The 144,179-nt window shown below is 42.8% G+C and overlaps 1 protein-coding gene across 10 annotated transcripts; it reads right to left on the minus strand.

Annotated features, from left to right (window-relative positions):
* Positions 1 to 18,293: 18,293 nt before the first annotated feature.
* BEND7 (BEN domain containing 7) lies at positions 18,294 to 103,336 on the minus strand. 10 transcript variants are annotated; one of them, XM_079769696.1, is made up of 9 exons: positions 102,947 to 103,336; positions 100,654 to 100,737; positions 75,753 to 76,055; positions 71,887 to 72,009; positions 67,302 to 67,567; positions 56,010 to 56,235; positions 32,897 to 33,016; positions 24,073 to 24,123; positions 18,294 to 20,674 (listed from the first exon to the last, which is right to left on the minus strand). In XM_079769696.1, the coding sequence occupies exons 1-9, from the start codon at positions 103,005 to 103,007 to the stop codon at positions 20,613 to 20,615; spliced, it is 1,296 nt and encodes a 431-aa protein (XP_079625822.1). In that variant the 5' UTR covers positions 103,008 to 103,336; the 3' UTR covers positions 18,294 to 20,612. The 10 variants fall into 10 exon arrangements, 9 of the variants coding, with proteins under 9 accessions (XP_079625822.1, XP_079625825.1, XP_079625821.1 ...); XM_079769699.1 differs by having other exon boundaries at positions 18,294 to 22,435; XM_079769695.1 differs by having other exon boundaries at positions 24,073 to 24,126.
* Between the last annotated feature and the right edge of the window lie 40,843 nt (positions 103,337 to 144,179).

The following is a 144,179-nucleotide window of genomic DNA, read 5'->3' on the forward strand; positions in this document are numbered from 1 at the left end:
CAAACTCCAGAGGCTGAAGCCACACTCACCTGGCCCACCCTGGGTGTCGGGGGGTAAGGGTCTCTCTAGGAACTGGCTGTTCGTCATGGGGTCTCTTCCTTCTCTCTGTGGCTTATCCTGAGGCTACTTTTCTATTTAACAGGACAGCCTGAATGATGAACAGGGAGGACGGGGCGGGGCAGGGGGGGGAGTGGAGGGAGGCGGGGGGGGGGGGGGGGCGTGGAGAGGGTGGTTCCTTTCAGGCCATCTGGCTGCTTGTCTGGTTACCTATGGGACAGGAGGGGCATTGTTGAAAGTGACTGCCTCAAGAAGTGTGGGGTCACCCGGCCAGTGTGGCTTAGGTAGTTGAGTGCTGTCCCATGCACCACAAGGCCACCAGTTCGATTCCCAGTCAGGGCACCTGCCCCGGTTGCAGGCTCGATCCCAAGTAGGGGGCAATCGATGTTTCTTGCTCATCGACGTTTCTATCTCTCTCTCCCTTCTTCTCTCTCTAAAATAACCAAAATAAACAGATATTTGTTTATTTTTTAAAGAAAGAATAAGTGTGGGGTCACTGAGCTCCAAATCCTATGGGGGGCCAGGTACAGGGCAGTTCATGGACTTGCCCAGGGTCACCTTAGTCAGTGGCAGGGCCAGGCTCCTGCTGTCCTCCTACACCCCCTGCCTCTAAGGCCTGCTGTCCTCTCTGACCTATTTCTCTCAATATAATTGAGAAGGAAGGGCCAGGGCTGCAGGGTGAGGTTTATTGTGATGAGCTGGGATGGTTGTTCAACTTTGAAAGCTTCTGGACCTTTTTCTAAAAGAGCAGCAAATGGATTTCACTGTATACTAGTGAAAACGGTCTTTTTCTTAATACAAATCTATTATACAACTGTGGAAGAATGAAACGTATCATTTATATCGAAGAAGAGGAAACGATGGTTATAAGGAGCTTTAAGTTGCAAAGGAAGGAGTAGAAGAGTGTCCAAAAGCAACCTCACCTGGAGGTGGGCCCAGCTTCCTGGGAGGAAAGGGACCCTGAGCTCCAGCCCTTCCTTCTTGAGATGGAAACCAGCACAAGAAGGCCCGAGGGCAGGCTGTGGCTGCCACGCCAGGCACTAGGAGGAAAATGTGGTGCGATGTGCCCTGGGACCTACCTTTAAACACAGCACCTTATAGGGGCAGGTTTGTGAGTGTCCTGTCGAGGGAACAGAGGCCAATTTTGACAAAGACCTGAGGGAAGAAATGCCGCCAGTGGAGGGACACCGGGCAGCAGGAGGCTTTGCCCAAGCCGCAGCTCCTTGGGTTGTCAGAAGCAGCACCAGGGTCTCAGTTCCTTTGAGTGCCATAACGGAACACCATAGACCGAAGGGCTCAAACAACAGACATTTACTTCTCACAGTTCTGGAGGCTGGAACTCTCAGATTAAGGTGCTGGCTGATTCCGTTCCTGGTGAGGACTCTATTCCTGGCTTGCTGACGGCCACCTTCTCATTGTGTTCCACACGATGGAGAGGGAAAGCTCTGGTTTTTTTTCCTCTTCATTGAATGACACTAACCCCATGATGGGGCCCTTACCTTCAGAACCACATCCAAACTTAAATTCCTCCCAAAGACCCCACCTCCAAATTCCATCACACTGAAGGTCAAGGAGGTGGGGATGGGCAAACCTTCAGTCCATACGCTTGGGCTCTGTTCCTCTCCATTCTCTTGATGTCTCCTCAGTCAGTTTATGCTGGCCTCTGGCTGGCGCTTCTTAAACTATGTGGTGAAGGACCGGTTTGTCCTTATTTGTAACGGGGTATGATGTGTGATGAGAAACGTGAAATTACTGTATAAAAAAGATGTATGAATGCAGGCTCATTTTCTTTTTGAGTATTGGTTTCTACCAACATAACATAGGTGTTACATTGGTATAGATGCTCCCGAATGCCCACTCTCACCTCTGTGTTCATCTTCATGGAGCAGTGACCCAGCCTTTTAGGGCCTCCTGCATAGACCACCCTCTGAGTGCCACTGTTCTGCAGCCCCATGGACAGCACTCAGCCACCACGGTGACCGAACTCTGAAGCTCCGAGAGACAAGATGTTATGAGCCCTGGATATGTTCCCTGATGCCCAGTGGATGCTTGAAACCAAACCCTATATATATAGTTCCGAATTGTACCGAACCCTATCTATACTACATATACTATGTTTTTTCCTGTACATACCTATGATAAAATTTAATTTATAAATTAGCCACTGTAGGAGTTTAACAACTAATAATAAAATAGAACAATTATAAAAATAAACTGTAATAAAAGTTATATGAATGAGGTTATATGATCTGATAGCTGAGTGACTACTAAGTGTCTCACCAGCTATCTATCTCACAGCATGGACGCACTAGACATGGGATGATTCGCATAGTGAGGGGGACAGAACAGCACAGCACAAGGTTTCATCCCACCACTCAAAATGCCGTACAATTTAAAATTTATGGGTTTTTTATTTCTGGAATTTTCCATTTAATATTTTCAGACCACAACTGACAGCAGGTAACTGAAACCACAGAATGCGAAAGTATGGGTAAGGAGGATTACTGTAAGGATTCTATTCCCCCTCTCCCCGTTGTGAGCTGTGTACACGCCTCAGTTTCTCCATGCAGCAAATGGAGGTGATGCTATCTTCCCTCAGGGAGGCTGTGAAGTTTGGTGAGGCCCGGTGAGCACTTAGCACAGCGCCTTATTCCTCTCTGTTCCTCCCTCAGAAAAAGACTCGAGTCGGGGCCCCCAGAAAGAGTCAGGACTGCTCCCCGGGACAGAGAGCAGCATGGCCTTGAGCTTCACAAGAACAGGGGCCTTTCCCACAAAGCCACTGGGTGTCAGAGCAGAGGGCCTGGGTGGGGGCAACCTCTGGGAATCAGGACCTGAGAAAACATTTCCGGGGAGAAACTTTCCCCAGCGAGAGAAGTGGGGGGAGAAAAGTAGGGTGTCAACCCAACCCCGGACCAGCTGACCAAAGGCTCAAATTCCAAATCTCTCATTAAGACTTGCGGGGGGAGGCAGCCCCGACTGAGGAGAAACTGAAGCTTCAGATCCCCGGTTCCTCCAACCTGCCCAAGATACACCTGAGGTTTGTGAGCACCACACCCTGGCATTGGCGTGTCTGGGTTTCTGGCTCCAGCACAGGGAGACTCACAAGCACCGTCACGGGCAGGGGCCTGCGTGTCGGGACCGGGGCCCTGACTCATCATGGATGAAATGGCGTGGAGCCCCTGCATTCGTCTGCTGCAGCCACCGTAACCAAGCCCCACAGACTGGGCAGCTCAAACAACAGAAATTTGTTTTCTCACAATTCCGGTGGCTGGAAATCCAAGATCCAGGTGTGAGTAGAGTTGGTTCCTTCTGAGGGCTGTGGAGGAAGGATCTGTCCAGGTTTCTCTCTTTGGCTTGTAGATGGCCGTCTTCTCCTGTGTTTTCACACCGACTTCCTGTCATGAGCACGCTGGCAGGGAGTATAGTCTTTCCTATGAGTCACTCGATGTCCTGACCCCCAGATAATATCAGGGGTGTCTGATGGAGGCCCGGACCCTAGGGGGTCCTCTAGGTTCCCGACACCAAGTAACAACAGTTAGCCAACACAGGTGACTATGCTGTCAACTTACTTTATTACTTGCAGGTTTAATCCAAATTACAAACACAGAACACATACACACAACTATTGGGGGTTAACGAACCAAAAGTCCAAGGGTCTCAAATGTCCTCTGGTCCGGGCAGAGCAGTGGTTACTGAGCACTCGGAGTCACAGAAGCCTCAGTGTCCGGGGGTCCACATTTTGCAAGGAAGGCTGCTGACCCAGCTCTAGACAGCGCGGCCCCAGAATAACCAATGGCCACCCCGCCAGGCTTATGAGCTGTCAGCATGGCTCATCCACAGGAGGCTGAATAGCAAGTGTCACTGTTCTTCGTTTCATTTTTATCTTTATCCCTCATCTGCACTTGTTAGATTACCTTGTGGTCTCTGAGATTAGCCCTCGAAGTCCAAATCAAAATATTTGGCAATGTGCACGAAGATACTTGGTCATCGTTACCCCTTGAACCTGTGGTTGGCTCCCTTTTGCTGGCAGCCCGGGACTTGGCTGCTGGCCCAGACTTCTATGTGTTCAGATGACAAGGTTCAAACACAAGCTGGAGTTAGTTATACTGACTCTGCTCTCCACATCTCCTCCTGGACATGTCTGTGTCCCCTTCTTATAAGGACAGTAGTCATGTTGGATTAGGGCCCACCCCATTGAGCTCATTTAACTTCATTACCTTTTTAAAGACCCTACCTCCAAATCCCGAGGTACTGGGAGTTAGGGCATCAACATGAATTTTGGGGGAGGTGGGGCAGGGCATGCAATTCAGCCCATAACAGCTCTTTACCCAACTGGCCTCAATTTCACGAGCATGGGAATAAGGGTTGAGCCAGATTCCTCTTTAAGGCTCAAGGTAGAAAGGTGTATCAACCTTCCAAATGTGGCTGAGTGTATGACTGAGGCCATGTAATCTTTGCAGGTTAAACTTTATTGGTAAAGCAGAGGTCAAAAAAATAACACATATTTATCTCCCTAAGTGTTTGGAGCCTTCAGTTCTGGTTACAGTGACGATGCATTGAAAAACCAAACAAATTAGGTCTTAGGACAGACAACCCCGAAGCAAGTAAATCAATACCACCACCACAACAAAAAAAACAAGATTTCAAACCAAGAGAAGGCAAGATTATAATGCCTCCTAACAATGTTGCTTTATTGATGCAATGCAAGGAAAACGACATTAGATTCTATTGATTCTTGTTGAGATCTAATAATATGCTCTATTCAGATCTTATTCACATACCACTTCCTCCATGGGTCTTTCTCGGGAGCTGAAATTGGTCAGTTACAAACAGAATTGGTTCTGCAGCCCTTTGAAATCACAGAAGCAGGCGTGTTTTAGAACACAAAAGACACCAAGCTTTCTTTGGGAAACAAGGCATAGTTGGAAAAAATATCTCACCTTTAAACAAAATTGAAAGCACACCTAACTTTAGATTTATTTGATGACAAAGTCTTTCTCAGGGCTAATGAGTTGTAGAACTCATTTCTATTGGCACCAGTGAACCAATAAAAAATCCAGAAGGAGAGAAGTAGTATAACAATTCTGAGAAACAAGGTTCTTCTTCTTCTTTTTTTTAAAGCATTGAATTAATGTTTACAATGTTGAGTCAAATTATTTATACATATGCTATCAGCTTTGCATCTCCAGAATTTGTTAACATTCAGAGTACGATAAATTGTACCTGACTTGCTTGTGAAAGCGCATCTTGAGAATAATATTTTTCCAGTGGGAAAATATGTAGACGACATGGTGGGGCTTTATTCTTCAGGTGTGCAGCCTTGAAAAAGGGTTCTGTATTGAAATAAATTTGGAAAATACAGCATCCAACATCTGCCACTTGGAGAGTCACAATTCAAGAATTCCTACAGGAAAGACACCTGTGAAACTGTCCAATCAGAATGTCTAAGACCTCTGAGATTACAAACTCTTTGGTCTCGTGATATTGCGATCTACAATAAGAAATACAAGCATACCTTGTTTTATTGTGCTTCACATATATTGTGTTTTTACAAATTAAAGGTAAGACCCTCCACCAGCAAAAAGGTTACAGCTCACTGGACGTTCAGGTGATAGCGGTTTTTTTTTTTGTTGGTTTTTTTTTTAGCAATAAAGTATTTTTTATAGCTCGATAATTGTTATGTATATTAAAATATTTTTAATTAAGGTATGTACTTTTTAAGGACATAATACACCCTGGCCAGTGTGGCCCAGTTGGTGGGGTGTCATCCTGTGCGCTGAAAGGTTGTGGGTTTGATTCTAGGTCAGGGGACATGCCCTGACTGAGGGCTTGATGTCCAAGTAGGGGGCATGCAGGAGGCAGCCAATTGATGTTTTTCTCTCTCTTCCTTCCTCTCTCTCTCAATATCAATAAAAATATATTATTTTTTATTTAAGAGAGGAAGGGAGGGGGGAGAGAGATAGAAACATCAATGATGAGAGAGAATCATTGATTGGCTGCCTCCTGCACGCCCTCTATAGGGATCAAGCCCACAACCTGGGGATGTGCCCCTGACCAGAATCGAATCCGGAACTCTTCTGTCCGCAGGCTGACGCTCTATCCACTGAGCCAAATTAGCCAGGACAGTAAAAATTTATTTTAAAAAAGACATAATGCTATTGTACACTTAATAGATTACAGTATAGTGTAAACGACTTTTATATACATGGGAAATCAAAAAATTCCTGTGACTTGCTTTATGGCGATATTTGCTTTATTGTGGTTTTCTGGAAACAAATCCACACTATCTCTGAGGTATGCCTGTATATATTTGGTTTTTGCCCATGTTTCTGGCTCAGAACTCCCCAAACCCTTTGAAATTTCCTAAGTGTTGGGAACAACAGAGGTGTTGTTTGTTAAGTTAATAAGTGGATTTTGGAAAGCACTCCGGATGGGGGGGTGGTTGCTGTGAGAACAGCCAAGTGACTGGAGGGTTGGGACTTTCAGTACCACCTCCCTGACCTCCTGAGGGAGAGGGGCAGGAGAATAAATCAATCACCAGTGGCCAAGGATTTAATCCAGGGGTGGGGGACCTTTTTTCTGCCAAGGGCCATTTGGATATTTATAACATCATTCGCGGGCCATACAAAATTGTCAACTTAAAAATTACCTGCTATGCTTAACATTTTATTAACTCACCCTTAAATGCCTTGGCAGGGCCAGACCCAATGATTTGGAGGGCCTTATACACCCGCAGGCCCGGCATTCCCCACCCCTAATTAATCACTCAGGCCTATGTAAGGAAGCCTCCACAAAACCCCCAAAGGACAGGGTTTGAAGGGCGAGCTGCTGGGTTGAGGAACAGGTGGAGATTCAGGAGGGTGGTGCACCTGGAGATGATACGGAATTTTTGGACTGGAACCCGATTCTTTGTCCGTCGGAGTCGAAGAATGAATCCACGGACAGAGGGTAGGTAGTAGAGCAAAGGTGGAGATTTATTGAAGAACAAGTACAGACTTCCATGTGGGGAGAGGGAAAGAGCCTCACAGAATGGACTCCCACGTGGGGAGGGGGGAAGGGTTCCACCAACTTCCTGTTTCCACAGTTTATAAAGGCTGCAGTTCCTGTGCCCTGATATCCCCTCTGATTGGTCAATGTTCCCTTTGAATTGGGTACTATAGTAACTCCTGAGGCCCTCCTCCCTCATTGTCCTCCTATTCCCTCTGGGCTTTCTTCCTCCTTCTTTATTTTGTAAATATCGACCTTTTTTGGCTACTTCCAGTTCTCCTGTCTTATGGAAATGTAACTGCACCTGGCTTCCTTGTGTTATGGGAATGTATTTTTCCCCAGTCTGTAACCCTGTGTTTTTCCATGGACCCCAATTCTAAAAATTCCCTAAGCCTGCCTATATTCCCCTAAAATTCCTGTTTCAGAGAGAAAATGGAAGCTGCTCGCCCTTTCCCACACCCTGCCCTAGCCAGCTCTTTAGTCTGGCTGTTTCTGAGTTATAATCAGTAACCTAGTAAGTAAAAGATTTCTCTGAGGTCTCTGAGCCACTGTAGTCAATTAATTCAACCGAGAAGGGGGTCTTGAGAATCTCTGACTTATAATTTGTCAGTCAGAAGCACAGGTGACAACCTAGGCTTGCAATTGGCATCTGAAGTGAGGGGTAGGGGGACATTCTTGTAGGACTGAGCCCTTAACCTGTGGAACCGGATGCTAACTCCAGACAGCCAGTGTTAGAAGTTAATTGAATGGTAGGACACCCAGCTCCTGTCTAAGAATTTCTTGTTTGTTTGGAGAAACCCCCTCTCCATGTTGGAATTGGTACCAGACTCCATTTAGTCCAATAATACCTATTAAAATTCTATCAAGAAAATATTCTGAGAAATACTTCCACTTCGGGAAACTCTGGCCTATAGAATAAATTCCAGAATTCCATAGTCCAGCTTTCAAGGTTTTTGACCACTGGGCTCCAAGCCTCATCTCTTCCCATGCCTACGACCCCGGCCAAACTTCCTGCCCTCGGAGATAGCAGACTTCTGAGATCGGCAGGTGTTGCCCTTTCTCACTCCTAGCCTCCTCCTGGTACTGGCCGCTTCGCAGGGGTGACTCCCACCCTCTTCTCAATCTGTGCAAGTTCTCTCCATCCTCCAAGACTCAGTTTGGGTCCCTCCTCCACAAAATCTCCCAACGTGTGTCCATCTCTGAACTCCGAATTCTGTTGATTGTCTGTTCATCTTTTGGCCAGACACCGTGTGGCGCCTTGTGGCCTCTTGTACAGCGTTCCTGGCGCTTGTATTGCTGCTGTAATTGTGGTGGGTTTTGTCTTGTCTCCTCACTGACCCCTTGAAAGCAGTGACCATATGTAGGTTGGTTTAGTCCTGGTACAAGGCCTGGTACATAGTAGGTGCCCAGTAAATAGTTGTCGGTTTATTTAATGTCGTTTGAATCTTGTGGTTTTGATTTCTTCTTCAGCTGGTGCTGCCTGACCTCCTGGGCCAGAATGGTCACAGCCCTCAGGGTCCTTCTGGAGGGTGGAGTGCTGACCAAGCACTGGGTGGGTTATGTGACTTTCTAGGGCAACCATACAAAGGAAGGCCTGGAAGAACACAGCCTCTGAGAAGGATTTGGGGAAGGGAGTGACAGGCTGATTATGTGGCTTAAGGGAGAGAAAATTCTGGCATCAGTTTCTGCCTCTAACTCCTCTCTGCCCTGTAGGGCCTCAGCCCAGCAGCCAGTAAAAAGCGGGCTGGGTCTCAACTTTTTCCCCACAGCCAACACCAACTGTCCATGTTCCCACACTCGCCCTACTTCCGTGGGTCACTGGGGTCCTGGCATTTCCAGTACTTCCGTAATGCCACCCAGTCCTCGCCCCTCAGAATGTAAGGGGACGTGATGCTATCACAGGCAAAGCTTTGGATCTGCTCTGATTCCTGAAGGGAGTTGCAAGGTCATTGGGAACATGGGAGACAGTGAAGGCCATCTGTAAGTGGACTGTGAGACCTTGGGAACCTGGCTGTTTACAATCCAGGCCAAAGAGAAGTGGCTTCTAAATGAGCCTGGATTGCAGACAGCTAGTGTTTCCATCTCCGGCACGTTCTCCTCTCCCTGCATGCCCTGTTTTCCTCTGTTTTCTGTACTCTATAGAACCTTGTGTTGGGAAAGTCTGGGGGGGCTGCAAAACAAAAGCAACCGCTGGCCACCCCCAGTGCGACCCATCTGCAGGTCAGATGAGTCTTAACAGAACAACTTCACTGGTGGTAGCTGGTGCGGGGGTAAACCTCACTGGTAGGCCACCACTGGTGCGCACGTAAGTCCTAATAAACCCATTTCTTTCACAGCCAGTCTTACAGGTTATTTCTTTGGAATCCACAAACACTGAGGTTTTCTGGGACCTCAGCACTTTGCACAACAGGAGTGAATTCACACATTGTCCTCATCAGCCACAAGTAACTTCAGGGCTCTGAGGTTGGGGTCCTGTGTATCTCCCAGGTGTTCAAGGGCTGTAAGTCCCAGTCTTCACTCGGCATCAGGACAACCTGCAGAGCTTAAAAGACCTAGGTCCCACCCCAGAGCTTCTGGGCCAGCAGGTCCAGGGCAGGGCTGGAGATTTTGCATCTGTAACAAGTTCCCACATGGTGCTAATGCTGCCAATCTGAGGGCCTCAGCCCAGCAGCCAGTAAAAAGCGGGCTGGGACCCACACTTTGAGGGTCACTGGTTTTTGGCATCACCTCCTTCCAGCTCTTCCAGCCCTGCCACCTGCAGCAAATACCTCCACACTGAAGTGGGGGCTCTCAGTGAGTTCAGTGGCTTTCATTATTCTGGGGATGGTTTGATTTCCACTTAAGTCTCCTGTAATTCTTTTGGTGAACTGATGGACAATGGAAAGTGAGAGGAAATCAGGAATAAAAAGATACCAGAGCTGAGCAAATGGTAGAGACAGTATTTAAACTCTGGCCATTCAGATGGCAAAACTCCATCTTTTATCCATTCTGTATGTTCTCTTGGAAACGCTTTGATAAAAACCAGTGTCAGGTAGAAGATAACAACAGCTACTTCCCAGCCTCTTTCTGGCAGTGGTTGGAGATATTTCAAATGAGATGGTTCAAGTAAACACTTACAAGGCCTGACATAGAACAGCGTCCAACACATTCGCGTGGAAGGACATCCTATGGCACAGAGATGAGAAGCACAGCTTCTAGGTCAGGGTTTCTGGGTTTGGGTCCTGGCTCTGCCACTTATTAGCTATGTGACTTTGGGCAAGTCAGTTAAGCTCTCTGTAACTCGGTCTCCGCATCTGTCAAGTGGGGCTGATCATAGTGCTTCCAGGATTATAATGGGGCTCAACTGAATCACTATCCGTACAATACCAAGGACAGGTCCTGGCTCATTAGAGGCACTCAATGAGTATGTGCTATGATTCCTGGTTGAATGTTTTTGTGCATACTAAGTAGAAAGAGCCTTGTAACCCCAAACACTCATTGGGGTTATTGTGAACACTTCTCTCCACGGAAAGTGGGAGCAGGGGGGTCACACGTCCTGGGTTCTAATCTTGTCTAAAATCTGCTCCTTAATTATGTGAGCTGGAACAAGTTGCCTCTTTTTCTCCTCTGTTAATGAGGATAATAGTATCTACTTCTTAGGATATTTTGAAGATTATATGAGTTGAACTGTATGTTAAGGTGTTAGCACTGTGCCTGGCATGCACGTGTCCCCCACGTGTTAGCAGGTTTTCTCAGAGTTGTCACAGCGTGTGGGCTTGATGGCCACAGGTCAGTTTTCCGAAGTACATTTCCTGTGAGGTCAGTGCAGAACTGCACAGGTGCATAAGCCTACGGGGGACAGACTATCACCCTGGCTGCTTAGGTTCTTGCACTCATTTGTTAGAGCAACCCACCCGGTGTTTTATGTTTCCGGGGTAGTCATTCTCTCCAGATCGCTTGGCCCTGACGGAATTGTGTTTTGAACTGATGTGTCAAGTGCACTTATACCTCAGATGGATTTCTTCTGGTCTTGCAACTAATACATTTTTTATAAAGCACCCAGTTTCCTTTCAAGCTACAGAGAGGATATCCTTTTTCTACTTTTTCTGTCAAGCTTCAGAATGATTGTTTTGCCCTTCAAAGTAAAGCATTAACCTCCAGACTCCTGTAAATAGGTTCAAGGTATATATTATTGAAGCAACAAGGGGTTACATGTTATTGGAGTAATGAGGAGGTACATGTTACTGGAGTAATGAGGATGTATGTGTTACTGGAATAACAAGCTGAAGTTTTCACTGGCACTTACGTGATATTTCATAAGCCTGTATCATGAGAGTTTACATCGATATTTCAGGTATTCCTAAGAGTACGTAAGCGGGGAGCATTACATATATGCAAATATGTAGACCACTAAGCCTTTTTCTTCCTTTACCTTTATGTATTTTGAAAATGACATATGTTCATTTTAAAAAACGTACATCAATAATCTTTTAAAGTCAGAAATAACTATTGTTAACAATTTTCTATTCTTTTTCTCTGTGCATGCATACAAATATTTCTTTTACAAAATTGGTCAGGCTGATGTTTAACACATCATCTATACCTCTTTAGAACTGTTGGTGGCTTTTGGTATATATTTTTCGGACTGCAATTTGTCAGTGTTTGTAGTTACAATTACAATTAAATCCAACTTTATAAAAATAAATATGTTTCTGAAATTTAAAAAATCCAATCAGGTTGAACATACTAGTATTTTGCAATAAACATGTCATGAACATTTCTCCATGCCATTAAATATTCTTCTACATTATTAAAAAATTTAAAAATAACTTCCTCATTGCAAAAGCAGCACATGTTCATCACAGAATTTAAGTAAACAACAGGCAAAAAATTTTCAAGTAACCATAATCTCACCATCGAGAGGTAGCCGTCATCAAACATTTTGGTGTGTGTTCTCTTAGAGTCTTTTCTAGGAGTATGTATATTAGAAAAAAAATCCTGCAGTCCATATTATTGTGACCTGCTTTTTCCAATTAATTGACTGTGGATCTCAATGTACACTACTTAAAATGGCTGCATAGTATTCCACTTTAAGGATGTAGTATAATTTTAAATATTATTGGATATACGCATTAATTTTTTTAACCATTTAAACTATGTTGTGATGAACACCCTGTGGCTTAATCTTCGGGCAAATCTTTCTTTCTTTCAGATAAATTCCTTCAAGTAGAATTGCTGGGTCAAAGGTGTTAAATTTTATTTGTATTGCCAAACTGCCCTCAGAAATATTATACCATTAACATGCCTATCAATACTGTTCACCAGAAGAAACACTGCTGATACTATTCTTTCCATTTTTGCCAATTGCATAACCCAAATATTTGATATTTTGGGTTTAATTTTAGTATTTTAATGTTTATTGGCCATTTGATTTATGAGTTGAGTATGTACTTTGTACTAAGTATATGCTTTCTTAAAATCCATTTTTTCTACAAAGACTTTTCTTATTTTTCCATTTGCTATTTAATTTTGTAAAATTTTTGAACTATGATTTAAAAGTTTTAGTTAATAAAATGAATTAATTTTTACTTGATAATTGCTTCCTATGGCACTATTTTTGAGAAATCCTTTATCTCCTCAGGCTTATTATAAATATTAATTTAAATTTCTAGTATTTTTATGACTTGTTTTACTTAAATCCTTTAAACATCTGGAATTAATTAACACATATAGAGTAAGGTAGAAGTGTCTAATGCTATTATTATTATTTAATAATCACTTTATTATTTATTTTTAAAATATATTTTTATTTATTTCAGAGAGGAAGGGAGAGGGACACAGAGAGAGAAACATCAATGATGAGAGAGAATCATCCATCGGCTGCCTCCTGTACGACCCCCACTGGGGATCAAGCCTGCAACCTGGGCATGTGCCCTTGACCGAAATCGAACCCAGGACCCTTCAGTTCGTAGGCCAATGCTCTATCCACTGAGCCAACCAGCTAGGGCTATTTAGTAATCACTTTAAAGTGATTATATATTCACAGAGTTGTGCAGCCATCACCACTATCTAATTTTAGAACATTGTCATCATTTCAATGAGAAACCCTGCATCCATTAGCCATCATTCCTCATTACTGCTCCCCCTCTTGGCCCTAGGCAACTATTAATTACCTACTGTTTCTATGTATTTGCCTATTTTAGACATTTCACAGAAATACAATAATAGAATATGACTTTTGTATCTAGTTTCTTTCACTTAGCATAATGTTTTCAAGGTTCATCCATGTTAGCATGTATCAGTACTTCATTTTTATTGCTGAATAATATTGTGTGGATATGCCACATTTGTTTATTCATTCATCAGTTGATGGGTATTCAAGTTGTTTCTACTTTTTGGCTATTATGAATAATGCTGCTCTGAACATTTGTGTGCAAGTCTTTGTGTGCAGATGTTTTCAGTTTTCTTGGGTATATACCTAGGAGTGTAACTGCTAGGTCAGATGGTAACTCTAGAGGAACTGTCAATCTTTTCCAAAGGGAAAAGCAATATTGAGGGTCCAATTTCTCCACATTGTCACCAATGCTCCTTATTGTCTGGCATTTTGACTACTGCATCTTTGTAGGTTTAAAGTGGTATCTCATTGTGATTTTGATTTGCATTTCCCTAATGACTTATGATGCTATCTTTTCATATGCTTTTCAGCCTATTGAACATTTTTATATTTTTGAAGAAGAGGCTGTTCCCATCTTTTGCCCAATTTTATTTATTTTTTAAAAGCAGCTTATTTTTTTAAACACACTTTTTATTGATTTCAGAGAGGAAAGGAGAGGGATAGAAACATCAATGATGAGAGAGAATCACTGATCGGCTGCCTTCTGCATGCCCCACACTGAGGATGGAGCTCACAATCAGGGCATGTACCCTGACCAGAAATCGAACCGTGACCTCCTGGTTCATCGATCTACACTCAGTTACTGAGCCACACCAGCCGGGCACATCTAACTTAAAAAAAAAAATCCTCTGATTTTAGACATACTAGTAGAGGAAAGGAGGAGAGAGAAACATTGATTGGTTGCCTGCGGTACGAACCATGAGCACCCTGACCAGGGATCAAACCCGCAACCAGGGTATGTGTCCTGACTTGGAATTGAAACTGTGACCTTTCGGTGTATAGGACAACATTCCAACCAACTGAGTCACACCGGCTAGGGCTTACCCACTTTTAAATTGGGTTTTGTGTGTGTGTGTGTGTGTGTATTTAGTGTTTTTTAAAAAAATTGATTTTAGATAGGAACGGAGAGAGAGAGAGAGAAAGAGATGTAAGAGAGATATATCTATTGATCAGTTGCCTCCTGTATGCACCCTGACAGGGAATCAAACCCACAACCTGGTATATGCCCTGACCAGGAGTCAAACCTTGACCTTCTGGTACACTGGAGGACGCTCCAACCAACTGAGCCACACCGGCCAGGGATTTTGTTTTTGAATTGTAAAAGTTCTTTCTATATTCTGGCTTTTCTCCTGCATTCAGTTTTTCAAATGAATTCAGACTTAATTTCATCAACTTCCACCACCTCCTCCTTCTCACCTCCTAAGTTATTGGGTATTTTCCAATTAAAAGTAATTTCTTGGTCTTTGAGAGTTTGTTCATTTTCTAAAGCTGTGTGTTATGATGCAAGCCTCGGCATAATCAAGGTGCATTTCAGCTTCTGCTTTTGGTATGGTCAACAGCCAGTGTCCAGGAGTCAGTCTAACATTTAAAATACGCCCGCTCCACCCTAACTGGTGAGCCAGTCCCACCGGGACAAAGCAAGGGAAAGACAGCTCCCAGGAACACCAAAAGGAGGTGGATGGGACACACACACTTGAACAGTACTTGACTTAAACCATAGAAACAAACACAATCTTTGTTTTTTGTGTTAATCCTCACCCGAGGACATTTTTCCCATTGATTTTCAGAGAGAGTGAGAGAGGGCGGAGAGAGAAAATTGATGTAAGAGAGAGACACTGATTGGTCACCTCTCCCACACACCCTGACGGGGCCAGGGAGTGAACCTGCAATTCAGGAATGAAACCCAGGACCCTTCGGTGTGCTGGCGGATGCTCTAACCGTTAAGCCGCACAGGCTAGGGCAACGAGCACAATTTTAAGGGCTCCCCACAGCTTTAGGTACATGTTACAGGGAGCGTCAGCGACAGGTGGGAGTGGAGGAAGGTGGCATTGCTTCACCCAGTGAAACATTTCTCCTAAGGACGGTGCAATGTTACTGTGCTCATCACAAGATGGGGGTGGGGTTAGCGTGGGGTTGTTAATCGAGTCACTTCTGACATCCCCTATCCATTGGTTAGAAATACATCACTTTTGGAGGATGCTAAACTCAGTGATATGCAGAGTGTCATGTATTATTCCCTTTCTCTCTCCATTGCTAAAGTACAGCAGAAAGGAGTTTTTCTACCAGATGTGCAATTGGCCTCCCACTTCATTGAACCAATTTAGGTCACTCGATTTCCTTTGTAAAATTGATTTTTCTCTCCATATTCACATTGAGGGCCCTTCACATTTTCAATCTGTAGAGCAGCGTGGTGGAGAGAAGGCACACCTGGAAGTCGAGAGGGCTGATTTCTGACCAGCTCCCCCATTGAACACACTCGCATCAGTTTCATTTTTAGAAAGTATTTTAAAGGAATCATCTAAAGCCACTTAGCTTCAAAATTTAGGTTAAAAAATATCCTCCAATTTCTCAGCATTAACAGATTAAAAAAAAAAAAAAAAGGCAGCTCCTGCCCCAATTTAAACGTCCCTGGAGTATCCAGTGTGCCTGGGATATCAATAGGAGCAAAGTACAACACACTGTGGGTTTTCCCACCGGGCTCCATTCCTAGATCACCCTTTGGCCTTTTCATTAACTCTTTTACATTCCTTTAATTTCACTGATAACAACATGGGCATAAATAAACAAATATACATATGTATGTAATATACAGTATATATATTTTAGGAGGCATGATCAGTTTCATGCTTCTGCAGCTACAAAATGCAGAGGTATTGATTGGTGTCAATTCAAAGTGTTGCTTTAGATCATTAGTTATCAATTCTCTTGGAGCCACCCAGCATCTCTTTGGTGGGTCCACTGACACAATTTCGCCGCCATTTATGAAGAGTGGTGATGTAGGGACAATGGAAATGCATGTGATCCAAGACTACAGGAAGGAAAAGGGGGTCGTGTAGTCACTAATGCTCCCCATCTGTCTCAGTCCACTCTTGCTGGGGCAGAGGGAGAGGGGCGTCCTGAAATGTGCTTTCCTCGGGGCCTGAAATCTTTTTTTTTTTTTTTTTAATATATTTTGTTCATTTTTCACAGAGAGGAAAGGAGAGGGATAGAGAGCCAGAAACATCGATGAGAGAGAAACATCGACCAGCTGCCTCCTGCACACCCCTCACCGGGGATGTGCCCGCAACCACGGTACATGCCCTTGACCGGAATCGAACCTGGGACCCTCCAGTCCGCAGGCCGACGCTCTATCCACTGAGCCAAACCGGTTTTGGCAGGGCCTGAAATCTTAATGGCCTTACAGATAAGAGCCCTGACATCCCGAGGCTTAGATTCCAGAGGAAAAAAATGGATGATAAAAACCACATAAATAGCAAGACAATTTCAGAGAGTGGCGAGGGTCACTGTGACTAGATGGTGGAGACTGGTGGTTACTTGTGAGCTGATAGTCACGAATCCCTTGGAGATGATGAGATTTAGTTGAGACTTGAATTATACGGAATGAATAGTGCTTCAAATCTTGATTGTCTCTAGTTTGGGACAAAGCTTCCACGTTTAAGTTCCCTTCTCTAGTTCAGGAACACAACGTGCCTTACACGACGGTGTTTCCCGGGGTCATAGTCGTTCGTGAGTGATCGTCAGAATGAGCTCCGTGCCTGCTGTACCAGCCCCTGGCCAGTGCCATGCCACTAGCCAGTGCCCCGAGTGTTCAAACGCTTGCTGACTGAATGAACGGAATAACACCTGAACCTGAACTTGCATGTCATCCTCCAAATCGCTCCGCCCAGTGTTCCCGGTCTTAGCCAAGTAACACCCCCATGGCTCCCCAGGCAGAGACCTGTGTGTGAGCTCCAGCACTTCCTCACACCGATTACAGAGCCCTTTGGGGCTGTCAGCCAGGCAGCTTAGAGAGCACCAGTGTGTGGGAGCAAGGGCATCATCCCAGGGACCTTGGGCCACGTAATGTGAAGTGGGCCCCTTACAGGTAATTCATGGCACAAAGGGCCACAGGAAGCCTGGGGGATATTGTGGTAGGAGTGGCAGGCTGGTGCCAGGCTCCCAGCCTCCACAGGTGCAGGTACGGGAAAGACTGGCTAGAGTTTATTTAGATTTTCTACTTTGGCAAGCAAGGCACACTGCAACCCTCTTCTGCCACCCAGCTGCTCGCGTAGGTAGCTGTTCCTCCCCACCACCCCACACCTGGGAGTGCTCTAGTCTAGGCAGGGGAGCTGGGAAAGCCTGTGGGATGTAGGAGGGGCAGGTACCAGGGAGGAGTAGCACCCTCCTGTGTTCAGAGAAGAAAACTAAAGCCTTTCTGTTTGTTTTTTAATATATATTTTTTTTATTGATTTCAGAGAGAGGAAGGGAGAGGGAAAGGGAGATAGAAACATCAATGATGAGAGAGAATCATTGATCGGCTGCCTCCTGCACACCCCACACTGGGGATCGAGCCCAGAATCCAGGCATGTGCCCTGACTGGGAATCGAACCATGACCTCCTGGTTCATAGGTCGATGCTCAACCACTGAGCCATGCCGGCCGGGCATAAAGCATTTATGTTTTAACAGCCACTGTGTACGGGAGAAGATGGACTTGTCCTTCTGATGTGTTGTTCCCATAGAAGCAGGGCTTACCTTTAAAGTGCAGATTATAAGGCTACCCAATTCATGTAAAATGAGGCTTCAAGCATATCAGTGCTTGATGCGTAAGTGTTACTGGGGGACCTGCTGCAGCCATTGATCTGGCTGCCGGGCAGAGCCCGTGGCTCGCCACGTTTGAAGATGATCGTTCTGGTAGCAATTTAGTTTATTCTTAAAAATTTATCTCCTTCAGAAGGAGATAAAACTTCTTGGGTAAGATCACCAGAATATTAATAAATACCTTTTAATTAATGACTAGCATCGACTCCTCTTCATAATCATGGGAGGAATGGCACACAGGCATGGAACAGGCACTTTCAATTAAAGTAATTTATTGTATTCTTCCAGAATGGGCATAAAGAGCGTCTTGGGGATTGATATCACAACACAATGTCATACACCATTCTCACCACTAGCCGTGTGTTGAACTTTTTTAAAGAACATAGTAATTTTAAAAAATCTAAATATTTACATATTAATAAAACATATATACAGAAGATTGAGACATTATTCATAGATATGGAATAATTTGTTTTTGCTAAGAAAGCCTATAGAAAGGATTTCTGAATAAAGTCTGAACAGTAGTCACAGTAAGTAAACACAAATACAATTTTAATTTACAAAATATGATTTCACTCTTGCAGTTGTATGATATGTATTTCCAATTTGGGGATCCATTGCACATACTCGTGAGTTGAACAGTCCCCACCCTCCTCAAGGGGTGAACACTCCACGTTGTCGCCCGGTCTTGGAAGGACGTGCTCCGAACGCTCGTGGTGTATACTTAACAGATGCCACAGTGGGAAGGTGGATGTTTCTACCTCTATTAGCAACACAGTCATCGTGTTGTAATAGAGCTGAAAGGGCACTAATTAATCTTTCAATTCCCTTGAGAAATACTTTCTTCTGAGAGGCAGCAGACCAGTTTGAAAACATATGTTGCAGAAAAACAAAAGCCCTGTTCACAGTATCTCAACAGCCTTGGTGATCAGAGGGGCTGGTTTCAGGGGAGTGATTACCAGCTCGCCTCGCATGTAAAAGGCTAACGAAGGGTGTGATGGAAACAACCACTCTGAACCTCCAAAAAGACGACGAACAAAAGACACACATATATGAGATGGAGCTGTCTAGCAGTTGGATGGATGCCACAAGCCACACCTAGCACCAGCTTCCTGCCACTGTTGGTTAATGAGCTGGTCTCCAGTGGAAAACAGATTCATCCCAGAGCTCCCTCCTCGCTCAGGCTTAGCTGTTCAGTGTGATGTGGCACAAGTACCTTGGACAGGGGAGTAAGGCATTTAGGTGCTAGGCCTGGGCAGGCCAATGATGGGTTACCTGGCTCTGGGCAACCATAACCCTCACTCCCCAGCTGCCTCCCATAGTCCTACTAATAAGGGACATCTACAATAACTCTGAGCTCTAACACTCTCTGACTCAATAAAATAAGTGCTAGGGAAATGCATTAAACAGTAGCACGGTAATTTCCCCCGCTCTGGGGTTTGGTGTTTCTAGTTCACATTTCTTTCAAGTTTTGGCCTTTGGGTCAAGTGCCAAAGTTCCAAGGTAATTTGCTTTATGAAATAAATGAGGTGTAAGTGCAGTGTTTCTAAATAAAATGGTATTTTAAATTCACCATCTTATGAGAGAAAGGAATCCAGACGCAAATATTTCCGTAAAACAAATATGCACATAGCATGGTATCTCTAAAATGAACCCAGATTTTCACTTGTTGGATTTATATAAAGTGGAGTGTAAGTGTACTAGGAACCAAATAAAATACGTAACATTAATGAAATAAGTGTGTGGCGGGTTGCCAAAACACTGAACCACTCACTCAGCTAAAACCATCTGTCAAAACAGCTGGTAGATATCAAGTAGATAACTGCTTACTTTGAGTTTCTCACCTTTCAGTGAGTTACTTTGTCACTGTGTGAATACCACCTCCTAAAAGGTTTTTCTTTCATAGGAATTCACATATCACTTGCCCTTATCCTATATAATAAAGAGCTAATATGCTAATTAGACCGAACAGCAGAACAACCTCCTCGATGAAGCCGGGACTGCGAGGGCCGAGGCAGCCGGGGCTGCGAGGACCGAGCCCCTTGCACGAATTTCGTGCATCAGGCCTCTAGTTCAGTTATAAATGGTTATTTTGGGGGAACTGATGTCACAAATGATTTCATCTAACAGAGTAGGGCTATCCTGTCTCCCAAAACTTCTTTTTCATCTTTTAAGCTGATGAAGGTCTAATTAATTTTAACAATTGCTCCCTTTTCAGTACTGGAAATTGCCATTCTCCTTTATATAGAATCTAAGCAATTTATGTTAAAATAAATACCGTATGCTTCGAAACTCCAAGTATTCACATTGAGGTTATGGACAAAAACAGGGAAGAGAGAGCTGCTTATTTTTAATGGACAATGAACTGGATCAGATGTTGGACTTCAAGGGTGATAAATCAACTCTAGGAATGATTTTTAAAAATCTTATACCAAATTGGAGGCTTGCTTATCACAGTTGACAAAGAAGATAGTACATCAAAACTACTCAAACAGGACAGGTAAACTTCACAGAACACTCACACTCTGCAGTACACTGAAATGCTAATGTGGATCTTTGAGGAAATTCAAAGGGAAGAGGTGCGTATGCTAAGGAGCATTGTCACTAAATGAAAGTCTAGGCAGTGAAATCTGGCTCTGTGTCTTCCTTGTTTTCTCTCCTGGTGTCAAATATATTACCTACAACAGAGAAAGAAAGTGAAGGGAGCACTCCTCTGAAGGCCGCTGTACACGTCCCTATGACATGGCTGGAGGTAGTTTGTATACGTGAAGAAGGGTGTTGCTGAGGTGTCTGTGTTCCAAGACTATAGTTGTGCTAAATAAACAATTGTAGCCATTAGAAATTTCTAATGATTATTTTTGCAAGGAAGCCCTTGAATGTGTGTCACTATTAGAGAATGTCCATATGTTGTCCAGTAACAGAAAAGAGCCAAATAAATAAGATTTACCTGTAAAGCAGATGATCATGTAGCTATTCAAATACGTAATGTGTATGAAAAATTGTAATTTTTCAATTAAAATTAAAAGTGCTTATTAGGTTAAAAAAATCCAACTCAGGAAACAAAATTTTATATATTTGATCTCCACTGGCTAAATCAAATATAGAGAAAAGTCTGGGGGGAAAAATACCCAATAATGATGGTCTCTGGGTGGTAAAATTAATTTACATTTTCTCCCTTACACTTTTCTTCATTAATGTTTAAAACGTATGTAAAGGAATGCCAATTGATGACAAAGACTGGTAGGCCCAGCTGAGTTCTGCACTACTCTATTTCAAATTCAGAAGCCTCCTTATCACATTTTAGAAAGCACTGTTATGATTTTACTTTCTCTATGCTCTTTTTTTCCCACCACAAATTGTCCCCAAGTCCTGGAAGGTTTTTGCCATCATCAGCCACACTCTCCACACCTGGCTGCAGGTGGTTGGCCTCTGCCCGTCACAGGGGGCGGGGCTCTGAGGGCGGGTGTTTGTTCACCACAACCTAACACAGTGCTGATTCCTGGGAGCTGCTCCAAAATGCTCACTGACAGGGATGAGGGAAAAGAAATTAAGAAAATGTTTCTCCACTATAAAATCTCTATCCATTTTTGTTAAGTCTAGACACACAAGTTTGCTTAAATGAAATGGATTGAAACAAATGTCATTTGGCTGCCAGACTATAACCCTGACCTGCTAGATTCTGATTCATACATTTACACTCTCCTCTACCCTCCTCCATATACATGAATTTGGAAGAAAAAAAGACCTGAAGTTAATAAAAGCATTGTTAAATCTTTAACAGCTCAGATAAACACGATAAAGGAAGTCTGGCCAGTGAGCCTCAAACCCCAGGAAGAAGCGCCTGTACAAGTAAGGTGGGGTCTCCTGGGGGTGCACGCAAGGAGGGAGAGGTTAGTAATAGCCTTGTATTCAGAGAAGCCACCAGACTGGGATTTTACTTTGGTGGCAATCAAGAGACAGGCTACTCTAACCAAAATTATTTAATTTCATTACTACAGATTTTGGGCACCAATCTGGGAATTCTGTTCCCCCTTTTCTAAATGATAAACAGTATTTCTTTTTATCATGCTGTTTAGTAGTTTGTTAAATGTCTGTCAAGAGTCTAGTGAAAAGACCTATTCTACTCCTGTCTTCCTTATGACCTCACAGCGCTGGGCAATATTCCAGAAAGAATGCCATGAGTTTGAACCTGCAGTGGACTTCGGGGGACTTACGGTGGACATTTTAATTGTGGAGACTATGGGACACTGAGATGGAATCCTGAAGGGATTAGCACATCCATCAACTCTTGGGATCTTTAAGAAACATGCCGAGGAAAGCGGGCTTTGGCTTAGGTGTAAGAAAGCTATGCGGTGTAATGACTGGGAGTCGAGAGGCCATCAACAGCTGTGAGACCTTGAGAAAGTCATTTAGTGTTTCTGGGCCTCAGGCTGTTTTACCTGTAAAATAAAAGGACTGGATAAAAAGGAGGCATGGGACTAGATGATCTCTAACGTTCCTTCACTCTCAGGGTCCTTGAAACTCTTTTTAGTTCCGTGAGGGGTTCTACCATCCCGTGTTCAATTTTCTCATCTGAAACTTCTCTCTGCCTCCATCTTCAGGTATGGAAACACAAAGGGAATGGTTTTCAAGTAACAGCAATTTTTAAAAGCCCACTGTGTCTGATGACAGTGAGGACAGGCAGAGCAAATGCCCTGGGGCAATGGGCTGGAGTGGGAGGAACCTGGACAGCACAACCAGAGCAGCATGGTATTCCTCCAAGGGGCCTCCCGAATGGCACAGTTTCATTATTATTAGTTGCGTCTACTGGGAATGGGCCAGGGGTGATAAGCGCACGGCTATTCTGAGTTGTTCTGATATTCGGAGGACAGATGGGAAGGAACAGTAGAGATCATGCATTTCCATTCTCTTAATTCATAAATGTGGAAACATAGCCAAGCAAGAAGAGAAATCCCTTTTATGTAATGATTATATGGTAAAACTTGATATAAGCAGGTCCTTTGTCATTTGCCCATTGACCTGTTGCTTAGCTACTCAATGGCAGAAAGCACTGTGTTATTTACATGGTTGAGCTTTCTCGCTACTCCACTGTTCTCTGACATATGTCTGTCCCACGCCTGTGAACTCTTGGTTGTCATCTCTGGGTTAAGTGCTATCAATGAACACATGACCTGGTGGAGTGCTTACACAGACTAGCTACTCCATTCATATTTGCTGATTTCCATTTAAAACTTACCAGCCCACATCTAGAGGAGAAAACACGGCGTTGAGCTTTTTCACTTCAGAGGATTTTTGGGGCAGCCGGGTTTTGTGGGCAGAAAATCTTCATGCATTCTTTTGAGGGCAGGCAATAGAGTCATGAGGCCAACTGAGGAATACATTGTTTGCCACATGGCCTGTGGATTAGACACCTGTCCCTCTGGCTCTCAGGTATGAACTGATGCAGAGGCAGGAGACCAGGGTCAGAAGGCTATCACTTGAGAGTGAAATAATGTGGTCAGAATTATGTCTATGGCTTGATATTGTAGCAGACGCTCCAGTGAAATGTTGCATTGGGGCGATGTGGTTATAACACAGGTAATGTGACACCCACGCCAGATGCACTGGCGTATGCAGTCACTCAGTTACAACGCGACATGCACTAGGCGCCCACTGTGTGAAGCGTTGTGACTGCCTGCCGCTCAAAGCCCTTTGGAGCAGGTGGGAGAGGACAGAATGGACATGAATTTCATCATAAAACTGGTGATCCCTGTTCTAAAAAGAAATGTCATATCATGTTAAAATGTTTTTGAATGTCCCAAGGCTTTGGGAGGCAAAATCTTGTGACACTAATTTCTTAGGACTCGCTGTTCTGAGGTTTGTAAGAATATAAAACTGAGGAAAATGGGGCTTTTCAGAGTCACTGTGACAAATATGTCTGAACACAGGGCACTGAGCACCTCTGACTGTAGTCTGGGTCTGTTACAGAAGCATTCTGCTCAAGCATCTGCATCTCTAACGTTAAAAACATTTTCAATGCAAATATTTTCCTGTGCTGTATTTTCCAGCGGGTGATGAAAATGTAAATGTGTTTTACCTGTTGGTGGTAGAGAGATGCTGTCCAGTCTTTCATCACCGTCAGCTACCTCTGCTGGTTATAAACATAAAACACAAATCTCATTAGTTTCAGGGAGCACATCCATTTCACCAATGCAGTCACACAATTTAAAATCTCCACTGCTAGGATGCATAGGAATTTCACCTTTCTTTTCCCTTTCCAGCTCCAGCCAGTTCACATTACGAATTTTAGTACCAATATTTAAATAAGGTATTTAAAGATGAAATGAAATCAATTTTCCTGTATCAAATATTTTTTATAGCTTATGAAGCTTATTCTATCAATCATTGATGATTTCAGTGCTTTTCGCTTATTTACATTGGCTTACAGATCCACCCAGATTTGGGGGTGAATTGTGGACATATGATGCGTGAGGTTAGTGAATTCTTGCGGTAGATGTTTGCTTGTCATTTCCAGAACCACCCTGAGGGGCGGGCTTAGGGAATCTTGAGAATGACTCTTTCTTTGGAGATTACTGGAAATTCAGACCGTGGAGCTGGCAATCTAAGTTGGCATCAGTTCAGCCATAAAGAAAATCAGAAGGAATAAGCACTTCTTTAAAAGAGCCATCACTTCTGTTTTAAATGCAAACCTTTGCTCATCTCTGATATATTTCAATCTCCTTATGAATTTTCCATAGATCCTTCAGTCACAGAAAACCTTCCACTAAACCTCAACACAGGTGCCCATATGTCTCCCGAGAACTGAAGGGCTTGTCTATCTCCCAGCATGCTACAGGACAGGTCAAAACATGTCATCATGGCCATCTGCATAACTTCAGCAGTGCTCCTTGTCCCAGGGCTAGTGGCTCCGTGGGAGTCCCCTGCATGTGTGCATGTGAGGCTCGTCAAATGAGGGCTGCATTTGTATCACCTGGTAATGCTCAGTTGGGAAGCAAGCTAGTCCTATGTTCTTGTGTTTCGTTGCTGTTGCTTTAAACACAACCAGGGTTCAAAGAATTCCACTCTAGTCCACTCTCTCACATCTTGTCCTCAGACTGAGACACACTGACTCAGTGACCCACTGTCTGCCGACCTGCCCAATCCACCACAAAGAAAAAACACTGAGAAGAGAAAGACTAATCAAGACCAATTTTGGTTGGAAAAGAGTAGAAATCCCTAAAAATTATGTTGCAGATGAATATTTAACAACAAAAACATTCAAGTCAAGCAATAAGACAAATGGTAAGAATAAAATTTTGTATATAGATTTATAGATAAAATACAGGACAAACTAAAATATTAGTAGTGTTTCTCTGAATGAAAAGCTTATAGGTATTTAAAATTTTGTTCTTTGGGTTTTTACAATTATTCTGTATATTTAAAAAATAAATAACAAACATGTTATTTTTATATTTAGAAGATATTTTCTTCTAATTAGTTTGATAGGTAGATGAACTACATGATAATATTTTCATTGTCCAAGACTAAAAATTTTTTAAAGTATATTTTTATTGATTTCAGAAAGGAAGAGGGAGAGGGAGAGAGATAGAAACATTAATGAGAGAGAGTCATTGATTAGCCGACTTCTACATGACCTGACCAGGAATTGAACTGTGACCTCCTGGTTCATAGGTCAACGCTCAACCATTGAGCAACACCGGCTGGACTCATTGTCTAGGATTTAAATGATTCTCCAGCAATAATAATAATAGCAATGCTAGCCATCATCATTTTTAGATGCATTCCATTTACTGAGCACTTGACATACATTGAGTCATCTAACCCTTAGAAAAGCCCACAAGGCAGGTCTGTTATTATGTCCATTTTAACAAATGACACTGAGACAGAGAGGTTAAGAAATGTACCTAAGGTGACATAGCTAGTAAGTGACACTGCCAAGGATTTAACTCAGGTTTATACTTGGACTCTTAATCTCTTTGCTATTAATCATCCAAACATATATCGCATATATGACTATGAGTTAATTTTTAAATCTTCAAGTTTCAGTTCATTTTATACTTGAGTAATTTTCTCCTCTTTCCATGTACAATATCTTTTCATTTAGTTATAACAAAAATCGGTTTTAGGTATGAGTTGATCTTCCCTTTGTAATTAAGTTATCCTCACTTTGAAAAAGCAGGCCTGTGCAATTATGTGCTTTAGTAAGAACAGAATATATGTAAACAAAAACATGTATAAGTTGGTATATACCAGCTGCATGAACAGGGCACAGGGTCATGGAGGAAGAACATGACTGTGTTACTCAAATTTAATTATAACATCTGTCAACAACAATGACCTCACCATCTTTCTTTCCTAGTGACAGTCAAATTGTAAAATTTGGAAAAGATTGAGAAAGTCCAATAAAAATTCAATAGCAGTGACAGTTTTACTCTTAGATCTAACACACACACAAAATTGCAATTTCAGCTCTGAGGAAATAATCTAATGAAAATGATAAAAATCCACACCACGAAAGGAATCATTCCAGTTATAGAAAAAAATTATTACATGTAATGAGAGCCCCCAAATGAATTTCTGTTTGGCTTCATATAACAACCTTTCAGATCTGCATGGGGCACTTTTTCAAGAGGCAGTTCGAGCCTTCTTCCTCTTTTTTTGTTGTTGTTAAGCCCCACCTGAGGATAATTTTTCCATTGATTTTTAGAGTGAGTGGAAGGGAGGGAGGAAGAAGGTGGGGGGGGGGGGAGAGAGAGAGAGAGAGAGAGAGAGAGAGAGAGAGAGAGAGAGAGAGAACGAGAGAGAGAGAGAGAAAGAGAAATCTATGTGGGAGAGACATTGGTTGCCTCTCTCATGCTCCCTGACCAAGGCTGGGGATTGAACCTGCAACCCAGGTACATGCCCTTGACCAGAAATTGAACCTGACCCTTTTCTGCGCCGGCTGATGCTCTAACCACTGAGAACACCGGCTAGGGCAGTGCGAGCTTTCTTGAACAGTGAGCTGATTAGCTTGCCCAGGTGGAGTCTGTATCTAATTCCAGGAATTGAGCCAAATATGATAAAAAAGGTTAAAATTGTGGAATATCTATGAGACACTGTTTGGATTATTATTTGGACCAAAAATAATCAAGACCAAAAGCAGGAGAACAAGTAATATTTTTGAGAAACCTCTGAGTTCCTATCAGCCTGACAATGGCTCTAGTTCCCATTTGCTGGGGTCCCCCTTTTGTGTTGCTTGAGGAGAATGAAGTGTCACAGGATGTGAAAAAATGGGGAGACAAACCTATTTGGCAGGTCACTGCTGATGGGCTGGGCTGGTCTGTGTGTCAGGCTTGGATTCTGTAGACACTTTCCACATTTAAAAAAAAATCCTCACCCGAGGATATGCTTTTTTTTTTTTTTTTTTTTAATTTATTTTAGAGAGAGAGTAAGGGAGAGAGAAAGAGAGAAAGAGAGAGGCAAACATCAGTTGGTTGCCTCCCATACACCCCAACCGGGGATTGAACTAGAAATCTCGGTATGTGCCCTGACTAGGAATCAAACTGGCAATCTTTAGGTGAACAGGACGATGCTCCAACCAACTGAGCCACCCGGCCAGGTGGCACCTGCTAGAGAGGTTCTGTTAGCATCCGAACCCACCGGTCAAAGTGAAAATGTCCAAAATCAAATGTGATGAGAACTACGGAGCAGGCCACACCATGTTCTGGGCACGTGCAAGGCTCCCCGGAGGGAAGGGCTGGGAACAGTCTACGGTTCGGGGCCCGTTCTGTAGCAGCGGGCATGGGCGTGTGGGAATGAGCCTGTGCCATGTGATCCACTAATACAAACACGGAGTTGGCTGAGAAGTGTGCTCACTGGTCAGTTCGTGGGACAGAGAAACAGGAATGGGGAAAAAAGTCCCTACCGTGTACATGTGTGTTTGTTGCGGGGAAGCGGGGACGGGAATGGAGACCAGAACTCATAATAATTTGTCTTAGCATCTGAAATAGGAAAAAAAGGTGTGTTTATGTATAAAATATATAGTATGGGGAAAGAGAATTTAAACGGATCTTCCTATTTCAGTCACATGGCCCACTGTCAGGAAGGCTGTTTCTGTGTCTCTGAGAAGAGGCCTCTCCAATACACTCAGCAGACACTCAACAGTCTCCCCACCATTTATCTTCAATGCTTCAGGTCCTTCAGGGACTTGTAATCACCTCCAGCCATGGGCACACGTTTTGTCCACAAAGCCCTCTCCTTCCTCTCTCTGGGTTTCTCTGCAGCACCAGGTTAGTAGCATCAGCATTCTGGACTTAAAGTTCTTTTCCCTCAAGCCCCCAAGGAGCTCCAAGCATTTCTCCATTTTCCATTTACCCTACCAGCCCATGTGAGACAAGAAGGGACCGGCACGCTTCTGTGGATTCTGAGTGGAGGAATGTGCTGGCCCACCTCAGACTGGAAGTTGGTGGCACAGGTGGGGTGGGGTGTGGAGAACCAAAGGGTAGCTGGTTCTTGCTGCTTTGGCCCTTTGCCTTTCCTTTGGGCCGAGTATTAAATTTAGGTCTCTTCACTATGACAACTTTAGATCTCTCTCAAACCTGAATATTAATATCCTTTTAGGGGGATCAACAATCATCGCCTGCAAATCAATAGACAAATGGAAGTTCTTACATACCCAACAGTCAAGATTGCCAAGGCAGAATTTAGGCAACACAAGACCAACTTAATACTAGCAACCACACCGCTCAGGCTACACACTTGAAATACGATTTGGGATATAAAACAGAAGAGACACAGCACTCAGTATGGTATTAGTGCTTAAGCTTTACTCACTGTGTAAAATGATTGGGCAATTGTCTTTGATAACACTTGTCATTCACTGTAAAACATGTTTTTTCACCCCAATCCTTTCCTGGACCCTGAAATCTAAAGGGGCTAAAGTAATACAAAGAGCCTGGCTGGTGTGGCTCAGTGGTTGAGCACCGACCTATGAAGCAGAAGGTCACAGTTCAGTTCCCGAATGGGGCACATGCCTGGGTTGCAGGCTCAATCCCCAGTGGGGAGCATGGGGGAGTCAGCCGATGGATGTTTCTCTCTCATCAATGTTTCTATCGCTCCCTCACCCTTCCTCTCTCTGAGATCAATAAAAATATTAAAAAAATAAAATAATACAAGGGGCTTTGTGAGGTGGCCAAGGCTGAGGCTGGAGGCCTTTAGCATAAGAAGGCATAAGAGACCCTGCTGACAGGAGCGAACATAGTGTTACTCAGTTAACCTCCCCTGGTGAGGTCAGGCAGCATGACCGAAGACTCCGCCTTTGGGGGAGGAAGGGAGAAGCGAGGAGATCAGGAGGGAACTGCGAAGATGGGGGTGCAGAGAAGGAAATATGAGAAAGGGCTTGAGGAGGAGGAAGAAAGGGCGCTCTGGCCAACCGTGTGAGCGGCCACAGGCATGTCCTCAGGGGCCCTAAGGATCTTGTTCCGGAGAACAGAGCTCAGGGACGGTGCTGCCCCGTGGGTTTCGGGGTAAGTATTTGAACCTCAAGGAAGGAACTGATGAAAGAACCTTCTCCAGGATCTCACAGGAACTAGATGAGCTAAACAGTAAGACTTTCTGCCGTGGACTATTTTTCCTTCTTTCCCACCGATTGATTCGCTGGTTCATTTGTTGGTTCCATGCTGGGCCCCACAACGTTTGGGACAGGAACGTGACTCAGAAGCCATCTGTGCTCCTGAGGCTCTCATGGTCACTGCAACAAGCAGGTGGGTGACTCCTCCGGTGGCAGAAGGCTAAAGTGCTGTACTGCCCGTGAAGGCTCCAGGGAGAACTGCTGCTAGGAAAGGCAGAGGGAAGGCGTGAGTTGGGCCCTAGCCGGTTTGGATCGGTAGATAGAGCATCAGCCTGTGGACTGAAGGGTCCCAGGTTCGATTCCGGTCAAGGGCATGTACCTTGGTTGCGGGCACATCCCCAGTGGGGGGTGTGCAGGAGGCAGCTGATTGATGTTTCTCTCTCATCGATGTTTCTAGCTCTCTATCTCTCTCTCCCTTCCTCTCTGTAAAAAAATCAATAAAATACATTTTAAAAAAAAGCGTGAGTTGGAAAACCTAGCATATTTCAGAACAGGGAGCATCTGCAGATGAGGCTGGTGACTATGAAGAGCCTTGTCTGCCTCACTGAGGGCAGGGGGTGGCATGTAGAAGGGGATTTTACTCCGGGGGACAGGACACTAGGAGAAGCATTTAGTTGGGGCAGGTAAGACCAGATTTCATTAGCTGAGGCAGAGAATGAAGTCTAGGGTCTCGGGCCATGGCCATGTCCGGGGCTGCACACCTGAGAGCCACTAATGCCGGAACAGTTCAAGTCAGGAGTGAGGATTTAGAATGAGAAAAGTAAGAAGGACAGAAACTTGGGAATGCTGGCTTTAGGAGACGGGTGAAGGAGAGGCAGTGAAGGAGACCGAAGGCATTGCCAGAAAATGTGGAGGAGAAACAAAGAGAATGAAGTCATAGAATCCAAGGGAAGAGAGCTTCAAGAAGGATGAGGTTCCACAGAGTAAAAATGAAGATGGAGGTTAAGTCGGAGTGTTAACATAAATAGAGTGAAATCTGGTCACTGGGATGTGAATGCAGCAAGAGCTCACGTAGAAGACGAGGTCAGAAGGCAAAGGGCAATGGATTCTAAAGTGAACTGGGATGGGGGAGCCCACTCAGGGATGCAAATCTATTTGGAAGAACTTTGACCAACAATACTGGGAGAAAGAGAAGGTAGTGGTTTTAAGAAGTGGCAAGGATAAAGGAGTTGTTTTGCTTTTGGTTGGCAACAGGAAGGAAGATAAGGTCATGAACATTTTTTGAGTATCATTATGTGTCAGTCCTCTGTTACTGGCAATACTTACATTGTCTAATTCTATCTCTGAAAACACCCCTGAGGTAGCTGTTAGCCTTGTTATATAAACGAAGAATGCAGGGCTGCCAGTGGTTGAAAAATTTGTCCAAAAGTTCCAGGAATTTGTAAATGGCAGCTCAGAGCTAGGACTTCAGACCGGTTCTTCCCACTCTATCATGCTCTGTGATGAGTTGTAATGAAGGAGGAGAAGGCAGGGAACACTGAGGGACCGGGGAGGAAGACCAGATCATTTATCCAAGTCTGAAGCCTTTGAGAGTGAAAGGGGCTTTATTAATTATTACGCTGGGACAGCAGTGGTACAGCAAAGCTGCTCAGGCATGCAGGCTGCTGGTCCCCACCTGGGATGCGAGGGGCCACGGGCTATGACTTCCTCAGCGACCTCCACCGCTGCCAGGCACTGCCGTGTATGACGCAGACCATCTCAGAGAAGCCACAGTAGCTTCATTTGTAAAGACATTCATGTACACCATGTGTCTGAGCCTCCCAACTCTGAGGCAGGCTTTATTTTTAGGTCCACTTCATGAGGATTAGAAAGATGGGGTGATGTGCCCAGAGCTGGTAACCAAATCTTCTGATCCCATTATGACTTACTACCTGATATGATAATACATATTTTGCCAATTAAAAAATTAGTAGTCATAGCACTTTCACAGGTCCTCCCCAGGCAGCGGGGCCAGGATTTGGTAGCTGGTGCTCAAAGAAAACCCGTGAGTGCATCCTTTTCCTGGGACTGTGCCAGTGGTGGCTGTCACTCCATGGCACAGAGGGAAAAAAATTAGTCATCTATCGCTCTTTATAAAAAGAGCATCAATAAAATATAAAAGAAAAAGATGAAGGGGAGATTTTTAATTAAAAAAATCATCCAAAGCTAAATATTTTCTTTTTCAGACATGACCTTGGGACCTAGCGCTTTGTAAATTGCTTATATAACTCTATCATAGGTAGGTCAGGGATGCTCAGGTAGAGCTTACATAGGTGACCTACAGCTGAACATTTTAGAGTCCTAGTAGCGACTTTCAGAGAAAAGAGCTGTCAGGTTTTTCATACTGAAAATCACTTAGTCCCTGGGCGCCCATGTGTCTCGCTGATGCTGCAGGGTCTTCCCAGGCTGTGCCAGGAGCTCCCCGAGGCCGTCAGCTGCGCTCCTCCCCCGGCCGGTCACCGTGACTACCGCTCACTGTGAGTTCACATGCTTTAGGGTCGGTGAGCGACACAGCCTCACGCACTGTACTGCTTGCTCATGGATCCCATGCCACCCAAGCCTGTAACATGTCGGCACCTCAGGTCTGTCTCAGACTCGAGCCGCAGAGAACAGGTGCCTCTGAGCAGGGCAGACACTGAAGTTTGATCAGGATTAAAAAAAATAGAGAGGTTTGTGACCGCCTGGAGATGATTATTTTATGTGATAGTAGAAAACTGACCTCAAAGGGACTTCTCACCGCTAACCTGGCCCTCTGTCACTGGGGAGGTTGAGACTTCAAATGACTGAATAGTCATAATTCAACTTGTGTTCACTTTTCCTGGAAGAAATTCCAGAATCACCAAGCCCAGATTAAAAATTTTTTTTAAATAAATAAATATTTGATTTAAAATCTCTATTTCATGTGGTGTTTCAGGTGGAATGATTACTGTGTGTGTTTTTTACCTGAAATAAATAGTACATTTTATAAAGTTAGGCAGATTCAAACGAACAAAAATCAATAGGCAATGGAAGCAAATCACAACAGAGACTCACTTTCTTCATAGAATGTAAGCCCACAGATGAGGTTAGCAATCTTTTCCCTTTGTGCTATTCCGAGTGAATGGCCTGATATATTTTCACTATTTAATCTTCAGGTGAGTTTCAAAACTCATTTGAATAAGACTTTAAAAAACAAACCCACAGCACGTTATGCAGCGCATCTCCTTCAAAAGACAAGGGACAGTGGAGCGCCCGAGAGCAAAGCTTGCACTTTGCAACACCCGAGGATTCAATAAAGGGCTTCTGTAACTATTTTCTTGCAGCGCGTTCATACCTGAGCCTCTTTTTAACCTTCTTCTGGCCAGCTTAATTTGATCCTGTAGAATCTGTACCCAGTCTCTCGGGCCAGGAAGTTTATCCACATGATTAGCAGTACAGTACTTTTCTGTGAAGACTGAAAGAAAATGTGAAATATTGTTAAATGCTTCAACAAAGAAAACAGGCAGATCCGAAACAGAAATATATCCCAAGAAGAAAAAACATTATATATATTGCTAAAAGACATGGGTTCTGCACTAGATAGCTTCACTATCCATATTACATCCCTGTGGTGGGGGTGGAGCTTGGCAGGCCCTGACTATAAAATGCACTGGGCTTCAAAATGAAACGAGCTCTGCACGGTGAGTAGTTTTTAGGGATGTGCCTTTTCTAAAGTGCCTTATGGAAAGCGCTCCATCTCCCTGTATACATGTGTTATGAGCAGAGAAAACGCTTCCCATGGGTCCTCTGGCCCCATGACAAAATTCAACAACTGTATTAAAATATTTCACTTTTTAATTAATTCAAAATCTTATGCAAAATTACACAAAAAGGATGATGCTCTCATGGTTACTCCTACTAACTCAATCAGTTCTCAGAATAAATAGAATGCAATTGTATTTTTTTTCTTTTTAATAAATTTTTATTGATTTCAGAGAGACGAGGGAGAGGGAGAGATAGAAACACCGATGAGAGAGCCTGTGACCTCCTGGCGCAAGGGCCGACGGGCAGAACGCAGTTGTATCTCAATGAAAGTTCCAATTCTATATTGCGTCAACTCTTGCAATATTCTATTGGCTTCTAGGAAAGAGCTATCTATTAAGCACAAAAGAAACTATGGAGAGCCATAGGACAGGACAAAAAGGAGGCCAGACATTATCTTACTAAAGCCGCCCAGTGTGTGACTGCACAGACAGGAGCTGGCGTGGACGCTGCTGCTCCGCATGTCATTCCTGGGTGCTTCCCAACATGCTCTCCTCTCTGCAGGTCACGACCAAGTATGTACTCACAGCACACTGCCCGTTTGGTATTTACAATATGTGGCCTGGCTGGCATGGCTCAGGGGTTGACCTATGAACTAGGAGGTCACCATTCGATTCCTGGTCAAGGCATGTGCCTGGGTTGCGGGCTCAATCCCCAGCCGATCAAAGGTTCTCTCTCATTATTGATGTTTCTATCTCTCTCCCTCTCCCTTCCTCTCTGAAATCAATAAAAACATATTTAAAATGTTGGTAATTTTAATGTTTTAAAGGCTTCTTTTAAAAAGAAATGGCAAAGGAAAATGTTGATAGATTCAACTACTCTGTAAAACTATATAATTTCTATTGAATAGAAAATAAACATCACATTAGAATGAGAAAATCTAATTGCACTAAATGTGACTGAAAAGGTTCAATATCTACCACCATACAAAGCGCTCACTCAAATAAAAGAGCAACTTCAAAAGTCTCTATAGTTAACGAACAGTGTATTTAGCATTAGGAAAGACGTTCAACAAATATGTAAGCTCCCAAATTGCAAAACACATTTTATACCTACTAAATGAGAAGAGCAATGTTACAAAGCTAATACTTAATATTGATAAAACTGTGCGGGCCTGGCATATTCAAACATCACTGTTGGCATAAGCTGGCAAAAGCCTTTTGGAAATAAGATGGGAATATATAATGAGAGGCATAAAACTGTTACACTTTTGCATTGGAAATCTTACTCCTAGAAATTTATCCTAAGAACATAATTTGAAAGAAGGAAAAAATCCACACACAAATGTAAAGAACCCAGTCGGGCGGGAGGAGCTGGGTGGCAGCGGGAGGATGGATCTGGGAGTGAGAGGAGGATCCCTTTGAGGAAGCTACTGCAGCGTCAGTTAGGGCCGCGTGAGTAAAGAAGGACAGGTGACCGGAACTGTATATAGAACAGGCATTTCTGCTCAATCACATGACCTGGCAACTATAGAAGAAAGGGAGGTTTGTGAGGTCTGTTAGGCTCGGATTGGGACATGTTGAGTTTGGGTACCTGTCCCTATACAGAAGCTTACAGCTCAGGGAAGGGTCCAGGCTGGTGCCAGTTGGACAGGCACAAACACACAAGTGGTAGTTAAAACGAGAGGAAAAACAGTGACCAGGGAGGGCCTGTGGAGTGAACAGAGCGCTGGGCCAAGCCCAGAGCCAGCGAGAACCCCAGTGGTTGAATGGAGATTAAGTCCATGAAGGAACCCAGGATGGGCCGGAGTCTGGAGACCCAGGAGGGGCCCCGTACAGCCAGCGAGCGGTGCTGACAGAGGAGGACCCACAGTTTAAGTGCAGAAGAAGGGCCAGGAAGGGAGGCTTGGAACGTGTCCACCGAGGTCATCAAGGAATGGTGGGGTGGCCACAGAGGACAAACTCAAAAAACGGGGTTCAGTGGAGGAAGGAAGAGAAGAAGGGCTGCCAGGGGAGGAGGGCTGAGGGCCGGGAAAGCTGAGCATGGTTGCAGGCGGACGGAAAAGCAATGTTGTGCGGGAAGACAGGATCCAGGAAAAAGGGGACAAAGGGGACGGGTCAGGCTAGGAATGGAGGTCACCCTCGAACAGGAGGGGCTTCTCCCTCCGACCCCAGAGGAAGGGGAGACGGGCAGGTTGAGAAGTGGCTACAGGCTGGAGTAATCGCTCCCAAGACCTCCTTGCCTGTACGGTGCGGGGAACGGAGAGTGTGGGGAAAGTCTGGGGTTGCCTTTGAGAACAGAAGTCGGAAAGCAGCAGACCGAGGACGTGAGGACACCACGCAGGCCTGTGGTGTTGGCAACAGCCTGTAGGGGCAGGCGGTTTTTCCCCAGGGCACTTTGCAGCTCCTCTTCGGGAGCGGAGCCACCGGATGGTAGGGCTGCTCTTGGGTTGGAGTCTATCTGGGTAGTCTTGGCAGAAGCGCAGGGACACAAAGCACCTGAAGATGCGCTGCCACCTGGAATGAATGACCTCACCTTTCCTCACTCCCCTTCCCGCGCAAACCTTGGAGAGCAGTGAAGCCAGAAAGAGGCTCACAGGCTTGGAAAAATCTAGAGACCATGGAGTGGAAATATCAACAGGGTTGGCAAGGCGGTGCCGTGGAGTAAGGGCAATTGGGGGTGCGGTGCTGAGTGTAAGTGTGGCAGCGAGCAGTTCTGGATGAGAATGCTAAGGTGTGCTCACGGGCGGGGCTGAGACGTAGTCGGGGTGAATGTAGTCGAGGTGAACGTCACTGTGGGTGAGGGCTGCATACTGCTGGCTGGGGCGTCAGATGGACCTTTCACGTGAAGGGTGAAGTTTTCCAAGATGGCAGGGCGACGGGGGAGTGCGAGGGAGAGATGTAGCTGTGGTGAAAACCTTAGAGGAAAGGACCCAGCCCAGCCCAGCCCAGCCCAACTGAGTAGAGGAGGAGTGATGGTTAGGAAGCAGAATTAAAGATCAGGGAAAATATCACCCAGGCTGCCCAGTATATGAGATGTGGGATGGGAGATACACAGAAGGAACAATACCTTGGGGTGGGGTTTGCTTTTGAATCTCCCACACCCGGTTATAGACACCTCAGGGTCTTCATTGATTTTGGACCCCCAAAGCACCTACAACAGTACTTTGTACTAAGAACTCAATAAACATTTGATTTGTATTTAGCACCCTATTCGTTTATATGTGTACTACTGAAAGAACTGAATACACTGTCTTAGCAGATAAACATCTCCCCCCTTGTAATATTATTTACTTAATTAATTTCCATAGCAACCCCTTTCCTTAGATTGTGAAATGCAGGTGTCCAAATTAGCACCCATTAGATTTGGGTTATGCCCACATCAAAACGACTCCCAGCCACAACGTGTGTCAACCACCGGGTTTAGGAGAACCAGAGGGACGCCTGGAATGCTGCTCCCACGCTGTGAGGAGCTTCCAACAGATCTTTTGAATCTAATCTTGAGCTCAGGTGTCCTGTCACTCCTAGAAAGGCAACCATTTCTGGTTGTTTTTTCTCTTCAGTTAAAACCCATCCAGTTTCAGTAAAAAGAAACCAGGAAGTCTCTGCCTCCTGTGTCTGTGTCTGAGATCACTGAAGGCACAGCATAAGGCTTCCTGGAAAACACCTGCACAACAAATATTTCCACTGGGTCTGTTACTGACACTCTATTTCTTGGGTTACATTCATACTTAAAGCGACTTTTAACTGGAACCTATCTGGCTGAAGAAGAAATCCTATTCTGTTGCAAGTGCAGATGAGGCCTTAGGCCAAAATATTGTGATTGTATTGACCTGAAAACGCTCAATATGCTATGTGAATAGCAGTATCGAGTAAGCAGAATATATTTTTGCTATCTGATTCTATAGCTAAAGGTCAAGCTATTTTCCTGGTAACAGTTCCATTAGGAGTAATGATGTGAAAAGAGGTATTGCACTAATGTACTGGGGTTCCTACTATGTTAATAGTGGCTCATTAAGAATCATAGTAGAACAATTTGCATTCATCCTTAGACTGCAATAGGTCCTAAAAAGAAATTTTCTTCCTTTCCTATTTTACGTATTAAGGGGAAGCAAGGGCTAATTTCAGACAAGTCCAAGTAATATGAACAAGTGGATGAAGGCCAACAATTAATCTAAAAAGAGTTAAAGCATCTACTCTGCTTAATATAATTTGAGGTCCCAAGGCACAAAGAATATGTTAAATCACTGGAGAAATGACAAATGTTCAATTTGATCTGTACATGAATAATGACTTTCCTCAGATGTTTGCATTCAATTGAGCCATGCTCTTTAACTGTATATAAATAATGAACAGGCTAGTGGTGGCTGAGCAGATCCTTCCATCCCCAGGAATGTGGCATTTATCATAATCATCAATGAACACAGCAGAGTATGGCATGTCTGAATGCAACACGCTGAGAACAGAACAGACTTGCCGGGTTCCCCAACAGCTGTGTGTTCACACAGTTCCTTGAGAACTCTTTCAGATTTGTCTGGCTCTCTAGGCTGGGAAAAGCAGAATATGGTATGGATTTTTAAAGGGAGTCATTGGATCATACAAACATTTAAAGGGGCAGGAGTATACAGCAGAGCTTTAATTTCACTGTGAAATCCTCTAATAAGGAAAAACTCTGGCCAGAGTGAGTGCCCAACTTCTGATTTGATGACTCAGTTTTAACTTCCGGTCAAATAGACAAGTGAAAGTCAGGTTGCCATCCGGCAGAACTGAAAGCTGGGTCGTCATTAGATCAGCTGAACTCCCAGAGCTTGAGGGGGACTAGGGACGAGTGAGAAAGATCTGTCCACAGTCGAGTCCTGTGGCTGGGGTGAGTGAAGGAGAGGGAACCCTGGGACCAGCCCACAGACGGAGGAGGGGAGACCAGGCTCCCTACAGGCACTTGGTTTCCACCTCCTCACATGGAGGGCATGGAAAATAGCACCCCTCCCACACCTTCCTCTTTCCTTTCACTCTTTTAAAGCTGTGATTTGAAAGGTCCCTTAAGCCAAGCACTTTCTATCTATCTCATTTAATCCTCACAGGAACCCGATGGAGGAGGTTTAGTGATCCTGTACGACTGATAAAAAAAATCAAGGTAGAGCAGGTTACATAACTGGCCTAAGATGGCACAACTAATAGGGGTTATTTTCCACGTAAGTGAAATATTAATTTTACGTTGCAAATGAGCACGCAGATTCTGCAAAAGAAAAATGATTGAATTCTAAATATAAGCAAATCAATAGCTAAGGTAATACTTGCATGTGAAAGAAAGTTGTGAACATGGTGTGACTTTCAACTGCATGAGACAGAGCGTGGCAGACAACGAGCGAAGACGGCCTCCCCTCCAATTAACGGGGCAGGGCCTGTGGCCAGGAAGGCAGAGGATGCTGTGTGGGTATTTTCAGCTTGAGATGATGACTCTGGTCCAAATTTTATATGGTTCTAGTAGAGTATATATATTTTCTTTGATGATATCATGGTGCTTCATTCCCCTATTTCATGGTTAGAGCTGAAACCTATAAATTATAGGCTTGACATCCATTCTCATAATTTATTAAAATTACAATGAACCTGGCACTCCAGGCACTAGGAGAGAAAGGAAAGAGCTAGAATAAGTCTGGCTCCAGTGCAAGGCCTTAATGTGCTCCCTATCTTGGTGCAATTGTTACTGACCTAGGGACCGGCTCTCAGCTGTGCGGGTCCAGAAATCGGACTTTATCAGAGCAGCAGGGGCTCAAGCCTAGAAACCAGCTCACAACAACTAAACCTGCAAGAGATTGATAAACTAGGATGACAATTAACTAATGTGGAATGGGGTTGATTGTCTCTCTAGCATCTGAAACATTGGATATCATCACCCAGTTCTCCCACTTTTGGAATCAAGGTGCTGGAAGGAAGAACTTAGCAGGTTGCTTGGTGAGAATCAGAGGTTGCCGAATGGTGTGGGGCTGCCCACGCTCAAGGGTGCCAATGGGAAACTGCCCATCCCTGGTCCTGCTGCCATCCTGGCAGGAATGTTTCACACCAGTGCCCTCCAAGCCAGAGCCTGACTGCGGCAGAGACGGGCACTTGAGCTCAGGAAGGCCAGGCCATAGACTGCCCCAAGGATGAGGACCCTCTGGCATCCTCCTCAGAGGAGCAAGCAGGGAGAGGATGAGCAGGAGAGCTGCGGTGTGATGCCGTGAGCAGCCCCAACACCTTGTGCAAACCAAGACTATGTGGGGGCAGAAGCAAAGTGGAGGAAGCCAGCTGGTAAGGAGAGGGTGAGGCACATGTGCGGAGAGCAGTAGGGAGCCAGAGGGACTGACCGAGCCTGGTGAGGCAGGGATGCAGAGCATAGGCAGGCCAGTGAGCAGCCTCCATGCCTGCGGTTTCCACGTCAGCCTCACAGGCGTCCTGTTTCCTAAGGGAACCTGAGTGACACCCTGCTTCTTGAAGAGAGCATTTCACAGGGGTTGAAGTATAGTCTGATTCATTTTTTTTTTAGCCTGATTCTTATTCCAGCACCGATGGCCTATCAGTGACCACCACTCTAATGCCCGGTCCCCTAGTACCGAGTGGGCCCCGACAAGTCCCTGTGCTTTCCTGTGGCCGGCTCTGTGCACACAGATCTCCAGGGCACATCCTGAGACACCGCCTCAAAGGATCTGTTGAGGTGCAATTACTTCAGTGTAGGGTTTATCTCACCTGCTTGTGTTGTTCTTACTAAGAGCAATGCCAGTGGATGATGTCTTCTGACCTCACACAGAGACTGGGGTGCTGAATTCACATCTAGCACCTGAACCCTACTTTTTTATTATAAAAACAACATGCACTCATGCGAGAAGTATCTACCCAGCACCCAGCAGACTATGCCAGGCACCAGTGAGCAGACAGTCCCTTGTCCTCAAAAGACTTCGCGTGAAATGGAGGAGGAAGGCAAATGAAGTCCAGAGGAGTGCAAAGGGAAGCTGCTCTTACAGAAGTGGGTACGGGACGCACAGAGCAGGGCACGAGGCCACTCCTGGTGGGGGCGGTGTGTGGGGAAAGCTGTTGGATAAAGTGGTGGCTGCGCTGAAACCAAGGAAGAGGGGAGGTTAGACGAAGAGCTGGAGAGGAGGAGGATGTTCTAGGGTGTGGCTGCCCTGAGGGGTACAGAGAGAGGCAGTCTCAATAGCTGGGAAGCTCAGGTTCCTGCACCTGTAGGGGAAGAGAGAAGGAGGTCCTGGGCCTACATGGGGAGGTTAGAACCGAAGCCTCTGCATGAGCTGAGAGCCTGGGAAGGCGGCACCACAGTGCAAAGGGAACCATCTACCCACCCGTACAAGGCGCTCTGTCTGGTCTTTGTTGGGAGGAAAAGTTTCCTTGGAAAATTCTAATGCTTGGCCTGGACCTCGCACAGGCTGGGAATTAGGAATTACATGCCCTGCATAAAGGAACATAAGCAGTGCTGTTGATAGCTCTGGGCTCCAGACAAAAGGAAATACAGAATTTCTTCTACAAACTGGCCCCAACAGCTTCTCATGGCAAACGAAACAAACACAGGCCCACTGCAGAGGAGCTCATATGTGAAAATAGTGCAACACATAAAGAAAAAATCCGCTATAGGCAAGAGTCGGCTGACCCAAGAAAATCAGGATTAAACCCCCAATAACTTAAGGCAATGGAATTACAAAGTAAGTATGTTTAAAATGATGGAAGATATTAAAGAACTTAGGTCATTAAGAAAACAATGAGGCTGATTTAAAAAAGAACTTATGGAAAGTAAAAATATAGTAACTGAACTTTAAAAGGTAAAAGAACAGGTTAGTCAATACATTAATATCACTGAATAGAAAAGGGAGAGAGATCTGAAGAATTACCCAAGAGATGGAGAGATGGAAAATATAACAATCAAATTAAGAGACATGAAAGATGGAATAAAAATGTCTCGAACTAATGGATGTGTTAACTAATGGATGTTTCAGAGGGAGCGAAATAATGGAGGAAAGGCAAAATTTGAAGAGATAGTAGATGAAAAGTTACCAGAATAGGTAAGTCATGAATCCTTGGTTTCAAGAAGCACAACAACCAAGCAGATGAATAAAAACGAAGATATATCTAAACGTAAAATAAAGAAACTAGAGAATGCCAAAGGCAGAGAAATATTAAAGGCAACTACAAAGAAAAAACAGATTATCTACAAAAGAATAACACACTGATAGATTCACAACAGCAACGAAATCCAAAAAACAGTGGAATATTTTCAAATTGCTCTGAAAAAAGTCCTCAATCTAGAATTACCCAACTAAACTCCACAGCATTCAATAGTGAGGGTGAAATAAAGAAGTTTTCAGGGCAAAAATGGAAAGAATATACCACAGAGACCCTCATTCAAGTAATTACTGAAGTTGTACTGAGGGAAAAGAAAACCAGAGCAGAGGAAGCATTCGGAGGCTGGAAAGAAGAAAGGAGGACACGACCGATAAGACATTAAGAATTATTACAGTGCCAGTCTCATGAAAACTGTGTAGTATTGGCTGAGTGAGGTAACAGACCAAGTGTCAAGATGTGAAATGCGAGCTCAATATATAACAGAAGTGAAATTAAAATTCATGTAAAAAAAAGGGATGGTGTTAGAATGATCAACTACCCACAGAGAAACATATATTAAATCCTCCCCTCACAGTTTATGCAAAAGTAATAAACGATAAAACTTTAAAATTGTTAGAAAAAATTTAAGAGAATACCATTATATAACTGGGGTAGGGAGACTTTCTTAAAACAAGCACATAAATATCACAAAGCATAAAATAACCTAACTTTTACACTGAACTTTGGTATGAAAAACAGACATCATATGCAAAGTTTTCACAAGTTGAAAAATAAGATATTAGCAACATGTAGAACTGAAAAAATAATTTATATAAATCAATAAGAAAACAACAATCTAATGGAAAAGTTGTGAAAGGGTGGAAATTCACAGAGGAAACTAACCAAATAGTAATACATATGAAATAATGCTCAACTTCATTAATAATGAGGGAACCCACCACTGAGGTGCCATTTGATATGAGATTGGCAAAAATTAAAGTCTGTCAACACCAGATGTTGGCAAGAATGAGGAAAAATAGGATTTCTGATACATTGCTGGTGGATGATGAATGATATTGGTCACTTTAGAGAGCCATTTGGCAATGCCCACTGAAGCTGAAGATGCGTGTACCGTGTGGCTCAGTTCCACTCCCGGTGTGTCCCCTAGAGGTTGTCACATCTGGGCCCAGCAGACACGAAGATGACTGCCCTGCTGCCACAGGTAATTGTGAAAAAGGAGAGGCAACCTAACTCCCTTCACAGAAGACTGGAGAAAGAAATTGCTTTATTTGTATGAATAAATCTTGATTAAAAGGACACCAAGTTGCAAAAGTACAGCATGAGGGTGTGTACTAATATGTAGCTTCATAAATTCACAAAATAATAGTAAATGTGATTTATATTTAGTGAAATAGAAAAATACAAATGGGAAAGTTTCACATCAACTTCAGGTTACTCTGGAGCAAGGAGGAGAAAGGGAATAGATGGTACAGGAACATTTTGATTCTTACCCAGAACAACAACTACAAAGGAAGGTAGGTATGAAGCAAATACAACATCTGCTTTAAATCCCAGTGGTAAGGTGGAGAGAAAATGGATCCTGGAAAATGTCTCCAACATACGCAAGATGAAGAGGAATATAGTTTCTACTTCTGACCTAAAGATGACTGCTAACGGGGACAAGTGTCATTCTTCAACCAGTGTCTGAACAAATCAGGAAATTTCTCCCAGGATGAGGCTGTGAAAATGTCGATACTGACCAGATGTCAAGTATATGTCTTTTTTTTTTTTTAATATATATTTTATTGATTTTTTACAGAGAGGAAGAGAGAGGGATAGAGAGTCAGAAACATCAATGAGAGAGAAACATCGATCAGCTGCCTCTTGCACACCCCCTACTGGGGATGTGCCCGCAACCAAGGTACATGCCCTTGACCGGAATCGAACCTGGGACCCTTGAGTCCGCAGGCCGACGCTCTATCCACTGAGCCAAACCGGTTTCGGCGTCAAGTATATGTCTTACATACACTCTCTGCTAGGATAAGCACCAACAGCTATCTTTAAGAGAGCTGGGGTCAGAAGGGTGAAGACATGAGGCCATCATCCTTCAGGTCTCACCTGAAATGTGACCTTTTGAGTCAAGGTCTCCCTGAGCTTGTTAACCAGTGGTTTTTAAATAATAACATCTACTGACCATCTCGACCATAAACTCAACAGGGGCAGAGATCCCCGCTCCCTTGTTCCTGGCTGGCACACAATAGGCAGCACAGAGGTGTGGTTCGTGAAAGAAGAAACCCGAGAAACTCTTCTGCTGTGTCTTGACTTGAAAGGATGGGAGAAAGAATTTCTTTGGGAAACAGCCATAGCTCTTGAACTATACTGACCCCTGAAGTTCATTTCAGGTTTGATTTAACAATAAGATTTAGCAGAGTTCATCAACGAATGCACCTAAACTGAAATCTTTAAATTAAAAGGAAAGGAAATACAGTAATACACACAAGAGTGTTCTTATTGATGAAATTAGAATACCCTACTGAATTATGTATGCAGAAGGACTGCAGGGCAGTCAGCTGGTCAAGTTGAGTAAAAGCTGACCATGATGACCATCGAGTACAAGTGCCGATCCCTGTACAGGGCTGTCACTTCCAGTTGGTTGTTGTAATGAAAAAGGCCCTAAAGATCCATACAATTGATTCCTAGTCATATTTATTTCATTCTATCAGTTTACTTTTGAGAATCAGGACAAAAATTATTGAACACAGAATCTCTGAACTGGAAGAGACTTTAAAATTTAGCCAAGCCACACTGTGTTTTTTTCTTCTTCTTTTTCTTTTCCTTTTCTTTTTTTTCCAAGAGAAGGTAATGTTTCAAGATCTTAAATGGCAGAGTCAGGAGTAAGTCCATATCCTACAATGCTCCTTTCACTGTCCCCAAACTAGTGGGACTTTGAGGTTTGAATGATCTTGTTTAATCACAGAGATTCTCAAGTATTTGAGGCCAGAGTCGTCTGGAGGGAAAGAACAACATCCCCGTCTTCCTTTGTTCGGTTTTCAGTACAATGGCACCTCTGTCTAAAACAAAGTGCCTTCAGTGGTTTCCCAAATTAAATAAAGTTAATTTTAATTTTCTTCGATTTACGAAAGCCCACAGCAGAGCTTATTTATAATACAGCTATTAGGAACATGATGGGCACTTTCTTTTGGCCAGATGAGTTACAACATATGGTTATCTAAATGTTTGGTATATTTCATGGGGATAAATTATATGTGCTAAATATTAAGATCTGGGCAACAACAAGCTCTGATGTAATGGTACCTTATTCTTTACCCCTTTTCTGGCAAAGAGACATGCTTCAGAGATTGATAGAAATTCTACTTGGAAGGCATCTTGGACATAGTACAACTCATTTATTTTACAGACCAGTAACTGAGGCTCAAGTGAAATAAAACTGAAAGATTGGGAATCATCAACTCAAATAGTTATTAGGGAAGTGGCATAAAACCACACGTACACTAACGCTCCTCTCTGCAAAGCACTGCTTTATAGAATACATGTTTCTATCGGTTCTTTATACAAATGGACGAGGAAGTACTGGGCTTTTCTCTCAGCTTTTCAAGCTAGAGTTTCTTGGTATATGAACTTTCCAAGTCATTCCGTGAGGTACTGAGTTCATCCACTAGCCAGAAGTCTGGAAGTAATAGCCACAGTACCAGAGTAAGCTATGACAGTCAGGAAGTTCAGGTACCATCCTGTCCCTCACAACTACCCCAATTCAGAGATGGCCAAGGTTGGAAGAATAAGAATGATGAGTCAGGAGAGCAGTGGTGGTGATGGGGGTCCTGCCTATGAGAATCAGGTCATCCGGTCAATACACTCATCCCATCCCTGCCACCATCAGAGTGAAGATGCCGAGCGTTGGGAACAGGCTGACGCCTCACAAGAAGGATTTTGTTTTCTGTTCTTTTTTAATGGTGGCAACTCCCTTCTAATTGAGATCAGCTCTAGGAAAATTTTGGGCTCATATTTTGAGTCTGATTATAAAAAAGTTCTCAAACATTTCTTTGATACTCTCTCTTTGAGGCACAAAGTTGCTATGATGACGTTTAAAAAAACACAAGGATGGATAAGAACACCAATGTATCAAGTCTTGAGATGGTAAAAACAGGAAGTGGCACATTAAACCTGCTTATGATTTTATTATTGGGTTTAAATAAGAATCCCACAATGCAATTATTATACTTTAACCTTCTGAAGATGATTACTTTCTGAACAAATGCATGATAAACTTCCATATTGCATGTTGTGTATGTTCCTCTTTTATAACTAACAATCAGTGCTTTTAGACCCCCCACTGAATACAAATTGGGTTTATATGTGGATCCCCTTGATATTATTTGTCGAGATTTGTACCACCCTGAAATGCTGTGCATCACTTGATTTCTGTTGCTGTGTCTCTTCAAATCTTCAAACTTCTATTCTGCCTGCTTGATTTCAGCTGCCTTCTTCCAACTTGTCGTGGAGAAGTTGTGTGGCTATCTTGGTATTTGTATCCTGCATAGATCAGTGGAGTGGAGTGGACTTTTGATTTTTAAGAAACCACCTTTTTCAGTGAAGGTAAATTGATTGCTTGATTCCCCCCATCTCTCCTTCCTGTATTTATTTAAAATGTTTTTTATTGATTTCAGAGAGAGGAAGGGAGAGGGAGAGATAGAAACATCAATGATGAGAGAGAACCATTGACTGGCTGCCTCCTGCACACCCCCTACTGGGGATCGAGCCCGCAACCCTGGCATGTGCCATGACTGGGAGTTGAACGATGACCACCTGGATCATAGGTCGATTCTCAACCACTGAGCTACACTGGCTGGACATCCCTCCTGTATTTCTTAATCATTAGTTCTGTGAGTGGCACCGTTTTATGTGCCAAGGAATAAGCAAACAAATATAGAACATCGACTCTGCCCCATAAAAGCTTACAGTCTTGTTGGAAAGACAAGATGTCCAAACATAACTAGGATGACCATATATCTTGATTTATTCAGGACAGTTGGAAATGCCTATTTTCCTAGTGAAATGATTAACAGCATCATTGTCACTCTCAAAAGTGTCCTGGTTTGGGAAACAAATGATGTAATCCTCCTCCATATAAGCCACCAATAGCAAAGCAATTTAATCAAGACTTATTTGCTGGACTGTGTACAAGTAACGTACTATAGAAATGTGGAGAAGGGGGAAATGAATGCAGTCTAGGGTAACTGGGGAAAGTCTCATGGTAGAGGTCATGAGACTTGGGCTGGACCATAAAGAATGAGTTGAATTTGTCTACAAAGAGAGGTGAGCATTGTAGCCCTGGGAATACAGCATGACTCCAAGTCTCAAAGGAGTATGTGATGCTTGAGGAATAGTGTCAACGCTGGGCTGGTTCACCGGGTAGTTCCAAGGAGAGAGAAATCCAGTTATGTGAAGTCTAGAAAAGGCCCAAGTTTGGGCTTGATTGAGTGGGCAAAGAGGAGTTAAGTAGAAAAAGGTCACAAAGTTTTGTTTTACAAATGTTACTTGGCTCTTAGTTTACAGTGTGGTTTGGAAGGGAAAAATGAAGGGCAGGGAGGATAGAGTGTATTATGGTGGTGGACGTTGATTAGACATACTGTGGTGATCATTTTGCAATATACACAAATACCAAGTCACGTTATACACCTGAAACTAATGTAATGTTATAAGTCAATTACATCTCAAAAAAGAAAAACTGTTTTGCAGAACTTCAGGGACAAGGTGATGCACAGCTGGACTAGGAGGTGTGAGAGAAGCTGAAGAGTAATGAATGAGCAAGGAAGGACACAGAGAACTGACAGGGCAGCGTTATTAAGCAGGAGTAGCAGTAAAGGAAAAAAAGGCATTGATGCTGATTCTGAGCTTTCAAAGTTACAAAATAGGAGAATGTTGATGTCTTTGTCAAAAAGAATGTGGTTGCAAGGGGTGTCAGTGTCAGAAGCCCCATCCACCTTCCAGGTGTGTGTGGGTAAGAAGGACCACACCAGTTCCTTGGAAAGAGGCCAGGACAGGCCCCAAGCCCTGTGATTAAGTTGGAATGTCCTGCATGTCTTAGTCCCCACTGTCAACCATCTCATTTACTCCTCACTTCTGTCTACATTTCTAATTGGGATTTGTCCCCACTTAGTTGTACCTAACAAGCTGATTTAAAATAGTGCATGTGGTGATAAAGAGGTGTGGGGAAGGATCTACTTAAACTAACCAATACTGAACTGACTTGTGCGAAAGGGCAGGGCTGATAAGGGGACGCTAACTGAGGTTCTGAGTAAAACCAGGAGTTGGCCTTGGAGAGGAGTCAAAATCTAACCAAGAGCCAGATGCAAGGAAGGACCGGGAAATGCAGTCCATGGAACAGACGACTTGACTGTAGGGCGGTCAGTGGGAAAACCTGACTAATTCTAAGAGGCAGCACCTCTCTCTTACAGGTGTTTTTAAGCTGACAGATGCAGCCACGCTTGCTCTTATTCAAAGATGTCTTAAAGGCAGCCAAAATCGATGCAACTGTCAGTTTAATATTAAATGGGGGGCTATGGATTTTTAAGGTATTTCCTTAATAGAAGCTGACATACATCTTTTTTTTTTTTTTTTGTGGGTTCATCATTAGCCAATAGTACTACAGTGACTACAAACATCCCCTGATCATTTGTATATGCACCTTTAGGGCAAAAACATAAGCCAAGTTCAGTTCTTGAGTCTCTCAGATTTTTGATGCATACCTTGTATGAGATAGTCAATAATTGTTCATGGAATGGAAACATTTGCCAGATTAATGGTACCAACTATAGGTCCAGGAGAAAAGCTATGAAGAATGTAATGTAGCCAATTCTAGACATACTATACAATTCTGCTTCCCTGTAATGAAAAAGAAAATAAGAGACATGTGGCATTACCTCAAGATGCTGGTGAGCATCTCAGATCAGCCAAACAATTCAGGGATTTAAAGAAGAACGAGATGGGTTGTGCAGAAAACACTGCTTTCTATGTTCATGGCCATGGCTAGCCCATATGGTGCCATTCATAAAGGTGTCCCTTCCTTAGGACATTTTGCTGGCATCTGCCAGAAAACTGTCATAATAAATTTGCAAACTAACAATATCAACAAGGGGAAGAGTGCCGTAATGTGGAATGCAGTCATGCTGGCCCTGTCCTCCATGCTACAGAAATGGCTCTCTCTCTCTCTCTCTCTTTGTTAATCCCCCCTCCGCCCCTCGCCCCCCAGGGTATCTTTTCCAATGATTTTTAGAGAGAGTGAAAGAGAGGGAGGGAGGGAAGGAGGGAGAAAGGGAGGGAGGAAGGAAGGGAGGAAGGGAGGGAGGGAGGGAGGGAGGGAGGGAGGGAGGGAGAGAGAGAGAGAGAGAGAGAGAGAGAGAGAGAGAGAGAGAGAGAGAGGCATCGATGTGAGACACATCAACTGGTTGCCTCCCTCACATGTCCCAACTGGGGCTGGGGCTCAAACCTGCAACCCAAGTATGTGCCCTTGACCAGGAATTGAACCTGAGACTCTTCGGTGAGCAGGCCGACGCTCTAAGCACTGACCAAACCCACCAGGGCAGAAACATCTCTCTTTTGACAGAAAGCTGTTTTTGTCAACTCTGACAGTGGTGTTAAAACCCAGGTTTTCTAAGAATTCAGTAAATGGGAATTAAGTTGAATCCTTGCAAGTTAATCCACAACTGGATCCCATCCATTATATGACAGGCTAAAGAAAGATCAAGAAAAGCCATATCCTTCTTCTTAACATATTTCTCTACATTTCCATTTGTTCCTTATGTACCAAGAAGATGGATCTCTAACTTTGAGGAAAAAAAGATTCCTTTTCTGGGCTTAGGGAAAGCCAGTGACAAAGCAGGGACAATCTTTTGACTTGCTGTGGCCCTAATTCCAAGGGTCTGATTCCTTAGGTCTGGGATGGGTCCTAGGAAACTTTCAGAAGCAACTTTAAGAAGCACAGCTCTGGTTGAAAATCCCTGGGTATAAACTGTATTTGCATCCATTTCATTGGTGACTACAATGAATTTAAGTATCTGAAGGTAAACAGTTGCTGAGGACTCAAACTCTATCACTAAGAAAAGACTTTAAACAGTTCTGGGGCAAAAGGCTTTCACCCAATGCTTTATTTAATTTAAGCGTCATTAAACTTATTCCATGGTTAAGCTTTTTCCGTTTTCTTTGCATTTGATACACTGCTCCCCCTTTAAGGTCTGGTCTACATGTCACTTATTCCTGAGGTCTTCTCCTGAGGGATTTACGTCCTCTATGCTTTCCTCTCATTCCATACTGGGCACCTGACATGTTGTTTTCCTACCTGGGAGTATGCTTCTGTGTTATGGCTCACTGATGACGGTCTAGAGAATGCACATTCCTTAAGGTCAGGGGCCACGTCCTATTTGCCTTTATGCCACTAGTTCCTCCCTCACAGTGAGTGGACAGTACACATTAGTGTTGTGACAGAAACTTCACGCCTGCTGAGGATTTTTAAGTCTGCAAGGTCAATGAAAGTCCTGCAAACACTTCGGTGTTTTCATGACTCATCCAGTACTGGAAAAGCAGCAAAGACCACGTCTTCTGTATCACACTGCTCGGTGAAGAAGCTTGGTTTCAAATACGCAATCGGGGAGACTGGCGGAGAACTGGCCTAGAGTGGAGACTACATTTTTTTCAAGGCTGCAATGACAAGGCCATAAAGAAAACAACACGGCGTTTGTTTGGTGCTTCGTCCGTTCAAGTCGTGCTGACGCCTGGAACGCCTTCCTTCCAGCACGGTGAAGCAGGCAGTCCCAGTCAAGTCCTGGAGAGGCACTGCGGGCAAGTCTGAAGCCAGGACCCTTTGTGACATGACAGAAAAAATCATTTTAAGCCCCAGAGCTTCAAAGGATGAGGGCCGCTGACACATGCTATTTTCCCCTTTGTTCCAGGAGAGAAGTAGGGCAGCCTGCAGAAAATGGGGTGCCCTTAAGGAACAGCGTAAGGAAGAGTTTCACAGGAGGGCTATCGCACGTGGCCCGAATGGGCTGTTAGGATCAGGAGCTGGGGTGGCAGTGCTTCTCCAGGGTGGTCTGAACACCCGTGTCAGTCACCTGCAGCTGCTTGTACAAGTCAGATTTCTGGGGCTACCTATGAAATAACTCTCTAAGGATGCAACCTGAAAATCTGAATTTTGAACCAATACCTCAGGTAAGGCTGATGCACACTAGAATATGAAAGCTGCTGTGAAGGGATTGAACATATGCTCTTCGTATAGAATGGCCAAGAGTCAACATCACCTCTCTGTCACTGGGCCACATGAAAAGTGGGAAGATAAAAACAACCACCATTGGGCAGGAGTTATAAACAGAGCGGAGAGACAAGCTATGTGTCTGATGTCATATATTATTTTGTTGTTATATACTAGGAAGCTCTATCCTGTTTGAAGCTGATCTGATTTGTAAAAATATGAGCAGATGAGTTGACAATGATTATTCATCTTCCAAAAGGATTTTTGAATTAAAGCATTCATCAATGGGTTCCAACTGCCAAACAATTAAACTAGAATTTAATTTACATCCTTTGAAAGACTACTTAGATGCAGTGTGACTTCCAAGCTCTTTCTTTGTGGTTCTATGTCCTAGGAGAGTCTCAGAAGTGTCTCCTTCCTGAGGGAAGGGGGTCATACTTCTGTTTTCCTCCCTGCATGATGGGCCTGATTCTCACTGTCTTCAAGGAAAGACCTGCCCTGGAAGCTAGTGAATAAGTTAAGGCATGGCTGTACTTTACCCTCAAATTCACTTTAAGTATGCTCTGCATATACAACAATTGACTGGTTGTTTTAAGTAAGTAATATGACAGTCTTCTAGTGAAATTTCTAAAGAATCCAAAATGCTAAATTTTAAGATAGAAATTTAAAATTGGGATTCCTTTCTTCCTTTTCAAATACTCCTAAAAGGAATGAAACATGCGACAGTGGCTTTAGGGTCAGAGAGGCCTGGGGTTAAATTCTGGCTCTACCACTTACTAGCTGTTTAAGTTAATTAAAGTAAGTTTAATTTCTCATAGTCTTAGTTTCCTCTCCTGTAAGTGAAAATAAAATCAACATTGTAAGGATATTCAAATGCAAGATGATATTTCAGCCTCGTTCTTACAGAGAGTTCTGAGAAAACCCAGAAGTTACTATCAAGAAATAACAAGTCAGATGTAAATTATACCCCAACCAAATTAATTTAGGTCTATGTGAGATTAAGATAGAAAAAAGCTATTCCCTTTTCTTGATTAAATCCAAGGAAATGAACAATGACAGGCAGTCAAAATAAAAAAGGAAGGTTTTCTAAAGTGACAAAATGGGCTCTGTAAGTCTTGAGAGATGCTGAAATGAAATGAGAGGTTTTGGTGGTCAGTTCAGCAGAGCCTATGAAGGGGGCAGTAAACTGTAGTCAGTGCTTTCTAATCCTATATAATAAAACCCTAATATGCAAATCACCTGAACAACCAGTCGCTCTGATGCGCACTGACCACCAGGGGGAAGATGCTCAACGCAGGAGCTGCCCCCAGCCCACAGGCCCCAGGCCAGCCAAGGTGGGTGCCAGTTGGCCTCCCTGTCCTCCGATTGCCCTGCTCCACAGAGGGAGGCGACTGATGGCGGCGGGGCGATCGGGGTGGGGGGGGTGGAGGGGTGGGGGAGGTGGGGCCAGCCAGCGGGTGGGCCGGTGCTGCCCCTAGATCACCCCACCGGGTAGCCCCACAGATCAGCCCTGATCTCCAGCCAGGCCTAGGGACCCTACCCATGCACAAGTTTTGTGCATCGGGCCTCTAGTCTTGTCAGAGCACAGTTCAGTTTGGAGTACACCATCCAAGGAGTGCTCCCTCCCAGGGCTGCTCTGATGCCTGGTGTGTGCCTTGGCAGACCATCATACTGACCGCTCCCCAGGAGAACAGCAGTGTGTATAGCAGGTGTGTGTTGCCTGGAGTAAAATAAAGAGCAGTTGACCAGTTCTTTAACTTGACAAGCATATGTAATTTCCGTTGAATGTAAGAGGATTTAAGAATCTAATGTAGTTTGATACTAATAAAACTTTCTCAGCCAATGTCTATGAAGCTGAACTAAAAACCATAACCCACGTTCTAAAAATGGCTTTGCAGTAACTCTATTTTCTGCAGAGCATTCAGAGATCCAATGATTCCATCACTGTTTAGGTGGCTCTAACTCATGGTCTCCTGGTAAATGATATCAAGAATCAGATGGTCTTCAGCAGGTACAGCATGAAGTGAGCAGAGCATAACAGGGCACTAACCTCCCCTTCTGTTTCTGGCTGTAAAACAATTCCCAATTAAATCAAAGATGCTAAACTATCCTCAGCACTAAGACCTCAGACTCCACTTAATAAGAGCATACATTGCTTCTTCCCAGATGAACTCAAAGGTGTACTACTCATTAAGGATCCGTGGGTCATACCTACAAATGAATTTTTAATGAATTACCAATATCTGTTAGCCATCATAAAACAGATGAGACTGTGAAAAGTGTGATCTCTACAAAGAGGATTCTATTTTATTTTCAAGATACTGTCATGGGGAATATTAATTATCACTACAGAGAGCTCTATATTTATTACACAATAAATTCTTTTCTTTTTCAGTCCATTTCTGTTCCTATTTATAAGCATTTTAGAGGTTTCCATTCACTTCTTTTCCCATTGCTGTCTTAGCCAACCTAATCACTTTGAAAGAAAATCCAGGCTCCACTGTTATTTTTATTTCTCAGATTTTATAAAATCTACCATTCTTTGTATATTCCTATGTTGTAGAATGTTTCACATTAATACAGTATTGGTGCATTATCTCAAAAGACAGAGAAAGGAAGACTGAATATTTAATATTTGCAAAATATTTTCAAAGTCTGCAGTAGTAACACAAGTAGCCTTGTCACTATTATGTAGAAAGAAATGATTTTTATCACTTTCCCAGTTTGCTCAGGTTCAAAAGACCTGGGTTAGGGAAATAAATTTTTCTTTTTCTCTCTACTAATAGCAAGAAAAACGGAATATAATTATTCTAAAAGACCTTCAATTAATAGCTACTTCCAAAAATCACTTTATATTATAATATGTAGGTTAATAAACTTTTAAAGTATAATATGTAAAGGAAAAAAGTATTAGGGAATTAAGAGAAATGTATTCAAATTTATATTCAATTTTGGTTTCTTTTTTTTTTTTTTTTTGCTTTCATGACAATTTATTAACCGGTAGAAATTTATAACAATGTTTTGATATTGATCATTACAAATGAGTTGTGAGAAGACAAAAGGATACATGTTGAGTGCTAGACCCAATAGGTCAATAAATTTAGGCTAAAGTCAAGATGAAAAATAAAATCCTTTCTATCCACTCACCTGATGTGTATTTTCAGAAATCCTATTCTGTACAAAGCTCAGTAAAGTGCAACAAGTAATAAAAAATATTTAAGACAAAGCTTGTCCTCAAGATACTTACAAGAAATAATCAGAATCAATCAGGTGAGAATGCTAGCTGACCAGTAAGTACAAAGAGAACGTTCTTGTAAGAAAGACAAACTATAGCGCATTCATACTTTAAATAAAGATTGTAGGAAAGTACACAGTAACCTCTGCAGGGTGAAATTATGGAGGCCTTTCAGCTTTCCATACCTTTTTTATGGTTTGGAATTTTTACAAACATGTATTATTTTTGTAATCAGGAAAAAACAAAAAAAATGTCTATGAATAATCACTGCAAGGAAACAAATGAATATATATTTGTTGACTTAGGTTGTTGGTGGCTTATGGGTAGATTTCTGCCTATTTCCTAGTTATTTTGTTGTTCTAAAATAATTTTAATGCAAATTTAATTCAATAATATAAGTGTATAGAAACTTTAAGTTCTTTGATTTGAATAACTTTTATTATGCAAAGGGAGCAGAAACCTCATTGCCATATTTATTTCTAGCTAACGAGTAGGGCTGTGAAGAAAATTAAGGCATCTTCTCTATTTCTGTTTATAATACACATTTTTAAACTACTGTGTGATGTCCAGTTAGCTTGAAAACAGTAGTATAAACCCATATTAGTCTATTAGTAATGATATGTTTCATCACCATCTACTATTAGGGTAACTCTGCTATTGTTAAATTGGAACATGGTCATTTATGTTTCCCAATTTCCAAACACTTTTATAATCTTAATATACTGTCCCCCCTAAAAAAGAAAATTAAAACAAATCCTGGCTCCAATTCAGTGTTTCAAAGCTTCAGCAATGAAAACAGCACCAGCTTTGACCTTCCTGTCTCCCGCAGCCACGTTAAATCTTCACCTCAAGTCCTGCTCACCACTGACCATTCCCAAAGTCTGCAATCTTTTTAGTGTCACTTCAGGCCAAATCATTCTTTTCAGAAATGACACCGATTGTGATATCTCTGTAGTTTTTCTTACTTAGTACAACTCAACTATCACTTCTAAGTGAAAAAAATTCTGTTGGAGAATGAAAAATTTTCTGTTAATGAAGGCTTATGTCCTTCTGGCCATAACAAAAGGTGTCTGGAACTTGCTGACTCCATTTAAAAATCATAATACTTTGTGAAGTTCATTGTAGGTTTCCAAGTATCCTTCAGTACTATTAAATTACTTTGCTCATTTTGCACAATAACGGGCCCAGGGGTGGGGAGGAAAGGGCCTCTGCATCCAGTCCCAGTCCACAAGCCAAAAATGCAGGAACTGAGGCAGTGATTCTACTCATCATTAAGGCCTGATGCACAATTCCATTTTCATGGTAGTTGTGTTTTAGTTGAGAATTCATTTACATTCCTTTAAAAATAACACTTATATACTTTACTTCTATTACCTAAAATAACATTTATCAGAGCCCTAAGCAAGAACATTTTAAAATTAAGAAATAGGTCTAGGATATGGTTCTGGATATAAATGAGTATCGACTCATACATGCACCTGCATGGCTATTGTAATGCGGTGGAATTCAGACACATGTTCACAGGGGCTGAAGGGAAGACACCCATGGTCTTCTTTGCATGTACCTGGCATGACTCCATGTCACAAAGCCAGGAGAGCAGAGGAGACCAGAGTGTGTAGAGACGCACAGGGTTTGGTTTCATAGTGGGTTCATTTACATTTAAAACGTCTTTGGAAGCAATGACCTTCTAAAAGCAACTTCTGACCTTTGGAGACAACAGTTTTACTTTATTTTCAAAAAAACATCATAGCTTTATTCTTATTTACAATTAAAAATTTAAGGTGAAATTTGATGAAGTTCTTAGAAATTACTGAGAGGAAAAATATCTTCATTTTAAAAATCGATTAAGAATCTACTTCTTTTTAGTTCTGCAGCAGATTACACTAGCTCTTAAATTGTTGTTTTAACAGATGAACATCACTAGAACATTACCAAATACTAGTGGTATTTAGAGTGGTGAGTTACAGAGCTCACACTCAAAAACCATGCCAGTGGGTAAATTGCCAACGGCCTATTAAATGAGCCTCTACTTAGTCTACTATAGTTTCAGCTGCATCTTTATGGAATGAAACAAAGCTCAACAAAGAACCCATAAAATGAAATGATGCAGACCAACCTTTTATTGCACCCACAATATTTTGGTCTAGTCCTTTCCGGTTGTCATTGAGTCCTCTTTTCCTCTTCCCATTGGGTAAGGAGTTAGCCAAAGTCTTGTCATCAAAAAACGCACACACCAGTTTTCTAAACAGAAGGCTTCCTGAGCGAGTGTAGTTTGACAATATAGAGTCCAGCTGAGATTTAGGCATAAACACATCAAAGCCTTCAGCAAGTTGCACTTCTGGCTACCAAAAGAACATAAATATTTTATTAAAAGCAAGATTTGAAGCATGTGACTTTGGGCATATGTGCAACAAATAAGCATTACTAGCCATTACAATGTCCATAGCCTATGAACCACACAGTCTCATCTCAGCTTTGTGTGTCGGTATTTGCAATTTACAAAACCAATTACTAGTTATAATTCACAAAACAAGATGCTTTAATTTCAATGTTATGTCTTGTCAAAAGCAATGGAAGGAGTACACTGAAAAAGCATTCTTGTCTTTAGATTTAGCCAAGGGAAAGCCGGGTAATCACAAATCACATAATTCTAGAGCTACAGGGGACTTGAGACTTCTGGGTGAAACACCCTCATTTTTTAAATGAAGGAACTCAGGCCCAAATGACTTAAAAATAATTTAAATATACTCAGTGCCTTACAGTTGACAGATCACTTTCTCCTACATGAAACAACTGAATTTCATTTGCTAAGGACACAAATAAGAGACTCTCCCATATGTCCCATGCTCTTTGTACTAGGCCAATAGTTTTTAGCTACAGAACTGTGTTATTTCTCTCCAATGAAAACTCATGTAAACTAATATATGAAATAAATGTAAATGATAGACAGGTGCCCCAGGCAGTTTAAATCTACCCGACCCCTAGTTTTGGAAGGAGTGTGAAGCTATACCCAGAGCACCAATGGAAAACGAATGCATCAGTCACACTGCTTCCCTGTCAGGGATTCCGTGACTGGGACACTGGACCGGAAGATCTACACGGTGCCTTTCAACTTAGACTCTACTGAATATGCTCAGACACTAAGAACACATTCTCTGCCACCACGACATGAATGTTTATAACTCGCCTTTCATCTTTACACTCGTTCACATCATTTCCTTTTCAAAACCTTTTCTAACTCCTTCCTTCCCTAGGAGGTGGCTGTGTGTTCTTTGTCACCACTAATTATCTGACACACTTACATAATTGTATTTATTACACTGTATTAAAATTATTTATTAGACTGTGGTCCTTCCTGATGCCTGGAACTCCAACTTTGTATCTGTAGGGTTTGGCACATAGTAAGCACTCAATAAATTCTTGTCCAATGAATAAAAACTTCATTAGTCATAATCTGTTGGTCATAACGTGACTTTAAAATAACTTTAATATGAAGAAATGCAACTGGTAAACTTTCCTTTAAAAAAAAGGTCAGAAGGAAATCTCAAGTAACATGTATTAGAAAAGCTTATTCTCAGTTTTCATATTTATTACTTTGCAAATCTGGCACTACTTTAGATTTTTCTAAATCATATTAGAAACATGAGGATTTGGGATTATTTCTTCTCCTGGAGAGAAAAATTAGAATTATTATTTTTGTTTGTCCTATTGCTTTTCAAAAGGCCTAGCACATTATGGTCAGAGTAAAGAGGGAGCAGAGAAGGGCTTAAATTATTCAGATGATGTGGGAAGGAGTTTGGGCCCTGCCCCTCCCAAATGGAATTCCCGACTGCGTGGTCCAGAAAGACATCTCATTTCTCAGCTTCACTCTGCCCCTCAACGTTTGGTTTCTGAATGCTTGGTAAACATCACTATGAAAACAGTGCTGTCAGACTGATTCCTGACTTTTGCATCTTGCTTCTGGTAAAGGTCGAAGAGGAGGCAGATGGGAGCTGGGGCTGGACCCCGACTCCTGGAGCAGAAGCTGGCACACCCCAGGCATGCGGTGCACATTTGTCAAATGATTCAACGTAGAAATATTAGGGTTGAGAGAATTTTACCACCATAATCTCAGACGAAGTTTTGTTCATAAGCAGACTTTTATTTTGCACATTCTATGGCTGCAAATTTTAAATGAACTGATTGCAGATTTTTGCTAAGTGCTTCTGTATCATCTGAAAGCCATGAAAAAAAAAAAAAAAGAATCCCTGCCTACTTTGTAGGAATAGCTACTCCCAACTATTTGAGGGTCTAGGGAGAAACAGACGCTCTTAAATTTGCAAGAGGGAATGGAAAGATGCCAACCTGTCTCATTCCCGTGACTCTGAAACCATCACACAGGCTCTGAACACTCAGCCACCTGACCTCTGGGACTCCCAGAACCTCCCCTGCGACTCACCTTGTAGGACTTGGTTTCCTAGCCACCAGGCAGAACTAGCCCCTCCCTTCTCCGCGCACTTACAGTATTTCCTATGCGCTATGTTTATGGCCCTTTCCACACTGCATCAATCTAGTTGGGAGTTTGTGTTTCTCATCAGACTGTGCACTCTTTTGTATTCGGACTGCCAACCCTCCAGTTAGTGCCTGATAGATATTTGTTAGAACACACAAAAAAAGCTATGTAGAAATTCATTCAACGTGACTAGTATTTTGCAATTTTTTATCCCTGTATAAATGAAGAAGTGGGTTTGAAAGTCTGAATCGTGGTTCGGTATCCCAGTCTTTTCCTAATAGTACCTGCACTAACTCAGAGCAGAGTACCCAGAGAACACGGACCTGCCTGAATCAGTATCTATTTATTGAGCACCCTCCGTGTGTAAGGAGTTTAAGGTCGGACTCAGCAGATGAGACACATACACAAATACCTACCCTGCCTGCAAAGTAGAAAGTGGTAAGTGTTACGTATGAGAGAGGTACACAGCATTAGGCAGCATTTGACTGGTGAGGAGTGAAGGAGTACAGGAGGGGACAGGATAGCATTTCATCAGGCCCTGGATATAGGATTTAGGGGGCAGAGATGCGGTTGCTGATTCTGCCATCTGCTGTGAGTCCTAAATCTAAATATCTGGAAGTTTCTATGGAGCCAAGAGACTCCCTGTGAGATCATAATAGTATTTTGATTTCTGAGACACTATCCCAAAACAGAAGTTGTCAATGCTTCCTGTTCCACTTTCTATTGCCAGAAAAATATTTTTTGCAGCATTCTTTCCAGATCAAGGAACATGAACTCGCCCCGTTATGCACCCTGTATAAGGGAGTCAGTTTTGCTAGTTGAGGCAGCAGCCAGCAGCAGCCAGAGCAAAGGTGACGAATCTCTGCCCCCTTCTTGCTCTTCAGGTCCTTTCTCCTATGCAGATTTCTTAGCTGGCGGTGAATGAACACCAACATTACATCTACAACACAACACAATGCAAACCAATTTCTTAAAAATAGCTTCACTTTCTGAGATAATGACGAAAAGATAATCTCAAATTTTCACATGAAATCTTTTTATTTTCTCCATTTTATAAATATAACCACACAATGGATTAATATGATCTAATGACCCACATCTTTGTATATATATATTTAAAAATAGGCTAAACTCTTTAATTGTATCTTTGAATCTCTTTTTTGTTTACTGTCTCTAGTTTAAATGAGATCTCTCTGCTTACTAATCATGGCTATGACAGAAACCAGCATTCCAAATGAATATCCTTTTAAAAACTAGACTTCCTTGGACATTATCACTATTTGATACTCCCATGAAGACAGATAGTTAGCACACCAATTTTCAGACTCTATTCATTACTGAAGTAATAAGTTTCACTATATTCTATTGAGTACTTAAGATCTTTGAATGGTGACATCCCAAGTGTGGGGCATAATTTATGACACTTATAGTCATTATTTTAAGAGCTAAGAGTCTGAATTCCCACTATAAATTTGGATTTTCATGCATCCCATGTACCTCAGCCACTCAGCACAATAATGTATCACATGTTGAATTTTCCTTATCCAGTGGCATTACATCTGACACTGAGTGAAGTTCTGGAGGCAAAAACTGCATGTAGTCATAAAGACTATTGAAAATGCTCCTGGACCCAGGTTTGTGAACATTAATTATCTTGTTTCTCTTTCCATTTCAGTTGTGGTCTCCCTCTGCTTAGAAGTAATTGACCCTTGAATATCAGGGTTTGAAACTGTGCGGGTCAACTTACACATAGATTTTTTTCACAAATCCCTGTACTGTTTTTGATCTATGGTTGGGAGTCCTAGGATGTGAAGAGCTTACCGCATGTATTGTTCTCTGCCATTTTACATAGGGGACTTGAGCATCTGTGGGTTTTGGTATCCACAGGGGGTCCTGGAACCAGTCCCCCTCAGGTACTGAGAAACAACTGTGTAGTTAAATTCTGGGGAAGTCAAGAGTTACATGTGGATTTTTTACTATGTGGGGGGTTGGCAACTGTAGTTTGGGTCAAAACCTACTGTGGATAAGAGATCCTCTGACCAGGTAAATTAAATTTTTTCTTCCTTAAGGCCCTCTGAGAATATCATGTGACTTCCCTATATAATCTAAAGAAAAATATGTAAAATAATTTGAAAGAAATGATACAAGTTAATCACAGAGGGAACATTTCTGATACAGGCTTTTTATATAAGGTACTAGAGGCCCAATGTATGAAAATGCATGCACTGGAGGTGGGTCCCTCAACCCGGCCTGCCCCCTCTCACAGTCCAGGAGCCCTCAGGGGCGGGAGGCAACCCGGCGATCAGGGGAGAGCGACGCCCCCATCACACCTCTGCTGCTGCCACTGCCGGCAGCGCAAGCCTTGGCCGGCTCTGGTTACCTGAGCCTCGGGCGGTCCTGGGCGGCTGGGCAGCCGACATCCGAGGCTTGCCTGTGCCTTGGGCCAGCCCTGGGCGGCTGGGGGGCTGAGGGGACTGGAGGACTCCAGAGGCAGGCACGTGGAGCGGCTGGACCTGCCTAGGGGTGGGCCCAGCTATGCCGCGCGCCTGCCGCCCTGGCGGGGCTGAGGGGACTGGGTGCCGCCATCTTGTGGCTGTGGGCACCGCCATCTTTGTGGGAGTGACAGTCAATTAGCATATTCCCGCCTTATTGGCTGTGGCTGCCGCCATCTTTGTGAGGGTGTGATGGTCAATTAGCATATTCCCTCTTTATTAGGTAGGATTATCGATAGCAAATTTTAATAAGATATGTAAAAAGCTTTATGTGATCACAGGTTAAAAGAGTAAAAATAAATGTATGAATATTCAGAGTGGGCACTAGCCCCAGATTTTCAATTGTAAGTTAATAAATTAGACACAATAGTTTGCATACTTGGCAGGCCAGCTAGGCAAGTTTCAGACTGGCTTACTATTTGCTACTTACTATATTCCAGGCCCTAGTAACACACATTCCATGGGTTTCCTAACTTAACTCTCAGCCTATGAAGTGGCTACTATTATTATCCCCAACTTTCAGATGCAAAAACTAAAGTTTAGAGACATTAGGTAACTTATAAAAATTACCCAACTAATAAGTAATGAGGTAGGGATTTGAACCCAGGCAGTCTAGGCTGGAACTTACACTAACAAGCATATACTGCCTTAATTCAATGTGTCACTGAATAAATTTAAAAACAGCTTGCCTGGTTGATTTGCTTTACTAGTTCCCAGTGAATTGCTTTATTTATTGTGCTAAGAAAAAGTTAAGAAAACAGATTCTGAATTCAGAAGTCACTTCTATTGAAAGCACCAATGCATTTTAAATTACTTAATAATGACATAAAAGAAACACTAACAAAAATATCTTAAATTGATGGATGCCTTTAGATTTATCCTCTGATAACTTTTGTGTAATTTAGAATTTACTGGAAAACATTCATTGTTACAAAAATAGAAAAGTGTTTTTATGTTTTTAAAAAACATTTAAAAGTATTTAAAAAAACTGATCCTAGTGTTTCACCAAAGCCAAAAAACAAGCCAAACAAGAAGCAACAACAATGGAACAAACCTAAGCCATGTACATCTGCCCTAAAAAACACAAACCAATATATCCAACTAAGCAGGAAAAAAAAGGAACTGTAAAAAATTCACAACTGTCTTGTCTGAATACCACTAGATTATTGGGTTGTACTACATGCATCAAAAAAGAATTAATTATTATACTTAAATCTAAAATTTGGTTTGGGGTTTCTGCTTTTGTGTTGGTGTAATTTAGGTTTCAATTTTGTTTAATGAACTAATTAATATGGGTCACATAATCCTGCCCCCAAAGAGAAACATTTCTGGCCACTCATTTTAAAAAAACACAATTTGTTCATGTATATTTGTTCATTTATATGTAAACATAAATTTACTCAACAAATATTTATACTCATCCCTCTAAAGATACTTAGCTAGGACTACTAAAGTTTAAAAAGAATCAGTATTTACTGGGAGCTTGAAATTTACCAGATACTATTCAAAGAATTTTACATAGATTACTTCACTTAACTCTTCCAACAGGCCAACTCTATGAGGTCAGCACTATCACTATGCCCATTTTATGGAGGGAAAGCTGAGGAAGGTGAGGGTAGGTGTGCTTGCTCAGGGTCACACAGCTGAGCTTCTAGCCCAGGGAGCCTGATCTCAGAGCCTGTACCCTTAACCATTAAGTTCTCCTACCCAGAAACTCCTAAGTAAAGAGAATACACAGTTGTAGTCTAACCTTCCAGTTCCCCTTCGTGTAGCAATAATCCCGTGAACAGCTACTAAGTGTTGGGCATGTACAAGAAATGTGCTAGGGCAGGTGCCTGAGTCTCACTCAGATAAGGGCTCACTGCAGACCTGGGTTTGAGAACCAGCTCCACCCTTCTGGATGTGTGAACTTGTGCTTTAAGTCTTTTATGACACGGTGTCCTTATCTATAATAATCATGCCTCAGAGTAAGGAAGAAATGTGAGAAATTATTTAGCAAAGGATAGTAAACAAATATTACAAACCAGTATAGAAAGTTCTAGAAGGAAGGACTGTTGAAATTATACTGGTGCCTTTGGGGGTTGGGGGGAGGGGAGGGCGGTAACAAGGAAAGAATTAAAAATGGGAGTTAAATTGAGGGGAGGGTTCTAAATTAAAGCCAAGTCCTAGACCCAAAGTTTCGTATGTTTATTTTATACTAGAGGCCCAGTGCATGAAATTCGTGCACAGGTAGGGTCCCTAGGTCTGACCGGCAATCAGGGCTGATCAGGGCCTTCCGGCTGCTGGCCGGGGCCTTCCTTCCCCGACTGCCAGCTGCCAGCTGCCGGCCGGGGCCTTCCATGGTTCCGTGCCGACCCCTGGTGGTCAGCACACGTCATAGCAAGCGATCAAACTCTGTCTCCCAGTCAAACTCCCAAGGGGACACTTTGCATATTAGCCTTTTATATAGATAGATATTGTGCTTAATGCAAATGCAGATGTTTCATCACCTGTAGACTGAGTAACATTTACTAAGTACCTTTTATATGCAAGGCACAGCAATAGGATTTTCCCACATACTCTATATCATTTAGTGTTCCCAAGACTTGAGGCATTGACACTGGAGTTGGCTGTGATTAGAGCTCACTGTTTTTTCTACCTTTGAACACAGATCATCATTATCAGTGTTCTACCTGCAACCATCTATGGCCCCACATGTGTGCTTAGGTTTGTGTTTGTGCATAGAGATACAAATTTATATTTGGGTCACTCTAAAAGTCACAGCATAAAAAACAATCCATTATTAATTTTAAAAAATGTACAGTATTTTTTACACTTAAAAAGGTAATAAAGCATAGGTTTTATGTGTCATATTTCATTGCTTCTAGCTCTAATCTTTCTCCTGCGCTCCAAACTTTTACTTCCCAGGCAGAGCTGAAGGCTGCTTCTGCTTTCTTTCCCTATCTCAATTAAAGAAGTCAGGACCATCCAGTAAGCATGTAAGCAACCCAGTTTTCCAAGATAGAGATTGTGGGTTACTTCCTACTGAGTTACCAAGTCGGGTACCTCCTAAATGTCTCTCATGTTTTCTCTTCAGGCTCACTGCTTGTGTACTGACCCTCCCAATCTCTTGCCTGGCTGACTGTAATTATCTGCCTCTGGTCTCTTTGTGTCTAGTATCTTCTCTCCATCCACAATGTTGTACCACTTTCCATTCTGAAACACAGGTATGATTATTTCTCTACTTGAAACTTGCAATAGTTCCCTAGTGCCCATGAGATTAAGACCAAGGGCATTGGCAAGACATTATATGCCCTTCACTATATGGCCCTGCCCTACTTTTATATCATTATCTGCTACCACTTGCCCAATCCTACAACTTTGGATCTACTTCTCCCAATGCTGTGTACTTTTCAGAGTCCATCTTTAAATACACATTTCCCACCCACTTATATATATCTAATTATATTTTCTCCAATCTGTTTTATAGAAAGATTCCTGTAAGATTATTATATAATTGGTTTTTTCCTCTGGACTTTCACCAAATTTTAAAAGGTTCATGGCTAAGAAATAGTAAGACTAAGAGGCACAAAGTTTGGATGCCTTAGCATTGATGGTCCCAACACCAAAGGGAGTCATTCTCCTCCACCCATGAATGCCACTGAGCACTATCTGTGGACAGAATTTCTTTATCCACTGATGGGACGCATTGCACAGGTGCAGTGCGTTTCTGTTGAACAATGGCTTAGCTGAATAATGTAATATCCATCCTATATAGTAAAAAGCTAATATGCAATTTGACCAAATGGCGGAACAACCGGTCGCTATGATGCTCACTGACCACCAGGGGGCAGATGCTCAATGCAGGAGCTGCCCATGGTGGTCAGTGCGCTCCCACAGGGGGAACACTACTTAGTTGGGCTCACAGCTGGCGAGTGCAGCGGTGGTGGCGGGAGCCCCTCCTACCTCCGAGACTGTGTTAAGGACCCCTCGGGAGATGTCCACCTGCTGGCTTAGGCGGGAGTGGGCCTAAGCCAGCAGTCAGACATCCCCCAAGGGGTCCTGAACTGTGAGAGAGCGCAGGCCGGGCTGAGGGGACCCCCCCCCCAGTGCATGATTTTCATGCACCAGGCCTCTAATTATATATATATAATATCGTATATAATAAAAGCCTAATATGCTAAGTGTCTGGTCATCCAGTGACCTCTTGACTGTTCAACCAATCAAAATAAAATATGCTAATGATATGCTAAGGCCGCTCAACACCTTGCTGTGATGTGCACTGACCACCAGGGGGCAGACGCTCCGACTGGTAGGTTAGCTTGCTGCTGGGGTACGGCCGATTGGGACTGAGTGAGATGGGCCAGACACACCCTGAAGTCCTCCCACAGCCCCTCCCAGGCTGGCCAACCTCCCACATCCCTCCCTGGCCCCAATCGTGCATCACTAATTCGTGCACCGGGCCTCTAGTGTGTGTATATGTGTATGTATGTATGTGTGTGTGTGTGTGTGTGTGTGTGTGTGTATATGTGTATATATATATATATATATATATATATATAATTTTGCTTTTCTTTTTAAAAAAATATATTTTATTGCTTTTTTTTTTTTTTTTTTTTTTTACAGAGAGGAACGGAGAGGGGGAGTTAGAAACATCTATGAGAGAGAAACATTGATCAGCTGCTTCCTGCACACCTACCGGGGATGTGCCGCAACCAAGGTACATGCCCTAGACCAGAATCGAACCTGGGACCTTTTAGTCTGCAGGCCGACGCCCTATCCACTGAGCCAAACTAGTCAGGGCTAATTTTGCTTTTCTTTACAAGTATGTTATTCTTTCATAAAGGTAATGCGCACCTAAGTTTTCATGGACAATTCTAAGTGTGCATTATTAAATTTAATTGCTCTTATTAGCAAAAAAATTATAAATAAAAAGCAAATTATATTTATGTGGCATATAAATAAAGTTATAATACTGATAAAGATAAAAACTCGATTTCACCAATGTACATAAGGCCTTTATCAGCTAGTCCTCAATTTATCCCTGAAGTACATTTGGAGAATAAAAATTAAAAAAGGAGAAGGTTCAGTTATTAGCATTAGGAGATGATTTATACAACTTAACTGACTGCTCTTGATACATCAAAGCCTATCAGAAAAGAATGCTAAAAAATAAAGGTATTAAGAAAACTTATGATTGAATATATTTTGTGTTATGGAATAATGTACCTCTGTTTCCAAATATGTGATCTACATGCGTTTTGACCAGAGCTTTAGTTTCAAAACAATATGCTCTAATCAAAGGAGCTGACTGGTCCAGAGTATAACATTATCATCATTAATATTTTAAAATTAAGGTTTAGTCTAGAAAAATTTCTTAACAAATATAGCATGTGGTCATAAACAAAAAACTAAAACAAAAAACCTCTGACACTGAGGACTGAATAAAAGTTCGAATGATTTTCTACTCTAAAAAAGTCACAAGATGATTTTTGTTGCCCCCCGCCACCTCCGCTTTAAGACCCAACATGGATACATGCTAGCAAACTGTGTTCCTGTGCAATGTGAAAGAGAACACTTTTTAAAAACAGCAATTTATTTCTTACTTAAAAGGTGGGACCAAACTCCAATCCCATATACGCCTGTGGGAGTTCTCAACAGGATTCTCATCCTATGCAATCTGATAATAATAGATCACTCACTCTTGTTTATTTTAAGAATTCTCCCAATAAGTTGGTGTTGGAAACACCAATGTTCTTAGATATTACAAAGAGAGTACGCAATTGCACATTTAGCACACTATTAACAAAATTAGTTTATGGTCATTGAATATAAAATGGCAAGTCAGATGGATATCTCAGATGTCATCCAACATTTTGGACTTGCAACAATATTCTGGCTATGATATTAAAATAGAAAACCTTTGCAGAGCATTAACCTATCATTACATAGAGTAAATGGCATGGCACTGCAGCCTAATTAGCAGTGCCGCTTGCATCTATAAAATAGAATTAGCACTACTGCTCCTTTTTTATTATTAGTTTGTGTTTCTAGAAAGGTGTGACCTTATCTGTAAGGTTTGGTTCATTTATGCCCATCTACAAAGGATTTAATTATGTTCTTTTAGCTCCACACTGAGGAAATTGAAAATGGCCACTTTAAAATTAAAAATGTTAAAGAAATTAGTGAGTAGATTACTCCCTCACCCTTCTTTCCGAGGTACAGAATGAAAACATGTTTAAATAAATAAGGCATAAGATTTTCCGAAGAGAAAATTCTAGGCAAGGAAATTATTCATTGTCTTCCTTTCCACTTTCCCACATGTATTCTGCAAGTTTTTCCCAGTTTGCCTGGGCAGCATGAGTTAAGGGGAAAGCGTAGTATTTGAGAAAATTCCTAACAGTTATATCACATTAGTGTCAGCAGCCAGAAAACATCAACTTACATCTGAGGAAGGTGATTCCAGAACAATGCCAAATCCTAGGACGTGGTTCTCCCCCGTGGAAGTGCGCTCAGCTGCCTGGAGGGCTGCCTGCTCTGAGGCCACACCTGTCTTCTTCTCAGTCTCTAACACACTGGGCTTCTGCTTCACAGTAAGAGGTTCAACAGTCTTTGGGGGCACTTTTTTCTTTTTATTTCTCTTGCGTGAGACAGCAGTTCGCTGGGAGCATATAAGGGAAATTGGGGGTTGTTGTCGGTTTGGGGTTCCAACTGTGAACAATAAACAAAAACATGGTACAGGCACTTGTGTCCAACTTAGGAAAATGTATCACCCGTCTATCTGCATGCTCCACTGGCTGAGACTTTAACGGGGCTCACTCAAGGATGAAGCACACCACATAAAGCATACAGGACCTGGCTTTACCAAATAAAGGCTCTGGAGCACCTTAAAGTTCTACAAGCAGAAAAACACCCAAGAGAGAACTCTGCTGCAGATGCTGGTGAATAATCGGATCATACTACTACTGCCGGGTTCAATGATGAGCTATGAGGAAACATCTGAGCATGATTTTACAAATCACATGGCATCTATACTAATAAAAGGGTAATATGCTAATTAGACCGGGAGACCTTACGGGAGACCTTCCGTATGTCCTTCCGGACAAAGCCATGGTGGCGGGGCCAAGACAGAGGCGGTTAGGGGCGATCAGGCCAGGAGGGGAGGGCAGTTGGGGGTGATCAGGCCGGTGGTGGGGGGGGGCAGTTGGGGGCGAGCAGGCCAGCAGGGGGGCCAGTTGGGGGTGAGCAGGCCGGCAGGGGGGGCAGTTGGGGGTGAGCAGGCTGGCAGTGGGGGGCAGTTGGGGGCGATCAGGTCAGCAGGGGGGGCAGTTGGGGGCGAGCAGGCTTGCAGGAGGAGCAGTTGGGGGCAAGCAGGCTGGTAGGGTGGGGGCAGTTGGGGGCGAGCAGGTCGGCAGGGGGGGGCAGTTGGGGGTGAGCAGGCTGGTAGGGTGGGGGCAGCTGGGGGCGATCAGGCCGGCGGGGGGGGACAGTTGGGGGCAAGCAGGCTGGCGGGGGGGGGGCAGCTGGGGATGATCAGGCCAGCAAGGGGGGGCAGTTGGCGTGAGAAGGCCAGCAGGGAGAGGGCAGTTGGGGGCGAGCAGGCCGGCAGGCAGAGTGGTTAGGGGCGATCAGGCAGGCAGGCAGGTGAGCAGTTAGGAGCCAGTGGTCCCAGATTGTGAGGGGGATGTCCGACTGCCAGTTTAGGCCTGATCCTGAGGGGTCCCAGATTGGAGAGGGTGCAGACTGGGCTGAGGGACACACCCCTCCGTGCATGAATTTTGTGCACCAGGCCACTAGTCTATAATAAAAGTGTAATATGCTAATTAGACAGGACAGCCAAATGACCTTCTGGACATCATTCCGGACGTCCTTCTGGACAAAGCCGTGGCGGCGGGGGCCAAGGCAGAGGTGGTTAGGGGTGATTAGGCAGGCAGGCGAGCAGTTAGGGGCGATGAGGCAGGCAGGCGAGCAATTAGGGATGATGGTTAGGGGCGATGAGGGAGGCAGGCAGAGGCAGTTAGGGACGATGAGGCAGGCAGGTGAGTGGTTAAGGGCGATAAGGCAGGCAGGTGAGTGGTTAGGGGCTATCAGGCAGGCAGGCAGGCAGGCCAGCGGTTAGAAGCCAGTGGTCCCAGATTGCGAGAGGGTGCAGGCCGGGCTGAGGGACTCCCCCTCCCCCTCTGCACAAATTTTGTGCACCGGGCCTCTAGTTGTTATATAAATGAGAACTCCAGAACTTCAACTGAAGTGTAGATATCCATATTTTCTGGGAAGCCAGTCTCAGGAATATTCAATTGTCATTTGGGGTTAAAATGATCAGTTGCTAGCACTAAAATGGACAAAGACTGGACAAGGACGATCACTTGGGTAAGTCTGAGCAAATGAATCGTCTGGAATGACCAGTATGCATGTACCAGTTAAGCATGTGGGCAAAGCCTGCTAGTCACTTGTCAGGTCCTGTAACTCCTTCCTCACAGACATCAACTACCTCCACAGCACTACACTGCTGGTTCAGACTGGCCACTTCTCCACACCTCAGTTTTATGTGGCTGAAAAATAGAAATAATAGAGTCCTACACGTGTCAAGCAAATGAGTAAAATCCAGAAATAGTTTGCGTTCCAAAGACAAAAGGTACTGAACAAGAACTAAGTACTAATACTGAAAATATACTTAAAGAAACAAGGATGGTAATTATAGTTTTTACAGGTGCACTTTGAGAAGTAATGTCTGTTAACCATTTAAAAATACTCTCATGGAAAATTTAAAGGAAAAATATGAAATTTTCATGTGTTAATATGGCTTACTAAATGTGACCATAGAATATGCCTGCCTTTTTGTAGAAATATACCTATAAATATGTCAAATGAAAACTGAAGATCTTTAAATGCAAATAAATTAGATCATTTCCTATCAGCTTGCAAATAAACAGTAATTACACTTTAAATTTGATATTTTCATCTCCAGCCTATAAAGAAATTTTTAACTGTTGGAAACAAACTACTTACACTGCATATAAATGGAAAAGTTTTTAATCACCCATGCATTAATTCTTCGAGCTTATAGTTTCTTGACCTTGGCTGTACATTAGAATCACCCTGGAGCTTGAAAAAAATGTCAATGCCTCAGCCTTACCACCCCAGACTAATCAAATCAGAATTTCCAGGGTGGTACCCACGCACTGAGATTTTTCTAAAGCTCCTCAAGAAATTCTAATGTGCAAGCCAGAGTGGAGAACTTTTCTCTCTTCTCTCTGAATTTTCCCCAAAGTCAAGTGGACTATTAAAGCAATTATCAAGATAGTCTAGAACACACGCCTCTCCAAGACTCACTATTCTAAATTAAAAGTGAACATATTTTTGGTTTCAACACAGGGACTATCAGTTTTCTTCTCCTTTTGCAAGTCTAGACATAGCCAAAGTTTCTTGCATCCAGATCTTATCGCTTGATCCTAGTACCTTAAAGTAAATGTAAAACTTTCTAAATATGTAAAACTTTCTAAATATATATAATTTAAATCTGTCTTAAAGGCAATAAACTCTAGCCACATAGCACACATTTTTTGTTGTTGTTTATTTGTTTTGTTAATCCTCACCCAAGGATATTCTTTGCATTGATTTTTAGAGAGTGGAAGGGAGGGAGAGGGAAAAAAAGAGAGAGAGAGAGAAGAGCGAGAAACATCGATGACAAAGAGACATATTGGCTGCCTCCGCATGTGCCCTAACCGGGGCCAGGGATCAAATCTGCAACCCAGGTACGTCCCCTTGACCAGGAATCAAACCCGCAACCCTTAGGTGCACGGGCCAATGCTCAAACACTGGGTCACACTGGGCTGGGTGCTCACCTTACTTTTATGTGATCTTGGGTGACTGAGATGTCTTAAGTACTAGTAAGCTTTTTAATATCAAAACCATAACATTAAATATTAAAATTCTACTAGAATTCACTAAAAGGCACCATGTACAACTTCTGAACCATGACCTTCATGAATACCTTTACAATGAAAGGAGGGGAATGCTAGTCACACATGACTGTACTATTTCCTGCTTTAGGCCAAGGCCAAGGAGCTTTCATTAAGCTTTTCCCTGACAAGAGGAAAAGCTTAAGAAAATGATCGATTATTTTTGGTACCTGTAGCAAAAAAGTTCTGTTTTCCCCCCTAATTGTGAAGATTAGAAAACAGAGCCGCTATCATCAAGATACTCTGTGGTCTTTATAACAACACTAACAAATTGCTTACACTTGTGCCATGCCTTACTGAATTCATTTACTATCTCATTTCCCTTTGGAAACAACCCTGAGAGTGAGAGGTTAGTAGTCCAGAGACAGGGAGAAATCTGAGGCTCAGAGAAGTCGCACAGGAGTTCTTCAGCCTCAGAGGAGTGAGGACAAAAAAGGCATGAATCATGTAAATGAAGAAGGTAAGCCGTGCCTGAGCTCCTATGTCCTGAATGTTAGGGAGAAAAGCCACCAGCGGGGCCCATGCTTCCCAAAGGCCTCCTCCACACCTACCGGACCGTGTGGCTTCCACACTGTCAGGCCAAGCCCCAGAGGGACTTGTGCGGGAGTGGAGGTCAAGATGCAGGCGGCCACCAAACTGAGCACCTCAAGGGGCCAGAGAAGGCAGCTCCTTTTCTTTCCTGATCGGAACCTCTCTGTCCGTTCACATTCGGACAATGAGCTGAAGAACTCTGCCCACCTTCATGTAGAACTGTTTCAAAATATAATGAACTAAAATAAAAATAAAAAGTAATGAACTGACAGGTGAGGTGCTAGGAGATCAGGGGATGAGGTATACAGAGCACATGTACCTAAGTAAAGGATTCGTATTCTTAGCAATACAAATTTTGTTAGATGTTCTAAAAGGAAAATAGGTTGGAAGAAAGGCTGAGAAAATGGATACTTAAAAAATAATAGCAAGACAGCAGAGGGAAGAACTCAACAATAAAAGCACAATAAAAAACATCCCAACTGAAGATGTCAGACATGCATTAAGAATCAGAGGACTTGATCTGATGTGTAATCATTGTACCTGCTTGAATTTGCATTAATTTCCGCATGGTCTTGAGTTCTTGGAGAATGGCCTGCAATGTTGACTGGCAGTTACAAGTGCAGCAGTTTGATCCAACTGATGAATTTACCACTGGAAGTTCTCCTAAAGCACCAAAGAAAAGAATGACATACTCCAAACAATACCAACATTATAAAGAGAGAGAAAAAAGGTATCTTGACAGGACTTTGAAGCCTGTGCAATTATGAGACTGCGCCTAGGGAAAATGTACCCAATAATTTTCACACCTTAAATCTGGGGGTCTGACTTTATCTAATTATCCCGGCTTCTCTGTATTATAAGGTTCCTGCTGTTTCACGGGTGGTGGAGCCGCAGGAACATCTGCATACCATGCGCTGTCACAGCAGGCCTCCCTCTTGTCACACCAGTTCATCTCAGATAACAATAGCTTACAACTTCACTAGAAACATGCTCACGCTATTCTGCACAAAAATCTAGATCTGAGGACTGCCTTACAAAAAACCTGGTAGCTACATGTGTTATAAAGGTTCCGGTTAAGAATTAAATGTGTCTAACTATTAAAAAATAGTCTTAGTATTTATTAAGCATGCTATTTCAAAAATTAAGAACTGTCAACACATTAAAACTTTTAGGCCCTCTCTGAGCGTGGTGTGTGGGGTGGGGAAGAGCAGGGGAGCAGAGTATGGGAGGACATTTGAACTTGTACTGGCTTTTCTCCATCTTAATAAATGCAATGATCCTATATATTTTTTCCATTCCCATTTCTTAGATTGCCCTCATTTTAGACTATTTTAACTATTTAAATCTAATACAATTTCCTTAAAATATCAACCCTATTCTGTTTCCCTTAGAAGTAAAAAAATTATTTTTTATTCTCCTTAGAATAAAATGGAACGTTTGGAAAATCACTGTTTCAGTGGTGTTCCCGCTGCATCAGTATCCAACCCACTACCATAGAGTGGACTGTGTAAGACACTACTATCACTTCGGGGGTTTTCACGGTTGGAAGAGGTAAGTTCTAAGGTAGGTTTTGATCAGTTACATATTTTATTATACATTACATGTAATTTAAGTCCTATAACATGTGGATACAAAAGAAAAATTCACTACAGCAAAACCATGAAGTACTTAAAAGATAATGTTTGGAATAGCACAATTATTTACATTCAAAGTTGTAGCAAAGTGAGATGTTATAACACCTTAAAATTACAAATAATTTTAATGACATACCAGTCACAGTTATATATAATAATATGAAAATAAACACAAAAGCTCTATTTTCAAATGAATATGAGGGAATTTATGTTTGCAGCTTTTAACATATTTTCCAAAGTAAATGCCCCTTCCTTGTTGTGTACTGGAAACCAAACTCTGTTAGCCCAAAATGAACTGATGTGAGGTGTACTAAAACTCTATCCACACCGGAGGGCATCTTATTTCTCTTCTCGTTTCTTCCATGGCTGAAGAATCAGGAGGGCCTTGTAGAATATTCCTAGTCACTATTTTAAGTACTGTCTTTATCCTTTTTAGAGGACAAACCAACTCTTTTCAGTGTGTTATAAATCATTTTCAAATTTGAAAGAGAACTGCCTTTTTATTTTTATGGAGGAGTCTTTCAAGAGTCATCTCTCTCCAACCTGGAAGTATGCCAGCCTGTGAATCTGATACTGACTTATGTAATATTGAGGGAAACAGAAGACACCAGTACATCTCGTGGGGTCCCTTGCTATCTCATCAGCAGTGTCTCAGGATGGCTTTTCATGCATCTGAACTGGTTACTGGAAATTGTGTTTAAAAAACAACAATCAAAACAGTTCTCTTAATCTTGAAGGATAATAGATGAGGAAAAATTCTTTATTAAGGAAAGGAAAAATGCATTACTTTTTCTTGTTTTCTTTGTGTGAACTGAACTATAGAACTGCACATCTATAAATAATTTATAGAAAAAGTTACATCCAATATCAATGGATAGAAATGAACATAACTGAAAAAAATCACCCATTTTTTCTCTTAAGCTTTGAAACACTCGCATCTGATTTTTTTGTAAACCATTAAAAATTTAAATTAAGAAAATGTTACTTTAAAGGGCTACATTTCAACTCTAATGAAACAAGTTATGAACTATGAATCATTTGGTTCAGTAGCTGGAATGTGAAGTTAAAATGAAGGTACTAGGGTGTTAGATTATCAGTCCTCCCTATAGCTATGACTCCTCTGGTAATGAAGAAAAGCAACCACGTCAGCAAGAGGATATGTGAATAACACACCATATGACCAGGAAGCTTCTTTTAATGACAACAGGGAGCTCTTTCTGCCCTAATGTTCAGTCTTTTGTGACAATATTGATCCATCAACAATGGGCTAAATTCTCTACTAAGAAATCACCACTTCTACTACAGAACCCCCAGTCTTTCCTGCTTCTCAATTCTGGTATTCTATAGTCTGAAACTTTTCCACTATGTCTTCCCTGTCTTTTGAAATAACAGAGCTAAGGCAGGTGATTAAGGGAAGGTTTAATGTACAGCAGGTCCTCAAAGAATGCCATCCAATATAATAAAAACCTAATATGCTAAGTGCCTAGTCGTCCAATCATCCATTCAACCAATCAAAGCATGATATGCTAATGATATGCTAAGGCTGCTCAACCACTCACTATGACGTGCACTGACAACTAGGGGGCAGACTGTTGACAGGTCGACCAGTTGCTATGATGTGCACCGACCACCAGGGGGCAGACAGTCAACCAGTTGACCAGTTGCTATGACGTGCACTGACCACTGGGGGCAGACTCTCTGACCGGTAGGTTAGCTTGCTGCTGGGGTCCGGCCGATCTGGACTGAGCGAGATGGGCCGGACATGCCCTGGATCCCTCCTGTGGTCCCTCCCTGGCTAGCCAACATCCTGCGTCCCTCCCCAGCCCTGATCGTGGGTGGGTGGGTGGGAGGTAATCAACCAAAGACCATCCTATATAATAAAAGGCTAACATGCAAATCGACCGAACAGCAGAACGACTGGTTGCTATGATGCGCACTGACCACCAGGGAGCAGATGCTCAATGCAGGAGCTGCCCCCTGGTGGTCAGTGCACTCCCACAAGGAGAGCGCCGGTCAGCCAGAAGCCTGGCTCAAGGCTGGCTAGCGCAGCAGCAGTGGTGGGAATCTCTCCCACCTCTGCGGCAGCACTAAGGATGTCCGGCTGCAGCATAAACCCCCCGGCCCCCCAGCCAAGTGCACGAGTTTTGTGCACCGGGCCTCTAGTTTTCTTATAATGTTGATGAGAAAGAAATTGATTCCAGGTCTGGGCCACTATCTGTGTGGAGTTGGCATGTTCTCCCGGTATCTGCGTGGGTTTTTCCAGGGACTTGTTTCCACCCACATCTCAAAGATGTGCAGCACCTGAAGTTCACTGGCATGTCGACATTGTCCTAGTCTGAGTGAGAGTGGGCTGTGTGAGGCCCTAGGATCAATGGTGTCCTTAATCCTTGCTTTGTGCCCTGAGCTGCTGGGAAGGGCTCTGGCCACCGGTGACCCTGATCTGTAGTCAGGGGGTTGGCAAAGAACCCTCTTACTTGTTTTTAATAATCTTTCTTAAATGTATGGAATAGCTTATATTTACTTCAATGTTTAATATTAGAAGTGTTTTGGGTCTTTATTTACAAGTTTGGTGGTGCTTTTGTGATAAGAAATAGGTCATAGGAACTTATCTCTTGTTTATATCAGTCTATAGTAAAACTGATTTCATTTCTTATGCTTAAAAGTTGCAGCTTCCAAGAACCTACTGAAAACCTTAAGTGAACATTTAGGAATAAAACAACATTCTGACAGCCCCCCATAAGGGCATTCTGAATGTCTGTTAGCCATACCTACCGTTGGAGCTCCCAGCAGTGTGGGGCTGACTCTGGAAGGTTCTCGAGCGGGGGCCAGCCTGCCCTGAGAACTGGCCGCTCTGGGCTGGGAACTCACTCCAAGCACCCCGAGAAGAAGGGTGGAGGCTCTGTGGGGCCTCAGCAGAGGAGTTCAAACGCTGAGGCCAGACCAAGTCCAAATCCTGGGGTTCTTCTTTTAACTTCTCTCCTTCCTTGCCAACACGCTGATAGATCCTCCCAGTGCTGTCATTCAGTAATCTTCTCATTCCTGTAATTTGTTTTTTAATTTCCATGCTTTCACCTCCTAATGGGAACAGGGCAAAAGAGAGCACTGTAAATTAGCAAAAGAAAAAATACTCCACTATCAAAAATGCCACCACCCCTTCTCTGGAAATGGCAAAGATTACCGCTTCCAGATACAAGCTTCTAGATACGAAGTAATCCATAAAAATTAAAGGCAAAGAAGTTGGCTATGGCCTGAAGAAACCGATTATATTCCTGATGCATCTCAGTTTAATCTCTTTCTGGGGACAAATTTCCTTATGGTAAAAGATATCCTGAGTGCATTTCATCTGGGGCACACTTTAAATTCCTTCTTGGGAGTGTTTTCTGGGTGACGGCATCATAAGAAAGCGGCTGAGGCAGAAGATGGGAGGATGGGACTACAAGCCTGAAATCCCCTCCTTGGAGCTGCTGCAGCCATCCACTGGCAAGGGCCAAGCCTGCGGGCAGCCTGCCCACCTGGCGGCAGTCAGGTGCAGACACCAGGGAGAATGTGTGGCACTTGGTGAGATGCAGAGCTTTTTGAGGCTGTTGGCACAACAGCAGTGCCCGCAGGACACAGTCGGTGGAGACATCGCCCTCAGAGGTGACAGTGCAGGAGCAGAGAGACATCGAGGCACAGGAGGGAGGCTTTGTCTTTCTCAGCCCAACTCGCAGGGGAGATGCCCCTAGAACTGGGACTCAGCCCAGCGCTGCCCAGGGGTTTAAGGAAACTTTTATGTACTGCTTGGAAGTAAGTATCTTCCTTTTTAAAAATGGCAATAAGAATATTAATTCTGCCAAAACCGGTTTGGCTCAGTGGATAGAGCGTCGGCCTGCAGACTCAAGGGTCCCAGGTTCGATTCCGGTCAAGGGCATGTACCTTGGTTGCGGGCACATCCCCAGTAGGGGGTGTGCAAGAGGCAGCTGATCGATGTTTCTCTCTCATCGATGTTTCTAACTCTCTATCCCTCTCTCTTCCTCTCTGTAAAAAAATCAATAAAATATATTTAAAAAAAAAGAATATTAATTCTACTTTTAATATCTATCATGGGTGAACACAGACATTACATAGATTTCCAAACTTACAGTATTGTTATGTGCTGCTATATGCTTGAGAGGAGAAATATTTTAATTTGTAACAGAACCATTTTTATATCAAACACCTGTAAAGATCACAGTATAGAAACAATAAATCCTGTCCCAGACTTTATGGGAATGACCAAGCACGATTTAAATGACGCAGCCAGCAGGATTTACAACCTCTTTGAGAGGTCTAGAACAGGGTGTGTCTGGAGGCGCTCCCGGAGGAATTCTGGCAGATAAATCTACAGGGCGAACGTGGTGTTAGTTCCAGCACCCAAGCACATACTTTCCTGGCTAGTTAGCAGCAAGAAGAAGCTTCTTTCCTGCAGGGGTCTTGTCCTCAGTCTTCTAGATCAGGGACGTTATGCACCCACCAAAGGCTGCAGCACACTGGTCTTCACTGGCACTGCCTGGTGGCTGCCACCCCCCTCCCTCCTGGTTCCCCGGCAAGAGCTGCATGGCGAGGCCACACTCTCCCTGGTTGGGTCAGTGCCAGCTTGCTTCTCCACAGGAGCCCTGCACATCCCAGCACAAGGGATACACTCTTTTCAAAGGTGATCGAATGCTATGATAAAGCACTGCCAGGGTGGGGGGAGTCCGGAGGAATCTGGAACTTTCTAAGAGCACATCTGCTTTGTTAGGACCTTAGTCTCCTAGTTCCAGAAGTTATACCTCTGAAAATCACGAGACTGAAAATACAATGTGAGTTTTGCATACTTTGTGGAAGACCAGATTCCTGATGCAGGTTGAGTGGAGGAAAGAAGGGAAAAGTGGAAAAGGGAGATTCTGGCTGTGGGCTGCCCCTGCAACGTTTAAAAACATTTCTTCCAAAGTAAAAACAAAAACCAAACAACAAATCGGGACCTGGGGCACCATGGAGGAAGAGAGAGTGCCGTGAAGGACAGAAGCGGCCAAGGCCCCCCTGACGGACTTCACTCCGCAGAGAGCCACAGTCTATCTGACTGTGAGGACCTTTTAAAGGGCAGAAAATAGAAAAATGCAGATGCCAATGAGAGGAAAGTGAAGAGATGTGGGGAAGGTGGAGGAAGGGCTTACTGGGGACAGCTTCTTAGAGGAGATAGGCTGGGTGTCCCTCAGGACAACTGGATGTATATGAATGATCTCTAGGATAACTGAATTGTCCTACCTTTAGCCAAAGAAGCAGGGAGCAACCCTGAAAATACCACCTGTGGGGGCATGGGCTCTGGCAGTGTCTCCTTGCATATTTGGGACAGAAGGAGCAGAGGGTCAGAAAGGAGACCTGAAGATGGTAAGTAGGGATGACCAAGAAGCCGAGTCCACCCACATAAACTGACCGCAGGTGAGTAAGTGAGCCCGCAGAAGTTCAGCCCCCAGATGCTGGGTGGGGCCTGGGCAGGTCTGTTCGGTATTACTGGAGCTTAAGTTGTGTGTTTGTTTTTCAATTGAGGGAGTCCAAGTTCTTTGATTTTTAAAAAATGGTGCGAGGTATGTAAGAGATTGACATTTGAAGCCTTAGCCACCCTCTACTGTCTTTCCAGTTCTAATTAGTCAATATCTCGTCCGGGGATAAATGTCAGGGAGAGGAAGCTGTTAGGGGCCGTGGGCTATCCAAAGCAGCGTGATTCCATACAGAAATCTATGCACTTTCCTGATGTCTTCCCACACCTCTCTCTGTCTTTGCTTACACTCAACTCTAGGAGGTGGAATCTTTCTAGAAAAACAAACAAAAAGAAATCTTACTAAAGTGGATCTATGCTATGTGGCTCCCTTTATAGGTAAAACAACGTTAACTGAAATCCTGTTGCCAGTTAGTAACTGTGCTCCTTGGACAAGTTCTAAAAAAGATTGCAGGCTGAATTCTACCCTTCCCTAAATTTCAAGACTCTACCAGATCACTTTCCTTCACACAAAGAATTTATTAAATACATACAGAGTTTTGTAACAGAGAAGTCATCATATAGGATCTCCCTTTACTTGGCCAGGAGAGAAAGATATATCACACAGAACATGATTGATTATTCATGGTCTGGGATTATAAAAGAAAAAGACGGCAACATACAAAAAGTGAGCGGCTGAATGTAAAGATCTATGTCCATCTATGTATGTCTTCTTAGAAGGCTCATGAAGAACAGCCATCATATCTTTGCCTTACAAATGATCTAGTGTTGAGGCATAGTAGGTGTTCATCAGTAAACCTTTCTTAAGTTAATAAAAGAAATGGCTGACCAGAACTGAAATGAATCTAGTAGAATTCAGTGTAATATAAGGTTATAAACAAACAGTATCTTCATAGAACGGAGTAAAGAAGTAGCAGAAATAAATTGTTCAACAAACAATTATTAAACGCCTTCTAGGCCCCTGAGATACAAAGCTCATCTGGTACAAATTAAAAGGCACACAAATTTCTCAACATCTTTTACCTAAATCCACTTATATTAATCCTGAGAAATGGGCCTGATTTTCCCAGCCTGCTGATCCCTACCTCCTTTAACTGTGGCCCCCAGAATTCCAGTGAGCAAAACGCCCGACTATTTGCAGGGTCTCTGCTTTCTTGCTAGAGCTGACAGACCTGCCCCGAGGAGCCTTCTTTCTGGCAGCCCAGTGTGAAAGCTATTCACCTCCCATTCCCTTGGGGCTGGGAAGGGTGGCTCCCCAAAACGTCATTCTTCCCACCCCAGGAGCAAGCTTGGAGTTGTCGAAGTCGATGCCACAGAGTTGTACCATCTCCTGCTCTTCTTCCTGCAGTTCCGTGCGCTGGAGTTTAAGATTCTTAAGGGGCAGTGGCAGGTGATGAAGCTGAAACATACAGGAAGGTCATCTCATTAAGGGCCTTACCTGCCAGCCGAAGGAAGAGTGATTTTACACTGGAGATATTGGGCTATTACTCTGGGTAATTTTAAATTCATTATCTCTTTTAATATAAGGATAGTAAATAATCAGATCTATCCTTTACATGAACAATTCTGGCAAAACTATGGTGAAGTGGTGTAGGAGAGAAAACCAGTTAGAACATTATTGTTAAAGGTTACATGAGTGATGTGAGGTCTGTACCAGGATGCTGGGGGTGGGACTGGAGAGTGAGACACTTAAGAAATTTCATCACGCAGACCTGGTGATTAACTGGACACTGGGCTGGGGGTTGGGGTGGTGAAGAGTAAGAATCTACTAAAGATAACTCCAACATTTCTAGCTGAGGTGACAGATGGATACTAATACCAGTCAGAAAATTAGGAAAAAAGACTGTAGGGGAGCAGGATAGAATGAGCCTAATTTTGACAAGGAAACTTTAAGTAATGAGCAGGCAATTCGAAATACAGTTGTGTGGTACTTAAAGCTGCTGATGAGGTAGCACTCTAAAACTACTGTCAGTAGTAGTTGCTACTGCTATTACTACCAGTAGTAGCTAGTTTCTGAACTGAGAGGCCCTGGGTCACTAACAATTCAGGGGGTGAAAAGACATCTTATATGGAGATACAGATTTCTTATTAATCCAACATGAGGAGCTCAATACCCCCATTTCAATATTTAAAAAGCTGTGACCTCATTTGTTTCAAGGCTGGCAAAGAGAGTCAACCTCCCCCTCCTGACTTCCTATCGCTGTGACAAGCAGCAATCGCCATAGTCAGTACAGATCATCTCCAACTCCTTGCTTTCCTGACCCCACACCCAATCCTTCACCTAGGGGTGCCACACTTACACTTGGTAACCCACCTCAACAGAAGGACTGACAGAATCTTAAAAATCCAAGGGACAATTCCTCCACTATATTCAGTATTGGTCGACTTTATTATAGTATCATGTCTGGTTCTGTATTATTTTAAAGAGGCTGCTGAGAATCTTAAGGAGATAATGAAAAAGTCAACAAAAAGATTACAGGAACAAGGAAAGATGAAAGGAAATGAGTTGTTTCACTGAGGAATAAATAGTTATTGAATGACTTCATTATCTTCAAGTATGCTAAGGGTTATTATGGGTAGGACGTTGTTCTGTACCAACAAGGAAAAAATTGATTGAAACTGGCTTCCAGGCAGGAGGCTGGGCAACATATGATCTTAAAGAGCTGGACCCTTCCGGTTCACAAATACTAGAAACTGTGTGGAAGCACCTGAGAAGATGTGCAGAAGTGACAATAAGAATGCTTTTCTGATTGGGATGAGGAAAAAGTTCTGGAAATGGATAGTGGTGATGATTGCACAACCTGTGAATCTACTTAAAAAAAAAAAAGAATGCTTTAAAACTCCTTACATTTTTTTCAGATACTGACATGCTAAAATAAGCACAAAAAGTTGAGTGTACCAGTGAGAAATACTAAGATAATCAGGACTTGTAGTAAATGGTTCAAATATCTCCTCTCAAATACTAGAAGTTGATATGGAGCCATGGTGTAGAAACCGAACTACGGCCCGTCGCATGATAGCAAGAGGAGGAGTAGGAGAAAGGAGTAGGAGAAAGGAGACAGGGTCTTCTTGCTTGTGCAGCAGCCTTCACTAGAAATCTCAGCCAAAGAGTCTACAAACAAAGGAATTTGAAGACTCAGTGCTATGGGAGGCCCTGGATTCCAAACCCATGTTGACACACAGATGCTATCAAGGACCCACCTGGCCGCCCTTATGGGCAACAGCCATGCTTATAAGAGACAAGACTGGGATTCTAACTCAGCAAAAATGGTCTGAAAAGCATTAGTTTGTAGAACAGGGCAATGGTTTCTAAGTGAGACCTTTTTTTCCAATGCAATGTTAAGCAGAATCCCAATAAATGAAGAGGAGTACCGTTCTGCTGAAGAGAACATGCTAGAACACACATTCCTGAGTCAGTGCTTGCAATACATTCAAGAATTCCAAGCCCGCTACACAACACAGTCTAAATGTCACTGAGAATGAAAGAGGCAAAAAAGTGGCTAAGGAATCATTTAGTCCGTTGGATCAAATACTATGATTAGGAGCATCAAGACTGCGAATTTATTGCCACGTGTTTGAGAGCACTGTTAAACTGAAAGTTATAGCTAGAGAATAATTAAGTAGGCTAATGTATACATGGCATTTTCATTTAAAGGACAAGCAAATTCCTTTCAAATCTATTTAGATAATATTCGGTTCATTCATCCATTCAATAAATATTTATTGTACTACTAGTAAATATAAGATACTATGACAAAAAAGAAAAGAAAAAGAAACACAGGCTCTCCCCTTCAGGGGTTTGCAGTCCAACATGGAAGACAAATGAATTCACAAATAATCCTAAGAATACAATGCCTCTCTTCAAACACATGGGCAGGCTTACCCAGTATGGGCTGCCTGCTGCCAGGGCGGGAGGCTGGAGCTCTTTAAGCAGGCTACGAAGGTGAAGCCAGGCCAGGCCAGGTACAAGAGGGAATTGATCCTAGGTGGAAAATAGGTCTTCAAAGCAAAAAGGGGCTAAAAACTTTGAGACCTGTATTAAGGGCCAAAGGAGCAGAGAAATACCTGGAAATGAATCAAGAACCAGCGATTGAAATGGGCTGTCAAGCTGCTTCTCAAATGTGCTCCTCAACACTTTAAAGAAAAATAAACATCCATGAAAGTTTGGGGGCAACATCTTGAGAGGGGAATAAAGAACAATTAATTTTCTTTGATGTCTTTGTTTTACCTTTAAAAATTAATGCCAATATTATACCCTGCTCTCTACCCACCAAGATGTGCAGATTCCCGTAGCCCATGAAACAACACAGGGCACCACAGTTACACACCTGCCAGTTGAGATGCACTGGCCAATGGAAGGGTGGGCTGGACTGTCAGAGACAGCAAAGGGCTGCTGCTTTTAAGTCGGGCTTTTAAATGTCCCCCAGCTACACTTTCTAGGAACACATGTGCCTGTTCCCATAATGAAACAGGCAAATCAAGAGGATGTATGATAAATTCCTTGGGCATTGCATAAATTACGAAAGTTTCAGAAATCAGAGAGGAAGAGAGCATTTAAACTGGGAGGATGAAAGCCTGCTTCAGGAAGCTGGTAAGATGTGAGTTAGTCAATAAAAGATGGCCAGCATTTCCAAGGGTGGTTTTGGAAAAAAGGAATAACACTGAGGGCAGAGGAAAACAAAGAGGGTGATGGTGAATAAGCTTTGTTGAAGTAAAGGCATTGAATGGGCAAAGTCAGAGACAGAAGGACTTTGATGATTTTACTTTATCTTGAAAAAATAACAGGATATCAATGAAGGTTTTTCATAAGAGAATGGTATGACACAGCTAGAACTACCCAACTAATTCGGTGTATCTACTATCCCTCCTCCAAATGTTCTTATATCATGAACAACTAACTTTTATTTTATAATAACTACTAGTGGCCCAGTGCAAGAACTTCGCACACATTAAAAGGGGATTAATTAAAGGAAATAATTTAATATTGCTACTTGCCCTTTCTCTATAATAGAAGTGTCAGAGATGGAAGAAAATTAGTAAAATGTATATGAAAACCTTCCTCCTATCAGAGTCTGGGGCGCACCACGGGACCCAGAGTCAAGTCCCCGCCTACCCACATACACCTCAAAATCGCATGAGACCCAGACCCACCCCTCCCCTCCCCCCCAAATTGGGCTAGATCCAGACTCGGCCAGTCCCACCCTTGTCAAGCCCCAATGGGCAGGGGACGTAGCCTCAGGTCCCTTGGCCTGGCGCCAGGACAGGGGGCATGCCTTGAGGTCCCCCGTCAAGCCCCACCAGGTGGGGGACACAGCCCGAGATCCCCTGTCAAGCCCCGCCGGGTGGGGGGCATGGCCTGAGATCCCCTGTCAAGCCCTGCCAGGTGGGGGGATGCAGCCTCAGGTACCCCGTCAAGCCCCACCAGCAGGGGGGTGCAGCCTCAGGTCCCCCGGCCTGGCGCTGGGGCGGGGGGAGCAGCCTGAGGTCCCCTAACCCAGCACCAGGACGGGAAGCACACCTTGAGGTCCCCTGTCAAGCCCTGCCAGGTGTGGGGTGCGGCCTGAGATCCCCTGTCAAGCCCAGCTGGGTGGGGGACACGGCCTGAGGTCCCCTGTCAAGCCCCATGGGGGCGGGGGAGGGCGTAGCCTCAGGTCCCTGCTGATTGCTCGTTAAGGCTCCTTATGGGAACTTGGCCTCAGCTGTGGGTGCATCCATCTTTGTGATGGAGTGATGGTCAATTAGCATATTCCCTCTTTATTAGATAGGATAACATGGTTGCCCTACCAAATGTTCCTTTCATGTGTAACTCATCATTAAGTGACTAGGTCAGAAGCCACCACTTCAAGTAATGTTCAGGAGTAACAGGGCCAAAGAGTTAAAATCCCAAATATAGAGGAGAGGTGTTATAAATCAAAGAAGACAAATACTAACAATGGAAAAATGGGCAAAGGACATGAACATGTAATTTATAAGAAAAACTAGAGGCCCAGTGCACGAATTCGTGCACTTGGGGGTGGGGTTTCTCAGCCTGGCCTGCGCCCTCTAGCAGTCCGGGAACCCTGGGGGATGTCCGACTGACGGCTTAGTGGACCTAAGCCGTCAGTCGGACATCCTTAGCATTGCCACAGAGTCGGGAGAGGCTCCCACCACTGCCGCTGTGCTCGCCAGCCGTGAGCCCGGCTTCTGGCTGAGCGGCGCTCCCCCTGTGGGAGCACAATGACCACCAGGGGGCAGCTCCTGCATTGAGTGTCTTCCCCCTGGTGGTCAGCGTGCATCATAGTGACCGGTCATTCCACCATTACATCATTTGCATATTAGCCTTTTATTATGTAGGATACACTGTAGATGAGGCCCCCTAGAACCATAAAAAATGCAAAAAATTCACTGTTAACTCATTCTCGAATTGCTCCCACTTAAAATCAAATTGCCCCCTGGGGTGTGTGTGCTGCACCTTGGGAACCACTGGGCTTGACACTTTTCCTCTCTGAGCTTCATTTCTGAATACATACGCATATACCTTGGGAATTGTAATCTCTTCTCCGCCTACCTCACTGGGTTGTCATGAGGAGGTTCTGAGCTAATAAACCTAGAAATGTTTCATCAAGTAAGTGATGTCTAAACAGGAAGGGATTGTTATTTTTAAGCTCACGGGTACCCTTGCAGGTAGCAGGTACTGATTAGGGGAGGAGGGCATGATTGTTTCCTGGGACTGTAGCTATGGAAGCTTTGCAGAGGGTTCCACAGGCCTTGGAGGAGGGGCTCTGCCCAGCAGCCCTGTAGTGAAGGTCGTCCCTGGAGGTACTGGTGGGAGGCAGGGAGTTAGGGAGACTCTACAGGGGGCGGCGAGGCCAAAGGGGGAGTAACTGTCAAACCTGCCCGCTTGGTGCCATTTTTTAAATTGTACGTGGCTGTTTCACAGCTGTACCTGCTCAGGGCGAGGCTCCAATCTCCTGGGGCTGGGTGGGGGCCAGGCCAGGCGGAGCCAGGTGGGCTAGGAGGGCGGGTTTAGCCGAGCCCCCAGTGAGGTTCAGCGCGCTTTCTGCAGAGATGGCGCTGCTGCTGTTGGGAGTCAGGGGGAAGGGTTTGACCCTGGGGGGCTGTTCAGGCCTGCCTCCACCCAGGTCTGGAGTTGTAGGGAGGAGAGGCGTGCTCGGCCCCAGGTGCCTCGGGGGCACTGACAGGTGGTCACCGGCGTGCTATTGTTGTGGGTGCCCCTGGTGGGAGTGGTGGGGAAGAGATCAGGAGTCTGAGGTGCAGGCTGCAGCTACCCTTGAGGCTGGGTCTTCTCCCCATATGGTCAGCCTCCCCGTCCCCCTAGGGGTGCAGGGGCGGGGGTAGGGTGTCCGTCCGTCCCCCAGGGAGTGCGGGGGCGGGGGTAGGGTGTCTGTCCGTCCCCCAGGGGTGCAGGGGCTGGGGTAGGGTGTCCGTCCGTCCCCCATGGGTGCAGGGGCTGGGGTAGGGTGTCCGTCCGTCCCCCAGGGAGTGCAGGGGTTGGGGTAGGGTGTCCGTGCAGGGGGATTGGAAGAGCTCCCCGTGGCTGCTTCCTCTTCCTTCTTTGCAGTCCGGGCTCCTGTCAGGCGCTCTCCTCAGACCCCCGGGAACTTGGATCCAGCCACCCGCCCCCTTCTGCGTGCGCATCAATATGCAAATTGGTCATTACGGGCACACTGTAATGGCAATTAGCATATTACCTCTTTATATGTATAAATAAGCAGTTTAAACCTCTTAACCTCCCTAATTATTAATATAATAAAAATTAAATAATTCTTTGTCTATTAATTTGGCAAAGACCATCCTATGTAATAAAGAGGTAATATGCAAATTGACCATCACTTCAACACACAAGATGGCCGCCCCATGTAGTCAAAGATGGCTGCCACAAGATGGCTGGCAGGGGAGGGCAGTTAGGGGTGACCGGGCTGGCAGAGGAGGGCAGTTGGGGGGGACCCAGGCCTGCAGGGGAGGGCAGTTAGGGGCAATCAGGCTGGCAGGGGAGCAGTTAGGCGTCGATCAGGCTGGCAGACAGAAGCAGTTAGGGGCAATCAGGCAGGCAGGCAGGGAAGCAGTTGGGAGCCAGCAGTCCTGGATTGTGAGAGGGATGTCCGACTGCCCATTTAGCGGGATTGGGCCTAAACGGGCAGTTGGACATCCCTTGAGGGGTCCCAGACTGGAGAGGGTGCAGGCTGGGCTGAGGACCGCCCCCCTGGTCCCCATGCATGAATTTCATGCACTGGGCCTCTAGTGGATTCATAAAGCCCATTTTTGGTGAAAGTGTAGGGTTATAGTCACTTTCATATGTTGTTGGTGGGGAACTTATTCAGAGAGAAATTCAGCAATCCCACTTGGAGGAATTTATCCTACAGAAATATGTACAAGGATATTTACTGCATCATCATTTTACTATGGAAACACTGGGATCAATCCAAACATTGTTCAACAACTGTTGTGAAAAGCACTGCCTTAAATATCAAAGTTTTTTAGGACTCTGCCCTCCACACTCTTTCTGGGTCCTCGCTCCTGGCTCCAGTGACTATTTCTCTATGTGCGGACTCTAGTCCTGACCCCACTTCGGGGCTCCAGGCCTGTACATCCAATTGCCTACTGGACAACCCACTTGGACATTTAAAAGCAACCTTAAAATTATGTTCAAAATGTATTTTATAAAAATTCTCATGCGAAGATATATGATTGATTTTAGAGAGAGAGAAAGAGAGAAACATCGATTGGTTGCCTCCCGTATGTGCCCTGACCAGCGATTGAACCCACAATCTAGGATGTACCCTGACTGGGAATCAAACCTGTTGGTGGACAGGACGACACTCCACCAACAGAGACACCCAGCCAAGGCTCAAAATTTATTTTATGACAATCATTTACAAGCCTTAATAAATACCACCTACTCTGCTGTCCAAGCCAGAAACACTGGACTTACCTGTCTCCTCCTCTCCTTCTCATAGACCAGGGGTCCTCAAACTTTTTAAACAGGGGGCCAGTTCACTGTCCCTCAGACCGTTGGAGGGCCGGACTATAGTATAAAAAAAAACTATGAACAAATTCCTATGCACACTGCTAAGTCGGCTGCTAAAAAGGACAGGCAGCGGCGGCAGAAACACCTGATGGGCCGGATAAATGTCCTCGGCGGGCCGCCTGTGGCCCGCGGGCCGTAGTTTGAGGACCCCTGTCATAGACAATCACTGAGTTCTGTTTATTATAGCTTGTGAAGTACTTTGAATCCTTCTATTTCTCTCCACTCTCCCATTAGCACTTGATGGGGCTACTGCCAAAGGCCTTCAGTGTTGCTTCCCCCTGAAGTCAGAGTGATCTTTCAAACATGCAAATCTCAGTACATGACTTACCTCAGCAGAATGCCAATAACTCAGGATGGAGCCCAGCTCCTCACCCAGCTTACCCAGTGGCCCTCCGCATCAGGCCTCCCTCGCCTCTTTCTGCAGCCTTGGCTCTGGCCACATCCCGCCTTATCCTAAATTAGTGGCTCTCAGGTCTGGCTGCACATTTGGATCATGGGGACAACTTTAACATACCAGTACCCAGGCCTCACTTCATGACAATTAAACCCGAATCTAATTAGTGACTAGAATGGACGGCCAGAGGGCGCTCTGCTTTACATATAGCAAGGTCTCAGAAGTGGTCTTACTTCCTGGATTCACACACATCCGCAGCCCCAACCCCCCAGACTTATCCTTCAACACTCAGCTTAAATGTCATGTTTTCAAGGGTCATATCCATTAATCCCCAGGCCTAGGGAGGCCCCCCATTCCATGTTCCCGTAGAATCCTTAAATTTCTCTTATGACAACCTAGTAGGCTTTAAATCATCCTAGCCTGCCACTCAATAATGGCTACTCAATAAATAACTACAAAATTAATACAAGAATAAGTTAATTATAGTATCAGATATGACAGGAAGCCACAGTTGAGGGAAGCTAAAGAAAAAAAAAAACTGTGTGCAAAAAACAACGATGCACAAGACATAAACCAACACCTGTGACACCTCTGAAAGAAAAAATGCAATAGGATCCCAAGTCAAATTTATAGAAAATATTCCTTTATTAACTTTTGGTCGAGAATATGTTTGTATATTTTCAGAAAACAACTCCGAGACCATGTGGATTCCAGCAACAGAGAGGAATCTACAGGACTACTCCAGCCATGAAGACAGAAGAGAAGCAGTCCAGAGATGGAAGACGCTGACGTGGCCTTCCCATACTAGCTGGTAGCATGGGAATCACTGTGCATCACTGCAGGTTGCCCGGGACCAAACCAGAGAGAGTCGGACCTGCATTACCACCATTTGTCCGCCATCCAGAACTGTAATGTCAGTGCTGACATGTACACATAAGGAACTGTTGGACATTGAAATTGGGTCTCAAAAGAACTGTTGGCCCAGAAAGAAACTCACTACACACTGATTCATTTGCCTGTCACCATAACCATTATTGCTTGTTTCATTTTCGGTTCTTATAAGTGTATTTCTAATAGCACATGATCTCACTCATCTAGGGGAAATAATGAACAACATAGACTGATGAACAAGAACAGACCCAGAAACAAGGAGGCATGGATCAGACTGTCGGGCCTCAGAGGGAGGGTTGGGGAGGGTGGGGGTAAAGGGGAGAGATCAACCAAAGGACTTGTGTGCAAGCATATGAGCCTAACCAGCGGTTAAGGGCAACAGGGGTGTGGGGGCATGTGTGGGGAGGGGTGTGGGATGGGGATGGGGGGATGAGGACAAATATGTGATACCTTAATCAATAAAGAAATAAAAAAAAAAAAAGAATTTCTCATTTCTATGGAATTGTGTGGTGGTGGCAAGCAGAGGCCACGAGGTGCCTATATTCATCATGTCTTCTCATGAAAGCTTTCCCAAAGGAGCATGTCTCATCATCATTGTCTTCTTAGTTCATCAAAGAGGCTAGATAGAAAGTGGTTTCACCCATTTGACAAATGAGAAGACTAAGTCGCTTGCCCAAAATGACCAACATAAAGCAGAGGAAGACATCAGATCTGGCCACACATCTGCTGTTGCTCCGGGCATCATGTTCTCTCCTCCAGGGCAAACAGTGGAACAGCAGACTTATAGAATGCTGAAGCTAACATTCCTGTAGCAACTTTTTCTGAACCGTATTTCATGCAGTACTTATTAAGGTGCCCATTAAAGTCTTGCTAGTAATTGAAAAATTATATATGTGCAATGAGGATGAATTAATGTTAACAGAAGAACTTTAACTTTTGCATCTCCTGACTTTTTACTTTTATGTTGTACCTTGACCTTGCATTTTTTAGGGGTTCTTTACATTTTATATGTAGGTATAAAGTCGTATTTGAGATATAATTCCATTAGCCATACAAGCAACTTCATAGGCTATTATGTTGCATCAACTTCTTCCATAGAAATAAATTGTTAAAGATATTATTCCTGGAACAGAATAAATTCTTGGAATTACTGAGTAACTTATGTGCTGTACCACTGTTCCAAGAACACATTACTTATTTTATCATGACAAACTAAAGTTATTAATCTTCTGGCTTCCATTTCAACAATGAGAAATGCTGGGAGATGCACAGACACCTGCATTACATTTCGGTTCAACTTTATATCACCCATAAACATCTCTGTTTTGGACACCTCGTCCAAACAAATGCTCACAGAATATCCTATGTAGCATTCAATTTTATGAAACTATAAAAGTTCCTTGCTGTTAATTACAGAGACAAATGTCTCATCACACATTTGGTTACCAGATAGCATAATTAGTTTTCTCCATTAACCTTTCAGATATAAAATTTGATTTCCAAGTAAAAAAAACATTGTAAAACCCTTGGAATTCAAATAGCACAGTATATTTGTACACGTTTGGAAAAAACAGGCAATACTAAAAAAATAATTTTATGGATTATTATATATAAGGATACTGATTGTCTGGAATACTGAAATAAAATCTGTCTAAATTTCTTAATGATTTTATAATATATGATCAAATGTGCATGTAATAAGCTGTCCTTGTATAGAAACGAGGCACAATAACCTGACCATGAATGGAATGTGCCCTTTGATCTGTCTCTTTTGGGTATGGTGATGGGTTCAACTGATCCATCACAATCTCTCCTTTGTTTCCCAGTCATATGGGCATCTGAGAGACAACACATGAGGGAAGGGTCTCAGGTCTATGGCAATGCAATAGTTTTTTTTGTATTCAAAGCTAAATGACCCCACAACCTTGGCTTGCTAAGGACCACGCTCTAGCTCACATATGCAGGGGTGTTTCTGATTGTCACAATGACTAGATGGGTGCTCCCAACATTTGTGTGTGTGTGTGTGTGTGTGTGTGTGTGTGTGTGTGTGTGTACTGCCAATACTCAGAGGTTGGAATCAAGACCTTCTGCAATGTGTGACAGTCCTGCACAAAACTATCTCGACTCAACAGACCGTCCCGCTCAGATCAGCTAACTGGTGGCAAATTACATTTTAATATGGTTTTTTAAAAATATTTTTACTGATTTTTTTTTAAGAGAGGAAGGGAGAGGGAGAGAGAAAGAGAAACATTGATGAGAGAGCTGAACATGGATTGACTGCCTTCTATACACTCTCTACTGGGGATTGAGCTAAAAACCGAGTATGTGCCCTGATGGAGAATCAAACTGGTAACCTTTTGGTGCTAGAGACAACAGTCAACCAACCAAGCCATACAAGCAACGTCATAGGCTATTATGTTGCATCAACTTCTTCCATGGAAGTAAATTGTTAAACCCAGACACACCAGCCAGGGCAATTTTAACATGTTTTAAATGGTACTCATTAATTTATTCAAAATTACTTATTCAGAGTCTACCCTGTGCCAAGTATTGTGCACTAAGAACACAGTAAACTCAAGGTCTTGCCCTACAGGAATTCAAGCTAAGACCTGAGGGATATGAAGGGTCCTCAGGAGAGACCAGCAGAGCAGATGCCAGGGTCACAGGACTGCGACGGTCCAGAGGCACCTTCGCTTCGTGCAGTGACTCCGCCCGGCCCTCGCGGGGCTGGCACACAAGGGCACATTGGTGCATCCTATTTCAGAGCTCAAGTTTAGAAAGGGCCTGCCATTAACCAAATGAAAAAGAAAAAAATACGTGACGAAAAATAAACATTCCCTTGTCAGTGTTGACATATTTTACTCCTGATTTGTGAGGTCCAGTAAGCTAGTAAGAGGATGTATAAATTTTCACCTTGAAAGCCAGGGTGGGAGCTTAGGGATAAGCGTTGGATGACAAAGTTTAAAAATGGATGACTTGGCCACTTCATTTTAAATTGAAAGTTGGACTCCTCATTCATTCACTGAGCATCTGTTGATGTTTGTTATGTGACCAACATGGTGCTGGGCAGTGTGGACACTGAGATGATCTATGGAGTTTCCAACCCAGTGACAGAGGTATGTCCCTTTGTGAGAGACATGCTCAGGATGCTGTGGAAGGGCAGATGAGAGGGAATCAGAGAAGACTACCTGGAGGAGATTACCTCAACTTGGAGGCTTTAGGGATTAACAGAGGGCCAAGAAAAGGAGAGGGAGGAAGGTGCAAGTGTGGTATCCAAACAGAGGAGGTGACATGTGCAGCCACTGAGGTGAGAAAGTGCCGGCCTAAAGAGAGGAAGTAGGGCCACTGCAGGCAAGAAAAGAGGTTCGGCGTGGCTGAAGCCCAGGAGGCAGAAGGGAAGTGTCACAGGAAAGCTCCAAGCAGACAGGTGGCAGTGCAAGCACCATCTTATAGGTTATGCCTGCGAGTCCGGGTCCTAATCTGAAAGCCACAGACGACCAAGAAGCTCAGGCAGGAGAGCAACCCTCAGAGTCTTGCACGTGCACCAGGAGCTAAAGGCAACCAGATAAACCACTGCAGGTCCCGTCTGCTCCTCTCCCCACCCACAGCCCACCCCTGCCCCTGCTGTTACATACCTTTCCAGGGACTGTTCTCTCTAATCATCTGCTGACTTATAAGAATAACAGACTTGCCATGTAAACTCCTAGATCTATTTTTAACCTTAAGATGCAAAACACACTGTTCCCAAATCTTTATTTTATCTTATAGATGGCCATGTTATTCTCTTCCAAAAGTAAAAATCCATATTCCCATGGGAACCAGAAAGGCTAAATTGTTAACATAGCTCCTTAGAGTCTGTCCTTCTTGGGGATTTTTTAATGCTTTGGTCAAAATTGGTGGAGGAAAAGCAAACTATCACAATATATCACACGTATCAATCATGGGGTGGGGCTAAACCACACCAGCCTTTATGAGAGACAGAAGGAGACAGCTTTCCCTCAAGACACTGCCTTGGGGAGCAGGCCCCACTCGGTGCAGCTGTATGCAGGGACTGTTCCCACACAAACGTGACTTCTGCCAAGTTATCTTGGTTAATGCATGGCTTTGTTTTCTTAAATTAAGGTGGGAAATTTAAGAAATGCTTGCCTCCTGTGGACCGGAGAACTAGACAATGCCAAAACCAAGTTATAAACAGGCCAATATTATGTTAAGCACCTTAATATTATAGCAGAATTCCGAACCGACAGAGCATTTGCTATTTTTCAATTTTGCTTTTCAACATGTAGCTGGCTTTCAAAAAGATTTCAAGTTGAATCTCACAAATCAACACCAGAAACCCCAAATTTCTATGTTAGTTGAGTATCTTTAAAAAGCTTCTTGCAGTTAAATACAGCACATTTTAGTTTGGCTCACTAAATGTCATTAAAGTCTCAACATAACATTATGTTTTGAAACAAATCTTCAGAATGCTATACAACAGAGTCCAATATATTCATGCACTTAGGTAACGAAGATTTGAACTTTTTCTTGATACCTTCCTGTTCAGAAGCAGAAAGAGAAGGGGATAATAACAAGAAGATAGCATTTTCTACTTTGAAAAAGTGTTTTACCACATAGCATTTCCTATATGCTGTAGGGAAAACTGATGAGGGGGTAGGGCCAATGTTACTATCATAGAAGATAAAACCTTCAAGAGTTTTTTGTCCAAGGTTTTATTACATGTTCACCTGAGATCCCAGCCAAGGTTTTCTGACTTTAAACCTGACTTCTCTCTACTATGCTTTATAACCGGAAAAGGCTCCTGGGTGATGTTTGAACTGGGCTTTAAAGACTGATAGGAGAGACAGGTTTGTAATAGATGAAGTGCAGACTGAGGTAAGACATGGGAGGAGACTGGTATGGAGAAACTTCGATGGTGAAAGGAACCAAGGTGAGAACAGAAAAGATGCTCAGGAAGGAGTGATGAGAGACCAGTTGGGCATAAGCAACTGTTTTTTAGTAAGGAGGAGGAGGGAAATAAGGCTAGACGGTTAGAAATAGCCAACAGCGAAGGAGGGAGGTGAGTGGGACTTCACTTCCTCAAAGGCTGTATGGCCAAGTACAAAGAAATGTGGCAAGCCAAGTCCAAATCCAGGCTCCTAGCTACGAGCTATCTGACCTTAGGCAAACTGACATTTCATCTGAAAATGGACATAACAATATCTTCTCAGAATTGGTGCAAAGGGTAAGGAAGACACAGAATGGGAAGTGCCCAGCATACAACAGATGTTAAACAAACCTCAGTTTTTCTCTTCCCAAATGGGTCCTGGGGCTGTCCCATGTCCACCCTTCTCCCTCTATCTATGGTTCCCCTTCACATCTGAAGTCCCATTCTGCTGAGGGGAAGATGAGGGGTTATGATTAAGTCCGCTTGGTTAGAAGGGGATGCGTCAGGGCTGCAGGCAGCTCTGACACAGTGAGGAGTGAAGAACTGGATGTAACTACTAATTACTGTGTGACCTTGGGCAAATCACTTCCATCTCTGAGTTCGGCTACCCATTTGTGTAACAGATATAACACAGACCTTATGATGTAGTTGTGATATTAACTAAGTGATAGTAAGACAGGCCTAACTGCAAATGCCTCCCAAACTCTGGGCAGTAAGTAATATCTAAGAATGACTAAGTCTGCATCTGTAACTACAGAAACACGTGAATCTGTGCACTTACTGGTATGTTCAAAGATGCCATCAGTGCTGAAGTTTCCTCACGAGGCTCATCTTTCACTTTGCTTGCAATCTGTGTGTGTGTCTGTGTGTGTGTGTGTGTGTGTGTGTGTGTGTGTGTGTGTGTGTGTGTATGTGAGTGAAGGGGGGGGGGCTTTATTTTTTTTACTACATTGGTTAATATAAGTTATGAATTAAATGTTTTCGTATCTCCTGCATCCAGGAGTGAATTCATTGCCTTCTCAGGTAGTAATCCAAAACAACAGGTCCTATTCTTAAAAACAGGCCAAGTGAAAAGGGACGGAAGCCAGCCTGTCTATGGGCTGAACAACATCCAACGGGCTTTCAGGTTGTCTTATAATGAAGAGGACTGCAATTTTCTGAGATCAGTCAAACTTTAAAACAACATTGTATACAAAAATCACTCTTGGAGCTCTAAATGCCTTTTAAACAAATAAAGTAAAAACTTATAAAGCAAAACTAAACATTGAGAGCTATCATGACTTCGCATTTAAAAGGTAACTAGTTAGTAAGTTAACAGATGGCATAAAAATTAAGACTTACATCCTTTTTTGAAAGGAGAAAATGTATGCTAACCCTAGAATAGTTTTGAAGCCACGTTTTGGATCCATAGTACAACCAGATATACTTGTAGCGCTGCAGGAAACTTTGGAAACAATCTAGATGGAGGTTTTAAAATTGTGATGAGGGTACCCTGAAAGTTCTGTAGAGGCCCGCAGGGATGGGGAGGCAGAGGAATGTGGGACACGGCACCAGGTGCTCTGGGTCTCCCCGACCTGCTTCAAGCAGCCCCACCCTCTTTTACCTGTTAGACATATTGGGGGTTCCACAGGGAAGTGCATTAAATAAAGCATTTCATGGGGTTAAGGGCATGATTCTGGAGACAGACAAACCCTGGTTTTATCCTGGTTCTGTCACTGAGTAACTAGGTGAACTCCTCAAATTCCTCATCCATAAATGGGAAATGATAATAACTTTCTTGGGACAATTAATGGGACAACATACAGGAAGTTGGTAACATAGTGCCTGACACACAGCTAGCTCTCCGTAAATGACACCTACTATTATTGGCCACATTCCTAACCTCAAGAGCCACTCTTACTGTACTGTCTCCTTCACTCCACCACCAAAAAAGGTGAGGACTGACATGAAAGAGCTCAGGGACGTGGGGACATAGTGGGCCATGGTGCTGAGCATGGAGCTTTAGAGAGAAGCAGAGAAGAAACACTCTTATTTCCAAATGATGTGCTTTATTGTGGGCGTGGGGTGTGTGTGTGTCTTTCTTTTCCTCTCTATTGGACCTTCCATTTTTTTTTTAATCCTCTCCAGAGCATATGTTTTTTGCCGATTTTAAAGAGAGAGAGAGAGAGAGAGAGGGAGAGAGAGAGAGAGAGAGAGAGAGAGAGAGAGAGAGAGAGAAACATCAATCCGTTGCCTCCAGTAACCCCAACCAGGGATCGAGCCTGCAATCCTTTGGTGTACAGGACGATGTTCTAACCGACTAAGCAACCCAGCTAAGGCTTGGGCCTTCAGGTTATTTGAGGCTTCTTCCCACTCTGAGAACTCCGGCCACAGAGACAGTGGAAACATTAGAGCTCGGAAGGAGGCCCAGCTCCCAAGCCCTTTGAGGCCAAACAGGAACAGGAAGGTACCCAGGCAAGTGGGCTCTAGGGGGAGAGCTCCCCGTCTCAAACACGGACCCATCCACTTCTCAGGAAGGAGAATCACCCTGGGATCAGGGCCTAGTTCTCTCACTTGGGAAAGTGGGAAGGAATTTTTCAAGTGTGTCATTTCTGAGGAGACTCTGGGGGCCCTTGAGGGGGCAGCTGTTCTCAGGAAAGCCACTGAAAACAGACTCAAAAGTTCAGAGATCTAGCCTGGCCAGGCGTGGCACAGTGGCTGAGCATCGACCTATGAACCAGAGTTCATGGTTCGATTCCTGGTCAGGGCACATGACCGAGTTGTGGGCTCGATCCCCAGTGTGGGGGGCACGTGCAGGAGGCGGCCCATCAATGATTCTGCCTCATCAATATTTTTCTCTCTCTATCTCCCTTCCTCTCTGAAATCAATAAAAGTATTTTTTTAAAAAGTTCAGAGATCTCAACCCTGCTCACTTGGCATGGCTACTACACCTGCACTTCATTTTCTGAAAGCTGTATAGCTGAACCAAATAGTAAAAAGAGCAGGCCGCCCTCGCCAGTTTGGCTCAGTGGATAGAGCGTTGTCCCACTGACTAAAGGGAAGGATTCCAGGTTCAATTGATCCCCGGCCCTGGAGGCAACCAATTGATGTGTGTGTCTCTCTCTCTCACATCGATATTATCTGTCTCTGTCTCTCTCCTTCTCTTCCACTCTCTCTAAAAATCAATGGAAAAATATCCTTGGGTGAGGATCAACCAAAAAAAATATTTGTTAAGTGAATAAATGACTGACATTGAACACTTGAAAAATATACGGTTCAAATTTATATACTACAATAAAAAAAAACACCCACATTCAGTGTCAACAAAGAGATTTTATTAAGTGTTTCTGTTATTGTTTGGAATAATAAGTTCATTAACTGCCTCATTAAAATACTTTTTAAAAGTGTCTTGCTACCAGCTAAGGTTTCTTCAATGATCCTTGAACTTGCCTGGCTCAACTTGCTGGAGGAAACAGATCTTTGGACAGGAGATTTGGGTTTGCTCCAGGTTCTGCTGTTTATGAGCAACTCACTTTAACTCTGAGCTTGTTTCCTCTGCTGGGTAGCAGGACTGATAACACCCACCCTAACTACCTTGCAAGAACACTGTAAAAATCATGAGATGACAGATATGAAAGCAGGATCTGAACTGCAAAGTGCAGCCCACACTGAAAGTCTGGTTATAATGACCCTTATCCTCCGCTGTGGCTCACATCACCCCTCCCACCTGCAATCTTGTCCAAATCCCCATCATCCAAATCTCTCCATAGTTCAAGGTCTAGCTTCTCAGTAACTCTCCACCAGAACCGGAACTGGATCCTTCCCTTCCAACTCTGCTTTTGCCCCCTGCCTTAATGGTTCACAACTGTCATTCAATTATCCGTCACACAGAAAGGTGGTACAGTGGGGTGTTTGTAGCTCAGGCGGACCTGCAGGGGATCCCGGCTATAGCATTTGCTATTTGAAACCTCTAGTGCCTACCTAGCATCTCTACGTCTCATCTACAAAACCGGGACGATAATGACTCTTACAGATTTGCTCTCAGAGGAAATGACATCATTCTCATAAAGTACTCAACTCAAGGCTGTGCATACAGTAAGTGCTCAAACAACTGTAGGTGTTAGGACTACTTAGTCTTGTTCCTTCACTGTGTCCTGAATTTGTCCTATCTCCCCAACTGAATTTTTATCCTTGAGAGCAGGGACCCTGTCCTATCCATTAATGTTGTTACCCCCAAACCCACTTCCATTTCAGAAAAGTGCTCAGTTCACAGTTTTCCCCTACAAACACCTGTTGAATTGATTAAAGTGAATTAAGTTGTTCTCTAAACAGTGCTCAAATCTTTACAATAGTCCATCACAGCCAGCTCGACAAAGTCAATGCGCTCAGGGTAAAGTAACTTACTTATGCTAGCCCTACTATCACACTAAAATGTGTGATACCCAAAGCACACAGCCCCGCTATTCCCACTGCTGAGCTGTCCTCCCATGTCGGACACCCTACATGGTCAACAGCCTAAAGATATTGCCGAGAAATAGATTTCCTGTGGGGACCTCTGCGAAATTCTGGAGCACTCTCTTTTCCCAAGACATGACCTTTCATCATGGGTGACACACGTGTGAACACAGAAAATGCTGAGCAGCAACCTGAGGGCCATGTTTTAGGGCTGCATTATGGGTGAAACAGTTCTTCTGGTGTTTTGCTAACAAACTTCCTTGGATGTCATAAACCTCCCACCGATCTCTTTACCATAGTAAGTAATATTATGGATAGATGCCGGTGACTTACCAAACAAACATGATTTAACTCTATGTTTTCAGAAGAGTAATTACAAACTTAAAAAAAGGGTCCATTTTATAACAACGTCCACAACAAAATTCTTAATTTTATATGCTATCCATAACTATTCCCAATTGCCCTAGAAATTATGCTTGTGTAATCACTTGCTTTTCCACTTAAAATACTGACCTGGAGATAAAATAAAAATGTTCTTAGGAACCATATCAATTCTTGCCCAGAATGAATGAAAGACTGAAAAGTAACCCAGGCACACTTTCATGCTGTTCCGTCTTTCGTCTCCTGATGTCTGAGGCCTTCCTGCCCAATCTGGAAAGCTTATCCCAACCCTGGTCTGTCACTGATGTTCTCTTATCTTCCAAGACTCGAGGTAGGAAAAATGAAAGCAGCAATGACTCCCCCTTCAAGAGTGTACATTTTACTGAATTTTGAGCACTAGTATCTTCTTGTTCTTCATCCTCCACTCTCTCATACCCAGAATGAACCTACTGTAAAGCATCCTTACTATTTTCCAAGCACACAGCAGACAGGGGGAAAAGCCTGCTTCACTGGAGCATTCTAAACCAAAGTCATGCTGCTCCGTTTTCATGATAAATGTAAATTTTTTACTAATAGGCAAATTCTTCACTTCAAATGGATAAATCGAGTGGTATCTAGATATAAAATTACAACCGATCAAGTTGAGGGAAACGAAAATACAGAATTCCATCCGATTAAGTTTAAGAAACTGGAAAGAGTACAATTCCAGAATATTCTCTCTCTGGGTCATAGCATTTCACTTGACTATTAACCTTTTGGTTTTTAGTTCTCTTAAGAGTAAACAGGTGCTGAGAGCAATGCTGGCCTCAGTAATATTCTCTCCCTCGATGGAAAGATCCATGTGCCTTCAATGACCACTCGTGTAAGAAATGCTATGTCCCTCCTATTTTACCTCCATTAAGTGTCAGTTCGATTTCTCGGTCCTTTGTCACCCACCCTTTCTCTTCCTCAAAGCAAAAAAGAGAGATCCTGGCGACAGACCACTATGCCACCTGGCTTTCACGTTGTTTTAATTTGTAGTACTACTCACCCTGGGTCTGAGCAGCAATCTGCTTCCTTAAACTCTGTCAACTCTTTCCTATTCTGACCTTTGCTTTTATTCACTCATGCCCACACTTTCCCCCATTCTCTGCTTCCTTACTGTGCAGCCTCCAGTCCTCCCCCTACCAGCGGTAGAGAGGCATCCAGGATGGGCAAGGTCATAGCCAAAGGCCACCATTTACTCTCCACTCTGATTTTACAGATCCTCCACTCCTAGAGGCAAAAATCCTAATTTTGGCTCCAGGTCTGCAGATAAGGAACTGCACATGCCAGGTACCAAAACCTGCACATGGAGAGAGTGGCAACATTTTGGGCTACCTACTCATTCACCATGCAGCTACATTTGTCAAAAGGTCTCAGAGATGCTGCTTTTGCTCTCTGTCCCCGAGCTGAGCTAGGAATGAGGACAGTGAAAGCAAAGCATGGCCAGTCTCTGACCCCCAATATTGTCATGAAAAGAACACAAAGCCGGGAAAACGAGGAGCTGCGCAATGGTAACTCGCACTATCAAGAGGGGGGTTAGGCAGACAATCACACTTTTATTTTCCTTGCGCTTTTTGACTGTAGATTTAATTTAATTTTGTCATGGCAGGATTAGCAACCAGGCCACAAAGGTGAAGGGACATAATAATAAGACAGCATATTAATCCCCTATCCCACCCAAGGCAGGAGCAAAACCAAACAAATAGCGGCTTCCTGGAAATTGAATTTCTGTTATCCAGATGTCAAAGATGTAATACCCCAATTACACAAACTATTGCCAGTGAAGCGTGCCAGCGAATATGCAATGTAAATGGGGTGAGCACAGAGCGACAAACCTGCACCGTCAGCATCTGGCTCTGGGAGTGAGTGATAATTAGCACTGTGTGTAGACACTAATAAACATTTATGTCTGAAATTACAACTTTTACCAATGTTAATAAGGGATGTATTGGCAATCTGTAAAATAAAAGGTCTTGAAAAGAATGTCATACATTAAGCAATGGCGGACATTTCCCATTCGGGCCCAACCCCGTTCCCCCCCCTAATTGCAAATGGCCACCTTGTTTTACTGAGGAATTAACTGACTTAAGAACCTACCTAAAAAAATGGGTTGTGTCCCTTTGGCCTCCCCATTGACATCACTGTTGAATTCTGACATCTTATATACCTCACGGTGATAATCTGGGATGAGAAAACAACCAAAAATTAGAATTCTAATGACCTACACCATATGAATAAACAATATAGACTAGAACCTCATTCTATCTAGTATGGGTAATCTATACTTTATTTTACAAATATAATTTTCCAGAACTCGGTCAATCACAGAACTTGTAGTTCCTAATAATATCTAAAATTTTGCTTACTCTGAAGTACACAAACTTGAAATATTACTTTGACTTTAGAAAACAGCTTTGCTTGACCACACGGTTTTCAGAGTAAATTTGGCCCACAGATGCCAATTACTAGGCTTCTTTTCTTTCCAACGACAAGGATGTTTATAGGGAAAAGAAAACCATGCCCAAGCATAGGCCAGGGGAGGGTTCCAAACTGATCTCCACAACCCATTTTCATGAGCATATGAATAACAGTATGCTTTAATTACCTGGTACTCTCAGTTTACCCAGAAAAATCCCCATTTTTAAGCAGCTTAGAGGCAATCACACTGGAAAAATACTGACTTGTTATTTCAAATATAGTATAATTGGAATAAGAAAGCAAGATTTACATCTTTCACACAAGTGAGTCTTCTGCATTCAGCTACTGTGCTTTAATATGCAATAGTTTATTTTCTAAAAAGCACCTGCAGAGATAAGAATCAGACCCATAATTTAGGGGGGAAAAGAAAAAAAAAAAGGAAGAAAAACTTGCTATGTCAGTCAACTTTACAATACAATATTTTACAAGTTTCTCTATAGAGGCTACTGGGCTTTCACAACCCATTTCTAAAAAAGTAGGATCAACTAGGTAAGCAGAGAGATGTTCCTTCTTAACAGCTATTTTTATGGCCTTGAACCTCACAGGACAAGGTCTACAGAAGTACTCTCACTTTTAAGATAAAGTAGTAAGTTCCCTGAGGTCATAAATAAGTAGGCAGCCTACATTCCTGAATGAATCAGACAAATAGGCCAATCATACATGGAGAGATTTTTAAAGTACAAATGACTGAGCAATCAACACTGCTAGGAAAAAAAATGTACATAGAAAGAGGACAGAGCCAAATATTTTGAATTCATAAAACTATTTCATTAAGAAGCGTCAAACTAAAGCAGGGGAAACAGATACAAGTAGATCTTCAAAATCTGTAAGAAAACCATTTTCAGACCAACTGAAAGCAAACTTTATTGACTTCACATGATAGTTAGGATAGCTTGCAAGTGCCCTCTAATTTTCACCAGCTTATACGTGCCTCCCCCAGATTGTTAAAACAATTGCCTTGCTCTCTACCCTGATACCAAAGTTAGACAAAGCAACCAAGGAAACATGGACAGGTTCCGTGGTTTGGTTTTGGCCTCAAGTTGATTCAAAGATATTTAAACCGAGTGGTTCTAAACTCAATATTAGGACTTGTGACATTGCCATGAAAAAAAAAGTCACCTGCCTCTCTCTCATTTAAAGTGACACGATGCATTTCCATAGACATGTTTTACATCTATTCTTCTCTTAAGTTCTGACCATTTTTTTAAAGAAGGTCAAATCAGGAAAATAAAGACTCTAACAAGTAACTGAACACACTGTTGAAGGATGACAGTATTCAACTTTCCCCTCCCCTGATAACACCAGCCAAGCCCAGACACTGCGGTGCACACCTGTTCAATCATCAGGAACTGACTGGGGTTTTTTTTTTTTTTTTGTTTTGTTTTTTAATGATACTTATCTGATAAGTGATCTATTCTAAGATACCTGTGCAACTCAAATAACGTACGGTTATTTGGAACGATTTCGGAAACCGACCATTCTTATCTGGGTTTGTACGGCTCCTGAGCTTCTTTCTCGTTCTTAAAAGAATCACCTCCACCCTCTTCCTTTCTCTTTGGGGGTAAAAAAGAAAACACCCCCCAAGCCCCCAACCACTGGTCGGGACCGGTGTCCGCACGGCCTGGTGAGAGGCAGTTCGCCCCTAGCCCCCAACCTGGCCGCGGGAGTGGAATACCAAAGAGGGCTCTCAGCTCCCCAAGTGTCATTGTTTGCTAATTTCCTCAGTGGCCTCCGACTTGTTTACCTGGAATAACAGCCTCCCGCCTCCCCCGGACAACTTTGCTCGCCTCCCGGGGTGCGCGGCCGCGGCCCCCCGCGGGCGGGAGCTCGGGGGTCCCGGAGCCCGGCGGGGGCGCGGGCCGCGCGGGGCGGTGGACGCGGCGCCACGTCCTTGCCCGCCCGGCGCGCTCACCTCCGCTGAGCAGTTTGAAGCTCTGGGATTTCCTGCTCCTCTTCCTCTCCGAGAACTCCATGGCGCGGGGGCAGCGCTGCGGCCGGGCGGCGGGTCACCGGCGGCGGGGGCGCCGGGACCAAGGTCCGTCTCCGGGATCCGCAGGGGGGAGGCCGGGGGAAGGGAAGAGCCGCCTGGAACCCGCGCGGGGGCTGCGGCGCGCGGGGCTCGGCGGGAAGCGCTTTCCCGGGAGAAGTTGCCCCCTCCCGGCCGCCGCCCGGGCCCCTCCGCACGCCCGCCCCCCGACCCCGGCTCCTTCCCGGCTCCGGGGAAAACGCGGCCGGAGCCGAACTTTCCGTGGGGGAGCGAGTTGGGGGCGGGGGCGGCGGGCGCCCCGGGGTGTCGCCGCGGGCCGGCCTGGGCGCAGCTCGGGGCGCGGCGGGGGCGGCGGCGACGGCGAGCGCGGCCCCGGGGACGCGGCGGGCGGGCCGGAGGCGGCGGCGGCGGCGGCGGCGGCGGGTGCGAGCCGGGTCGGGGCGCTGACCGCCCCCGCGGGAGGAGGGGCGCCGGGAGGGGGCGGCGCCGCCGGGACCCCGGGGCCACCTGCTGGCGGAGCGCGGCCGCGGCCATCCCCGGGGCCCGGGCCGCCGCCACCCACCCACCCACCCACCTGGCCGCGCGCGCCCCGAGGAGGAGCCGGAGGCCGCGGCACCCTCGGCCCGGCCCCGCCGGCTCCCCCGGGGTCCTGAAGCCGGCGCGGCGCGGGGTGGGGACGGGGGCGCGAGGGGTCGAGGCGCTGCCGCTCGCCGGCCTGTGGCTGCCGCTCCCTGGGGTCGATCTTGTTATACATGGTCCTGGGTGTCTGGGACCCTCCTGGCCAGCCCCTCCTTGCCTTCAGATCCAGGATGTCCAAGGGCGAGACTCACTGGTTTTAGGCAAGTTTTAGGAAAAACAAGTACCGGAAACTAACCCATCTGTGCTCTGCAAGGAAACGAAGAGATTTTAGAATTTATTGGTGAGAAGAGTATAGAAAATGAGCTTCAATTCTTTACCCCAATGCAAGGAGGGATGTAGGGAAATCCAGAGTTATATTTAAGTAGAGAACTTGGAGCGGGTGGAAGGGTGAAGTGCAAAGTGTGTGGGTACTTGATCACCCCACTGTCTCTTAGGGAAGAAACCGGCAAGGCAGGTGCATGGGACGCTGCCACTTGATGTAATAGTGCCACAATCATTGGCATAAACAGAATGCCTTGGCAGTTTTATATAATATTCTTTTCTGGGGAGCTAATACCTTTAAGGTGGGAATGGGAAAGAATTTTACACCACCTGGGAATGGCAGTACAGGATACAACAAGCCAAAGTGATCATTAACAGTACCCGGCCAAACTGATCATGTCTAGACCCAAATACAGAGAGTAAAGAAATGGACAACAAACACATCCACCACTGTGGCAAATTCAGGCAGCCCCCAAAGAGTAAAGAGGAATAAGGGAAAAGGGTATGTTGATAAATGTGGTAGGTACTACTGTGAGTCTCACTGAAATGAGACAGTCACTCAGGGTCCATGTTAGTGAACAGGGATATTCAGAGTAGGACAACTAGGAGAAAGGGGGGAAGTTGAAGGCAACTAGCAAACCATACACAAACTGGGAAACAAAACTAAGGAACAAGGTAGCCAACCCAGGAGCAGAAGCTGGGCCTGGTACGCATCCTGAGGTCTTAGGTGCCGGGAGAACTGTTCCTTCAGTTCCTTAAAGCAAACCCTTGAACAGGAGGTTCTTAACCTTTTTGGTCACTGTCTGCTTTGAGATTATATTCAAAGCTCAGGTCCTTTTCCCTAGAAAATATGTATAGGACAAACAAAATTTTGTATAGATTTCTTGGAGTTCGTAGACCCCATGGAGCTTCAAAAGGGGGTAGGAGGGATTACCCTATTTGGTTCTCTTCCTCTTTTTTTGCTTTCATTCTTTAAAATCAGGTTTTGAATGTTTCTAAAGAAACAAAGCATAGCATTTTGTTCCCCAGTCTCTTTTGTTCTGGGACTCTACTCTTTCTCTTTCTTTCTTTCTTTCTTTCTTTCTTTCTTTCTTTCTTTCTTTCTTTCTTTCTTTCTTCTTTTTTTGTAATGTTTTTAAAAATGCTATTCCAAAAGCCATAAGGCTGAGTACTATGCTGATTGAGGAACATTTAGGATCATTCACGCATTAGAGCATAAATGAGCTTTTATTGTGCTTAAACTAGGATGAAATGATTGAAGGTGTCAAACCAAGAAGCAAATCCCGAGGGGAGATATTAACAACTTAGCATTTTCAGTTCAAATGAGAATATGCATTTCATTTACTGAAGAAAATATTTGTGATATAGTTAAGAAAATATTTCAAATTAGTAATGTTTTAAAGTAATAATCATTTTCCTCGAATCTTTTTCCTGGCTCTCCAAAGATGGTCTATGAGCCAGTTGATCTCCAGAGGCCATAGGACAGGTTTGCACTATTGACATAGAGAATACATATCAACAGATATTTATTTATTCTCCACATTTTGCAAATCACATTACCTGACTATAGCAAAAATGTTTGTATTCATAATAAGTATTAAGTAAATGTTAATTATGATATTTAATAAAAAAGGATTGTTTCAAGTGGTAGGGATCTGTATTAGTTGCTTGAGCTGTCAGCAAAACACAATAGACTGTGGCTTAAACAATAGGAAGTTACTTTTCTCATAGTTCTGAAAGTGAGAAGGTCCAGATCAAGCTGTAGCAGTTTCAGTTTCTGGTGAGGGCTCCCTCCCTAGCTTTTAGATGGCCACTCTCATCGTGTCTTCACATGGCAGAGAGAAAGAGGAAGAGTTCTGATCTCTCTCTTTTGATAAAGACACTAATCCCATGATCAGTGTCCCATTCTCATGACTTTATCTAAACCTAATTCCCTCCAAATGGTCCCATTTCTAAATACTATCCTATTGGGAAGAAGGGCTTCAAAGTGAATTTTGGGTGGACAAAATTCAGTCCCTATCAGTATTGTTTTTGTAATTGAATCTAGTTTTTGTGTTGGGATGTCTGGGAAGTCCTGTAAAAGATGTACTAAGGTCATTTCTCTGCTTCTATAGTTCAAAGCCCTCAAACATTTTAGAACTGTAGGTTTGCATGTTATTAAATATTCATGTCAATATATATGTCAAATATTCTGTGACTTCATGTAAGCCAAACTTTGTGTCATATGACCATTCTAAAACTCAGCTGATTGTAGATAAAGTTTCAATATAGGTTTTAATCTTGGACAGCGACAGGTAATTTGGCCAGAAAACATTAAGTAATCTTAACCCTCATTCTTTAAACACTCTTTCTGAAAACTGTCTTGAAAGAAATAGCATTATGAAAATTTCTACCTTTATTTAGAGATCTGTCCAATAGAAATATAATCCAAGCCATATATGGAATTCAAAGTTTTCTATTAGCCTCATTAAAAAAAGAGTAATTATAATCAGATTAAATTCATTTTAATAATATATCTTACTTAATCAGTATATTTAAAATATTATTTTGACATGTCATCAATATAAAATATTAATGAGATCTTTTACATTCTTTTTCTGTTATGAAGGCTTGAAAATGGTGTGTATTTTATATTTAGAGAATACATCAATTCAGATTAGCCATATTTCTTTTTTTTTTTTTTTCCCATTGATTTCAGGGAGAGTGGAAGGGAGGGAGGGAAGAGTGAAGGAGGGAGGGAGGAAGGAGGAGGGAGGGAGGAAGGGAGGGAGAGACAGAGAGAGAGAGAGAGAGAGAGAGAGAGAGAGAGAGAGAGAGAAACATCGATTGGTTGCCGCCTTGTGCACCCCGACTGGGGCAGGGGTGCATGCAGCCCATGTATGTGTCCTGACCAGGAATTGAACCAGAGACCTTCTGGTGCACAAGATGATGCTCTAACCCACTGAGCCACACTGGCTGGGCCAGATTAGCCATATTTCAAGTGCTAAATAGCCACACGTGTCTAATGGCTACCATATTAGACAGCTAAGATTTAAAAGAATTCTGTGATTTGATCCATAGATATTTGAACCAGATTATTGTTTAATTGTTTTGTCAATAACTCTCAAAATGGAGGAGATAAGCTGTATGGTATTTATTGGGCATGAGGCTGTTTATAAATCTTTGGAGTCTGTGGAGATGAGAATCCTGTTACTAAGTAGATTCTAGTATCCTTCTGGGAGATTTAATAATTATAAATATTAACTTTTCATTTTTATGACAGTAGTCCATCATAAGGCTCATGGAAAGAATAGATATCCCTACTTTAGTCCCAATTTATTAATTTGTTTTTGGCCTAACTCAAGTTTTCACTTTCATTTGCTTTATGGGTTTCAGTGTTTGTAATTTTTAAAAAAGGGAGCAGTATTTATAATGAGATTACATAAGTAAAAATGAGATCTTGGAATGCTTCAAAATGATATTACTTTTTATTTATGTGGGGCTATTCTTAAAGAAACACGAGGATATTTATACATTACCTAATACGTTTAATTACTATATGAGGTTGCTAGATACTAATATTCCAGTTTTGCAAATAAGGAAAATCAGTTTTCACAAGATGATTTTTAAACAAAACTTGAATGGCACACTGGTTTTCTCACTATCTTAAATGTGATGCATTAACCTTAATACATTTCTGTTCTTTCTTTAACATAACTTTTTAATGTTCTTTTTTATTAAGATCTAACTTATATATTGTAAAGAACATAAATCTTAAGTGTACAGCACAATCAGTTTCTTTTGCTTATGTGCACATCCATGTACCCCCTTTACTCCTAAGAAAGGGAACATTTCCAGCACACCAGCAGGCTCCCCTGTGGTCCCCCCCAGGAGGTAACTCCCCAAGGAAACCACAGTTCTAATGTCTACCACCATAGTTTGGTCTTGCCTGTTCTTGAACTTCATATAAATGGAATTATACAGTGTGTACTATTTTATGTTGAGTTTCTTTTGTTCAAATTATGTCTATGAGAGTCATTCATGTTGTTGGGTATAGTAATAGTTCATTCTTTTTCATTGCTATAGTTTTATTATAGAAATATACCACAAGCTTTCATTCATTTTGTTGATGGATATCCTTGTGCATTTTAGTTCATTTCTTTTGGTGGACATAAACATACTTAATCTCGTTATATATTCATGAGTGGAATTTCTGAATTATAGTGTATATATATATATATATATATATATATATATATATATATACTGTATATATACACTGAGTGGCCAGATTATTATGATCTATGAATGCATAATAATCTGGCCACTCAGTGTATTTGTATCTCAAATGGGTACCAAAAGTATTCTAGACTTTTGCTGGAGATCAACCACCTATTTGCCCTGAGCTTTCTATCAGCCAGTGCAAAGGGGAAAACTGATCAGGTGCACGATTTATAGTATCTTTGATATCAAATAAATGAGGTACTCAAGAGAAGTACACTGAGTGGCCAGATTATTATGCATTCAGAGATCATCATAATCTGGCCACTCAGTGTGTATATATATGTTTAGCTTTAGTAGATACTGTCAAATACTTTTCTTAAGTACTTATGGCAATGTACACTCCCACCAGCAGTGTATGAAAGTTCTAGCTATTCCATATTTTCAGCTACACTAGGGGTGTAATGGTAGATCACTGTCTCATTTGGGATTTTAATGTGATGCCCCGATTCACCAGTGATGGTAAGCACATTTTCATATGCTTATTGATTATTGGGCATCCTCATTGTAATGGGCCTTTTCAAGTCTTTTGCCCCTTTAAAATTTTTACATTGTTGGTCTTTTTTATTAATTTGAAGTTCTTTCTTTCTATATTCTGGGTTCCGGATATAAGTTCTTTGTAGGATATTTGTATTGCATCTTCTTCCAATCTGTAACTTGTATTTTCATTCTCAATGTTCTTAAAGTTCTGAATTTTTATGAAGCTGGGCTTATAGATTGTTTTATGTCATGTTCCATAAATTATTTTCTATCTGCATACTTCTTTTTATTTTATTTTTTGTTAGCCCTCACCCGGGGATATTTTTTCCATTGATTTTTAGAGAGAATGGAAGGGACGGAGGGAGGAGGAGGGAGAAAGATAGAGGGAAGGGAAAAGAGACAGAGAGAGAGAGAGAGAAGCATCAATATAAGAGACAGACATCAATTGGTTGCCTCCTGCATGCATCTCAACCAGGGCTGGGGATTGAACCTGAAACTCCAGGTATGTACCTTTGACTGGAACTGAAACTGAACCTGAGACTTCAGTGTGCAGGCTGACACTCTAACCACTTAGCCACACCAGCCAGGGCTATCTGCATACTTTAATTTTTTTAATTTTTAGAGAAAGAAGGGAGGGAGGGGAGGAATGGAGGGAGGGATGGAAGGAGGGAGGGAGAGAGAGAGAGAGAGAGAGAGAGAGAGAAACCATTGATCTTTGGTTCCATTTACTTATGCATTTCTTGGTTGATTCTTGTATGTGCCCTGACTGGGGATGGAACCCGAAAACTTGATGTATCAGGATGACACACTAACTAACGGAGCTACCTGACCAGGGCCTGCATACTTTTTTTCAAAACTTGAATTTGTCAGTGTAATAGTATCCTAAGGCTTCCATAACAAATTACCACAAACTTGGTGGTTTAAAACAATAGAAATTTATTCTCTCACAGTTCTAGAAGCCAGAGTCAGAGATCACTGTCACTGGGCCAAAATCAAGGTGGTAGCAGAACTGTGCTATCGCCAGAGGCTCTAGAGAATTCATTCCTTGCCTCTTTCTCTACCTTGCTTCATTTAGCTTCTGGAGGCTGCAGGCATTCCTTGGCTTGTGGCCACATCACTCCAATCTTTGCCTCTTTCTTCACAATACCCCTCCTCTATGTGTATGAAGTCTCCCTGTGCCTCTTTCGAAAGAACTCTTACAATGGCATTTGGGGCCCACTTGATTATCCAGAATAATCTCCCCATCTCAAGATCCTTAATTTAATCACTTCTACAATAACCCTTTTCCATATAAAGTTATATCACAGGCTCTAAGGATTAGGATGTGGGTGTTTTGGAGATCCATGTTTAAGTCTCCTAGTCAGATTGCCTCCAGATTAACTAAATCTCAAGGCAAGATAGTTATATTATAGACAAACTAGAGGCCCAGTGCATGATTAAATCATGCACGTGTAGGGTCCCCTAGGCCTAACCTGCCATCCAGGCCATATCCACTGCCCCGCAAAGCCTAGCACGCTCTGCGGACACTGCTGGCAGCCTGCTCCCCGCTTTTGATGGCAGGACGTCCGCTGGTGCCGGAGCAGACACACAGCTCCCCGCTTTCGATCGCAGGGGAGCTGGATATCCACTGGTGCACCAGGCCTTTCAAAAGCCTCCAGCAGAGGCTTTTGAAAGGCCTGGTGCCAGAGCGGACAGACACCCAGCTCTCCCGCTTTCGCTTTCGATCGCGGGGGAGCTGGGTGTCTGTCCGCTGGTGCCAGAGCAGACACCCGGCTCCCCGCTTTTGATGGTCGGCGGCGGGATGTGGGCTCGCTGCCCCAGAGGCCCCTTCTGTGCGGTAGCACAGCCATGGCGCAGACGCTGAGCTCGTGCCGCCGCTGGTGACGCAAGCTCAGCATCCCACCAGCCCAATCAGCCACCCCGGCCACCCTGAGTCCCGCCCCCCCGTGCCTCCTGGCCAATCATGGGCATAGCGAAGGTACGGTCAATTTGCATATTACTCTATTATTAGGTAGGATTCTGGCTGGGAGTTTGGAAATGAGTGCAACTACTCAGTCAAAATTTTAATATCTGTGGGTCTCAGTTTCTTTATCTGTAAAAATAATAGCATGCCTTATCAATTCTACAAAGTTCTTTCAGTGAAATCCTGCATGTAAAAGTGATTTGAAATATTAAAATTTAGGATCATGTGGTATTACTCCATGCCATACTTGAGAAGATGAAATTGAATATCTTACCTAGCTATCACAATTCACATTTTTGCCAATGAATGAAATTCCTAGGTAGGTGAATACTTCCTGTGCCATTAGAGGTATCCAGGGCATAGGGGAAATTAGCCTGGATTTTACCCCAAATGTTTAAGACAGTGTAGCATCGTAGTTTGGAGTGTGTCCTCTGGTATCAGACTTCCCGGGTTTGAAGCCCAGCATGATTGCTTCCTACTGGCACAATCTTGGGCAATTCAGGGACTGATATAAATGAGTTACCCCCCCAGCACGATATCCAGGGATGATTAATAGAAAGAGTTGTTAACTAGTACAAAGGGGGTTAGTGCTAAAAGGCATAAAGGTATCTAAGAGGTACAGAGGCATAGTATAGCCTCTACCTCTTGGCTGAGAGAGAGGGACAATAAAGGAACTGAGGACGAGGGGAGGGTCCACTCCCCATCCCAAGGCTGGGATTCAGTCCTTTTCCGAGAAGCTGTGGCTACTAGAAGGACAGGTAGCCGGCTGGTAGCAAAAGACTTTCAAGAAATGGGGCCAGAGTTGGTCTGCAGAACAGTAACCAGTGAGGAGAGTGTGGCCAAAGGTGTAGCTGGGACTCCCCCAAGCTGGCATCTGGGCTCCCACATTGAATAAAGACCTTGGAGGGTCAGTGCGGGGGCCTGATGCGGCGGGGGCCAAACATGGCGGGGATCTCCCTTTTCCGCGTCCCGCGCGGAAAGAGAGATGAACGAACCGGTTCTAAGTGGAGGCGGCCAGGGATTGAGAAATAATAGAAATAAAAAAAACAAGACGCAGAAATAGATTCACAAAGCTGGGGCTGGGTGGGACGCCATCTTTCCTCTCTGATGGAGAGGCAGCATGACTACACGACCCTGAGCCACCCAGCAGGTTTATCTTATATCCCAAAAATCCAGGAAGTAACACCAAAACTTAGGATCAAAGGAGCTTATTTGTATTCTTAACTAGGCCCCAGCATTACTGGATTTACATATCTAGACCCGCCCCTGTTGACACCTGGGCTGCTATGAAGTCAGAACTGATTAACATGTCCAGCCTCATTGGAGAAGCATGTTCCCAGGGCGTGACTCGGCCTAAACCCTGAGTTCAGCTGATGATAATTAAAAGAAATGCCCAGGTGCCTCTCAGGCGGCCCTCTACAGGTCAGAACCTGTAAGGGAGGGTCTTCCTGGGGATGCAGCCTTGCAGTGTCCCCCTGGTGCCCTCTGACATAGCCTAACATCCCGCCTGCTCCAGAGTACAAAGGGCAAAGAGGGGTGGGTTTGGAACTGAGAGGCAATACATTGGTAACTAACAGTTATTTATTCCCTTATGCCTTGTGTTCTTTATCTGAAAACGAGGGTTCATAATGTACCCCTCACATGGAATTGTTACAGAATGTACCAGGTGACTGGAAAATACACACACAGGAGTACTCAGAGGTACAGGAAAAAAACATTTCCAGATGTACTAGTACCATGACTCAGGGGAGCCTGTTTCCAAATCCTGAGCAAACCAATATGGAGGAAGCTTTCTCTTTATACCCTTTGGTTTCCTTGTCCCCCAAATAAGGATCAGACTTCCGGACCTTCCGTGGGCTTTGCAAAAATCCCTGTGTGTTGGGATGGGGGCTGTGAGACCACACCTAAAGGCCTGGCCTGGTGCCAGTGCTGATAACCCCCTCCAGGGGTTGTGTACTGTTCATGGTTTATGGTCTCTGTAAAATGTGAGTATTTAGGTAAACAGGTCTTGCAAGACCAGATAATTAAGGAAGGGGCAGTGACTAGACTATAGGCTAACAGAAATGTGCATTAGGGCTACTAATTCACTAGGTACATAGTCCGGCTGCTGGTCTCCCCCCCAGAAAATGTCTTCTTTTCTCATCATTCCCCCCGCTGCCCCTTGATCCTCAAGGTGATTTTTATCCTTGTGGGGGATTCAATAGAAGACTCAAAGCTAGAGAGTAGGGTGTTCAGCAGCTTGAGTCTTTTTCATCTTCATTACCCAAGGGATTGTAATGGCAGTCCAGAGATCTGGTCTGGAGTAACATCTGGGGCTTCCGGGCTTACTGATTCTCTCTATTAGCTGTTCTAAAACCTGTTGGCTTTCTTAGAGGAAGGGAGAGGGAGTCTACACAGGTTTCTTCATTTCTGGCTTCAGAGCATTTGGAGTGGTGAGAAGCACGACTCAGGGCCCCATCTATTTCTCCTCCAGTTGGCCCATCGTCCTTGCTCTGCTCATGTCTGTCTAACTGCCTAACACATCCCTCAAGGAAAATGGGAGTCGGTGGACTCCTCTGGCTACTTCCATGCTGAGGAGGGACGAAGTTTTCTTTCAGAGCCAAGAGATCCTTGCTCTCTGTCAGAGGGACGATGAGGCCTGGGCACAGAAGGAGGTGGGCTTGTGACCTGGCGGAGACAAACTGTATTATAAAATTTAGTATTATTGAGCAATTAGAACAGCAAGAGTTACAACAAATGGTCTGGTGGAAGGGAAAGAAAACATTTCAGTTCTAATAACTCCTATTGAAATAGAATTTTTCTCCTTAAAATCACCCTATGTTTATTTTTTTTTTTTTTGAATTTCTTAAAAGTTTTATTTTTTTTTATTTTTTTTTCAATTTTTTTATTAAGGTATTATATGTGTACATATCTTACCATTGCCCTCCCCACACCCCACTCCCATATATGCCCCCACCCCCCAGAGTTTTGCATCCATTGGTTATGCTTATATGCATGCATACAAGTCCTTTGATTGATCTCTTATCTCCCCCACCTCTCCCTAACCTTCCCCTTGTAATTTGACAGTCTGTTTGATGCTTTACTGTCTCTGTATCTATCTTTTTGTTCAAGTTTATAATGTTCTTTATTATCCATAAATGAGTGAGATCATGTGGTATTTTTCTTTCATTGACTGACTTATTTCACTTAACATAATGTTCTCCAATTCCTCCCAGGTTGCTGCAAATGATGAGAATTCCTTCTTTTTTATGGCAGCATAGTATTCCATTGTGTAGATGTACCACAGTTTTCTGATCCAGTCATCTGCTGACGGGCACCTAGGCTGTTTCCAAATCTTAGCTATGGTGAATTGCGCTGCTATGAACATAGGGGTGCATATATCCTTTCTAATTGGTGTTTCTAGTTTCTTCGGATATATTCCCAGGAGTGGGATTACTGGGTCAAATGGGAGTTCCATTTTCAGTTTTTTGAGGAAACTCCATACTGTTCTCCACAGTGGCTGCACCAGTCTGCAATCCCACCAGCAGTGCACGAGGGTTCCTTTTTCTCCGCATCCTCGCCAACACTTGTCGTTTGTTGATTTGTTGATGATAGCCATTCTGACAGGTGTGAGATGGTACCGCATTGTTGTTTTGATTTGCATCTCTCGGATAATTAGTGACGTTGAGCAAGTTTTCATGTGTCTCTTGGCCTTCCTTCTGTCTTCTTTTGAAAAGATTCTATTTAGGTCTGTTGCCCATTTTTTTATTGGATCATTTATCTTCCTTTTATTAAGTTGTATAAGCTGCCTGTAGATGTTGGAGATTAAACCTTTATCAGTGATGCCATTTGCAAATATGTTCTCCCATGCAGTGGGCCTTCTTGTTGTTTTGTTGATGGTTTCTTTTGCTGTGAAAAAGCTTTTTATTTTGATGTAGTCCCATTTGTTAATTTTCTCTTTAGCTTCCATTGCCCTAGGGGCAGTGTCAGTGAAGAATTTCTTTTGGCATATGTCTGACATTTTGCTGCCTGTGGATTGCTCTAGTATTTTTATGGTTTCCCGTCTTATGTTTAAGTCCTGTATCCATTTTGAGTTTATTTTTGTGTATGGCGTAAGTTGGTGATCAAGCTTCATTTTTTTGCATGTATCTGTCCAATTTTCCCAACACCATTTATTGAAGAGACTGTCTTTATTCCATTGTATGTTCATGCCTCCTTTGTCAAATATTAATTGAGCATAGTGGTTTGGGTCAATATCTGGATTCTCTATTCTGTTCCATTGATCTATATGTCTGTTCTTGTGCCAGTACCAGGCTGTTTTGAGAACAGTGGCTTTGTAATACAGCTTGAAATCTGGTATTGAGATCCCTCCTACTTTATTCTTCTTTCTCAGGATTGCTGTGGCTATTCGGGGTCTTTTTTTATTCCAGATGAATTTTTGGAGAGTTCTTTCAAGGTCTGTGAAATATGCCGTTGGTATTTTAATGGGGAGTGCATTGAATCTATAGATTGCTTTGGGTAGTATGGACATTTTAATGATGTTGATTCTACCAATCCATGAACATGGTATGTTCTTCCATCTGTTTACGTCTTCCTCTATCTCTTTTTTCAGTGTCCTGTAGTTTTCCGTGTATAGGTCTTTTACCTCCTTAGTTAAGTTTATTCCTAGGTATCTTAATTTTTTTGGTGCGATGGTAAATGGGATTGCCTTTTTAGTCTCTCTGTCTGTAAGTTCACTATTGGTGTATAGAAAGGCCATAGATTTCTTGGCGTTAATTTTGTATCCTGCTACATTGCTGAATTCATTTATTAAGTCTATTAGTTTTTTGACGGAGTCTTTCGGATTTTTTATGTACAATATCATGTCGTCTGCAAATAAAGACAGCTTTACTTGTTCTTTTCCAATCTGGATGCCTTTTATTTCTTCTTCTTGTCTAATTGCAATGGCTAATACTTCCAGTACTATGTCAAACAGGAGTGGTGAGAGTGGGCATCCCTGTCTTGTTCCTGTTCTTAGGGGAAATGTCTTTAGTTTTTGTCCATTGAGTATGATGTTTGCTGTGGGTTTATCATATATAGCTTTTATTATGTTGAGGTATGAGCCATCTATTCCCACCTTGTTGAGAGCTTTTATCAAGAAAGGGTGTTGGATTTTGTCAAATGCTTTTTCTGCATCAATTGATATGACTATGTGATTTTTATCTTTCAATTTGTTTATGTGATGTATCACGTTTATTGATTTGCGGATATTGTACCATCCTTGCATTCCTGGGATAAATCCTACTTGGTCACGGTGTATGATCTTTCTGATGTACTGCTGGAGCCGATTTGCTAGAATTTTGTTGAGGATTTTGGCATCTATGTTCATGTGGGATATTGGTCTGTAATTCTCTTTCATTGTGTTGTCTTTATCTGGTTTTGGTATTAGGGTGATGCTGGCTTCATAGAAGGAGCTTGGAAGTGTTCCTTCCACTTGAATTTTTTGGAATAGTCTGAGGAGGATAGGTTTTAGTTCTTCCTTGAATGTTTGGTAAAACTCTCCTGTGAAGCCATCAGGCCCCGGGCTTTTGTTTGCCGGAAGCTTTTTGATGACTGCTTCAATTTCGTCCATAGTTATTGGCCTATTGAGCTGTTTAGATTCTTCTTGATTGATTTTTGGAAGGTTATATTTTTCTAGGAATATGTCCATTTCCTCCAGATTGTCCAGTTTGTTGGAATAGAGTTGTTCGTAGTATTTTGTAACAATCCTTTGTATCTCAGCGGGGTCTGTTGTTATTTCACCTCTTTCATTTCTGATTTTGTTTATTTGGGTCCTCTCTCTTTGCTTCTTGGTGAGCCTGGCTAGAGGTCCATCAATCTTGTTTATCCTTTCAAAGAACCAGCTCTTGGTTTTGTTGATCTTATGTATTGTTTCTTTGGTCTCTATGTCATTTATCTCCGCTCTGATCTTTGTTATTTCCTTCCTTCTGGTTACACTGGGCTTTTCTTGCTGCTCTTTTTCTAGCTCTTTGAGTTGTAGGGTTAAGTAATTTATTACCATTGTTTCTTGTTTTTTGCAATAGGCCTGTAGAGCTATGAACTTCCCTCTCAAGACTGCTTTCGCTGTGTCCCATAGATTTTGGATTGTTGTGTTTTCATTGTCATTTGTTGCCATGATGTTTTTTATTTCTTCCTTGATCTCTCTGGTGACCCAGTCCTTGTTTAATAGCATGCTGTTTAGTCTCCATGTGTTTGATTTCTTTGGATTGTATTTATTGTAGTTGATTTCCAGTTTTATGCCACTGTGATCTGAGAAGATGCTTGATATAATTTCTATCTTCTTGAATTTGAAGAGACTTTGCCTGTGACCCAGCATATGGTCTATCTTTGAAAATGACCCATGTGCACTTGAGAAGAATGTATATTCTGTGGCTTTGGGGTGAAATGTTCTGAAGATGTCAATTAATTCCATCTGGTCTAGTGAGTCATTTAGGATTGCTGTTTCTTTGCTGATTTTTTGTTTAGAGGATTTGTCCAGTGGTGATAGTGGGGTATTAAAGTCTCCTACTATGATTGTGTTGCTATTAATCTCTCCCTTGATATCCTCCAGGAGTTTTTTTATGTATTTGGGTGCTCCTATGTTGGGAGCGTATATGTTTACCAGAATTATTTCTTCTTGTTGGATTTCTCCCTTTAGTATTATGAAGTGGCCTTCCTTATCTCTTGTTATGGCATTTACTTTGAGGTCTATTTTGTCAGATATAAGTATTGCTACCCCAGCTTTTTTTTCATTTCCATTTGCCTGAAAGATATTTTTCCATCCCTTCACTTTCAATCTGTGTGAGTCTCTTGTTCTGAGGTGGGTCTCTTGTAGACAGCATATATATGGGTCGTGTTTTTTTATCCATTCAGCTACTCGATGTCTTTTGATTGGAGCATTTAGTCCGTTTACATTTAAAGTTATTACTGAAAGGTATTTGTTTGCAGTCATATCTATTTTTGTGTCTGTATTCCTTCTTACCTGTTTATTTCTTCTTTTTACAGTATTCCCTTTAGCAATTCTTGCATTGCTGGTTTGGTGGTGATAAACTCCCTGAGGCTTTTTTTGTCTGCAAAGCTCCTGATTTCCCCTTCAATTTTGATTGATAGTCTTGCTGGATATAGTATTCTTGGATTCAGTCCTTTGCTTTGCAACACTTTGTATACCTCCTTCCATTCACTTCTAGCTTGTTGTGTTTCTGATGAGTAATCATTTGACAATCTGATGGGTGTTCCTTTGTAGGTAACTCTCTGTCTCTCTCTTGCCGCCTTTAGGATTCTCTCTTTATCATTTATATTTGCCATTGAAATTATGACATGTCTTGGTGTGGGTCTTTTGGGGTTGATCCTGCTTGGGACTCTCTTTACTTGCGTAACTTTTATCTTTCCCATATCCGGGAAGTTTTCTGTCATTATTTCTTCAAATAGATTTTCTAATCCCTGCTGCTCTTCTTGTCCTTCTGGCAGCCCTATTATACGCATGTTACTTCGTTTCATGTTGTCCCGAAGTTCCCTTAGGCTTTCCTCCTGCTTTTTAATTTTTTTCTCCAATTGCTGTTCAGCTTGAGCTTGTTTCTGTACCTGATCTTCTAACTCACTAATTCGGTCCTCTGCTTCTTGTAATCTACTGTTGAAACTTTCCATGGTGTTTTTGATTGTAGCTATATCACTTTTCATTTCTTCCTGATTCTTGCATAAGTTGTTGATTTTCTCATCCATCCGATGTATAAATTCCATGACCATTACTCCGAACTCCTTTTCGGTCATGTTGCAAGCTTCATTTTCACTAATTTCCTTTCTTGGCGACTCCACATTTTCTTTCCTCTGTGAGTTATTTCGTTTCCCCATTCTGGCTATTACCAGAAAGCTCAAGCTTCTGTTTGCGTGGACCTGGGCCGTGTGCTGTGGGGACTTCGCTCCACCCTAGTTTCACTGAAGTGCACTGACACTAGGACGTGTGGCTGTCTTTGGTTGGTGGGAACCAGACTTGCCCAGGATCAGTGTCCCCAGTGTTCTGTGTGGTCTCGTGTGCACATTTAGAATCAGGGGCCCTCTCTGCACCACACTGTTGGTATGTGCCGAGAATGAGATCCTTAGCATGTGCCAGGAGTCAGAGTTTCCCTGTGTCTGCACCAAGACTCGAGTGTCAAAGTCTCTGTTGCCTTGTGCGGTTTCTCGTTGAGAATCAGGGTCCCTGTGTGTGCACGCACCAACAATTGGGGTCGCTGGCTCTTAGTGTGAATGCGCTGTGAGTCAGGGATCCCTGGCAGCTGTGTCCGGCGTGCCAAATTCCCTGAAGTGGGGCTGCGTCCTGTGTGTGCTCTCTCTACTGAGCCAAACCGGCTAGAGCGCACATTCTTAAGAACCTGAAGGTGAGCAGGCTCAGTGCACTCTCCCAAAGTCCCAGCAGTGGGGCGGAGTCCGTCCTGCGCGCCAAATTCCCCAAAGGGAAGCCCCTCTTAAGAATCTCCGAAGGGGGAGCTGTGACCCGCGAGCCAAATTGCCAAATTCCCCGAAGGGGAGCCCTCTGTGCGCACTGACAGATTTCCCCGACGGGGAGCTGCTTCTGTCCCGTGTGCGAGCGCGCGCCAAATTCCCTAAGAGGGAGCGCGTCCCTGCGCAAAGCTTGGCAGCTTGGGACAGGGGCGGGTCTATCAGTTACTATGGCGCTGTCTGTGCGCGCGCCCGTGAGCAGCTTGGGGGAGGGGCGGGTCTATCAGTTACTCTGGTGCTATCAGCGCCTGCGAGGAGGGGGATAGGCTCTTTGACTCACGGAAATCTGCCGGGAAGTCTGGATTCTTGTTGTTTGTCTGAAGCTGTGATAGCAGTTCTCTGTCCCCAGTGGCTGCAGGGTCCTGGTTTGTGTTAGAAGCCAGGATCCGAGTCTCAGGCAGCTCTGTTTCCCAAGATGGCGTGGTCTCTGCCTCCGCACCAACCGCCGAGAAGTGTCCGCTTTGTGCGCGGGGCTCCGCCGTCTAGGGCTGCCCTGTTCGGGAGCCCCTTGGAAGACCTGCAGAATCTAACTGACCCTATCTCATACACACACACACACACCACACACATCTACACTCTCCTCTATGGGTTCCTCACTCACACTCTCTCTCTCCCTACCTTCCTGCCGGTCGCCATCTTTTTCCACCCTATGTTTATTAAAGAGCCAAATTAAGACCAATTTATCTATTGCATTCAATTTGTTTGTTTGTTTTTTTTCAATTTTTTTATTAAGGTATTATATGTGTACATATCTTACCATTGCCCCCCCCCCCACCCCACTCCCATATATGTCCTCACCCCCCAGAGTTTTGCATCCATTGGTTATGCTTATATGCATGCATACAAGTCCTTTGATTGATCTCTTATCTCCCCCACCTCTCCCTAACCTTCCCCCTGTAATTTGACAGTCTGTTTGATGCTTTACTGTCTCTGTATCTATCTTTTTGTTCAAGTTTATAATGTTCTTTATTATCCATAAATGAGTGAGATCATGTGGTATTTTTCTTTCATTGACTGACTTATTTCACTTAACATAATGTTCTCCAATTCCATCCAGGTTGCTGCAAATGATGAGAATTCCTTCTTTTTTATGGCAGCATAGTATTCCATTGTGTAGATGTACCACAGTTTTCTGATCCAGTCATCTGCTGACGGGCACCTAGGCTGTTTCCAAATCTTAGCTATGGTGAATTGTGCTGCTATGAACATAGGGGTGCATATATCCTTTCTGATTGGCGTTTCTAGTTTCTTCGGATATATTCCCAGGAGTGGGATTACTGGGTCAAATGGGAGTTCCATTTTCAGTTTTTTGAGGAAACTCCATACTGTTCTCCACAGTGGCTGCACCAGTCTGCATTCCCACCAGCAGTGCACGAGGGTTCCTTTTTCTCCGCATCCTCGCCAACACTTGTCGTTTGTTGATTTGTTGATGATAGCCATTCTGACCGGTGTGAGATGGTACCGCATTGTTGTTTTGATTTGCATCTCTCGGATAATTAGTGACGTTGAGCATGTTTTCATGTGTCTCTTGGCCTTCCTTCTGTCTTCTTTTGAAAAGATTCTATTTAGGTCTGTTGCCCATTTTTTTATTGGATCATTTATCTTCCTTTTATTAAGTTGTATAAGCTGCCTGTAGATGTTGGAGATTAAACCTTTATCAGTGATGCCATTTGCAAATATGTTCTCCCATGCAGTGGGTCTTCTTGTTGTTTTGTTGATGGTTTCTTTTGCTGTGAAAAAGCTTTTTATTTTTATGTAGTCCCATTTGTTAATTTTCTCTTTAGCTTCCATTGCCCTAGGTGCAGTGTCAGTGAAGAATTTCTTTTGGCATATGTCTGAGATTTTGCTGCCTGTGGATTGCTCTAGTATTTTTATGGTTTCCCGTCTTATGTTTAAGTCCTGTATCCATTTTGAGTTTATTTTTGTGTATGGCGTAAGTTGGTGATCAAGCTTCATTTTTTTGCATGTATCTGTCCAATTTTCCCAACACCATTTATTGAAGAGACTGTCTTTATTCCATTGTATGTTCATGCCTCCTTTGTCAAATATTAATTGAGCATAGTGGTTTGGGTCAATATCTGGATTCTCTATTCTGTTCCATTGATCTATATGTCTGTTCTTGTGCCAGTACCAGGCTGTTTTGAGAACAGTGGCTTTGTAATACAGCTTGAAATCTGGTATTGAGATCCCTCCTACTTTATTCTTCTTTCTCAGGATTGCTGTGGCTATTCGGGGTCTTTTTTTATTCCAGATGAATTTTTGGAGAGTTCTTTCAAGGTCTGTGAAATATGCCGTTGGTATTTTAATGGGGAGTGCATTGAATCTATAGATTGCTTTGGGTAGTATGGACATTTTAATGATGTTGATTCTACCAATCCATGAACATGGTATGTTCTTCCATCTGTTTACATCTTCCTCTATCTCTTTTTTCAGTGTCCTGTAGTTTTCCGTGTATAGGTCTTTTACCTCCTTAGTTAAGTTTATTCCTAGGTATCTTAATTTTTTTGGTGCGATGGTAAATGGGATTGCCTTTTTAGTCTCTCTGTCTATAAGTTCACTATTGGTGTATAGAAAGGCCATAGATTTCTTGGCGTTAATTTTGTATCCTGCTACATTGCCGAATTCATTTATTAAGTCTATGAGTTTTTTGACGGAGTCTTTCGGGTTTTTTATGTACAATATCATGTCGTCTGCAAATAAAGACAGCTTTACTTGTTCTTTTCCAATTTGGATGCCTTTTATTTCTTCTTCTTGTCTAATTGCAATGGCTAATACTTCCAGTACTATGTCAAACAGGAGTGGTGAGAGTGGGCATCCCTGTCTCGTTCCTGTTCTTAGGGGAAATGTTTTTAGTTTTTGTCCATTGAGTATGAAGTTTGCTGTGGGTTTATCATATATAGCTTTTATTATGTTGAGGTATGAGCCTTCTATTCCCACCTTGTTGAGAGTTTTTATCAAGAAAGGGTGTTGGATTTTGTCAAATGCTTTTTCTGCATCAATTGATATGACTATGTGATTTTTATCTTTCAATTTGTTTATGTGATGTATCACGTTTATTGATTTGCGGATATTGTACCATCCTTGCATTCCTGGGATAAATCCTACTTGGTCATGGTGTATGATCTTTCTGATGTACTGCTGGAGCCAATTTGCTAGAATTTTGTTGAGGATTTTGGCATCTATGTTCATGAGGGATATTGGTCTGTAATTCTCTTTCATTGTGTTGTCTTTATCTGGTTTTGGTATTAGGGTGATGCTGGCTTCATAGAAGGAGCTTGGAAGTGTTCCTTCCACTTGAATTTTTTGGAATAGTCTGAGGAGGATAGGTTTTAGTTCTTCCTTGAATGTTTGGTAAAACTCTCCTGTGAAGCCATCAGGCCCCGGGCTTTTGTTTGCCGGAAGCTTTTTGATGACTGCTTCAATTTCGTCCATAGTTATTGGCCTATTGAGCTGTTTAGTTTCTTCTTGATTGATTGTTGGAAGGTTTTATTTTTCTAGGAATATGTCCATTTCCTCCAGGTTGTCCAGTTTGTTGGAATAGAGTTGTTCGTAGTATTTTGTAACAATCCTTTGTATCTCAGCGGGGTCTGTTGTTATTTCACCTCTTTCATTTCTGATTTTGTTTATTTGGGTCCTCTCTCTTTGCTTCTTGGTGAGCCTGGCTAGAGGTCCATCAATCTTGTTTATCCTTTCAAAGAACCAGCTCTTGGTTTTGTTGATCTTATGTATTGTTTCTTTGGTCTCTATGTCATTTATCTCCGCTCTGATCTTTGTTATTTCCTTCCTTCTGGTTACACTGGGCTTTTCTTGCTGCTCTTTTTCTAGCTCTTTGAGTTGTAGGGTTAAGTAATTTATTACCATTGTTTCTTGTTTTTTGCAATAGGCTTGTAGAGCTATGAACTTCCTTCTCAAGACTGCTTTCGCTGTGTCCCATAGATTTTGGATTGTTGTGTTTTCATTGTCATTTATTGCCATGATGTTTTTTATTTCTTCCTTGATCTCTCTGGTGACCCAGTCCTTGTTTAATAGCATGCTGTTTAGTCTCCATGTGTTTGATTTCTTTGGATTGTATTTATTGTAGTTGATTTCCAGTTTTATGCCACTGTGATCTGAGAAGATGCTTGATATAATTTCTATCTTCTTGAATTTGAAGAGACTTTGCCTGTGACCCAGCATATGGTCTATCTTTGAAAATGACCCATGTGCACTTGAGAAGAATGTATATTCTGTGGCTTTGGGGTGAAATCTTCTGAAGATGTCAATTAATTCCATCTGGACTAGTGAGTCATTTAGGATTGCTGTTTCTTTGCTGATTTTTTGTTTAGAGGATTTGTCCAGTGGTGATAGTGGGGTATTAAAGTCTCCTACTATGATTGTATTGCTATTAATCTCTCCCTTGATATCCTCCAGGAGTTTTTTTATGTATTTGGGTGCTCCTATATTGGGAGCGTATATGTTTACCAGAATTATTTCTTCTTGTTGGATTTCTCCCTTTAGTATTATGAAGTGGCCTTCCTTATCTCTTGTTATGGCATTTACTTTGAGGTCTATTTTGTCAGATATAAGTATTGCTACCCCAGCTTTTTTTTCATTTCCATTTGCCTGAAAGATATTTTTCCATCCCTTCACTTTCAATCAGTGTGAGTCTCTTGTTCTGAGGTGGGTCTCTTGTAGGCAGCATATATATAGGTCGTTTTTTTTATCCATTCAGCTACTCGATGTCTTTTGATTGGAGCATTTAGTCCGTTTACATTTAAAGTTATTACTGAAATGTATTTCTTTGTAGTCATATCTATTTTTGTGTCTGTATTCCTTCTTACCTGTTTATTTCTTCTTTTTACAGTATTCCCTTTAGCAAATCTTGCATTGCTGGTTTGGTGGTGATAAACTCCCTGAGCCTTTTTTTGTCTGCAAAGCTCCTGATTTCCCCTTCAATTTTGATTGATAGTCTTGCTGGATATAGTATTCTTGGATTCAGTCCTTTGCTTTGCAACACTTTGTATACCTCCTTCCATTCACTTCTAGCTTGTTGTGTTTCTGTTGAGTAATCATTTGACAATCTGATGGGTGTTCCTTTGTAGGTAACTCTCTGTCTCTCTCTTGCCGCCTTTAGGATTCTCTCTTTATCATTTATATTTGCCATAGAAATTATGACATGTCTTGGTGTGGGTCTTTTGGGGTTGATCCTGCTTGGGACTCTCTGTACTTGCGTAACTTTTATCTTTCCCATATCCGGGAAGTTTTCTGTCATTATTTCTTCAAATAGACTTTCTAATCCCTGCTGCTCTTCTTGTCCTTCTGGCAGCCCTATTATACGCATGTTACTTCGTTTCAGGTTGTCCCGAAGCTCCCTTAGGCTTTCCTCCTGCTTTTTAATTTTTTTCTCCAATTGCTGTTCAGATTGAGCTTGTTTCTGTACCTGATCTTCTAACTCACTAATTCGGTCCTCTGCTTCTTGTAGTCTACTGTTGAAACTTTCCATGGTGTTTTTGATTGTAGCTATATCACTTTTCATTTCTTCCTGATTCTTGCATAAGTTGTTGATTTTCTCATCCATCCGATGTATAAATTCCACGACCATTACTCTGAACTCCTTTTCGGTCATGTTGCAAGCTTCAGTTTCACTAATTTCCTTTCTTGGCGACTCCACATTTTCTTTCCTCTGTGAGTTATTTCGTTTCCCCATTCTGGCTATTACCAGAAAGCTCAAGCTTCCGTTTGCGTGGACCTGGGCCGTGTGCTGTGGGGACTTCGCTCCACCCGAGTTTCACTGAAGTGCTCTGACACTAGGACGTGTGGCTGCCTTTGGTTGGCGGGAACCAGACTTGCCCAGGGTCAGTGTCCCCAGTGTTCCGTGTGGTCTCGTGTGCACACTTAGAATCAGGGGCCCTGTCTGCACCACACTGTTGGTATGCGCCGAAAATGAGATCCTTAGCATGTGCCAGGAGTCAAGAGTTTCCCTGTGTCTGCACCAAGACTCGAGTGTCAAAGTCTCTGTTGCCTTGTGCGGTTTCTCGTTGAGAATCAGGGTCCCTGTGTGTGCATGCACCAGCAATTGGGGTCGCTGGCTCTTAGTGTGAATGCGCTGTGAGTCAGGGATCCCAGGCAGCTGTGTCCGGCGTGCCAAATTCCCTGAAGTGGAGCTGCGTCCTGTGTGTGCTCTCTCTACTGAGCCAAACCGGCTAGAGCGCACATTCTTAAAATCCTGAAGGTGAGCTGGCTCCGTGAACTCTCCCAGAGTCCTGGAAGGGGGGCGGAGTCCGTCCTGAGCACCAAATTCCCCAAAGGGAAGCCCCTCTGTGCACGTTCTAAGAATCCCCGAATGGGGAGCTGTGACCCCAAGCCAAATTTCCCCAAATTCCCTGAAGGGGAGCCCTCTGTGCGCACTGACAGATTTCCCCGATGGGGAGCTTATTGCATTCAATTTGGCCTGATTGTTTGCATAAACACAACAAGAATGGTAACTGACTGCCTTTGCCAGAATTTCATGATTGAGTCTCAATGTGCCCCGTAGGACAGGGAAGTCAAGCAATCCAGCTGCTGTTAGGCCTGCCTACAGTATCTGCTGGGTTAGGTGAATTCCTCACCTGCAGCGGCTCCCCCTGGGCCACGCCCTAGGCTTCAAGGCCCATCTCAGCAGCCCTCCTACTCGGCATGGCCTAGAGTGCGTGGGGGTTCCGCAGGGATGCAGAGGCGCCCTCGTTGCTCCCCTTCTACTCTGACCAACCGCCTGGCAGAGTATGGGCCTGACTCTCCAGCGCCATCCATTTTCAGGGCTACCAACCAAAATACCAGGCTTTCTCCATGGCACTCTTATTGGCTACAAGTCTTCAGAGTCCAGACAAGACTCTTAAAATATGACACTCCAGGCAAAGTTTTTGGTCAATAAAACCACCATTTGAAACCGGTCTTATTGAATTTATTCAAAGAAATGCATTGCCATGATTCATTCATTAAGAATTGCCAAATTTCTGGGGGATCATATAGGGAGAAAAATACACTAACTTGCTTTATGATCTTCTGATTTTCCTTGCCAGTCCTTTCCATGAACTCTTCAGAAGATGTAATATTTTTTCCAAATGCATTATAACAAAACAGTAACTGTCTCCAAATGACAAGAAATTTAAAATGACACGGTTATGGATTTTATTATAATGCAGATGACATGGAATGTTGTCCTTTCTGTAAAACCCAACATTCTATAACATTATAACTAACTAGAGGCCCAGTGCATGAAAATTCATACACTCGAGGGGGTCCCTCAGCCCGGCCTGTGCCTTCTCACAGTCCGCGACCTCTCAGGGGATGTCCGACTGACAGCTTAGACCTGCTTCCCGGGGGATCGGGCCTAAACCGGCAGTCAGACATCCCTCTGGCAGCCTGGGAGTCCTCAGGGGATGTCCAACTAATGGCTTAGGCTTGCTACCTGGGGGTGGGGGGCAAGGGGGAGCGGGCCTAAGCCATTAGTCGTACATCATTAGCACTGCCGTGGAGGTGAGAGAGGCTCCCACCACCGCCGCTGCGCTGGCCAGTCATGAACTGGCTTCTGGCTGAGCGGTGCTCCCCCAGTGGAAGCACACTGACCACCAGGGGGCAGCTCCTGCATTGAGCATCTGCCCCCTGGTGGTCAGGGCGCGTTATAGCTACTGGTTGTTCCCCGATTAGGGTCAATTTGTATATTACCCATTTATGATATAGGATAACCATTAGTTATAACTATATTTGACAAAGGTTCCAATGTAACTTCAATATAAAATTTTCCTTCATGAGAGAGAAAACAAACATTTGAGGCATTTCAGAGCCTATTGGGATGATCTAAAGCCAATTCTAGATCAAGAGAAAGTGTTTTGTTTTTTTTTAATTCAAACCCTTGAAGGATTGTCAAACTTGATTTTACCAAAAGATTAAATATTAAAGTGTATTAGACAAAACATAGGCTAGCAAACTTCAGTTCCTATGATTAAAAGATGGTCTTTTTATTTACTAAATACCTGATTATATAATAATATAATAACAATATAATAATTATGTTTTTTAATAACAAAATAACATAATTATTTTACTAGAAAAGGACTAACAAAACAAAAAAAAAATCCCATTTACCATTGCACCAAAAAATATCAAGATACCTGGGAATAAACTTAACTAAGGACATAAAAGACCTGTACTCGGAAAACTACAGGACATTGAAAAAAGAGATAGAGGAAGACATAAACAAATGGAGGAACATACCGTGTTCATGGATTGGTAGAATCAACATAATTAAAATGTCCATACTACCCAAAACAATCTACAGATTCATTGCAATCCCCATTAAAATACCAATGGCATATTTCACAGACCTTGAAAGAACTCTCCAAAAATTCATCTGGAATAAAAAAAGACCCCGAATAGCCACAGCAATCCTGAGAAAGAAGAATAAAGTAGGAGGGATCTCAATACCAGATTTCAAGCTGTATTACAAAGCCACTGTTCTCAAAACTGCCTGGTACTGGCACAAGAACAGACATGTAGACCAATGGAACAGAACAGAGAACCCAGAAATCGAACCAAGCCATTATGCTCAATTAATATTTGAAAAAGGAGGCAAGAGCATACAATGGAGTCAAGACAGTCTCTTTAATAAATGGTGCTGGGAAATTTGGTCAGATACATGCAAAAAAATGAAACTAGATCACCAATTTACACCATACACAAAAACAAACTCAAAATGGCTAAAGGACTTGAATGTAAGACGGGAAACCATAAAAATCCTACAAGACTCCATAGACAGCAAAATAGCCGACATATGTCGTAGCAATATCTTTACAGACACAGTTCATAGGGCAATGGAGACCAAGGAGAAAATAAACAAATAGGACTACATCAAAATAAAAAGCTTCTGCACAGCAAAAGAAACAAATACAAAGCTTCTGCACAGCAAAAGAAACCATCAACAAAACAACGAAAGCCCACTGCATGGGAGAACATATTTGCCAATGATATTTCCGATAAGGGTTTAATCTCCAAAGTTTACAGAGAACTCATACAACTTAGAGGAAGATAAATGATCCAATCAAAACATGGGCAAAGGATCTAAATAAACACTTTTCGAAAGAGGACATACAGAAGGCCCAAAGACATATGAAAACATGCTCAAAGTCACTAATCACCTGAGAGATGCAAATCAAAACAACAATGAGATACCATCTCACACGTGTCAGAATGGCTATCATCAACAAACGACAAGTGCTGTCAAGGATGCGGAGAAAAGGGAACCCTTGTGCACTGCTGATGGGAATGCAGACTGGTGCAGCCACTGAGGAGAACAGTATGGAGTTTCCTCAAAAAACTAAAAATGGAACTCCCATTTGAACCAGTAATTCCACTTCTAGGACTATATCCCAAGAAAGCAGATACACTAATCAGAAAGGATATATGCACCCCTATGTTCATAGCAGCACAATTTACAATAGCTAAGGTTTGGAAACAGCCTAAATGCCCATTAGCAGATGAGTGGATTAAAAAACTGTGGAACATCTACATAATAGAATACTATGCTGCTATAAAAAAGAAGGAACTTTTACCATTTGCAACAGCATGGATGGAACTGGAGAGCATTATGCTAAGCGAAATAAGCCAGTCGGAGAAAGATAAATATCACATGATCTCACCCATATGTGGGATATAATGATCAACGTAATTTTATGAACAAGAATAGATCCAGAGACAAATGGTAGGGGAGGGGGGGTTAGAGAGCAACCAAAGGACTTGTATGCATGCATATTAGCATAACCAATGGACACAGACACTGGGGGGATCAATTGGGGGAAAAGGAGACATATGTAAAACTTTAGACAATAAATAAATAAATAAATAAATAAAAATAAGTAAAATAAAAAAAGAAAAGAACTAAGCAAAATAAGGCTTATTTTCCAACTTCATTTGTCCTTGGGTGTGGACAGCAAATGACACTAATTGGATTTCTCTCATCAGTTTCCCTGAGTACTTTGGCATAAGCTATTTAACTTCTGTTTAGGGAGGCAAAATGCAAATCATTGACTCTTAAGTATCCTTGGTCTAGGGAAGACAGAGTTTTCTAGATGGTTGCAAACTGCTGTTTTAATATTTCAGTTTCCCTGTTTTGCTTGTCCTGGGTTCCTGATCTGTATTATTTAATCAATTTCCTCTTAACATTTCTTTCTACAGATTTCCTATAACTTCCATGGACATTTTTACAACTTTCAGAAACATTTTTACAACTTCCAGAAATAACGACTTTTAGAAACCACCTTCTTTTTCCTTCAAAATGCATAACCATGCCTCATTCCTTCCATTAGGTATTTCTACTATTAGAGTCTTTTTTTCTGTCATACCATCAGCACCTTGTATAGACCTTTTCTTTATTTATTTTTTAAATGTATTCGAATTCTGCATTCTTAGAAACCTTAATTTTTCAATGATTACCAAAAAGTAAACAGCCATCATTTCTTAGATGAACATTTATGAACACACTGTAAATGCACTCTTACTTTCAAGAAAATATACCTTCAACAAAGTACAAGAGACCTTCTGTAATAAAAGCCAAGAGCAGGTGAATGAAAACTTGTCTATCAATCAATGTTTCAGTTTTTCTTTTTAATATTCTAGATATTAAAAAAAAACACAATATTTAACCCAGCGATGCTCTAAAGTTTATTATTTAACCCAGCGATGCTCTAAAGTTGTTAAGTTACCAAGGACTTTGGAAAGTTATGTATAGGCATATGAGGCTGGAGAAAAGGCAGGGGGAGGAGGGAGCAGGCCCAGCAACCTGTTCCCAGGCTTCTAGCTGCTTGGATTTAAACTGCTACATTCTTCCTTAGAGATAACATCTAAGGTTCCTGCTGTGGCTTCTGTTTCTGGCCCTCTGGGCCAGCCCTTCCCTAGGCCACTTGTTTTAAAATTGTGAACATTATGTAAGTTTTCTGTGTCTTTGTTTTGTTTTTGCCTTTCTTATTTTATGTACATAGATCTTCTGAGCCTCTTTTAACAGCCCTTCTGCACTTCTATCCTTCTAGTTCTCTAGCTTTGCAGTTTTCTTGAGATGTCAGGCCAACTATTGGTGACAAAACCTAATTTATAATAATATTTCTTGGCCCAACATGTCCTCAGGGTCTGGTCCAGAGTACTTTCTCATTTGATCTTTGAGTCTTGGTAAATTCGGAAGGCCCTTCTTTGCCCTGCTGAATATTGAAGGCTTTCTTTAGGTTCTGAGTCCCACGGAGGCTCCCAGGTTTGGAAATCTCACATCTGCGGGAAGCATGTCAGGGCCAGCCAGGGGCTCCTTTTCCCAGACAGCCATACCCGACTTTCAAATCATTCCCCCATCATTTAGTCTAGCTAGTCAGTGGGTGTTCCAGCAGAGGTTTTAACTCTTTTTTACTGCTCCAACTCCTCTCACAGCCTAGAAAAGCTGGTATCTGGTGGCGCAGTGGCCTCATGGCGGTTGGAGCTTTATCAAGATAGCTCTCCTCCTGAGGGGTAGGCTGGGATTGTAAATTGCCATCTTGGCTGTTCACCCAGACTGTCCCTGGGTCGCATAGGGAGGGGAAGGCAGGACAAGGGATCTCATTCCTCTGTCTGCTCTTGTTGTCTTTTAGACTTTTTTTACTTTTACAGGGAGAAGGGCGAATGGCTCCTTCCTTCAACAGAGAGCACCGTCAGTCTCCTCTTGAGTGACTGTACTTTGATTATTAACATATTTATAATTATTACTGAAAAGCTTTATAAATTCTTCATTTTAATTACATCTATTTATTATATCTTAACAACTTTGAGATTTTAAAGCCAATTATTACCTAAAGTAGTGATGGCGAACCTATGACACGCGTGTCAGCACTGACACGCGTAGCCATTTCTGATGACACGTGGCCACTGAGGCGGCCGCATGCCGAGGATGAAACATTTGCTGCTCCTGAGGATGTAACATTTGCGAAATAATGTTTTTTCCTCAAAGTAACATACTACCCGAGTTATGCTCAGTTTTTTGGCGAAGTTTGACACACCAAGCTCAAAAGGTTGCCCATCACTGACCTAAAGCATTAATCTTGTTACCCAACCCAGCCTGCATAGCTTACTTCCTTATGTAATTTCAAGTATATTGTATTGGTCTAATTTAGTTCAAAAATATTTCTTTTTAGGGAGACAGAATAAATCTTTGCATCGCCTCAGGGCTCTTGAGATGTCACAAAGCTGTCTCTCAGTTAAATTCTGAAATATTACGTTTGGAAAAGCTGTCAAATATACCCAATTTAAAGATTATAAAAACTTAAACATTAAAGATTTGGTCTTGACCACAGAATTACCGTATTTTCCGGCGTATAAGACGACTTTTTAACCCAGGAAAATCTTCTCTATGCCCAGTCGTCTTATACGCCAGAAAATACGTTAATTATTCTCATCTTGGCCATTAAATTTCTACATCCCAGTAACGTCACAGATACTATATACTTTGAATAGCACAGAGAAAATGCTGGGAGGACATACCTACCGCCCACCCATTCTCTGCTGCTGTGCCTCTAAGGTCAGGCTTAGTTTTGCCTCGACTGGCCTGTGCGGGTTTGTGACATCACAGGCAGGCGCGGACCACCTGGTCTCCGTCCAGGTCCCTGTCCCCATTAATTCTGACTCTGACAACCAGATGTTTAATGGATGTGATACTGGGCGGGGCTTTGCAAATTTCTCCACCCTGCCAAGTTCCGTAAGTACCGCCTCCCATTCTCCGCTTGGAAACCTCGGGCCTTTGGCCCAGAGTAAAATGGCCCTCTTTTTTTTTTCTTTCCCCTCCCGCTTTGCCTCAGGTGGGGAAGATACGGTTAATCAAAAGCAGTCTTGGAATTAGCTGGCCTTTGTTTTAAACTTCCCTGGGTTGCAACCTTCACAAATTTTACAATTTTAAATTAACCTTAGAATCTTAACCTTTTGCACTTGATGTTGAGTGTGACTCGACACGGTTAGCATCAAGATTAAAATTACTCTTTGAATGTATCAATAATTTGAAATATAAAAAAATCCAAATAAATAAGTTTGTATGAAAAGAAACTCCAGTTTTTTATTCTACTGCCGCGCTTTGTAAAATCTGGGGTATTTAAAAAATTAAATCCCGAGTAGAATAAAGGAATCGAGAAAAAAGCAAGCGAGTGCAAAGGGTTAAAATTTTAGCCCAGCACAGCAAAATCATAAATAAGGGAAGAGCAAATTAAAGTCCCTAAAAGTTAGAAAGAGCCAGGAGTCCCCAAGAATAAGTATTCTTGGCAGCTGTTGGGACGTCCTACAATCTCTGTCACGTGTTCAGCCTCACCATACACACCTGCGCTTCCCCCAAAGCGGGACTTGCCCCATCTTTAAACAAATTAAACAAGAAAGAGACATGAAACATCAACAAACACTCTCATGGAGGTGCGCACAACAAACTAAAATTGTGCAGGCAGCAGTCTGGGCCCTTCTAAGAAGTCTTTAGCGTACATCCAAAGGCAGCAGGTTTAGAGGAACTGCTTCCCATGTTTGCAGTTAAACTGTGTAATCCCCTCCCAGTTAACAGAGACACAGGACAACACAAGGTAGCTTTCGCTTCACACAGGTTCTCACATTCACGTTCACGCACCAGTCAGTCCGAGTTTTGACTTCCACCCATGGAAAGTCCCTGAACCAAGTCAAATAATTTGCCTAAGTAGTGATCAGCTACTTCTCCTGCCCCTACAGGCAGGCCTGAGCTTGAACTGGTCCCCCGGGGGAAAACTCACCGGTCAGATGTCTGGTTCTAGAAAGGGCTTTCCTGTCCTCCTTGGAGTCCACTGGAGCACTAGTGGGACCCCGGTTGTCTGGGCCTGATGAGGACTGGGACCCAGTAAATCACTGGAGGGTCGCCTTCCTGTCATCAGGAGCTCGGTCGAGTGGGTCCACCCGCCTGCTCTTGCACAATGGTGCCTCAGGGGGACAACTTTGCGTGTTCTCGGTCAGGGAACCATTTTTATGTTACAGAATTTACCAGGCGACTGGGAAATACACACATAGGAGTACTTGGAGATACAGGAAAAACCCATTTATTTCTAGATGTACTAGTATGATGACTCAGGGGAGCCTGTTTCCAAATCCTGAGCAAACCAATATGGAGGAATCTTTCTCTTTATACTCTTTGGTTTCTTTGTCCCCCAAATAAGGATCAGACTTCCAACCCTTTCGTGGACTTTGCAAAAAGCCCCGTGTGTTGGGATGGGGGATGTGAGACGACACCTAAAGGCCTGGCCTGGTGCCAGCGCTGATAACCCCCTCCGGGGGTTGTGTACTGTTCATGGTTTATGGTCTCTGTAAAATGTGAGTATTTAGGTAAAAGGGTCTTGCAAGACCAGATAATTAAGGAAGGGGCCGTGACTAGACTATAGGCTAACAAGAATGTGCATTAGGGATACTAATTCACTAGGTACATAGTCCGGCTGCTGGTCTCCCTCCCCCCCCCCCCCCCCCAAAAAAAAAAGTCTAATTTTCCTCATCAGAATGATTATAAAAATTAAATGGGTGAATGAATGCATGTAAGTGCCTAGATTGGTGGCTAGCACAGTCAACTTTTCCAATTGTCTCTTATTTGTTGCCCCACAAGCTGATATCGATAGGAAATCGGGTCACTGCCTCTGCCCTGACGGAGCTTCATCTTTAGCACCTTTAATTAGATGGTCAGGTTTGAGAGGCTCCATGGGTTGTATTTTAAGGGTTAATACTATCTCAAAACCTACCTTTAGAGATGTAAAGACTTCGAATAGTATAACAATTTGGAGGGGGGAGGTCTAGCTCTTTTTAGCAGAGAAGTATTTATGATACTTTTCAGTTTGAGTCTTTAGATAGGGAAGTCAGTGCCAAGTAAGTTAATTCCTTCAGTGTGTATTAATTGCCTACTATGAGTCAGTGTTCTAGGCCCCTGGGATACTGAAGTGAACAAGACAAAACATTTCTGTCCTCATGGAACTTGGATCCTAGGCGGGTAGCTGGGGGAGATAGGCAATAAACAAAATGAATGAAAATATGGTATAAATGATCCATTTATGGAGAAAAATAAAACTGAGTATGAGGATAAACTTGATTCTTTTTCTTGTCTCACTACTTTAAAAAAAGCATTTTGTGTGTGTATGTATGTGTATTTTGGTGCCAGTTCCATGTGTATTCCTGTGGAAATCAGAAACCCACGATCCCAGGAGAGCCTGTGATGGGAATGTTCCCCTTTCCACATAGAGATTTTTGTTAAATTTGAGTTAGGTTCTCCTGTTTAAATCTTCCCTTTACAGTATAAACATGTTCACTTCTTCAGTCAATTCAGGTTTATTGTACCACGCTGCACATATTACTCAGGGGGTAATAAAGTTCTTTCCCAATGGGCAGTAGTTTAATACTCTTTTAAGTGCCAGATTGTTGTGATTATGTCTGATGAGCGTTAAAGCCAATTTTTTTCACCTGTATGTCTAAATGTCAGCATCTTAAGTCTGAGGCAGGCCTCTGTGTTAAATTCTCTTTTAAATTTGTTTCCTCTTTTAAATATTCATGGCACTGGCTGATCTCCAACCTATGAAATAAAAGTAGAAGTTTTAAACTAATCTCTTTCATTTAATTCCCCCATTTCACAAACTTTAGAAACAGGCCTGAAAATTATAGGAACCACAATTTAAAAAAGTGTTAGTTTGATATGTCTGAAATTAATGCTTTAATTTATTCACCACAAAATGTCTTTGTACATCTCTGTTTTCTGTAATTTATACCATATACTGTCTACTCAAGTTAATATGTGAAGCATGGTTAAATTATGCCTAAGAAGGAATATGAACATTATCTACAATACAGTGACAGGAAAAGCGGTTAACCAGGAGTAATGGGACAAAATTTAAATAAGACAAGTTGAAACAGAAGTTTCAGAAAAACTGTCAGGTATCTAAGATGTGTCTAACTGGATTAAGCTCTTCAGAAAAGACTATAAAACATTTAGAGGAAGTTTACTGGAAAAGGATTAGACAAAGTTATAGAAAATATTTCTATAGGGAACACATTCTAGTACATGTGGACTAAAATGTGGACTATATAACCTAAGTTTGTGTGGGTCTTATATCTTCAGTTTTCAATCTTTGGTTTATCATGTCAAAGAAGGTTTGGAATAAAGATCAAATGACCTCTAGAAAAGAGAGACAGATTTTTGTCAAAATTATTTCAGTGGTGCTCTGGCCAGGTGGCTCGGTTGGAGCGTCGTCCGTATACCAAAGGTTGCAGTTTGATTCCTAGGTTGCGGGGTAGATCCCTGGTTGAGGTGGGAAGCAACCAATCAATGTTTCTCACATCAGTGTTTCTCTCTCTTCCTTCTTCTATCTCTAAAATCAACAAAAACATGCTCTCTGGTGAGTATTGTTATAAAAAGTGATTTACTTGTTCTTTTTGCCAATGTGTGTAACATGCTGACAGGACTTTCATTCATTTTATCATGGCTAATTTAATGCTGGTGAAGGGGGCCAAATCGATGACTTGAGGACTGCAGTCTGTTCCACCCTTCCCTGACTTGTACTTCAGTCTCCTTCTAAAGGATTCTGGGTGAGAACTGTGAAGGCAGGGTAGTCTCTATGTCACTCCGTTTTCTTTGATTTTTGAGTTTAATAGTGCAGTACTAGTTAGTGTTCTTAAATATTAGTATCTAATTTGAAAATTGAATTCATTAATTAACTGAAACCTATGGGCAGAGCACTTGCTTCTGGGTTTTCGGCCCTGTGGGAAACACAGATCTCTGAGATACTGCTCCTGCCTTCAGTGACTGTACAGTTAGTTAGTTGCTAAAATGAGAAAGACCTGTTGTCTTCATATGGGTCATCACTTCTAAATAGTCAATGAAAAGTGGGAAACAGAATTCAGACGGGTATGTGGGCCTTGGGGAGAGGGTGTGTGCAGGAGGAGATTGCCAGGTTGGGTGAGTATAAGTTTATTTCCATCTACGATGTTCAATGGACTTGTTTTTAGTCTTGAATAAAGTTTCCAGAGAACAGAACCAATAGGAGAGATATAAATATAGATATGGACATAGGTAAAGACATAGATATAGATAAAGAGATTCAGTTGAGGAATTTTCTCACGTGATTACAAGGGTGAAAAGTCCCACAACCTTTGAGCTGGAGTCCCAGGAGAGCGGCTGGTATAATCTAGTCTGAGTCCCAAGGAAGAGGACGGTGTTGGTCCTAGTCCAAGGGCAGACGATGGATGTCCCAGCTCAAGCAGTCAGGAAGAAGCAAAGGCAGTGAATTTCTCCTTCCCCTGCCTTTTTGTTCTATTCTGGCCCACAGTGAGTTGGATGATGCCAACCCACATTGGGGAGGGCCATCTACCAAGTCCACTAATCCAATTGTTAATTTCATCTGGAAACAGCATCTGAAATAACATTTAATCTGGGTGTCCCAGGGCCAGTCAAGTAGACACACAACATTTTTTTAAAAAAATGTTTTTATTGATTTTAGAGAGAGATAGAAACATCAGTGAGAGAGAAACATGGATTGGCTGCCTCCTACATGCCCCCTACACTGGGGATCGAGCCCACAACCCTGGCATGTGCCCTGACCTGTAATCGAACCAGCGACCTCTTGGTGCATGGGTCAACACTCAACCACCGAGCCACACCGGCTGGGCTACACACATAACATTTAACCATCTCAACTATGATGTCACATTTTAGCAGAATAGCATTCCTTTCAAACATAGAATTCAAAGTGGGAAACAACTTTTGGACTTGTTCAGAGGAGGTATAAGCAGGACAGTCTTATCTGTGGCTGCCTGGGGCTTCACTCCAAAGCCTTGCCCCATCCCATTCCTCTGACACTTTCTAAGTGCCTTTCCCTGTTTCCCTGCTCTGTTCTCAGAGCTCTGCTTTCACTCAGGCTGAATCTCATCATTGACCCAGCCTCCTCAGGAATCCCCAAACCCCTGGGGCAACAGGGAATAGCTGTGAGCACAGGAGGGGCGGCTAGGCACTCACCACCCTGCGTGAGGCTGCTGCCTCTGAACAGCACATGCCCTGTTCATCTCATCTCATCTGCAGGATCCTTTGTAGTAGAACCTTTGCTCAAGAATGCTTCGATGAGTACTGTATCTTATGGGGTAATGTAGTTTTTAAAAACAGCAAAGGAAAAATAAATAAATTGATATCTGCCATGAAACTTGGGTGATATGGTGATTTATCTGGTTTCTTAATTTGATTATTAGTAATTAATAATCTATATAGATACATTTATGTACTTTTTTTTCTCTCTTTATTGATTAAGGTATTACATATGTGTCCTTATCACCCCATTGCTCCCTACCCACCCCCCCATGCCCTCACCGCCCTGGTGTCTGTGTCCATTGGTTAGGCTTATATGCATGCATACAAGTCCTTTGGTTGATCTCTCCCCCTTACCCACACCCTCCCCTACCTGCCCTCTGAGGTTTGATGGTCTGATTGATGCTTCTCTGTCTCTGGGTCTGTTTTTGTTCATCAGTTTATGTTGTTCATTATATTCCACAAATGAGTGAGATCATGTGATATTTATCTTCCTCTGACTGGCTTATTTCACTTAGCATAATGCTCTCCAGTTCCATCCATGCTGTTGCAAATGGTAAGAATTCCTTCTTTTTTACCGCAGCGTAGTATTCCATTGTGTAGATGTACCACAGTTTTTTAATCCACTCATCGGCTGATGGGCACTTAGGCTGTTTCCAAATCTTAGCTATGGTAAATTGTGCTGCTATGAACATAGGGGTGCATATATCCTTTCTGATTGGTGTTTCTAGTTTCTTGGAATATATTCCTAGAAGTGGGATCACTGGGTCAAATGGGAGTTCCATTTTTAGTTTTTTGAGGAAACTCCATACTGTTCTTCACAGTGGCTGCACAAATCTGCATTCTGGAAGTGCTAGTCATAGCAATTAGACAATAAGAAGAAATAAAAGGTAGCCAAATTGGAAAAGAAGACGTAAAACTGTCATTATTTGCAGATGACATGATGCTGTACATAGAAAACCCTAAAGACTCCATAAAAAAATTATTAGACTTAATAAATGAATTTGGCAATGTAGCAGGATACAAAATTAATGCCAGGAAATCTATGGCACTTTTATACACCAATAGTGAACTTACAGAAAGAGAGATTTAAAAAATAATCCCATTTACCATCACACCAAAAAAATTAAGACACCTAGGAATAAACTTAACTAAGGAGGTAAAAGAACTGTACTCAGAAAACTACAGGACACTGAAAAAAGAGATAGAGGAAGACATAAACAGATGGAAGAACATACCATGTTCATGGATTGGTAGAATCAACATCATTAAAATGTCCATACTACCCAAAGCAATCTATAGGTTCAATGCAATCCCCATTAAAATACCAACAGCATATTTCACAGACCTAGAACGAACTCTCCAAAAATTCATCTGGAATAAAAAAAGACCCCAAATAGCTGCAGTAATCCTGAGAAAGAAGAACAAAGTAGGAGGGATCTCAATACCAGATATCAAGCTGTATTACAAAGCCACTGTTCTCAAAACTGCCTGGTATTGGCACAAGAACAGACATATAGACCAATGCGATAGAATAGAGAATCCAGAAATCGACCCAAACCATTTATGTACTTTTAACAATTTTTACTAATATAACTGATATGTTTTATAGTTATATAACAAATAAAATGTAAATATATTCCACATTGTCTTTTAGAATAATGATTTAGTCCTATGAAGTTACGCAATACTGCAGTTGTTTCCATCTCTGAAGAATTAGGGTGAGATTCCTATTTTTCTTTTTTGTGTGAGAATGATCAGGGTTGAAGGTAAGAAAGTGAGAATTAGCTAGATTAGACTGCATTTAGCACTTCAGATTTTCACTTTTCCACTCAATCTGTATTAGTGTTGGGTTTTTCTTTGTGTGTTTTTTTTTTTTTTTTTTTTTTTTTAGGAAAAAGAAGTATGGCCCTAACTGGTTTGGCTCAGTGGATAGAGCATCAGCCTGCGGGCTCAAGGGTCCCAGGTTTGATTCCGGTCAAGGGCATGTACCTTGGTTGCGGGCACATACCCAGTAGGGAGTGTGCAGGAGGCAGCTGTTCGATGTTTCTTTCTCATCGATGTTTCTAACTCTATCCCTCTCCCTTCCTCTCTGTAAAAAAAAAAATCAATAAAATATATTTTTTTAAAAAGAAAAAGAAGTATGAGTTTTTTAAACTAATTTATTTTAAAATTATAGTTGACATATAATATTAATATTAGGTGTACAAGATAGTGATTAGACATTTCTATACCTTACAAAGTGATCACCATAAGTCTAGTAACCATCTGTCACCATACATAGTTATTACAATTTTATTGACTTTATTTCTTTTTTTAAAATATATTTTATTGATTTTTTACAGAGAGGAGAGGAGAGGGATAGAGAGTTAGAAACATCGATCAGAGAGAAACATCAATCAGCTGCCTCCTGCACACCCCCTACTGGGGATGTGCCCACATCCAAGGTACATGCCCTTGACTGGAATCAAACCTGGGACCCTTGAGTCCACAGGCCAACGCGCTATCCACTGAGCCAAACCGGTTAGGGCGACTATATTTCTTATGCTGTGCATTACATTCCCATGACTTTTTTTGGCGCGGGGGGGAAGGGAGGGAAAAGCACTTTGACTGATGCCTACCCTTACCCCTCTTTAAGTTTTCCAGGTAGTGTAGTTTCATTTAATTGTGGGATCTTTGATCTATGTTTTTTTTCAATTTGGCAATGCAGATTTCCTTCTGAGTTTTAAACATTCCTATAAACATTTTACTTTAAAATTCCCAACTCTCCAGGAACTGAGAACATATTTGAGCCCATCTATACAGGGTGTGCTGACAAGTAAATGTCCATGTGGCTATAGAACCACAGACTCTTCAAGGACAAGCTGGCTTGTTCTCTGTCTATAGTAAACCAATAGAACACTTCAGCTACTTAAGCATCTTAATGCTCCAGACTGCTTCTTTCTCATCCTGCTGATTCAGAGACTGCTTTTTTGGTATTTTAGTGTTTTGGGTAAATTGTTTGTGGGTAACTCCCAGACTCAGTATATACCTAAGAATTCCCATTTGCAAGCCTAAGGTTGATAGTCCTCTCACTGATGGTCATAAATTAGGGTTACCAGATCTAGGGGGAAAATAAATCAGAAACACCCAGTTAAAGAAAGGAAAATTAATGAAATTTTTATATAGCTCATCAACTGAAGATAATTATAAAAATATGTCATTCTAAGTGATTTTCGAGCAATCATGAGTAGAATGAAACTATAGTCTTTCAAAATATAACTATTTACTAATTCATTCAACATTAATTCAATAGGCGGGTCTTGAAGGCGCACCCAATCTTAGACATTGGCTCTGAGAATATCATACGAAAAGACTTAGTTGTCAAAGTACTCAAAGAGCTTCTAATTCTGTTGAAAAATTGATATATAGATGCACAAGTAGAGTATACATATCTTATATGAAACCTTTGATGGGTTTTGGAATTCATGATAGTTTACATTTTTTGCAAGGTTACATGATGAAATTTTAGGTTTCTATGGCAGCAGAACCCAAAACCTATTGCCTTAAGTCAACAAAACAATAATTTTTCTAATAAATCTGGATTTTGGGCAGAGCTTGCTTGTACCAGCTTGTCTTTGCTCCACTCGGACAGCAACTGGGGCTCCTGAATGCTGAGCGCAGGCATCACCTAAAGGCATCACTCAGCTGCACATCAGGCAGTTGATGGTTGGTGATTGATGCTGACTGGTGGTTGAGACCTTAGCGGGGATGTGGGCCAGAACACCTACACGTGGCCTCGCCATGTGGCCAGGCTTCCTCACAACATGGTGACTGGGTTCCCAGGGAAAGCATTTTGAGAGAGAAAGGAAAACAGGCACACCACCTTTTATGACTTTGCCTTGGAAGTCATAACAAGTCATTTAAAAAAAGCTGGTTTTGTTCATCTGGGCAGTTATAAAATCACTCCCAGTTTCAAGGAGGTATAGACCTCACTTGATGAGTAGTGAAAGTTCTAGAATTTCTGGGATGAGAAATATTGCAGTAGCCATTTTTGGAATGGGCCACAGGTGCATATGCTACATTTACATAATACCACCTATGGGTTTGAGGCTTCACTCTGTAATGAAACCCATTAATATTTCTGCAACAAAATTAATGAACATTCACACAAAGTAGAATAAATTCAAATTACAAATCTAAATGCTTCAATTCTGTTTTTGCCATCAAATGAGTTACCAAAAATATTTTAGTTTTCATAGATTTTTCTGGAATTCAGACTCCAGTAAGTGATTTTTGATATGTAATATAATTTGTGCTGATGGAGGCGTTAGGTACCTGATATGTATCTGGAGAGATAATAGAAGGACTAGGGGAGTAAGAAATCTTCACAGAAGAGGTAGCTGAAAAGGGATTAGTGAGGAAGGACATTCTAAACCAAAGAAACAGTGTGTGCCAAGGAGTGTGGTATATGGAGAAAAGCAAGAGTTTCCGAATATCTGTAATATATACATGAGAGAGCGCCAGGGGCCAGATCACAAAGAGCCTTGGATACCATCTTATGGAATTTGGATTGGGTCTTGTAGAGACCATTGAGTCCAAGTAAGTATTTTAAGCAGAAGAGGATGCAATCATATTTGCCCTTTTGGAATGATTATTTTGATGACAGACAGTAGATCAAGGGGAAGAGGATGGGCTTCACTTAGGAACTCTTCAGGAGGCAGCTAGAATTGATGATTGCCTGAAATAAGAGTGAGGAAGAACTGTTGCATTTAGCTGCCATTTCTTTTTGTACTCTAGGTCAGAGTAAATCAAGAAAAGCATGCTGTGGGGATGGAACTGAGTTGTCAGACTGTCTCTTTGCTAATTTAATTTTTTATTTGAGTAGTGCATACATCTTGACAATGTAAAATAGCAAAAGGCGAATAAACACCACATCTCATTATCCCCACTCTGACTTCTTAAAGGCTCCTACTTTCACTCCTTTAAATGGTTTCTTCTGAGATTTACCTCCATGATCTGAATAATATGCTGTACTTGGAAAAAACTATTGAAAATGACTTAAGTAATAGCACTTATTCTCACATAATAAGTCCAGATTGGACAGGCTTCAGACTCTGTTTGCCTCCGTCTCAGCGGGCTCCTCTCACGATCACAAGATTCATGATTTGGTTCCAAGAGTCACATGGAAGAAAAATCCAGTGGAAGAAGAGCGACTGTTCCTGTGAGTCTTTGTTTTATTTAGTTTATCAGCAAATAAATCTTCTTCAGAGGCTCTCCAGCTGCTTCCCCTCCTGTGCCCCTGGCTAATTTGGGTCACATGCCCTGTGTTAGATTATCAGTGTTGAGTTGGCATCACCACTCCCCCTTCTAAGGTCTCCTCTGCTTTGAAGAGGAAAAGCTAGGAGCTTTTGCCAGAATTCCCTTTGTCGGATGTTTTCAGGCTAGAGTGTGTTGATGAGAGACACCCTTGAGCCAGTCTGCTGGAGAGATCATTATTCTCTAGTTAATGGGAGCCAGAATCATGAGTGGATGTGACACTCCTAGGAACTTCAAGGTGAGTTTTGAGAACAGCCTGCTTGAGCGCTTCCAGTTGAGAAGGTCAGTGGTGATTTTTCTGACCACTGCTCCCGTAGGCCCTTTCTCTGGATAAGCCACCGATTTCCTATTTAAAAATCCTTTATGTAAAGAGTAGTTTCTGGTTCCCTGACTGATGACCCTTCCTAAACATATCATTGATGCAAGGGAACTGAGTTACAGCACTGACATAGATTAATCAGCATTCATTACCAGAGGTATGTGGGAGGAGGATGGGCATTTGAACAAAATTCTTGTTCTACCACTACCAACACCACCAACAACAAAAATGGATGGAGACGGGAGCGTGATTTCAGAATGGAGCAAAATAGTAATACTGGGAAAACTGGCTTTTGGTAATGGTGGTATAACTTAGTTGGACTAACCCTCCCATAGAAAATAATGGTAAAGTATGTATAAAAATATTGCAGTTCGACTTTTTGAACACATTGGACAGAGATGAAAAGCAGGCAGAAATCGGAGAGGAATCTACACTTAAAAGATTGGAACTACACTATGGTGATTTTTTAGTTTGCAGTTTTTGCTCAGAGATGCTCACCAACCCACTAGGTAGCTCAGGATGAAGTTTCAGCTTTACTGGATGGTGGTATCAAGAATACAGAGGTCAGAACTAGAAGAGCAGCTGGGAAGCAAGTAGGGATCCTAGAAGGAAGGGAGCTGTGAAGGTGGTGAGTCTCCAAGTATGCATATAAACCCTGATCATATTCTGTCTAACCACTGAAGTATGCATCAGTGTGGGAGACCACAAAGTGCCCAGTGGAAAAGTGGCAACTAGAAACTGAAAGAATTGAGCAGGGATTTCAGTTATAGCTCATGGAGAGACAAGCTCTAGGTGGAGATGGGGGGGGGGGGCGGGGAATACAAAAAGATATATAGATATCATTTAAACACAATCCATTTACTTTATATTTTTAAGTATATAGCCCCAGTTAACATGCCTGTTTAATAATTCTCCCATGCAAAGAATGTTTAAAAAGAAAGAATGTTTTTGCATGAATCCAAGTGGATTACTGTAAAATAATATTTGTTTTAGTGTTGCTTAAAAATCTATTTCTTCTCAACAAAATATTAGCAAATCCAATCCAATAATGTATAAAAAATTATATAACACAACCAAATAAGATTTATTGCAGCTATGCAAGGCTGGTTCAACATTTGAAATCAATTAATGTAATCCATCACCTCAGTAGGCTAAAGAAGAAAAGTCATATGATCCTATGAATAGATGCAGAAAAAATATTTTTAGAAAATTCAGCGCTCATTTATGATAAAATCTCTCAACAAAGTAGGAACAGAGGGGAATTTCCTTAACTTGATAAAGAATAGAGTAGTTCCCTCCACCTTATTTGTGGTTTCTTTCCACAATTTTCCTTTTCTTGGTTTCAGTTACCTGTGTTCAACCATGGTATGGAAGTATT

Source organism: Cnephaeus nilssonii (assembly GCF_951640355.1).
Source record: "Cnephaeus nilssonii genome assembly, chromosome: 4".
NCBI lineage: Eukaryota > Metazoa > Chordata > Mammalia > Chiroptera > Vespertilionidae > Cnephaeus > Cnephaeus nilssonii.

Excerpts from the sequence above, each read along its gene's own strand:
- BEND7 (XM_079769693.1), bottom strand. The coding sequence starts at position 103,007 with ATGGAGTTCTCGGAGAGGAAGAGGAGCAGGAAATCCCAGAGCTTCAAA. Across the intron at positions 76,056-100,653 it reads GACACAACCCATTTTTTTAG|GAGGTGAAAGCATGGAAATT; the intron begins GTAGGTTCTTAA and ends TGTTCCCATTAG. Across the intron at positions 56,236-67,301 it reads TGGAATCACCTTCCTCAGAT|CCAGAAGTGCAACTTGCTGA; the intron begins GTAAGTTGATGT and ends TTCTTTTGGTAG.